The sequence below is a fragment of the Typopeltis vanoorti genome, chromosome 6, assembly GCF_054136105.1.
Source record: "Typopeltis vanoorti isolate ZY-2024b chromosome 6, IOZ_Tvanoo_1.0, whole genome shotgun sequence".
Classification (NCBI taxonomy): Eukaryota; Metazoa; Arthropoda; class Arachnida; order Uropygi; family Thelyphonidae; genus Typopeltis; species Typopeltis vanoorti.
In genome coordinates, this window is record NC_143554.1 from 109757116 (window position 1) to 109901294 (window position 144179).

The 144179-nt window shown below is 35.3% G+C and overlaps 1 protein-coding gene across 1 annotated transcript; it reads right to left on the reverse strand.

Annotated features, from left to right (window-relative positions):
- Positions 1 to 49701: 49701 nt before the first annotated feature.
- On the reverse strand, positions 49702 to 100093 carry Roc1a (Regulator of cullins 1a). Its single transcript, XM_090393593.1, has 6 exons — positions 99945 to 100093; positions 99475 to 99502; positions 87164 to 87214; positions 70725 to 70795; positions 66231 to 66316; positions 49702 to 50616 (listed from the first exon to the last, which is right to left on the reverse strand). The coding sequence occupies exons 1-6, from the start codon at positions 100047 to 100049 to the stop codon at positions 50604 to 50606; spliced, it is 354 nt and encodes a 117-aa protein (XP_090249719.1). The 5' UTR covers positions 100050 to 100093; the 3' UTR covers positions 49702 to 50603.
- Positions 100094 to 144179: the final 44086 nt, after the last annotated feature.

Sequence of the window (144179 nt, forward strand, 5' to 3'; positions counted from 1 at the left end):
TGAGTACTTCGATCGATGAGTACACCGTGACCTCGAGTCCTTGACACAGTTTCTACGAAGCGAAGGATGCAGGCTGCTGCAGCGGTGGATGAAATTACAGGTGAAACATGGAAGGAGTTGAAGCGGCAAGGGAAATGACCATTTTGCATCAGAGAGGGAATAGGTGGCTTTTAATAACCCGTTTCGTTACATAGCGATGTCCTTGTAACGTCACTGGATGTCATCAACATCAGCTGGTGAAGGGTTAAGGCATTGGAATAGAAGTTATTCCATTATTGTTTCTATTTTGGAGAACGTGCATGTCATCTTGAACATGAACCTGAGCGCACGCTCAGGTTCATGTGGAAGATGACATGAATATGTTGAAGATGACACGTCATCTTTAACATGAACCTGAGCGCGCGCGCGCACACACACACAGTAAATGATAAAAGCACTATATCGTGAACAGTTTCACAATTAAATTAAGATTTTTTTTTCGTATCCATCATTGATTTTTTTTTTTTAAATGTGAATCACACCCATTAAGAGTCGCAAACCTATCTGACAATAGTATCGCAATAATAAAGACACTGTTGTTCAGGTCGACGTTTTCCACAGTCAGTATAGAAGATGTCCGTAGGTTGGAAAAATCTAGGTTCGAATCCGGTTTAAGATCATTTTCAAACTAATTTTTGAACATTCTGTAAATCGTCATAATAACGTGGATGTGCATCAAAGATACATGGATGGAGCTGAGGAGGTATCTATGATTGGATTTTCTCAAGTCTTTTTAATCTGTTCTATTAAGAAGAAGAAGATTCTTAAAAAATGCTCGAGAATCTTCGACGTGTCTATTATAAACAAACTTCTAACTGTTAATACAGATTTTTCAATAAATATCCATGGAATATATTTGTCTGGTTTTCAAAGATGTTACACTTTATTTTCCAGTAAGTATCGACAATGGCCTTTGATTGAAAACACCCATATTCAAATCCCATCTAGGATGAGAAGGACTTTTCAATTGAAGGTGAGTGAGTCAGTCTCATATTATGGACAGCAAAGTTTTTCCTCCTGGAAAGTTGAATTTTCATTCGCAAACGGATCACAAGAACATTGAATTTTTCCCCAAAAAACAAACAACCCTACGGAAAAAACAACATCCGGTTTTTTCCTGCAACAAGATGGACAAACCCATTTAATTGATGATCTCATAACTTCAGTTGTTTGGGCCTATGATTTCAGAGAAATTTGTTTTGGGACTGTTGGCATCATTTAAAATAAGTTGACCAACAACATCCGACTAAGCCCACAATCGGATACTGCTCCTACACCTTTCACATGTGTTATTAAAAATGCATGAGATTGGTCAACTTTTGATTTCGTTAGATAAACACGTTTTTTTTTTTTTTTGCGCAAAAGTACAAAGAACAACATCATTTTTAATCAAAGAACAACATCATATATATATATAACAAAGTATGGTGACGGGTAAGTTAAGAAAACTAATAAGCTAACGAATCAAAAACTACAAGTTTAGTCCCACGTCGGTCCTTATCCTTATAAGGACTGGCTTAAAGGGGCGAAGCAAGAATGCTTTTCATCTTCCCCGTTATCTGTAGAGGACAGTGTAGGGATAAGATGTTACTGAGCTATTAACGCTCTGATCATGGCAAGAAAATAACAGCAATAACCGAGCCTCAGTTAGAACTTCATTGGCTACAGCATTGCCATCCATTACCCTCCAAGGGTATTAATCACTGCATCTCACGGTCGATTCATCTAATCTAACCAATTTTTCAACAATCGACTTTTTATTTATTATTTTCAGTTATTATTCAAAAATAGGTATACGAATACATCAAAATAAATAAATAAATAAATAAATAACAGGAATATAAAACATTTGAAAAAATTATAATTAAATATTTTAATAAGAATAACGAATATAATATTTTCGTATATAGAAATATAAAAATAATTAAAAATAAGAGAAAAAAAATTTGTTTTGAATGGGACAAAATTATTTTAATTCACAATGGGAAAAGTTCGATATTTTTAATTACTATTTCAATAAGTCAAATATTATCATTTCGTAATGCGTAAATAAAGCAAAAATAGTAAAGTGTTTGTTATGTGTGATAAACTCGTGAGAAAAGAAGTTGTGCTTTATAATGACACAAATTCCTTTACGTTTTTACAGTAGATATATAATTTAAATTAAGAAAAAAACAACAACAACTAAGACTTGACGTGCTTTATTATTGAGGCTACTTTTCTAAAAGTCAGGTTATTCACTCGAGTGCTGCCCACGGCGTAAGCGAAATCGAATCTAAATTAAAACTTTAATCTACAAATTTTAGAAAGAAAATTCACTGTTAATATCATTCACAAAAAAAAAAAGAAAGAAAAGAAAATCAAGCAAGAAAGAAAATTCAACAATACTCTAGCGAGTATTCGAATTTATTCTTTTTTTATTATTATTATTATTTTTAAGAAGAAGAAGAACATAAAGTGGCCAAATCCCTCGGAGATCGTCCATCACAAGAAAGAAAGAGAACTCATTAGCAGACAAGCCATAAACGAAGTGTGCTTGTAGAAAAGCCATTTGGTAACTCGGTTTTTCTTCAAATATCTATTTAAAACAAGCAGTCGACATTTCGAAATTAACCTGCTAAAGATTTATCTTTTTGAAATTCGTTCTGACAGCTTTTTGTGTTAAGAACATCGACATTAAACCAAATACTTGATCACATTTGAAGTTCCCGAGGTTGTCATAGGTCTAAAAGTGCAATCCCTGAAGAGTTATTGAGTTCATTATGATTTCTTTATTGCAACATGATGTAGTATGCAGTTAATAAGCACCCTTTTTGAAGGCTCTAGTGGGCTAAAAATTTACAAAAATGTAGCCTCTCACTGCAATAAAACAAGATTAATGTGCAATGTAACAAATATCGTTGGAGGCTAGTCGCGAGATTATTGTTGGAAACTGTAGCAACGGACGAATGCGCTTGCCCGCTGAATTCAAAGCAAATGATGCTATATATCAGAGAGGTAATGTTGCTAGGCGAGATACGAGAAAGTTCGGATAATGGCGTTTTTATATACAAAGCAGCGTTTTTTTTCCCTCTTTGTTTGTTTGTTTCTAAGGGCGCATAGCGCTTTTATTTAAAAACAACAGCAGCAAAGAACAACAAGAGTGAGTATTTGTTTGTTTCTAAGGGCGCATAGCGCTTTTATTTAAAAACAACAGCAGCAAAGAACAACAAGAGTAAGTATTTGTTTGCATCAGTAAAAGTAGATATTGCATAAATATATATAGGACCTGCACCTTTCCTGTAGAAGGTGCAGATATCCTGCTGCTTCAAGAACTGTCAACTCTCTCTCACACACAAATGATTCATGTTATACAGTATATATTTTATATGTAAATTATAAAGGTGTGTGATATATTCTGATTTAATTCTCGCTGTCTTTTTTAATTTAAAGATTTGTTTTGATTAACATTATTGTATTTCATATAAAAAAAAGAGCTATTAATGTATTCTAATATAACTCTAAATTTCATACAGTTATTTAAAGATTTTTCTGTTATTTACCAAGAAAGTTAATATTATGGTAATTTTAAATGAATGATCTTTCATAATGACATTTATTATATATTTTACATATATATTAAAAATATAATCATGTTAAAAGTAAACAATTATGTTCATGTTAATATATATTATATTATATATTATATTAAAAATAATCATGTTAAAAGTAAACAACTATACTCATATTAACATGAACATAATTATCATTTAACTGTGAACTATCAGTTACATTTAAATACCTGTTTCATATGAATAAACATTATTATGAAATATTATTTCATAATTATGCTTATTATATATGTACATTATATGTAAATTATAATGCTGTATAATATATTCTAATTTAGTTCTCGTTGCCATTTTTTCAATTTTAAGATTTATTTTGCTTTTAATACTATATTATAGATAACAAGAAATTTTATACTTTTTGTTATTTTAGAATAAGATCAAAATAACGGTTGAAAATTTTAAACTGTATCTATATCATAAGAAATGTTAGTTAGGCATCGTTAGGTAGAGCGAATATTCACACTCTTAACCCACATTCACCATTTGTTTTCAAAACATTTCCTTCCTGCCTTTCCACCCTAACTAATGGAGAAGCTTTAACGGATTTAAAACGAGTTTCGGATCGATTTCTTTGGTAATCTCTTGCACGATGAGAAAATTATAAGTTTTAAACTTTTGATCCTAATGCAGTGCGTAACATGAAAACAACGTGGGATTATTCAAATTAAGTTTAATTAACGAACGTATTAGCATATCTAATTATGCTACAATCTTCAAAGCTTATATCTTGCATGTTCTTAAAACTGTTGCTGATTTTTTAAAGCTAGTGGAAAGTAGTAAAAAAATGTACTTGCTTAGCCAAGTCTTTTATCTATAATCGATAGTTTCTTCAGACTTAATTTGCAATCCCAGCTGGGATATTTATTTATTTCAAGAATTTTATTTATGTAGTGTCAGTATTCAAAAATTCGAGAAAAAAATATCAAAAGTATAATAAATAAATAAACAAGATATTACGTGCTCTACTGATGAAGTGCACTACCTAGCGGGTACATCAGAAATCAGCATTATTTCAATAAAGTAAGCTTTATTGCCAACCAAATGAGAGAAGCTATTACAATTACGTATTCTGTATTGGTCTGCTAAAATCAGATCTCGTCTGACTTCAATTTGCGGATGCTTACACCAGATGGCGGCAGCAAATGATTTGTTTAGATTTAGACATTACAAATATGATATATAATTCTTTATGAGGTATTTAATACAAATAAGCAAGATTAGCATTTATCATTTATCTAACTTATCCAATAACACAACTTATATGATATTAATTCGATTTCGCAGTGTAAACTCTATTTTTAATATTAATAATGAATATGGATGTTATCTTACATGAATAAAATAATTGAGATACCAAGACGTATTACGACTGATATTTTTGTTTGCTTTAAATTCTAAATTAGCGCCCTCTAATGTTCACATCTAAAAGCTGATGGCAAAAGTAAACTAATTTGTTTTAATTATATTTTTATTACAAAAAAAAAGTCATAGATTAGGTGGCAGTGATAAGATATCACTTCCACCTAGCGGGAATATCGGGAAACATCAAGGATTACGATTTTAGCGGCATATGGATATTTAAATCTACAAACTTCGAATTTAAATGAAAGCAGTTCTTTCCCTCCCGGGTTCAAAGAGCATGTAATGTGTACCAAATCTTCGACAACGTAGACGCCTATCAATGCATTTTATTACTGACTTCGAATCCTTAGGCATTGTAAAAGCTTCTATGGCATTGTACTCTCTTCCTTATCAATCCATGGAACCTTTTTCCAGTAAGTATTACAGCAAGCTCTGGTTTATTTTGGAAATAAAAACAGTGCTGTGATCAGAGACGCGTAAAATTCTTCGAGAAGACCTTCCGAAGTACAGCGAGATATCGTCATATATCCTGAAGGAATGATGTATAATCTTTTGAGCCGGAAAGCCTCTCTCCATCAGTTAGGAAGTCTGTCCTCGCTTCGGTGAACAGAAAGTTTATTTTTCACCGACTTCTTTTGATCATGGACCTTCGTCCGTATTGATGCCGTGATGTGTGTAGACTGTCTCTATCTGGATAGAGAACTTTCAGTGACTGTATTAAAATTTTGAATAATACCATCTCCATACGCGTGGATGGCTATGCTTCTCATTAAAATTCTGCTACCCGACTGTCCAAGTCCATCAACTAACTATCGTCCACACTTCCGGGCATCCAATTATGTGTTTTTGCTGCTGGCATGAACATGAGCTAATCACTGTTTTTTTTCTATCTAATGAGAATTTTTAGCGAGAAAGCGAAATGTATCATATGTCTGTTTTCTAATAGTTTTTATGCTAGCAGTTAATCTATTATAATTTTTTTTTAAAAAATAAAATATATGAGGTTATAACTATTTATGATGTTTATGTTCTATGCAAACGAACTTTCTTAAATCAGTCCGTATCGACGATGTCCCTTGGTTCGAATCCAATCCAGGACACAAAGAACCTTTGTTTTTATGTGGAGGGGTTTTTCATCCAACATAACAAGCAAACTTGTTAGAAGAATAGATGCACTTAATAGACATAATAACGCAATATCCCCGACATAATTACGTCAGCAGTGACGTAATTAAATATTCTTTTCCAGCTCTGATAGAACTAAAAGAAAACTTTCACTTTTAAATTATCTAAATTTGTAGACTTTAATGTGCTTCAGGATGTCTTCCTCTTGAAGAATATTACTCTTTGAGAAAGATATCATCCTCCTGGAGAGAATAACAAAATCATATTATTAGTGTTCTTCAGGATGTTCTTAAATTTAAGAATATTTGAGCTGCAAGAACTTTTTATTATTGCAATTTTGAGCTTAAATAATCTCAACGGATCAAAATGTGGAATTGTGAAATGCAGATTGGGATGAAATAAAGAGATTTAATGTTGTGAATCAACCCACAATTGGATGTCTATCGAGATCGATTGTGGAAATGAAAGTTCGCTCGAAATCAGCATCTGATGAACTCGGTATCTGAATTTATCATAATTCTTCTCACCAGTGAGGTTTTTTTTTTTTTTTTTTTTTTTTTTTTTTTTTTTTTTTTGAGACCGTACGCCACTGTACCGCATACCGACACCTTATTAAACATGGCATGTGACGTAAGGATGCGGTTGTTTTAGGAATTTGTAATATTCAATCATTTTTACACGTGCACCTAGTATGAAACGTTATTTAATAAATTTTGCGTTTTTTTTTTTACTGCGTCTATTGTGAAGATATTTGCTATATAAAACTTTATCAACAATTATTTTAGACGTTTTACTTATTTTTATATTACTTGTATACAAAAAATATATGCTTAATAAACTATGTGTTATGTATTTAATTTGGGGTTCTTTATTCCAGAAACATTATCACACTATGAAGTAAAAATATCATTAAGTAAATAAATACATATTTTACTTTTCATTTCGTATCGTTTTAATTCTTACTTTTTCCTGCTAACAAATAATGTGTACCGGCACCTATTGGTTTTCACACACACACACACACACACACACACACACACACACACACACACACACACACACACACACACACACACACACACACACACACACACACACACACACACACACACACACACACACACAAAAAAAAAAAAAAAACTCCGCTTCTCAACATAAATGGTATCAGTATAAATGGGTATCGCAGAAAATAATAATCATAAAACCGCTTGAATAAAGTTATACTACAGGTTGTAGACATCAGAAATTCTTTGGAAGGGCAAGGATTTTAAATGATTATTCAAAATGTTTAAAATTCAACATACGCCATTCTGAAGCAAATGCATTTCCTGAACAGCGGCAGCGCGTGCGTAGGGGCACTGCGGAACTGCAACACCCCCCAATTTTTCTCGATAACATATAAATATATTTATTAATTTATTTATATTTGTTTGTGATATTTAATTTTATCATCAACAATCCTATGCAATTCTCTTATTTTGTATAAAAAATAATAAAAATCCATCTTGTAGCACTTAGGAGGGCGAAGGACGCTAGCAGCACTGTGTTTACCACAGTGTCATATTGCTACGCGCGCAAGCATATACATGTTATAGTGAGACGCGAGTTATTAGCGTAATGCGGCACTGTCCGTCGCGCAGTTCCACTGTTGTTTATATGCAGTTTGCGCCAGTAGTAGAGTGTTCGTAGTGCTTATCGTGTTTACTCCATCTCTTTAAATATTTGGACATTACAATTAAAGGCATAACATTTGTTATAGTTTTTATTTTAGAACATTATTGGGGTTATAATAATGGATTTTATTTTTAAGTAATTTTGAATTATACCAAACTGCATAATTTTATCGATAATAAACAATTTTTTTTTCATGTTTAATATTTTTTTTAATTTTCACCATAATTTTGATATTTTATCCAAACACGTATACACTGTACTTAGAGTGTGTATGTATATTTCGAAAGTTGCTGCATCCCCCCACGATTTCAAGCCACGAGTCGCCACTGTTCCTGAAGGACGCTCTTAAATATGGCATATTCTGAAGAGCATCATCATCATCGTCAGTCATTTTAACAGGCACTTAAGAGCTCACAACAGTCCAAGTATCCTCGAATTTCTTTAACCATAATTCTAGAATAAGGTGGTCAGCTCTATGCCTATAAGTACGTATACGTTGTGTGTGTTCTCTTGACCACTTTCAGGGATAAAAAAAAAAGGGGGGGGAGGGATAGGAACCCAGGTCTTTCCCACCAAAGAGCTTCGTCGAAACTCAGAGCTACGCAGGTTATAATATTTCCTCGAAGTAGGTCTAAATTCTTGTTAAACGTCAGAAAGAATAGTTTTGTCATTACAAAACTCGTTTGCATCACAAAGATCGGCATGAAAAAAAGCATCTTAATATAGATATTTCAAAGCAGCTGCTGCACTTGATGTCTAGTAAAGAAAATACTATATAAGTATTATAAGTACATATAATTTTGAAACTGGAAGAAAAATTGTTTCGAGGATTTTCTTACCCTGAACAACCGCTGCTTTATAGCGGCAATATTTCTCCAGTTAATCCATCATTCTCTTACTATTCGAAATCCGCAAAGGGAACGCGAAAAGGCTATTTTTATCGAAACCAGAAAAGCATAGCATCTCCCAGTAAACGACTATTTATAGTGATCGAGACAGATAAGTTGTCTTAGATCTTTCATTCCTGAAGTAACATTGGCAGAAAATATTTACTTCATCCCTCTATTTCCCATGATCCAATCTTGTTAAAGTACTTTTTTTTTTGTTTTTGTGCGCTATTAAAGAAGATAGAATATCCGCCAAAAGAAAGAAGGAGATCAAACTAATAGCGGATGAAATTGATACGGCAATGTCTGTGGTATTAGAAAGATAGAAAAAAGAAAGTAGGCCTGTTTGTTGTTAAGACATGTAAACAAATAGTGGGCTTTTTTTTAAGGAGAGTTAAGTTCTTCCTTTCAAATGTACATTAGGGGCTAACAGAGAAATAAAAAAAGAAAATATTCTTTTATGATATTACGTTACCTTACTTAAAGAATATTTGCTACATCCAACCCACTCAAATTATTGGTTTCAAAGTATTAAGTTGTACATGGATCTTTAACACAATACAGTTTACCATTTTATGTTGTCCTGGAAACATGTGCATTGCATTCAACTGGTGTAGAACTATTGTTACAGACTGAATTGTTTTTTTACTGCAAATACGATATGATAATAGCTTCTTCTGTTACAGTGGTCCTGGAATAACTGTATTATTGGTATTGGAAAAGGGAAAAAATGGATAGTGTTGCATTTTGTCGTTCTAAAATTTAATATCAGAAACAATGTATATATATCCAGCAATATATATGTAGTAAGCGATTGAAACTATAGAAACTCTTGTGTATAGAATTACAAATAATTTTAAAGCTATTTTGTGGACCTGCATTGCCGATACAACAAACACAACAGAGAGGGCACGTTCAGTTCCGTTTAGAAATTTCCCACTTCATCATTTAATGACAGTTAAATAGAGTCAAACTGGTCTCGATCTGTCGACATTATGACCTCTGGTGGCAGAAAAATATATTATAAGAGCGCGGAGTTAGATTTAAGATATATTCTTCAATATTGTACTAAAGACACACACACACACACACACACACACACAGTCACGTCTGCATTCAACGACCATCGTCGGGTTTGCAATCGCCAACGCAACACCCATTTCTGACAATACGAATGTACACCGAAGACCGTTTGCCATCACGAGAAAAACAGACGGTGTCATATCACTCTCTCAGGGCTGCAGTATCGCCACGGTAATTGCAGAACCTCGCTCTCCGACAATCAAACGCTGCCCATAAAACAAATTAAAAAAAAAAAAAAAAAAAAAACTTCCTAGAGGAGGAAGTTGAGTGTCTTGACCTCACTTCCGTTTTACGAAAACAGTCGGCAGTATACTGCTCTCCTTAATGAAAAATTCTTCCGAAAGAATGAGCCGATTAAAGGAGATAAACTTAGATGGGCAGCAGTCGAAGGTCCTCTGAATATCTGTTGACGGATAGACAGTCCGAAATGCCATCTGGAACGCATCACAACGTCTCTGTGCGGAGCCGTTTAGTATGTCGTTCGATAAACTATTCTTCCTCTCTCTCTCTCGCTTTCTTTGTTTCCATCTTTCATTCCATTCCATTCTTCTTTCATTCACTCTTTCCATTTCCTCACCATACTTCCCTCATGATGGTTGCCTGTTTCTTTCATTTCGATCTTTGCAGTTGTTTTCTTTATTTATTCATTTGTTTGTTTGGATGTTCCCCCCCCCTCCCTTCTTCCATCTTTCTTCCGTGTCTTTTCTCTTTACTTCGTTCATTATTACTTTTTTTGTTCTATTTATCATTAGTATTCGGTTTCCCTCTTTCATCGTGGCATTTGTTTTTTCTTTTTTCGCTATGTGTTTTCTTATTCGGCCTCTCTTTTTGCAGCCCTTCATCTATCTTTTCATCCTTACTCATTCCTCTCTCTCTCTCCAGCCTCAAAATCACGTGACACTACCCAGTTACTTACATCTGTTGCCCTTAACCGAAAACATGTCCAGCATAGGTTGTGCTAAGAGCTGCTATAAAACTTCGTGTAATACATCTCACACTCCCAGCTGGTCCGAAATGCGTGGTTCGGAATCACAATAAATATCTTTCAACACAACCTCTTCCTTCTCAGAGAAAAATACATCACTTCATCACCACCTTTTTTTTTTTTTTGGTTTTATTTTTTAACAAAAACGTGATCATCCGAATGCTTCGTGCTCTCCCACAGTGTTCTGGTTTTAATACTTTTCTTTTGGTTTCAAAATAACGAAGGCCGAAAATTGTACAGAACTTTAACTTTTGCTAATGGGGTGTACTCCATTGTTAAAGTAACAGCTCAAAAATAATTTTGAGTTGCTCAGAATTATTTGTAACAGTTCAAAATTAATTTATCTGCTGAAAATCATTGTCAGAAAATCCACCGAATTTACAATTTTCCATGGTTTAAATAATTATTTATTTATTGATCTCGGAGAACCTCCAGTATCGTTTTGAGAAGTTCAAATTCAACTTATCCAAATAAGTTTCGTTAGGCTCCGAATTAATAGGCGTCTTAGCAATCCAAACTTCGATGTGATGTTGTCCTGTCAACATCATCTGTTTACACTACGATATGTGCGTGCGTCTTTGTGTGTCTCGTTAAACAGCTCGCACGGGCATCTATCTAACTTTGCTATGACCGCGTATATCTGATTTTAATCTGGTTATCAACGGAGGCAAGTGTTATGGAGACAAATGGCAAGACGACAGCTAAGAGGATCATTACTGCAAAGGGAGCATCGGTGAAGGATGGAGAATTAACCGGCGGTAACACTTGCGTCAATGTTGGTCCTCGGTTGCTGGCAATAGAATGAGCGTGTCGTTAATGTCGTCAGCGAAGGCGCCACTGGAAATATTTCTTCCTAAAGGACAAAGTCGGATGTTTTGCGCGCGCGCGCGCGCATGTGTGTGTGTGTGTGTGTGTGTGTGTGTGTATTCCTGGTTGAATTTAGTAAAACAAGTTGTCGTAAATCCTTTCCTTTAATGATCAGAATTCATTTTAGACAAATTATGGACTCTACAACCGCGTTAGAAAGAAATAATTATTTTAATTTCCCGACGTTTCGACCTTCATATGAAGGTCATCATCTGGAGTATACACACACACACATATATATATATACAGAGACAAGCTATATTACATTTCACACAGTATGCTAAAGAGACAATGATTTGATCAACGGTTATTCTACTGGCCTGACCTCTAGTGAAAATAAAATAAAATTTAAATAAATAAATGAAATAAAATAACTACATCGAATCTATATTCTGTTTTTTTGGGATGATGACGTAATAACCTAAGTGATCAGACAAACATAAATGATAATATATAGAATTGGGATAACGTAAACGATCTTACAGAATGGTTTTAATCAAGCCAAGACACCTAGTGTGTCTTTGGAATTCTGCAAAGAGGCTAGATAGTTTCACAAGTGAGATTCTTTAACTGAACAGAATAACCAAAGTCATCCTCTGAAATCGTTTAGTATTCAGAGGATAATTCGAATTATTGTGAAAAATTCTGGCCATACGTTTCCTTATGGTATTTACTTAAAGTTAAATGCATACTTCACGTTTCTGACATCTATTATGAGAATGGTATCAGGAGTATAACGATCTTTCTTTGGTGATCTATCAATATGGAACCAGGTACTGGGCGACCACAGATGCGAGACCTCTCGACACTTCTGCGTATGTCAGAAGGCGAATCCATTCCGATAATTGGGTAATCAATGTGTTTCGTAGGATGAGTGTTAATTATTATACACCGGAAAATTAGTTTGAAAATTTACTTATAAAGTAATTTTTTTTTTTTTTTTTTACGTGTTGGTAATGAATTCTTACATCGCCTTATTGCTTTCTCCTCTTCAATATGAATTGACTCTTCTTGGCACATTGCGAGCCGAGAGTTTCGGATCTGTGATCGAACAGTACACAGAAATTTCTTTCATTTGTAAAAAAAAAAGCCATTAACGTAAAATATGTAAATATAGCACATGGCACAGGACAGTCTTATCCAAAAACAATCTTATAGTCCTTATAAGGACTGGCTTAAAGGGGCGAAGCAAGAATGCTTTTCATCTTCCCCGTTATCTGTAGAGGAGAGTGTAGGGATAAGGTGTTATTGAGCTATTAAAGCTCTGATCATGGCAGGAGGGTAACAGCAATAGCCAAACCTCAGTTAGAACTTCATTGGCGATATGTAAGTAAAGCCAATCTCTAAAAATTCGAACGATCCCTGGACCACTCAATAGTGGCCGAAAGACCATCCATCTCAGCGTTGGCCTTCCACCCACCACCGCTCAAATTCCGAAGAGAAGCATTCACCGACAAAGCCCCTCACCGGACTGTGCAGGAGAACACTTTCCCCCGGAGACTAAAATTTTGCTACCTTAGGAGAGCGAACTCAAAACTCTCGAATCTCAGCGTCCCAGGGGGTAACAGCAACAGCCGAACCTCAGTTACAACTTCATTCGCTACACCATTACCATCCATTACCTTCTAAAGCTATTTGACAATTGACAATTGACATTTATGTCTTTAGGGGTGAAGCAAGATGCTTTTCATATTCCCCGCTATCTGTTGTGGTTGCAGTGAAGGTAAAATTTATGAGCAGAATGCTCGCCCTGATTGGGCATGGAGATTATGCATCACTAAAGGAGGCCAATATAGCTTTTGGTCTTCTGTATTTGAATATGTCCGTTGGATCGTATGCTGTAGCTTGTTGAACCAAATCGTTGGGATGTGTGGACGTCTTTAGGAAAAACTTGGTGGCTAAGGATCGTAGAAAAGAGAAGATATAGGGAATATTTGTGTCTCTGTGGAGTTAAAGCTATTACTATATAGTCCTTATAAGGACTGGCTTAAAGGGGCGAAGCAAGAATGCTTTTCATATTCCCCGTTATCTGTAGAGGACAGTGTAGGATAAGGTGTTATTAAGCAATTAAAGCTCTGATCATGGCAGGAGGGTAACAGCAATAGCCGAGCCTCAGTTAGAACTTCATTAGCTACAGTAAAGCTATTACAAAAACGATTGCATTGAATTCATTCTTAGCTATTATAAAATATTTAAGGTGTATTCATATACTATGCGTTTTTTCTTGATATCTTATTAGAAAAGTTAAAATTATAAAAACTTTTTATGTTATATTTCATATAACATATTTTTAAATAAATATTTATAAAAAACAATAAATAGCATAGTTGTTGTGCTAATACGCCATAGAAAATATTCCGAACCCAAAGATTAGTTCACTTTACTGGACTTTTTGAAACATTTTCGCTTATTATAATTTAAAGGTATTATAAATTAAATGTATACATCACATTATTTCAATAGGTAATTCCATTACTATCTATTACGAACACATTCTTTACCAAAGTGTATTTAGAAGCTTTCTTCCTATAAGTAGAAGAGATAACTTTTAGATGACACTGTAGTAGCCTCGATGCCAAACAGGATAAAGCACATTGGGGACGAGATTGCGGTGTATGTAGATTTCTTGGTGGGTTGAATAAATAGAGGTGCTCTCTCTGATTAGCTTTTGTTTCGAGAGAGATAGATAGATAGAGAGAGAGTTAAAAGCGGTATGCTCGAAAAAATCAATAAACCAAACTTTTGTCTGAAACCAAATGCTTTCCTACGTGAAATAAGAAATAGCTATTTATCCGACCTTTCGCTGTGCCGAATCAGGAATAGCGGTGATACTCGTGGGATCCGCAGCCCCTGCACTTGAAGACAACACGCGAGTTTAAAAGTAGCTATTCTCAAAGCGCGCATAGAAATAACATTTTTCCACCTTGGTCGACTTTTCCATTGCATTTCTAATGAGTAGCAGAATAAACCGTATAGCAGGTGGAAGTACATACTTCGTACTGGGACTGCCATCTTATTATCGCTCACAAGGCGACACCTACCGGGACTAATCAGACATCTGTTGTCACAGCCATGTCCATGTATTCTGTGTAAAAAAAAAAAAAAAGAATTTTTTAAGCAATCGTTTAAAAACAAAATAATATATATTGAACACAGGGATCTTCAAGGTTTTTTTTTTTTTTCCATAGTCACACCATGCTATTCTTTTTCGTTCTTCCACTAGAACCACAAGACCGTATTAGCATACTGGATATAAAATGGCGCCACGATCCATTGACTGGAAATATTGTATATAGAAAAAAAGTTAAATAATATATTTTGGTTGTTGCAAAGAAATACTTTTAACAAATAATAAAAAGCCATATACTAAATTATTAAATTTAATTTTTTTAAAATATTTATTTATTTTTCAAATTTTGAAAAAAAGAATATGTTTCATTAGTACACCTGATTTTAAAATTAATATAACTTTTACAGCATGCACCAGTAGGATTATGGACCGTGAGATGCGGTGATTAATACCCTTGGAGGGTAATGAATGGCAATGCTGTAGCCAACGAAGTTTTAACTGAGGCTCGGCCATTGCTGTTACCTTCCTGCCATGATCAGAGCTTTAATAGCTCAATAACACCTTATCCCTACACTGTCCTCTATAGATAAGAGGGGAATATGAAAAGCATTCTTGCTTCGCCCCTTTAAGCGAGTCCTTATAAGGATTAGTCACATTATTTTATTTTACATTTTATATTTTATATAAAATGTAAAATAAAAGTTATTAATAGAGTAATTAATAACTTTTGTAACGATAAGCAATAAGTATTTCTTACGAATTTAATAACTCGATGGCGTGCTTCATATGCATTTTAAGTAAATTGATATGTTATGTTCATTTATCTCGAAATCAGTCTCTATATTATAGTGACTGATAATAGTATAAGGATTGATTACTACAATATTACAGAAACATGGGAAGCCGCTTTTTTTTTCATATATCAATATGGGAATCAATAAATGGATTCATCCACAGTAGTTATTATGTACAGTGTGATAATGAACAAACGTCGAAACCTGAGCTACTTCGAACGGGAGGGGGGGGAGTGGTAATAGCTGGAGATATACGAGCCTTGAAGCGTATCTTGCAAACAGTTGTCCTGCTGGGTAGCCACGTGTTTCAGATATACTAAAAGAATGGCGTGATAAATAGAAAACACACAGTCAACGATGGGCATGGCGCCGAAAACAGCTGATCGATGCAAGAGGTTCACGAAGGACAGACAGGATCGTTAAGTCCAATAGACATGCTATATCTTATTAAATGATTACGAACAAACAAACAAAAAAAGCAATATAGCTGAGGGGAATAAAGGAACATCAGCAGGGACACCAGATGACCAGAAAAGGTCGTATGGAACGATAAAGATCATCCCAGTTCCTGATAGGTTATGAGTATGGAGACAACACAAAGTCATTGACGTATCCTGATTGGTTACGTCATATATGTTTTTTCTCATTCCTTGCGTCCTCTTGATCCCAATAGAGTTGAATGATGCATCGAACTTGAATATTGACAAGCACCTGATCATCGATAACTAACCTGAATGCGGGTCAATAATGTCACATGAACGCATATTTATCCAAGAAAAGCTATTGCAAGAACAAGATGGCGACTTTACCTTATTGGGGCCAGTAGTAGAGCGTTCGTAGTGCTTATCGTGTTTACTCCGTCTCTTTAAATATTTGAACATTACAGTTAAAGGATTTAATTGTAAATCCATTCCTTTAATTACAATTAAAGGAATGGATTTTATTTTTAAGTAATTTTGAATTATACTAAACTGTATAATATCGATAATAAACAATATTTTTTCATGTTTATTTTTTTTTTAATTTTTACCATAATTTTGATATTTTATCCAAACACGTATAAGCTGTTCTTACAGTGTATATTTCGAAAGTTGCAGCAACCCCTCCCCCCCACCACCACGATTTCAAGCCACAAGCCGCGACTGGATTTAACGCTTATTAACAAGAAGCGAAACAAGAAAAAGCAGACTCGCTATGCAACAATTGTTGATTGGATAGTGCGTAAGCATTGTTGAATATTGTCAATTTTTACATTGTTTTCGTTCTGTGATTTGTTAGTCGGTCTTCTGGGTTAATACAGATTTACAATAACGTTCTTAGATCTATTATCACGCCACATAACGAGTTGCAATTTCTGTGAATGACTTGGATGCTGATGAAGGACTGTAATTCAGTTTGGCAAACCGCCCGGAATTTTAACTTTCATATTCTTTAATATATATAAAAAAAAAGGATTACATTCCTTTATATATCTCGACAGTGTATTCTATCTTCACAAATTGCTAGCCTCCGTAAACAAACCAGACTTCTAAGCAGGAAAATGTAACAAGAAAGAAAGTAAACGTAAGCGGTCAATTTCAGAAAAGAAACTTATTTCTCTCTCGCTCTCTCTGTTTCTTTTTAACCATGCTAGAGGCAATATCAAGGAATTAGTCTCTAAGGATGCATTAAAGTCTTGCATCTTGAATCATTAAGGAGTTCTCCAAGTTGTTTTCTGCTCTAAGAGAGAGTGGTTGCTAAGGGCAACGGAAGGTACTAATGGATGGGAAGTGACGTAAGTAAACATTACTCAAGAGAAGGGAAAATAATGAGAGAGAAGAGAAAAAAAAAAAAAAAAAAAGATTATCTCTAAGAGAATGCAACCTTTGTTGTTTATTCTTTGGATAGGAATGTAAGTCATCTGTTTGATTGGTTAAGATAATCCGAAGATATTTTTGGCCACAAAAACGTAAGATAAATAATGGCAACCTGGAATCGATGGACTTGCATTCGAAAAGCGCCATCTATCAGAAATTATAACATTTTTTTTTGGATTGTTGGAATGTTTCTTAAATGGTTTGCAGATGGCGCCATCTGGAGGCAAGTTAGTGAAACTCTCTGCCAACTTCGTTTTCTTTTTTCTGTTTATTATTTGTTCCGCTTTCCTCTTTCCCCCTTAACTGAATGGAAATCGACGATTTCCTATCCTCCCCCCCCCTCTTTAATCTTTCTTTTCGGTATGCTCGCTCTCTCCACCCCCAACTAGTGACTTCTCGGTGACCCCGTAGGCTCCATTGATTTCCAAACAGCGAATGCAGAATTAAGTTACTCGGTATTGCAATAACAACCCTACCCGAAGTTTCTTTCTTATATCAACTCACCGCTCGTTCATGTTCTGACAAACAAATTGAATGCTGGAATAGAACGGAACGGAACGGAACGCCACCTTTTCTGATTTCCTCCCCCCCCCCCATCCCTCCCTCTCTCTCCACCACCAACCTGGGTTTGCTGACGGCACCGTCAGAGATATTGCTTTCTTCGCAAACTCGTGTTAAGGTATTGACTTTTGCCGGAAACGAGCTGTCAGAGTGGAAACATCGCTATGGAAAGGTACCTCGCGCTTTATTGGGTGAAACTCCAAATCTGCGGTCCAGGCTACTCTCGAGGTCGAAGCACTTCTAATAGTGTTTTGGCAAGCAGAGCGACTCCGTTCCTTGGAGTTTTGCATCGAACATTGCTCGTCTCACCTCGTTCCTATCTGTGCTTCGGAGTCATTGTTTTCGTGTTTCCCCCCCCCCCTTTTTTTTTTTGTTCTCTCTGTCTGTTTTGTTTTTCGAGACGGTTTTAAATTCTCTACATATTGCGCCATCTAGTGGCAGTCTTATCCAAATGTATTCTCTCGGATTTCTTTCTATTTCGATGACTTCTTTATGTCATAGAAAGACTGATTAGCTGAAATCGGAAACAAACATGCAGCAAAAGGGGAAATTTTTTCTATTTTCTTTCGTAAAAGAACCACACTGGACAGGACCTTAGTTGCCTTTAAACTAATCAATCCGTTGCTTTTTTTTTTTTTACTCTCGTTTTTGGTTTCAGTTTCCATTTCGTAGCTAATAGATAAAATGAAAAAGTGAATTAGAACAATCAAATAAGTTCAAACAATAGCTACACATTCCTGTAATTTAATTTTTTTTTTTTTTTTACTTTTATTATTTATTTTTATAGCTTGATTTTTTTTTCTATCGACACCTCATCTGCAATATTTGAATTTTTACATGTTTCGTGGAACTGGTAATATCCCCCCCCCCCCCCCCAAGGACCAGTATATGCGATGTCGAGGACCATTCTTTACTTTAAGACAGCGTTTCCCAAACTTTTCCTACGACGGAACACTACACAAATCCTGAAATTTTCAGGATTTGTGTAGTGTTCCGTTGTGTAGTATTAATACATTACAAAATAACCAAGGAACCCCTTGGTTATTTTGTAATGTATTAATTAATAATTACTTGTTAATTTAGCCGATTTTTATTATTAATTAATAATTGATCATTAATTAATAATTAATTAAACAATCAATTAAACATAAACATCACTGAATTAATTTGTGCTGATTTTCATCGACATATCCCTTTCTGATCATCAAAAATTTATAATATTATTATAAGTACTTACGAGTGAATGCAGATTTTTTCTCCTGTGTGCTGGTGGTAGCTTTCCCCTCCTTTTGCACATCCTGGAGATCGCTGTGTAGGCTGGAGGAGGATGACTCGCTATCTGTTGCGTCACAAACACCTTCAATAGGAGATTTCTTAACACCAAAATTAAACAAAGTCCCTTGTCGCTTATTCATATTAAAATTTAAATCTGTAGGCCTATTACTTTTAAAAAATCATGACACTACGGTTTCGAAACAAGCACTTTCATCCTACAATACGAACTTGTGAAGAAAGTATTCAGCACTAATAGATTTGAAAACCGGATACAGACTACCTTGATCTTCAATTTCAGTGGAAAAATTTTCTTTATACTTCCTTGCTGATTGGTCACTGACATTTGCAACACAGATGTCATTTCCTTCAGTTTACAGAACAGAGGATACGCCGCCCATTGTTGTAATCGGCTTGCAGGCAATTTTTATGATCGGCCATAAACAGCGGTATTCTCTTTCTCAAATGTTGAAAGGTTTCGATGTGTGAAAATTAACGATGATTCATGAATACTTCCACGTTTAAAAATACACGGCTTAGTCACTAACATTTGCTACACAGATGTTATTAGGCGTTCTGGGTCTGAGCTTTTCGGCATATTCACGAATATTATTCTCCTCAGAATATTTCCACTATAAAATATTTATTCATGAAAAATGCTTCGAAAACTAAAATGACAAATTCCAGGAGAATTTCTCGCGGAACATTGGTGTTCTGCGGAATCCATATTGGGAAACCCTGCTTTAAGAAATGCTAATCTAGAGGCAATTAGGGTCATGAAATGTCAGAACATATTTGTGAATTATGTTTGTTCTTGGGCCTGTTCGCCTGTTTTGTGGAAGCTTCAAATCTCATCTTTTAGGAGAGAAAAAAATTGAACTGCGACTACATTAAGAATTTACTGATTAAAAAAAAAAAATCGGCCTAAAGTTAGGAAGGGATGGCTGCAGGCAATAAAATAAATTAAAAAAAAGAGACTTCAGAGCGTCACTAATATATATCAACACGCCTTAAAATAGCACTACTGTACTCTAATAGCGAAAAATTTAAATACAATATACAATTGTCCCAAGATAATTCGGTTCAACATCTTTCACCTGCTCTCAAATAAAGAGGAGGTGAAATTTTTACGAAACCTATAACTTTGTATAGAATGCAGCTAGACTGCATCCTAACGAAGATAGACTACTCATAAACTATTTCTAGGGGATGGCCTGGGCCTATTTTCATCTGTTTCAGTCGGTGTCCCTGACTTAAATTATATACAGTTTTATATTTTTCTTCTATACCACCGCGAGTCCTTTTGTCTTGCATGAAATTTAAAAGATTTGTTGCATTCTTTTGTCAAAGTATTTCCACGTTCTTTGGTCTTCTAGTTACCTGCGAAAAACCTCAATTTTTATATTTGAAAATGAAATTCGGTGTTCATTTCTGTTGCAAATGCCAAGAAACATCAACCCCTTTATCCTTAAACCTTGATATAATTAATAGAAAGCTGCTAATGTGATTTGTGATGCGTCTGTAGAGATCACATTCAACGTCTATTTATAATATAAATATTGTTTTACGGTGAGCAGTGATGCATCTTGATGCAGTACCTAAGACTTTTAGTAGGATCTTTTGTGCTATGTGATAAAGGATATTTTTAGGATTGTTATTGTTTACATTAGAAAACCTAAACGCAAACTTTTACTGTACGAATATCCTGAAGACTATTAAGAAAAAAGTTCAAAGGTTTCCATAGCTTTCGTGATTATACGGTTCGGTTTTATACTGAAGAGTCATGTCTATTTATTATTATTATTATTATGGGGAAGAAGGGAACTCAATTAAATATATTATCCTTTTAACACCGGTTTCCATTCGTACAAATAATTTCGTGTGTTTTTTTTAACTTGTTCAATTGTTCCCAGAAATAGAATATAATTTTGACTGACGTAATAACACTTGAATGAAATCCACCGTTTATGAAGAGATTAGGACAAGTAAAGGATTTAGTACAATTCATATTTTGGCTATTTGTTGAGTTAATACAAGTTAAAATTTCTATCTAAGATACACAAAAAGTTTCTTTAAAATATTACAATGCGAATTTTCGCACTTTTAGAACTTTTTTGTTTAGCTGAAGCCGGGTTATCTAGATTGGAACCCGCAAAAAACAGAGAAACCAGCCGCTGAACACAGAATTGACATATACCCAACTCATGGTATGCGATTCTTCAGCGCAAATGTATGTTTTTATTGCGCGTGCGCGCGCGTGTGTGGAGAGAGAGAGAGAGGGGGGGGGCTATTTAGCCTCATCAACTAACCTTTTGAATATTCTCAATCATCATCCTGACAGCTGGCCCAATGCTATCAGTAATTTGAAACGCATACGGAGTGAAAAATACGACAGACAGCTGCCATCATCTCGTGTTTCTTAACAGTAATTATTATTATCTGAAATAATGCGAATTCTATAGTCCAAGGTTCTCTAGTCGACGACAAGAATCCAACGAACTTACAACTTTTCTTCCGGAAGTCTAGTGTTATGGAAGCAAAAGTGATTTTAACAAAGCTATACAGGAACTTATGAATATATATGCGAGTACACCACATATTTTAAGAGTCTATTTAATCTCTGTTAATCAAAGTTTATGCCTAATCTATCTCCGAATACATACGAAGGAATAATCCTATAAATAATAACACTCACAAACAATCCTGTGAGTTAGAATACCTACGAATAATCTATCTATATGATTGAGACGTCACAGATACTGGATCGTTGATATATTTATATATACGTTACGAAAATGATGAGTTATTTGGAAGAAATTGTAGGTCATCAATTCTTAGTTGTTTTCTTGAAATGCCTTTTTTTTTACGTGTGTGTTTGCGCTCTTTTGAATGCGCCGGTGCCCACCTGTCACTCTCCCTTCCGATCAGGCTAAGCACCCCTGGGGACCCTTATCAATCTTCTTTCTTTGTCCATCGGGGACTCCCTGGAAATAGCGTGGGAAATAGAGTTGTCGTCGTACTGGCAGCACTCGAAGAAAAGTAGTGGCTTTTATCTCTTCCAGGACTGGGAGGATACCTGTCAATACTACACACACACACACACACACACACACACACACACACACACACACACACACACACACACACACACACACACACACACACACACACACACACACACACACACACACACACACATTCCGTGGAGTTTAAGTAGTGTTGAAAATGGGTAGGTGGTGCTCTGTGTGAAAAATGCGGATCCATAAAGATCAGTTGACTACGACAATTATAGATTTTTTTTCTTTTTTAGCTTATTTTAAGAGAAAAAAAAATATAAATCCGTTTACTATTTCCCGTTATGCTCATCCTTCACCGACACTTTTAATCCAAAGATGTCTAAATTGCGTGACCTTTACAGGAATTAATACGACGTGCAACAGTATCTTGAATGACATCCGAAAGTGTGACGGAAAATGGGAGCCAGACGAAGGGGAGGATACGAAGGTTGAGATAATGACGTTGGCTCACAAAGAAAAAAGTGTAAGCAAAGGGTTCTTCCACCCACTTTCTCAAGAAAGCACTTGAACGCCCAAAGTAAATGCCGCATAACGCGTGCCATTACCTGACACTAACATTGGCAGCCAGCGATAACCAAATACGTTGTCACATGACAAATTTGTGCACTCGAAACCTTTCGCTCGGTTGATCAGAACAGTGTCTGCCCAGCCAGCAAACATTCGGTATTTTACTGAAGAATTCGCAGATTCGTGAGGTTGTCATGGTAACGCAAGGACACATATTACAACTGCACTTGTTTAAGTAATCTGTATAGTGAGCTCCGTTGACCGATATGTTACAGTTTTATTTTTCTCTAGTAAACGATATCGTATCTTTTTTTCTAAATAAATTAATTTGTTTGGTAGATTATTAAGAGTTTATATTTTCACACAAATTTATATTATGTTTTATATAAAAAATTAATAAAAATAACACACACACACACACACACACACACACACACACACACACACACACACACACACACACACACACACACACACACACACACACTAAACTACTGAGCTATCACCGAGCATGCAACTAACTATACAAGAAAAGAATTCGAACGACATGCCGATCGCCACTATCCTCGCCAATCTTGTTAAACAGGACATAAAGCTCCCTCGATTTCTCAACAGCTAAAGTTTTTTAATTCACTTTCTATTTCTGGAGTTCTAATCTTTTAAAAATTTCCTTCATCGTGTGTTGTAACTTCTAAAAACTTTTTTCTTCAAACATCATTTCTGCGTGTTCACAAAATATCTTACCAAAAGAAATCGCCTTTCTTCTCTACTTAGGTTTTCTATTGACTTCCTTATGTCTTTTATCCAGCAGTAATAAACTGAGTGGCAAAATTTCACTCTGGCTCACTGTTGCGTGACCTTTTTTTTCCCCCTCCACACACACGCACATATACACAGAGCAACCCATCCATCAAAGTCACCAGAGGGTATAGAACGCAGACGTCAGCGTCCATTGTGTATCGGGAAGCGTTTCTCTATGTCTAGTGCGTGTGTTTTTCAAAAGAGACTCGAAGTTCTGGCACACGTGAAGGAAAAAGTGAAAAAAAAAAAAAAAAAAAAATTACCTCGTCCACCTAGTAAACTCCTGCAGAGGTAGGACAAGATGTATCGAGGCAGTTGTTATCAATAACTACTTGAAACTAGTTTCGAACAAGACTTATATATAGCGGTAATTGCATCCTAAGACTATTTCTTAAGCAATTGAAACAAACATCATTCCTCTTAAATAAAAAACTTTTAGATTTATAAAAGGTGTTCTAGAAAATTAATAGATTAAAAATAAAATTCAACAGATAATTGAAAAATAAATTTTATTTTTCAATCAAAATAATCTTTTGCAATTTTTGAAATACCAAATTTTTTTTTATTATAAAAAACAGAATAAACATTGTAACTTGATCTAATTTTTTTGTTTGATAGAATTCATAGGTGAACCAATTACAAAAGAATAGCGGGATGTATGATTTTCCAATATCATCTTCCTATAATGCGTGGTTAGGAGACAAAAGTCCTAAGAAAAACGACGATAGGTCTTCAAACTTGGGTCCATTCTCCTAAGAATGGTTTGCTTTTATGCTAAGTCTTGTCTAGTGTGTGTGTGTGTGTGTGTGTGCGAGAGAGAGAGAGGGACTGTGATTGATCGTCCCAATCTCTATTCAGCTGGTGATTATGGTGGGTGTTCTTCCAAAGGCATCGTACGTCATCGGTTGCCATAGCGATGACAAGGTAAGGGAGAGAAGGATGGTAGGGGAGATGCTGCATATGAAAATTGGAAGGTTTGTAGAAGAATCGAAGTGGGCGAAGAGTAAATATAAGAACTGACTTACGGATGATCATAGCAGCTAATTCCTTACACAGTCTAGTACGATAAGTGTTAGGGAGAAATTTTTTGAATTCTTTGCCTATTGATGTACATAAATGTAAAAAATCATTAACTTTGATCATCATTACGTAAATAAGTGAATAAATAGCTTGTAAAGTCAAAGGAAGAAGAGGCAAAACTTCATGATGTTTCCAAATTAAATATTCTCATTTAATTAAAATTAAAATTTTCTTATAGAATATGAAGTAAGTTATAAATTAAATATAAAAAGTTTAAAGTATTAACTTAAATTAAAGAAAATTTAAAATATTTAGTGTGTTTTAGAAATATACCATTTATTATTATTGTTGTTAATATTATATATTGTAATGGGTAATGCTGAAGAGTGTGAATGGTTATTGGTGATTGGGTGATTAATTCATTCAATCCAATACCCTTGGAGGGTAATCGATCGCAATGCTGTAGCCAATGAAGTTCTGAGGCTCGGCTATTGCTGTTACCCTCCTGCCATGATCAGAGCTTTAATTGCTCAATTACACCTTATCCCTCTACAGATAATGGGGAATATGAAAAGCATTCTTGCTTCGCCCCTTTAAGCCAGTCCTTATAAGGATAAGAGTGTGAATGATTTTTTTAGAAAATAAATAAATTATTGATAAATACTTGCACACTTTATAGTAAAAAAGTGTGGTTGTAATATAATAATTTGTTCCCTTTAAATTAATAAATTACGTAATATATATTTACCTAAAATATTGTATAATGATATATTTATAATTAATCATTATTACACAATTATTAATACGATTCATAACGATACACATTTTTTTATAAATGTGATTTGTCGATATAAAATCTTGTACTCAAATAATTACTGAAGTAAATAAATCATATTTATGTAATTATTATATAATATTATAAATCCTTTTTAGGACTTCCCGGGTAACAAATGGCAATGCTGTAGCCAAAGAAGTTTTAACTGAGGCTTGGCTATTGCCGTTACCCAGCCATGACTAGAGCTTTTTAGCTCAATAACACTCCATCCACACAGATTTTCTTCATTCAGATGACGGGATAAAGAGTCAAAGACTCAGTCCATCGCCTAGTTCTTATAAGAACTAAGTACTGTATGTACATCGATCAGCTAAATTCAGTAATGTCCATTGTCCATTATTCTGATAACAGCTAAGAGATATTAAAAGCATGCGAATTTAATATCTGTAATAGATTAATTAGCTCTTGCATTTTATATTTATGATGCAAAAATTCGAAATGAAAGTGCTAAGTCTTATGCGGTAAATTCATCTCGAATTCTTTACGTTTCGTATAAATAGTAAACAAGGCATTTATCAAGAGTTAAGAACACCGTGGTGCAGTTATAGTTTGAGTAAACAAGCAGGACTAAAGCGAACATGTCTCTGAATTAAAAAGTTGTCATACCCCGTGTGGTGGCCTCAATAAGAATAGCTCCATTGTAGCCCATGCATGTCGTACGAGGCGACTAAAATGGGTACCCAGGGAGGGTAATGGATGGCAATGCTGTAGCCAATGAAGTTCTAACTGAGGCTCGGCTATTGCCTTTACCCAGCCATGACTAGAGCTTTTAGCTCAATAACAACCATTCACACATTTTCTTCAATCAGATGAAGGGATAAAGAGTCAAGGTCCATCCCTCACATCCAAAAAAAGTACAACTATTCAAATTTCAAAATCAGGTGATATATCTCGATGTGCTCGTTAATGTCATTTTTCTGAAAGAATAAATTATGGTCTGTTGTTTCATTTTTTTATGTTTTTCTTAGTCACTTTGAATGGTGGTTGTTGTTTATCAACCAGCATTTTCCTTGCTGTTTTATAAGCAAGGTTGTGTGTGTGTGTGTGTGTGTGTATATATATATGTGTTTTTTTTAATTTTTTTTAATTTTTTTTTTTTTTACCAGCAATATTTTTAGGATATTTCCAAGCCTGTTCTGGACGGCTGGTGGTTGTGCGGAGATGGCGCTAAAGTAGTACTATTTTACATGTAACACACTAAAAAGACTTTTAGCAGTGATGTCCGGGTGCTTCAGCTAACTCCGAAACACTTGTATTGGAAACCCATTGACTCTTTTTTTTTTTTTTTTGTTTCAACGCTCAACACCTGGACGCGAATGAAGAGGTACTCTCTTTACAAGCATCAAAAATAGCTGGGGGCAACCTTTTTGACTGGGATTTGGCTTGAAGGATCGCTTACAGCCGACTCCCATAAAGCTGGTGAAATCGCTGTACCCGTACCGTGAGCGTCACGAAATCGAAACGGTGGAGCACTTCTGTTATTGCCAAACAACACAGCTTATTTGGTAGAGGTTGGTGAGGTGCTTAGGATCCAAATGCTAACTTTTTTTTCAGAAGGTACTTTGACTATACCTCCTTCCCTGTGAAGAAAAACCAAAAATATCTAATTTTCTTAAGTATAAAAATATACCAAAATGCGGAAGAAAGATCTCATCACCGAGGAAAACAGCCTTTATCATCAATTAAGAAATACTTCTTCTGCTAAATGCTTCGGTTCTTGGAGCAGGAAAAATACGTCTTGGATGAAGAATGGTTCTAAAGGAAATGGTGCAGACTACCGACAAAATGTATTATCCTTCACGGAAATATTAGATTTGGTATCCATTTGTAATATCATTGATTTTATGTTTTTTTTTTTTTTTTTAATATATATTAGACCCCATCCTTCGTTATCATCATTCCAATTAGCTTCAGGATTTTATATTCATAGGTGAGTCCAGGGCAAAGAGTACAAATGGAAGCCCACATACCATACGTCTAAATATTTAAAAGGTATAAATCAAGCTAACAAACTATTAATTAAGCCTCTTTTTTACACAAAAAGATTTTCATAACGACTAAAATCAAAATATATATTCGAATCCCATCGTGGATATTTGTGATTGTCTTCAGGTGGGAGATGAATTTCTTCATTTTTTGAGACTTCCTTCGTATTGGAGGCCTGAAGTGGCTTAAAAGAGTTCTATGTTTGGTCTCCAGAACAAGGTTTTCGGGATAAATAAATAATAAAAAAAAAATCCTTAGCTCATCCAAAGTACGATTATACAAAAAAATAATAAATAATACAAATAAAAATACAAAACTCCACAGTCATTGAATTACCTACTATTTTTGAGCCTATTGGTAGCAATAAAAATATCCCTCATATAAATTTTAGTTTGGACTTGGGTTGAAATCAATGCCATAAACGGAGCAATGCATTTCTATTCTAAAAAAAGAAATCTAATGAAGTTATCGACCGTCACGCGCATCTCAAAATCTAGGTAGCAATTACGATAACTGTAGCATCCACTTTTTATCTTCCAAGTATTTATTTTCCTGCACGTAATAGCACCAGAATGGAGACGCTAGACAGAAAAAAAAAAAAAAAGAGAATCTAGTTTCCGGAGAACGTTTATTTTCTCTGTAAAACAGATAAATGGGTATCAGACGAAGCACAAATCTCTTGGCCTATGAGAGAACAATACCGTGAAACCAAGCAAGCACTATGATAATTGCTTAGAATAGCACACTGACACTCAACACGCCCCATCAGCCTGATAGGGTTAGTCACGCCCGGCTGCAAACTAAGTCTCATTGTCAAGACCGCTACACCCCATCTACAACACGCAAGGACTTTTAGGAAAGCGATAGGGAAATAGAAGTTGGCCACCCGTGAATTTCGAGCTACAACCACCACCAAGTAACAGAGAAAGTTTTCAAATAAGTCTCTTGTGTTGTGTGCGATGTTCATCTTCATTAAAAACGAACACGGGATGTTAATTAATTACGGTCAAAGCTAAATTCAAAGGGACGTAACGTTTAATGATGCACATCCCTTAGTTATGATTGGAGGAATGCGGTTGCATTGATCTGATACTGCGCCCAATTCCAAAACTAGTCGCGTTAAGCGTATGCCGTTTTAATTGTTCAAATGATCGAATGACAGATAGGTGTAAATCTACAGATGAATTATTCTTCTGTACATCCTTTCAGATGTTATAATCTCGATGAAAGTTTACGCAGAAGTTTTAATGATGGTCTGGGAATTGTCTTTATTGGGAGCTTAAAATACGATCTTTCCAGAACTATGACCAGCACCCCATAACCGTTCTATTTATAACCTGCTGCAACAATTTTCTTTTTCTTTTTATGTTGCTCCTACCAACGAAAGGGTTGTTTTTGTTTTTTTGAAACCCTATAGTACTTTCGTGCCGTGGGTTGCCCAATTTTATTTATTTTATTTATTTTTACTAAAATGAAGAACCAAAAGTCTTGAGTTCGGCGATGCAAAAATTATAAAAATCAAGTGGATATTATATCCAGCATTATTTCGAAGCCGAATGTAGAAACTATGAAAGTTTCGTAAAAATAAGTTGACCAGAGAGCTTACGGGAGTACACTTGCCGGCATTTACGAGTTACCCTAGCTTTTTATAATGTTTGCATCGCCGAACTGAAGAGCAAATCTCCTAAGAGCAAAAAATTCAAAACTGTTCCCACCGTCCGAAAAGTCATAGCCACAATGTTCTGGGATCTCCGAGGCGTTCTGTTGGGTGGGCTTCTTATCAAAGGGAGGAACAATCAGTGCAGAGCTTTACTGTGAAACGTTGGACAAACTGAAAGCCAACGTTCAACGCCAGGACCCCTGACAAGCGACGTGATTTTGGTGAACCACAACTCAATCCCACACTTCGTACACCTCTCATGAGTGGTTGCGCTGTAATCGTTGGAAAACTCTGCCATCCCCCTCCTATAGCCCAGATTTGTAAAAATTGTTTAGCCCCCTCAAGAAACACGCTTCCGGAAGGTGTGGGCACGGACTTCTTCAGTACTGTACTGTACTGATAAATTGATCTAACGTTGGTACAAGTGCATCAATAAATTTGGAGACTTTGTGGAGAAGTGGTGCATGTTCACTTATTTCTTGATAGATAATTTCAGCTTCCTATTATTAGACATCCTCGAGAAAAAAGAAAAAGAAAAAAGTGTTACCTTCCTTACTTTTCGGAAATCCCTCGTACATGTCCAGTTGGCTTAGGACCAAAGCAGTTAACATAAGGAAACGTCAGCCTAGTGTACTCGCCAACCTGCATGCGCGGTTTGCCATTCACAGCATAATGTTGATTTCCCGAAAAACAAACAAATAAATAAATCAGCAAACGTACCGATAAACTAAAAATCACACTTAAAAAAAAGAGAGAGAAAAAAAAAAGAAGAAATCCAAGAAGAAAAAAAATGTAACTGCAGCATTTAAAAACAAAAAATAAATAAACAAAAGCTGATGATGGATGACTTCCGAACTAAGCAAGGGGATGCAAATCATAAAACTAAAATAAATAAAAGTTTTTAAGTTTGTTTTCTTTTCGGCCTCACAAATTCCACATTCGCATCTTCTCAGTGTTAAATGTTTCGAACGTTTCATGCTTCGTTCGCTTTTCAATTACACCTATTTAACAGCTGTGCGTTGACGTAAATAACGAATGTCAAGTTTAGAAAGTTTTGCAATTTAAAATATGGTAAGCAAATACTTTCCCAACTAACTCATTCTTTTCTTAAATGGGCTGAACTGCAGTTTAGCAAACGAAACGATGCGTTAAAAGTCACTAACAATGAAGTACATAAAATTAACAAACACAAATCAAAGATCAACAATGGAATGAGAAATGGACAATTCGTGGTGAAATGGACAACAAACTTTCAATTTTTTTTTTTTTTTGCTGCTGTTTATTCTCGATTAAAAGGTAATAACAATGAAGTACGTGAAATCAACAACTCGTATAAATCAACAATAAAGCACACAACACGCGACACAATAGAACAAGAAACTGATGTCTCGTGGTGAAATTCTCAACGAAACGTGCTTTTTTTTAGCTGCTGTTTCACGTGACTTTATTTTTTCTTGCTTCCCTGTTCTCCTGGAATAAAAGTTCGGTTTATTTTAATTTAATAAAAATTAATTTATGAAATTTCCTATACATTTTTATTGCATCTTTTAATCCCTGTAACAAAAAATACTCAAATTACGTTATAATTGAAATTCCTGTTTTTAATAAAAACAACTTGTTAGCTATACCTAAACCTATACTGAATAACTGCACATTTTAATACCAGATGATTCCACCCTTAGAGGGTAATGGATGGCAATAGTGAACCAACAAAGTTAAACTCAGGTTCGGCCGTTGCTGTTACCCCCTGGGGCGCAGAGATTCGAGAGTTTTTGAGTTCGCTCGCTTAAGGTTTTTGCCTTAAGGGAGCAATAAGGGAGCAATTTGAGTCTCCGGGGAAGGTGTTCTCCGGCACGGCCCGCTGAGGGGCTTTGTCGGTGAATTATTTTCCTCGGAATTTGAGCGGTTCTGCTCAGTGGTGGCGGGTGGGTGGAAGGCCATCACTGAGTGGAGCCAACGCTGAGATTAGGACGGTCTTTCGCCCACTATGGAGTGGCCCAGAGATCGTCCGTATTTTTGAGATTTCACCTTTACTTACATAGTCGGCCGTTGCTGTTACCCCCTGGGGCGCAGAGATTCGAGAGTTTTGAGTTCGCTCGCTTAAGGTTTTTGCCTTAAGGGAGCAATTGGAGTCTCCGGAGAAAGTGTTCTCCGGCACGGCCCGCTGAGGGGCTTTGTCGGTGAATGATTTCCGTCGGAGTATGAGCAGTTCTGCTCGGTGGTGGTGTGTGGGTGGTAAGGCCATCACCGAGTGGAGCCACCGCTGAGATGGACGGTCTTTCGCCCACGATTGAGTGGCCTAGGGATCGTCCGAATTTTTAGAGTTGGCTTTACTTACACATCGCCAACAGATCTAGTACTTTTTTCCTTCCGAATAAAATAATGAGAGTTAGACATATGAGTTTAATATTTTTTCTTCTGTCACCTCCGCATATGCCACATTCAGCGACACAAGCATGATTCAAAACAGGTGAAAAAATTTCAGTGAATTTTTTCATTGAATAATAAGTTCGCATGCTTAGTTAGAGCTGCATCGCAACTCCAGGGCATCAGTGAAAGCTTCTGCTTTTTCGTCGTTATATAGCACGCAACAATGTATGCTATATTGTCGGGATATTTAAAGTGACAGTTTAAATATCCCTAAAAGATGTTTAAAATATTTCAAACTTCATCAATGTTGTACGAATTTCAATTCATTGCTCACAATAGCAGTTTGATTTGAAGTACTCGCGTTCAGTACAGTGAGTTTTGAAGTCCAGTGCTTTTATTAATTTTATTAAAAAACACTTATTCAGTTCTTCATCAAAATATTATTATTTCGATTATCCCTTTAAAAATGGACATATGGCAAGAAAAACTTTCTAAATTTAAATTTGATTCTAAATCTCATGGAAAAAAGTGCAGTGCGTTTATTAGGAAGTACATAAACGAGCCATTGAAAGTGAAGATCTCAATATGTTACAAACACACCAATTGAAAAGATAAACTCAGCTGACAATGGTGTCAGTTTTTAGACATAGAAAATGTATGTCTAGGGGCGAGAGTGGAAGTCCTTCTAATGAGTTTAGATAAGAGTGAAGTTCCAGAAAGAGACATAAGACACTTCAAGGTGAAATGTTTGTCCTTCTATGTTGAGTTCTGTAGCCAAGTTTACAAACGACTTTGCTGAATCCTGAAATGTGCAAATCAGAGTGTTTTTACAATATTTATATGCCACTTGCTGTAAATTTTCCTAATGTTATTGAAGAAAATAATTATGAAGACCTCGATAGAGAATGGCAACTATTGAAGACTGTAGAAGCATCGGAAAAAAGTCAAGAATTCATGGTTTTTTAAAATAAAGTTTTTGAAATGAAAAATGCCGTAAGAGAAAAAATGTTCACTAATTTAACAACATTAATTAAAGCTGTACTGTGCCTCCCTCATTCATCAGCAGCAACTGAAAAAATATTTTCAGCAGTGATAATAAATAAGAATAAAATAAGAAATCAAGTAAAAACTCCCTTGATGAATGTACTCTTTTTGACAAAAGAAAAATCGAAACATTCATCAGCTACAGACTTTACTATTTCTGAACAGTTAATTAATTTAACAAAATCTGTTAAAAATAATATAATTATATATATTATATAAATATATATATATATATATATATATATATATATATATATATATATATATATATATATATATATATATATATATATATATATATATATATATATATATATATATATATATGTGTGTGTAATATATATATAGGGGTTATATATATGTATATATAATATATATGTAAATAGTATATTAAATAACTGAAAATTTAATGTTACATTATATACATAAAATGTTACATAAAAATCTAGTACTTTTTTTTCAGATTTAGTACCTTTTTCCTGCAAAATTTAGTATAAAATATTTTTGCTGAGTGGTCAACCTGATGGCAATGCTGTAGCCAATGAAGTTCTAACTGAGGCTCGGCTATTGCTGTTACCCTCCTGCCACGATCAGAGCTTTAATAGCTCAATAACAACTTATCCCTACACTCTCCTCTACAGATAACGGGGAAGATGAAAAGCATTCTTGCTTTGCCCCTTTTAAGCCAGTCCTTATAAGGACCATAAGAAGTTTATTCTAGGGGAGGGTAATGGATGGCAATGCTGTAGCCAATGAAGTTCTAACTGAGGGTCGGCTATTGCTGTTATCCTCCTGCCATGATCAGAGCTTTATACAGCTCAATAACACCCTATCCTTACATTGTCCTCTACAGATAACAGGGAAGATGAAAAGCATTCTTGCTTCGCCCCTTTAAGCCAGTCCTTATAAGGACTATAAGTTTATTCTATTGAAACAACATCGATCTGGTTTTAGGCATTTTATTTATTTATTATTATTTTTTCCCCCACCTTGTTGAGCGACCACAGCTTCAACCGAGCAACACCTCCGACCTACGTTAGCACGTAATTACCGAAATACCAACGGCCAATAAATTCTTGATAGTAGCATACGATACCGTTATGTTTAGACTCCTCGGTGAAACGAGCAATAAAAACGCCATTAACCGCCACCAGGTGACCCTGAAGTAAAAAGACTATATGACTTCAGACCGTTTTGGTGATTTTATGATGCGCGTGCTCGTACAACAATACGGGGGATGTTGCGTGGAGAGAATAACGCCCAGCGACAACGTACAGGAGAGTAAAGGAAGTGGGTCGTTGTGGAAAACAACTCAATGTTCCCTGGAAGATAATTCCAACGCTAATCCCCTATTGATGAACATCTTAATTGAACCCTAATTATCCTTATTTACAGAACAGACTTCGTTGTTATTAGAGATAACAGAAAAAAAAAAAAAAAAAACAACTATAACAACAACAATCCCCCTTGATCCAAGTCAGGCGTATATCAATTAAAAATGGTGCAAATAGTTTTAGAAAATGTTTAAATTCGTTATTATAAACCATTTTGCGATGTTTAATCTGCATCAAGATTAGATCTTTCTAAAAATTCCACTCGTGCACCAGAAGATTAAATTTTGTGTACACACGCGCAAGCTTTATGAGTCTAGTAAATACGATTATTGTCCTTTAAAAACCATTGTTAATAATAAAAGAGAATGCCGAAGAATCTATGGATTATAAGTATTTAAAACCGGTTGGCTGAACAACGACAAGAATGACAAAATTTAAAAGCTAAGTACTTAGAAAAGAAAAAAAAAAAAAACGATGTTAATAATCCCAAAATATATTATCTTTAATATCGCTTCTTTCAAGAAATATTGACAATTAAATATTCCATAAAAATACATTTCTAGCTTAGGAAAATGACATGAATTTCTAGACGGTGAATCATTGCCATTGTTATGGTAAAAAAAAAAAAAAAAATTATGTGGTTGGCCACAAATTTCAATGCGATCGCATTAGGAGCAGACGCTAGTAACAATTGGTCTAACATCTGTGTTCATTTCAATTAGTGTTTTGACAGCAAACTACAAATTTTCATTGTTACCTCACTACGCGTGGCGCGAGCTCCCATCTGCGTCAAGTTGTAAATTACAAGGTTATTTTTTTTTTGTTTTATCTTTATAAGCTTTGAGTTTAGTAACGATGTATTTAATGCAATTTGAAGTCTGAATCGTCTACAAAACAGCCTTTTTTACATGTTGAAATTATAAACTAAATTGCAAAACATTTATTTTTTGTTTATTTGTTTCAGTGTAATACATGATTGTCTACCAAGGGAGGAATTAATGTCTGTAATACACTTTTTCCTTCTTTAAATAATCGATAGATTTCTGATAATTTCTATGCTATTTCTGTCACCCTCCGATGTTCAAGCTCATCTTAAAATGCTTTTATTTTTCTATTGTCCGACAAAAAGGAGATACGAAATACGAATTTACGGGTATTACCAGCCCCAGGTGGCATTCCGTACTATAAACATTTCAATATTAGTCACTTTCCTGCTCCTGCCGCTTCGATATAGCCCATCTCGAAGACTTGCAGGAAGTTTTATATCAGCAAGTTAGTAAAATATTGAGTTTATGGGCCGCGTGAGAAAGAGTGTAGAAGGCTTTTATGACCACCGTTATGTGCACCGCGATCTTTTTATAATATAGGTGAAGCATCGATATTAGTGAAATATTCAACTGCATCAGCTCCCTCTAGGAGTGAAATATCGACTGTGGAAATTGACAATGGATGGCTATTGTTGCCAGGTTTTGACGTGCAGCACGTGAGACATTGTTTATTTCTGTCCATTTATATATGTTTTTAAATAGTGTACATATGTCAAGTTTTGTAGTGTGTATCTGTATTGACAATCATTTTTGTGATGACGTTAATTAGGCCGAAACAAACTAGGACAGCTATGACTGATGGAGATACGATATTTGCTTTCGTTCATGTATCGAAATAGCCACAAGGGTGATAAACACTGGTGATTGATCCAAAGCCCAGTAACTTTGTATGTTTTTGTTAGAAAGGGCCGTGTGAAATAGCAAATGTATGATAGAATATGGCCTGCATTAGCAGACATTGATTTTATTGAGTTTGCAAAAACTTCGATGATGTGTGCTAGTCTTTGCTATAATTATAAACTATCACTGATAACATCTTTGAATAGGACAGGGCGAATTTCGCTAGGTAATTCGTCCTAGATCAGTGTAAACTAGAGAATATAAAAGAGCACATCTATTTTGTGTGTTATAAAAAAGAGATGGTGTAACTGATTGTATTATTCGTTTCATGCATTTCTGCACTCTGTAGTCGATAGTGATGATGCCGTTTTTGATGGTAGACCTTATTCATCTGCCTTAATGATTTATTATTATTACATGACCCCTCCAGGGAGTGTCCTCCCTCAATGAGTCCAAATTTATCGAGGGAGGGCACCTGCTCTACAACTCTCCGTCTCCACCACTCAATCCGCCAATTACAACGAATTGCGACCCATCATCATCATCTACACGAATGCCATTTACCGCCGACCACCACCACCACTAGTATTTTCGCAAACACAAACATCCATGACCACGGCAGGATTCGAACCCCCAGCCTTTTGGCTGGAGAGGCGGATATGCCAACTACTCGGCCAACAAGACTCCTTACAGAAGTGGCAGATATAATGAAGTGACTTAGCCTTAGTTAATTCTTAACAACTTGACAGGTTCGAATCCATTTTTTTTAAAATCTAGGCGATGCCTTTTGCAACTATGAAAGAGATCTGAGCCCTCAGACCTTTTTTCTGTGACCTCAGACCAAAACATAGAACCTTTTCAAGCTAATTCACGGCTTCAAAAAAAAAAAAAAAAAAAAAAAAAACTGAAGCTTAATTGAAGCCCTGAATTAGCTTGAAAAGGCTCCATGTTTAATCTATAGAACAGGTTTCCATATTAGGTAAAGATAATAAATAAATATAAAAATAAATAATAATTTTTTTTTGTATATAAATTTAAAATTTTATATACAAAATAGAAATCATCCTTAGTTCGCCCAATGTGCTATAAGTTTATAACGATTCGTGGGGTGCGAGTTTCATAAAAAAAAAATAAATAAATAAAAATAAAAAATCCAGAAGCGTGCACCTTACCGACTACGCCACGATACAAACAAACTAGTTACACTACTATTAAGATGTCAGTTCATTCTGCTGTGAAACTCAAAGTATCACGCGAACTAAAGGACCGTTACACGTTCATTTCCAGTGTCTGTAGTGTAATTTAGCCACCGATCATACAAGAACAAGTCATTTGCTGCCCGTCTGTGCATTCCATCTATTTTTATGAAAACTCACTGTTACAATCAGTTCCTATGAAATTCACGTTATCGAGTGGACTGCTTTGGTAGTTTTGGATGATGTATGACTACGCTAGCTTTAATGGAGCTTTCGTATCTACTAGCTTTCTGGTGAATGACCCGAGTTCTTTTTCACTTCTCCGACAAACTCGCCATCCAACAAGAATGAAGCGAAGTAATCCAGCCTTTAACATTCTCCTCAAATTACTACAATAAAGTCGGTGCTCATTTTTTTTTTTTCTGCATGTCATTTTGTGTAAAAATAATAATTGAGAGCCCTTTCAAAATGACTCGTTTTGTTTTCGTCAGCAAGCTTATTTAATGACGTTATTTTATTTAGGACTTTCAGACATTTCTTTAATGTCCATATCTCATAAAAGTCTGCAGGCCATTCGGGTTATGAAATGACTTTCTTAATTGCATCCAGTTGCGTAAGCAGAGCACATTTAGTGCAGTTGGATCATACAAATCTTAGGGTAAAAAAATAATAAAAGCCCTCGTATCATGCACATCTAAAGAACGAGTATATTCGCGTCAGGTGGTTTATACTGTAATCACAACTCACGTAAAAATACTTTAAAAGGGAGAAATTAAATGTAAGGGGAATGAATCAGAACTGTTACTCCATTAAGGCAACAGAAATACACTGATTGGTTAATGTGAAGAGTATTTAAATAAGCCTGACTCTGAAATCGGCATTTTTTTTTTATTCGTTTTTGTTTGCACGTGATTGTATTTTATTAAATGACAGTTTCTGAGCAAATGTTAGTTTCTCTGCACATGCGCAGTTAGTTATCTTCTACCCATTGTTGTTTTTTTAGCATTTTTTTAAAGCTGTGAAATCGACATTGTTATCAGTTTCATGCTGCATGCGATTATTGAACGTGTTAAATGTCGTTTTCGTATAATTTTTTTTTTTTTTTCACATGCGCAGTTGGTGATTTTTCGCACGTGGTAGATTCGCTATAAATCCTCATAGAAAAACGGAATATTCTCCAAATATTAAAAATGAATTCTAAAGAATCTAAAACTGCAACATGGTGGAGAATCTAAAATCATGATTCTAAAAGATGTCTTTTAATCAGAAAATACTTCGCTATGAGCTTTCCCGGTTTACAGCAGATCTTCACTTCCGTGAACAGATTAACTTAATAAAAATGCTAATTCTTCGAATCTTCCTATTAATATTATGGTTTCGCGAAACAGCCGGGTCGTCCTAAAATGCCTTGTGGTAAACAAGCTTACACACTCAAGGGGCTTCTTGGGCGGACTAAGGCGAATACTGCATACACACACAGCTGTTGCCTTAGTTGTTGAACACACTGCGGTGTCGTGATAATCTGTTTTACTAAACGAACAGAAAACTGGATTGGATTTCAGTGTACGGGTGGTTGTAAGGCTTCCGTACTTTGTGTGTAGGCAGCAGTTTTTGTTTCTCAAGTCTTGTGGGAGTACTGCTTAACTTCGTGTGTTCTTGGTGTAGTCGTAGCTTTCCCCCGCCCATTCAACAACAATAATAATAAAAAAAAAAAAGTTTTGTCAATTTCATCATGTTTTGTTCGGGCCGTTTAAAATGTAGATTTCGTCATGACTTTTTTTTTTTTTACCAGAAATGCTGATGTCGATTTCAGTTCCCCCCCCCCCCTCATTTTATATGTAGATGCAGTATTTTAATCTCTTTGGCATTTTATTACAAAACATAGACGTTTTATTGGAAGTACTAAAGTTCCAATAAACATCAAAGTACCTTTTACTATTCTTATATAACTTAAAAAAAAAAAAAAAAAAAAAAACCGGCGTTACAGCATGTCGGTCTGTGAAAAAAAAAAAAAAAAAAAATCGAGACACAAGAACTCTTCAAGATTCAGTACCCCAAACGCACTCTTCAACCGCGAACCACTTCAGCCTGGACAAGTGGACGTCACAGTATTTCACGTGCAGGCAACATTGTAAGAAATAGACAAATGTTCGGTGTCTATTGGAAGTAAAGTGTAGGGACGAAGTGCCCGAGCAATAAATCGTGGGTTTGCTAGGAGATCAAGTTAGGATTTGATAGATGGTGTTCTTTTCTCTCACTTCTAAAACCATGATGCATGGCTTGTAATCTTCTTCTCTATAGTCCAGTCGATCTGTCATTCAGTATCCCTCTGGGTCTTGCGTGAAGTATATTGCTTTGTTTTTCTCATTATATATATATATATATATATTTTTTTTTTTTTTTTTCTGTGACCTCAAATGATCTACCATACCACAAATTCAAGAATACTACAGCATCTCATAGGCTTGTTATTTCGTTGATTCATTAAATTTGTGAAATGAATTTAAGTAATGAGTGGGTAAGCTGTTTTAATGCTGATAATGGAATATTTTAGATAAAAGGCTGGAGTTTCGGTGTTCTTTCTGTCTTGCGGATCAATGATATTTGCTGCATTCGGCTCCGCTGTGTCTAGACGCGGAACATACTGTAGTTATCATTAAACATGAAACTGGTGAATTATTATTTGTGTGTGTGTGTGTGAGAGAGAGAGAGAGAGAGAGAGAGAGAGAGAAAGCATTATAAGTCCAGTATATATTTCGGGATTGGATTTTAAATGTAATTATATTATATTATATTTTATATTATTGAAGACATCAGTAATCCCACTAACCAGAGAAGCAGGGTCATTTAACTTCACTAACTTTACATTCACCTCAGAATTCGGTGATATGGCTTTGGATCATTTCTCTGCATTTTAAATTTATTTTCGTCCTTTCTCCTTCTTAAGTCTTTATCCTGTCATCTCTAATTAAAAGGACGTTATTGTCAGTTGGAATTTTAATTAAAACACCTTTTTAATTAATGCCGCTTATAAATTATTACCGAGAAAAATCTTTGTTTTCTGCTATCCGCTGCTAATGAAATAATACTCGAGTACGGTTAATATATTTCAAGCTTTAAATGTCGTTAATCGTCATTTAAAGCTTGAAATTACTTGTTTGATTATTAGTATTTACGACATTATAAATAAATGGATTACATAACAGTTCAAAGCCCTCATTATTAGAGGCGCCATCTAGCGTGAAGATTATGCAACAAATGCTACATTCGTCTGACAATGTGATCGTAACAATTATTCTATGTACGCAAAGTTTTGTTAGTAGTTACGAGGAAATAATTTTATTTTCCCGATGTTTATTTATAATAATGGAAAAGCTTTGATCTTTGCTTAAAAAAAAAAAAAAAAAAAGCTAGAAAGGAATAGCAACCGTAATTTTTTTGTTAGTTGCACATATATGTAACATCTGTTTGGCACAGGAATTCCAAAATCCCAAAGGCAGATTGCCAGTATCTTGCTTTACAAGACATTGGCAATTTGCCAAGAAACAAAAAAAAATATAACTACCATAAAATGTCCATTTCCTTTTTCCCATTTGAAGCGATGCATATGTGAAAAATAATACAGAAAACCCATTTCGTTCACACTGCTTCTTGTTTCTTTTCTTTCCCCCCCCTTTAAGGAATACTTTAAGATACAGGAAACACAAAATTCACGCAAACGAATTACTAATCTAAGAAATATACAGTGCATAAAAAGTATATTATTCCAAGTAATTCATTTCTCTTATATAAATGAAATTTTCTATTCAATTATATATATATATATATATAATCTCACAACCTTCTACAATTCCCAGGTGTATACAAAGTCACATGTGAGTGCAGAAAACCTTACTATGGCCAAAAGGAGAAATCTATCCTCCTACGTCTCGAGGAGCACCAGAGAGACATTGCTTATAAGAGAACCAGAGCTACTGCCCTGTCACGCCATGTCCTGTTTTCAATAAACACGAACAACGAAAGCCGCCAACATGAAGTAAATTGGACAACAACTTCAAACCTACACATTTGCCATGACGAGGTAGAACGCCGCATTTTAGAGTCAAAAGAAATCACCTTGGACCCTCTTCATATGAACAATAATCTCAGCTATAATTTGCCTGACTCTTTCGGCTCTACTATCAGATACTGGAGATCGCGTGGTTCCTCACACGCACAAGTGTACAGCAATAGAACTTTAACACGGACTATAGCCTAAGTTCATAATAACTGTAATTTACAGTCGAATATCCTAACTTTATAATTGTATAGCTTTAGAGTGTCTCAATGTTTATTTGTGTCTTTTAATATCTTTCTATGTTCTTAACGCCTGACGAAGTCAATCTCGACGAAACATGTTGCGTTTTCAAATAAATCTCAATTTGTTATAATTCTCGGCTTTATAGTCAGTTTATATTAAAAATGTATATAACATTTTAAAACTTTTCCTTAATTAATTAAACCGCACACTTGTTGATTTGAACAAATTTCATCTTTTGGGAGGATGTTGCTGATGAGATGATCGAATGAAACGCATCACTGACTGCCTCATTAGTATACTGAACAGAATAAAGTGTGAAGCTAACTTATTTTATTATTTTTTTTAAATATCTTGCCTTTGCTTTTAATCCTTTATCAACATGTACAATAACACCAAATCTATAGCAGGTGCTGTCAGTGTCATCATTTGTTAGAAAAGATAACAGACCAGGATAAAAATAATAACAATAGCAACAACAACAAAAACAACACAGTTTTAATAACAGAAAGTTTATTTCACTTATTTAGAAAGTAAATTATCCTTGACAAGAAATTATATTTTTGTTTAATTCTTTATCCAGGTGCAAGCAAACAAAATTTGTGCATGAAGCATCTTCATGATAGAGGTCTCGATCTTTTAGCAACAACTCTCCTTCAATGCACATGATATATACACACACTGCTTGAAAAGAAGTCAACAGACACCATAATGTGAGAGACAAACAGCAATGGTGTCTACCTAAATAAGATATAGGATTCCCTTTCGTTGTGATGACTGCATCAGTACTACGGGGAATTCTTTCCACAAGCGTACGATACAAAGCAATGGGAAATTTGGACCATTTTCCCTGTAAATTGTAATGAGGCCCTGGACTGTTATGGGGGTGGATGTCCCATTAGTTCACCAGACGCTCCAGTTCATCCCACAGGTGTTCAGTAGGGTTGAGGTCAGGGCTCTGTGGAGAACAATAAAGTGTGGTAATGTTCAAGTCCACAAACCACGCAGTTACAGCAGCAGCCTTGCATTGTCTTGCTGAAAGAGACAATGGTCAGTTCTGTAGAAACACCACAAAGTAGGAAGCATTGCATTGTCCAGAATGTTCAGATTCCTCGGAGTTCAGCCACAAATAGAGCTCCGACGCCAAACCAGGAAAAAACATCACAACTGACACCTCTGAATTTCATAGTTGGAGTTAGGTTATGCACTCTAGTAAGAAACGTTCACCACCATCTGCCACACCCACTTGCTCGGTAGAGGGTGTAGCGCGATTCGTTACTCTATAATACAGCTTTTCAAGCTTCCATATCCCACTGTACATGATGCTGAGGTGGTTCGGCTAATGTGAGGCTTGCATATTGCAGTCCTACCAGGAAAACCCATGTTATAAGCCCAAGTTCTGAATGTTTTTGTGCAAATTCATGTTCCAGTCGATGCCCGGAACTCTACATTCAACGTGTCGGCCGACGAATGGTGGTTTTTACATATTATCCTTCGCAGTACTCTACTGTCACGTTTGGTGTGTTGTGGGTCGACCACTGCAGTACTTGCAGTTGACTCCCTGCACTTTCATCTCAGTATGGAATCACTGATTGTTGACCTGAATCGGCAACTAGATTTCAACTAAGTTGATCTTTGGGCAATCTAGTACAGAGGATGTAAACGTCATTTAGAGGACAGTGCACTAGATAATTTGGAAACACTGATATGCATAAGAACTGGGTGACAAATATTAATTGAAAGTAATCCACAATCTTAGAGCTCTCATAATTTCTAACATGTTTCCTCAGTGGTACAGGATGCTGTGAATAGTGCTAACAATTAAGTTAACATTACTAGCTTCTTATTAACAACTTTCTTCCAAATTAACCTTATTTTTCAAGTCTCCAATACTGTCAAATATATGTTTTCTAAGGCACTGCTAATAGCATCAATCTCCTTAGACTAGAATTCTTTACTGCCATCAAACCACGTTTTATTAATCTTTCTTCTCCCATTCTGCTTCAGTGATGATTCCAACTTAAATTAGCTTTGTTGATGCATTCTTGAAGGTATTATTTTATTTTTCCATTAACATTCATTCCCCTAATTTTTTTTCACGTCTCATATCCGAGATCTCCATTCTTTGATCAACTGTTTTATTTCGAATCCAATTCCAAGATCGATTATTTAAAATTAACGAACATTCTCTTGCATGCTAGTTTAGTGTTTGGTTAATTTCTTTTATTCCATTCCATAACTTTGACCCCCTGCCATACAGATTTGCTTATTTTATTGTCTATTTCCATATTTAATTTGCCATCTTCATAAAAATTGTACAGATAGTTGAAATCTTACTTGGTTCTGTAGGTTCCCCACTAAGAAAGTTTTAATTTCCTATGCTTTCTAGCTTCTTTTCTTTGTATTGGAGTTTTCAAACCACATTTGATACACCAGTTAAGAGTATAACGTCATTTGTACAAAGTAAATAGCTGTGATTAACATATCTATTCTGATATCAGGTTTAATTCCACTCTTCATATTTGCATAGATAAGAGTACTGTACGTTCTTATATTACACCTTATTTTATATCCATCTTCTTGTGCATCATTCAAATCTGATATATATTGTTCTGTATATGATATGACACTTTACATACTGTAAAGTGGTCATATACAGAATCACTGGAGTGTTGTGAAGGCCTTTTCTCTGACATCTTACTGCATGCCATTTCTAAATCTAGAAAACCCGCTTCTAATGCAAAAGACTTGAAGATACAATGTGGTTCAGCAATTTTTGTGTCACATCTGTTTGTTTTAGTTTAAAAAAAAATGGAATACCATAAATATATAATATAAGCAATCTCCACATTCACTGAATTTGTTTTTTTTTGTTGTTTGAGGATGAAAAATTCTTTTAAAGGATAGCAATATAAGTATAAGTATATTAAATGAGCTTTGACAAAGATACTTTATGAGCATCCTAAAAAGATTTTGATTAGTGGCAAAATAACCCCAGTTTCAGTACAGACTCACTTTGGAGGCTAAATTCCAAATTATGCATTTAACATTCTTTATCAATTACATCCATTCAGCATTTTTTTTTCAGACTATGTTGAAAAAGTATTGAGATTTTATCGTTTAGAATGAAAGTCTATACTGACGAAGCCTGTATAGCTCAGTCAGTATAGACTAAGCCCTCTGGTTGGAAAGAGTTAGGTTCGATTCCTGTCAGTTATACGAGGAACCTTTATCTGGTCTCTTATGACTAAAGGTGAGTTAGCCGGTCTCATATGGAGGTGGGCGTTTTTCGTCCCCCAGAACAGGCAAACCGGTCCTGAGAACACACATGGATTAATCATATGTCCCAGCCATGTGCCGATCTACAGCCCGGATAAAATTGAGGGGTTGGAGAGAGAGAGCGATGGTGAACTGCCCTGTAAAAATCTCACCAGGAATACTTTGTGGGCAATGCCTACAAAGTCATCTATGGAAGCAGGTGTGTTTGAGCCAGAAATGACTCAAAGGGAAAACCAGGTAGAAAAATATTATGTATATCTGCCTACAGTATATGTTCTTAATTCATTCATGCATACTCCTGTAGTTTGTGATATGAGAACTTGATATCTGTGGCTTATCCATGTTAGACTAGCTCAAAATCATTTGTAAATATCAGCTGATCAAAAAAAAATTTGGAAGTCAAATTCTAAAGCTTGGGTGACAGGTTCTATTTTTGAAGACTGGTTTGGTCACCACTTCATACCTGAAGTTGAACGTTATTGCCAGTTTAAAAAAAATTCAGTTTAGTTATGCTCATTATTGATAATGCACGTGGTCACCCTCCTGCAACTTTAATTGATTTTGATCCACGTGTAAAAGTTGTTTTCTTGCCTCCAAAAACAACCAGCTTAGTTCAACCGATGGACCAAGGAGGTATCAAAACATTCAAAGCATACTACACACGGCGTTCGTTTGTAAGTCTGAATGAAGCTATGAGGCAAAATGAGCAACTGTCTGTTATAGAGTTTTGGAAACAGTTTAATGTTTTAGACTGTACGGATTATCGGAGATTCTTGGAAATTCCCAAAAAAAAAAAAAAAAAACCTTGAATGGTGTCTGGAAAAAACTTTGTCCATCCTTTTTTAATGCGAAACGGAAATGTTGCCAGAAACTGATCAAGTTGCTGAGGCAACAGAAGAAGTTGTCAACCTTGCCAGGCAATTAGATTTAGAAGTCGACAGTTGAAGATGTCAGTGAGCTGTTAGACTCACATAACAAGGAGCTTACAATCAACGAACAAGCAAAGCGCTACTGAAGAGACCGAATCCTCAGATCCAGTTTTACCAGAAAAGCATGTGACAATTGCAAAATTAACAGGTCTCAGCTTAATTAAGAAAGGTTTACAGATTTTGGAGGACATAGGTTATGTACGAAAAACTACAATTATGATTATATATTTCTTTAAAAATGTAGGTGTTTTTGTAAACCTCCGGTCCCAATTGTATGTTTGTATATATAAATTACATGCAAAATTATACCCCGAGTTACGTGAATTCGACTTGCGCGCTTTTCGTTGGTCCCACCTACCGCGTAACTTCGGGGTATCACTGCATATATAGTGTTATGGCTGGTTTGCCTGTTTTGTGGAATGAAAAACCCAAATTTCTGGGAGGTTGATATCCCACCACTTCCATATGACTGGCTATGTTGAAGGGAGAATGGTCCAAAATACTTGAATCCTAATTATCAAAAACTGATGGGGTAATACCCAGGATTGTCAGTCTTGAATTTCAACCAGATCAACTAAGGCTATGAAAGGCCAATGTATTATATCTGATAATTGTGCATGTTTTTCTGGCTAGTTTGTTTTGCAGGATGATTAACCGTGCCATTTCTATATGAGGGTAATGATAGGAAGAGTGTATTGCCTCTTTAGGATCAAAAACAGGCAATACACTATTCAGATGTGTGCAGTTTAGTTTTCTGAAATAGTGCTTTTTTTTTTTATTTTTTATTTATAACTTATTTGAACACAGTACATCGACATAAACATATGAAGGTTAGTTTTTCATCAAGGGTTGTTAACCATAAGTACTCCCAGATGAAAGAGATATTCATGCCTACAAAACTTACTATAGAAATATAACTGTTTTAATCCTACAGAAAATTCAATACCATTAGTGGACTGAGGATTAGATAATCTGAAACTGTACTAGACCCAAACATGATCCTATTTCAAGCCATTTCTGACTGCAATAAAGTCAAGTGATGATTTTACATAGTAGGAAATGAAAATCATTTATCACCTAAGACAAATTTCAAAAAAAAAACCCCATGTCACATTAAGATTCAAAAAGCACAGCTTTAAAAAGATTTTGCAAAGGAGGAATACTATTTATATGGGGCCACCAAATCAGTCAAAGCTCAGGATATTGAAATTTTAACAGTGAGAATTTGAGGGCTATTAATATATTACAACCTCCATAGCTCAGGTCGATCATAATGATACCATTTTGTTTTGATGAACCTTTGCAAGGATTTTCCAACTGAAGAGTTTGGTCTCATAAATGTGCAAGGTTTTATCCAACAAAACTTGCAGGAGAATACATGCAATTTGACAGATAAAACAGCATTAATTAGGTTGCTGTGAATGCCAAAGGTTATTTTGGTATGCCAGACCACTTGAGCCTAATATGTAAGGGTAAGATGAGATGAGAATTACTAACTGCAGTGAGGTAAGGACAAACTTGTGAACTTTAATGTTACCAAAACACAGTTGTATCTTACTTCTGACCAGAAGGATCCTTACATATGATAATGCTCAGATCTCCAGGTAAAATCAGATTTCTCTTATGTTAACTTCTACATTTGACCTTTCGTGGCACATATACATCACATAATTTCAGTTTCAAAAAACCGTGTGTGTGTGTCCTTTTCTGCTTAACATTGCATCTCACCTGCACAAATGCAATTACTAAATAAATTTTCAGTCTGCCAAACCTTAGAATATTGCTTGTTCTCATGTTTGGGCAAGTGCATCCAAAATCCTAAAATTTTTGATGCTATTCAGGACAATCCAGTTAAAAGTTAATCCTTACCAGATAGTTCAATATCTTTAACACAAATGTTCTCACATACTGTCTGAAGTATTCTCATTGTACTGTTCTTCTGAACTGGTCACAATCATCCAATGTCCTTTTAGTCTGTAAAGACAGGCACTTCACAGATGTTTTGTGAATATCCTACTGACCAATTACCATATGTACTGCTGTAAGTGACTGGCATAGTGTGACCTCGTCTTTGTGCAATCAAAAATCAAATCGAACAAATTCACACACGAATGTTAAGTAAGGTGACATCGACAAGCATAAGTGGAAAACTGCACATTCAGTTGGTACTGGTTTATCAGCTGCTGTTAACCAATTTTACATTTTGTCATCCCTGCTGTGAAGTACATTTCTGTAGCATGTGAAATTAGAGGCAGGTTGAAAAATCACCCTGAAAAAGTTATACTAGTAAATTGCCAGAATTAAACAAGTGTTTCTTCTGAAGACCTAACACCATGGAAGACAGGGGCTATGCAGCCACCTGTAATTCATTAAGAAAACCTAATGCAAAAATTAAAAGAAATATCCCCAATATTTAAATAACCTCTCAGGATAGAGTATTCAAATCATAATGGCTTGAATAAACTAACCCAAGAGGTTATAATATAAGAATCGAGATATTACTAAAACATAATACTTTGGAAGACATGTTAAGTGCAATCACGACATACAGTTGCTAAGACTGCTAGAAACATGATATTCAGCACTTTATAGTTGTAATGGCCAAAGACTCCATGAAAAAGAAATATTCACTTTTGAAGTAACACATTATAGAAAGATTACCCCAGCTGGGTGGGTGCAAAATATAACAAATAAAGAACTATCAAAAAAGTAAACTACAAAGAAAATCAAATGCTGAAAATAATATCTCCAAAAATAATAAATAATTTTTTTTTTTTTTTTTTTGAGATATCTGCAAAATCGATAAAAGTAAAAAGATAAAACCTTAATATTTGATACAGTGAATGACAAAAGAACAGGAAGAATAGGCAAATAGTGATGTGGAAAGTTCACTGGATTTGGATCACATGGCAATAGTGTGAAGTACTATTATGAAGAACCAGACACCGACATGCACTGATGATTAACTCTTTTACTCATTCATCACACATGAATTTCCAAAGTAGTAAAGTTTTAGGTTTTGCTACATCTGCATTAGCAGATGAAATAATGAGAAAAGTGTATTGTAACTTGCAATTACTAATTCAGGAAACAAGTCAGTTAAATAAGAGTTGCACATGAAGCAGAAATGTGTAAATCTACTCTTAATATCATTTTGGCATAATTTTAGAATTTCTTGGGACGGCAATACACATTGTAAAAGCTCCTCCACCCACCAAAGAAAAAATCTCTATTTTCTAGAACTTCACTACTTACTACAATAAAATATATTTCTGAGAACTTTCTTCATCATCATCTTCCTTATACCCTCTTTTACCTTGCGGTGTCGAGGGTCCATTGATCATCGGACCTCACTCCGTTTACAGGATAAGGTGGTCAGCCTTATGCCCCGGTGTATCCTATGGCCTGTAGTGTTGGGTTCTCAAGGCCAGTTTGCCTGCTTTGCAGGATGAAAAACCCCAGAATAAACTGGGGAAAAACCCTGCTGTCCATGCCCAAGACTGGCAAACTTGGCTATAGCTGAGGAAGATCCTTCAGCTCTTCACGTCACTGACGAGAATCGAACCTAGGACACTCCTTCCCCAGGCATATGGTTGCAAAGCGCATAGTCACTAGGCTAACTGCGCGTACACAATTTAGCATTGAGATTAGCAAATCAGAGAAACTTGCCAAGAAATTATATTCTTGTTTTATCTATGTGTAAGCAAATAAAGTTTGCATGTGAAATACATTCAAGACTAGGCTACCTGCAAATAGAGGTTAAATAACCACTATATACAACCTTGTATATAACTTCTTTATACAAGTAGCATAGCGAATGTATTTCACATGCAAACTTTGTTTGCTTACACTTGTATAAAGGATAAAACAATAGAATTTCTTGGAATTCTCAAAATCTAAACATATTTTATTATAGTAAGTACTACAGTTCAAATGTTTTTCACTGGAGCATTATTGCCCAAGTGCAATAATGCTCCAGTACTAGAACATCATCCAAAGTAGCTTATCAAAAAGTTTTGATGTACTGGAAGTACATCATAACTGTCAAAATGACCATGATGAAAATACTACATGCTTAGTGAATTTTGCTCTTTTGCTGTTATTTCTTAAAAAGAATGTACAAAAGTTCCTTTTCTCATTGTGAAGTTTGTGTGTACAGGTTTGAACTAAACAAGTAGTCTTTATATTATAAAAAAAAAAAAATGAAAAGCAGCAACTTGAAATTAACAAATATGGAATCCTATTTTACTTGTTTTAATGGCTTTTTACAACACATCAGGTCAAAGAAGCAAATACTTTATCAATATATATGTCAGAACAATCAGAATGATTTCCACAACAGCTTGAATATTTCACATTATACATTACATGTTTTTGTGATCATTTTTGTAACCTTGAGAATGATTAAGTAATAAAATATTTGCTTCTTTTATCTATTGCGTTATAAATTATTAAACCTTCAAAGTAATATGTATAACCAACCACAAGTCTAAATAGACATTTAGATGGATCATGTAGTGCAAAAAGTTTTATTTACAATACAGTGAAAAAAAATTATAGCACAATCACACATCTGATTGTTCCAGAAAACAAATATACAATTCAGATTTTAACAATGCTGACAAGGTTATTTTGTATGTCAGAAATTCCCTGGTGATGTGGATGAACAGTAAAGGAAAAAGCTCCAGAAGTCTCACTAGAGCATGGACAAAAGGAGTTTTAATTGAGCAATGGTTGGTTCAATGAAATTGCAATATTTTTATTTCTTATTCTGTGCAAAAGATCAAAAACTGAGAAAATTATAAAAAAAAAACTTGGTTGGAAGCATATTAATCTTTTATAATACAGTACTATTGTAAATATAAATAACATCTATAACAGTAGAGTAAATAACATGAGTGGTCCAAAAACATTATCTTTTATTATTATCCCAGTTATAACACCAAAACACTTCACTACTAATGAGAAACATACTGAAGTTATACTAAAATATATTAACTATGTAATTTTGCCATTCTGTTTTATATACCATAAGATATTATAATAACAGAACCCCACATGTCTATCACTAATTGTCTGTGATATAACTGTATCTATATTACACTATTATAATTAACACACATAATTCATATAAACATACTCTGACACTCACTAATGAACAATTCTTTTTATTTCTTATATTTTATACAATTATATTTAATTTTTTAGTGTCATGAAATGAATTTTTCAAATTATCAGATACTGATGCAAAATGAATTTAATTGGAAAATACACATCTGGTAGGTGTTCACTGAAATTGTAAGAAAATGATATAGGATACTGAACTGAGAAAAAATAGTAATAATTTCAATGTAAGACCACTTCCTAAATTAACTTCATAATGCAGGGCATATTAACAGTTCAAAGAAAGCATCTTTAGTGGCCATACCTGCAGAGAAATAAGCAAATAATTAGTTGATGTCACTTAATACATTATCTAAAAGCAACTTATTAATATAATAATGAAGTGTTCATGAATGTTCATAAGTTATGTTGTCATTGACAACTGCCCCTCCCTCAAAAAAAAAAGTCAAAATGAAAACATTTTACATCAATTCACATTGACAAAAAAGCTGCTAGGGCATCATTAAAGTTTTGAGTAAATATACCTTAAAACTACATGGATACACTTTGGTGTATCCATGTAGTTTAAATCCATTTAAAGCAGTTATATTTAACATCCTGCCTAATACTTATTAAATTACTCAAGGAATTTACAATGCACAAATGATATAAATTAAAAATTAAACTTTAATAATCTACATTCCAATATTTCGACAACGTCATATTGCCATTTTCACAGGAACTTAAAGATACGTGCACGCAGGCACTATATACAGTAACTGAGGACGAAGCTGTTTCTCCTAGTCCTGATGGGGCTATGTACGTATTCTCAGCCGTTGGGCTGAAGGTCTTCTGATGTAAGTTTCCCAAATTTGTTGAGGTTTGGCATGTTTCTTAGGGCTGAGGCTGATTCCATGAATAGCCTTTCAAATCTGAATTTGCTACTTATTGTAGCTTTCTTGTCTGCGCGGTTAGCCTAGTGGCTTTCTGCTTCGCAACCATATGCCTAGGGAAGGAGTGTCCTAGGTTCGATTCCTGTCCACGACGTGAGGAGCTTAAGGATCTTCCTTAGCCATAGCCAAGTTAGCCGGTCTTGGGCGTGGACAGTAGGGTTTTTTCTGCCAGTTTATCTGGGGTTTTTTATCCTGCAAGCAGGCAAACCGGCCCCGTGAACACAGGTTACGGTCAGAAATACTTACGGCAAGGAAGGACAGGAAACCACCTTGCTCACAATCATCTCCCTAGTATGGTAGCATATAGTTACCCCCCCCCGGCCGTATGGCAGAAGGGAATAGATAGATAGTAGCTTTCTTCCACAGTATTCCGTGGAGAGTATCCAGAGTATGGTCTGAAAGACCAGAGTGACTATACTGATGAAAACAGATGTAGTCCTTGTGCTATGAAATTCTGATATTTGCTGTCGTGCCTGTTTGGCCAAAGTAGGACAGCTTACAGCTGCAAGGGACCTGGTATACACCAGGTAGGTCTAAGGAAGGTGGTTGGTCTTTAGTGGAGCAGATGAGGAACGCCAATTTTTTATATGGTCTGTAACAAGAGGTCAAGTTATGGTTTTTTAGGATTTTGGTAATTTTTTCTGAGGTGCCTTGGATGTAGGGAATGGTGATGGATTTAGAATAATCCTTGTTGTGAAGGGGTGGGTTGTGGTTAACTGGTGTCAATATTTTTTGGACTTTTTTTTTTTGGAGGGGCAGCCATCGGCTAAGAAAGTGTTGAGGATGTGGTTTAGTTCTGTGGTTAGGGCATTGTCATTTGAACAGATAAGTATTTTTCCTTGACAAACGGAAAATTCTACAAACAAGTAGAGGGGACAGCCATGGGTTCACACAACTCTCCCCACCCTTGGCCAACTTCTTTTATGGAGACTTTTGGAAAAAAAAAAAAAAACCTTAAACTCTGCCCCACAGAAACCAACCATATGGCTTTGCTATGTTGATGTGTTCACTATTTGGCCACATGGCTCTGACACACTCCTCTCCTTCCTAACACACCTAAACAACCAACACCCCAGAATCAAATTCGCCCTGGAAAAGGAGCCTCCCTTTCTTAGACACACTAGTCACCCGCCAGCAGCCTGATGGACCCTTGGTTTTCTCAGTTTATAGAAAACCCACTCATACAGGCAGATATATTCACAACAATATGGAGTTAAGACGGTACACAACAGGGCTAAACTTATCTGTTCAAATGACAATGCCCTAACCACATCCTCAACACTTTCTCAGTCAATGGCTACCCCCCCCCTCCCTGCAAAAAAGTCCAAAAAATATTGACACCAGTTAACCACAACCCACCCCTTCACAACAAGGATTATTCTAAATCCATCACCATTCCCTACATCCGAGGCACCTCAGAAAAAATTACCAAAATCCTAAAAAAAACATAACTTGACCTCTTGTTACAGATCATATAAAAATTGGTGCCCCTCATCGGCTCCACTAAAGACCAACCACCTTCCTTAGACCTACCTGGTGTATACCAGGTCCCTTGCAGCTGTAAGCTGTCCTACTTTGGCCAAACAGGCAGGACAGCAAATATCAGAATTTCATAACACAAGGGCTACATCTGTTTTCATCAGTATAGTCACTCTGGTCTTTCAGACCATACTCTGGATACTCTCCACAGAATACTGTGGAAGAAAGCTACAATAAGTAGTAAATTCAAATTTGAAAGGCTATTCATGGAATCAGCCTTAGCCCTAAAAAACATGCCAAACCTCAACAAATTTGGGAAACTTACATCAGAAGACCTTCAACGGCCGAGAATACGTACATAGCCCGCTAGGGCACCATCAGGATTTTTAGGAGAAACAGATTCCTATTTCATCCTCAGTTACTGAGTGTAGTGCCTGCGTGCACGTGTCTTTATTTTAAGTTCCTGTGAAAATGGCAACATGACGTTGTCGAAATATTGGAATATAGATTAAAGTTTCATTTTTAATTCATATCATTTGTACGTTGTAAATTCCTTAATTAATTTAATAAGCATGTATAACCAACGTCTAAGCCTTTCTACAAGAATCCTGCCTAATATTAACTCATATGTATTCTCAAAAGTTGAAAGGGCAATAAGACAGCTGTTTGGAGCTTATGCTTATGTGGATTCAAACCCCAAAATTTCTGGATTGCATTTACCTGCTTCTATGCCATTCCATTTGATATAGCTCCCTTTACATGATATAGCAACTTCCTAGCAGTTGTGGTAAAAAGCATTAGCAGAATTTTGCCTTGAACTCAGATATTGCACCCACAATAATATATTATTAATTTTTTGAATCACAGTGATTATGTCATGAAATATTTTTTTCATTTAATACAACATTGAGATTTTAAAAAAGAAAGATGGTACAGTGTGCCAGATTTGGCAAGTAAGGAGAGTAAAAATATAATCTGTTGTTTTCGGCAAGAAATTCCTGTACAGAAAGCAGAGTGACAGACTTATCATGAAGGTGTGTTATCTTCATGCCATTTTAGATTTCTGATTAACTGGTTTGCAGATGCATCTAGTCTCATTAATCATCCTTGATTAATGCCATTCTTATTTTCAACTGATTAGCTTATTCTGCTACTCATGAGGACCAATTCTTTTCTCTCTTGGTTCCCAAGTGTTTCTAGCTCTATCAAGTTAACCTGTTATGTCAGACTGGAAGATTAGTTAACATCTGTTTGCTTTAATATGTTGAGATCCTAAAACTGTATTCTGATGTTACACATTTATGGTTGTGTCATATTAGAAATGCTATATAAGATAAGTTATTTCTATAAGTTCTCTAGAATAAGAGTTGATTGCAAAAATTGTTGACCATGCATGTATATCTAACTTAAATATCAATGCAGTTAAACAAAAACAAATTTACATATTTAAAATGAATTTTATCATCCCACACATTTGCCATTTTCATCATATCAGTGATGAAAAGTAATTTTTTCTATTTTGCTATTAGTGGAACTTGACAGGCAGCCAGTGAGTTCCATATCAATAAATATACCAGAGTGAAAAGACAAACTTTTTAAAATATCTTCTAAATAGAAGTTTCCGATTCAGCATCTTTCAAGCAAATGTTTAAAAATGTGACAGAATTCTCTTAGTAACAAGTGATATGTGACTATGTCAAAGTCATGTCTAGGAGACGGTTCACCAATGACTGACTGACTGACAATCTCTTTGAGTATATCTCAAAGTTAGCATGGAACTGGTGGTAACCATAGCAACTAGGATAGCACCTCGTTAAAAACTTTCAGGAAGTAAGGACATAAAAGGAATACTTTCAGCAGGGACAGACTAGCAAAGAGGATCAACTAAGTGAAATGCATGCCATTCTGAATGCTAGACTAAGAGTTATTTTCATGACACTACACAACCACTTAAGAAAGGTTATACTATACTGAAAAAAAGAAATTGAATTGAATCAATATGATATGAAATTCATTGTACATTACTAAAAAACAATTTTATGAGAAATAAAGATTGAGACTATCCAGGGAACATATGTGCCCAGCATTTTTATCCTTAATTATATGAGATATAAAACTATGTCGACAATGATTTAAGATATTAAACACTTATTAAAACGTTTTTCTTAACATCATTGTGTCCATTTATAACTTAAGAATTTATGAAACAAAAAATACATTACATATTTGTGAAACAGCATTAAATATTTGACTGAGATAGATAAGTTTAATGTCATCAAGGAATTACTATATTATTTCGAAATAATTCTGCCAATAAAAAATGGTTCAATTATAATGTGGGGAAAAGGTGGCTTATCATCACAAATTGTTTTACCAATAAATGCAGAATTATAAAAAATTCTGCAAACAGTTAAACCAAGAACTAGTTTAACCACAGAAATTATTGTATTGAAGCACACAGTTATCAATTCACATGGTTGTTCTTGTTGTACAAAATGTATACCAAATGAGCATATAATTATATTTACAGCTATTTTGCCTGCTTCTGTTTAGGAGTGTCCCTGTTTAAATGTCATTGGCTTTTTACTCATGGATTCTTAGGGCATTGTAGATGTATATTAACCAATAAATATATGTAGCATAAAGGAAGAGAAATTTACAAATACTTTTTTCTGGGTGTTGTGGCTTTTCTTGTTTCTGCGATGTGCAAACTACTGTGTGTGTGTGGGGGGGGAGGCAATGTGGAAGCATTAAAATAAAAAAATATACATATACACACATTTTCACACAAAAGAAAGAGTAGAAAATTTAATGTTCACTGCCTGGTGTGAGACCAGTTCTGCTTATTAGACTTAAAGTAGCTTTGAAAAGTTCAATGTTTGGTCTCTAGAAAAGGTTTTCTAGACTATATAAAAATCCTTAGTCCACCCACAGTACATTTGTACTATTAGGTTTATATTAAAAAACTTTCGTGAATGGGAGAGGAAAAAAAAATAAAATAAAAAAAAGTTGGATAAAGGAAACAGCTACTCAGTACTGGGTAGCATTTGATAGGATGTCCCTTTGCAATATGGCTTCTAAATTCCCTGTCCACAATCAACCCTAAATCCCTGGTCTTACTGGTTTACTGCAGTTTAGTTGTATCAATGTAGTACACAGCATGCAATCTCTTTCATCTGAATGTGCATCATGATCTTACACTTGGCCATATTAAATTGGCAGCTGTTATCATTTATACACCCACTCAGCCAACCAGGTCAGCAAATTACTAAGGCAAGACCTACCTTTCACGAAACCATTGCTGCCCCTATAAATTATCATATTCATATCTGTTAAGTCTGAATTCTGTCTGTAACAAACTTTAACCAAGTGTCCTGGGAGAGTGACTGAAGTATAATTTGCTACCCCTGTCTGAACTTCCTTTACGCAATGCAACTATTTTTCTGTTTTTCCTCTCCTTAGGCACCTTCCATGAGGCCTAGGGATTAAGTAGTTTTGTCGGATGAGCTGCCAATTCCCTTGCACATTCTCATAACACACATACTGATGTTCTATCTAATCACATGGCAGTATCTGCATTAAGGTTCTGTCTGCAATAATTCAACTACCTCTATTCTCACATCAGACACAGGAATATTTCTACCCAGATGGCACACACTTGCAAAATGATCACATAGTAACTCAACTATTTTGTTTGCTCCTGTTATTCCCCTAACCATTAGTATTTTTTAATGTCATTCTTCCTTTTACTTGCCACATAGCAAGAGCACTTTGGAATTTCCTTGGCCTCATCAACTAGCTTCCTCTTATAATCAACTTTGGCTTTCCTTGCCATATAAGTCATTCTCTTTGACCGTGTCCTGTATTGTTTTGATGGTTTTCTGATCCACCCTTTCCTTTATATATTCTCCAACTCCTGCATAATGATGCTATTGTTCATCCATCTAACTCCTACCTGATTAATCCTCTCCACTCTGGGTATACAGTCTGCTACTGTTTTCTTCAAAACACTCCTTGACCATTTCCCATATTGCTAACATCTTTCCCTTACAAATTCTTATGCCATGGCACTGCTTTAAACCAACTCCTTAGTTTTTCATAATCACCTACTTTGCAATTCTATATAAATCCTTACTTAACAGAAAATTCTACATGCCTGGCAATCTCTCAGGTCATGATCACATGATGCTTTCCTCAAAAGGAGGCAGTGTGGTTTACCTTGGTTACTGCTAAGTTCTCCAATGCTACCTTCAGCACTCTCATACCTCAAGTCCTCTCCATACATACTGTCCCTAACATAATTCATACTAGATGCATTATGTGATCACTCATTCACCTCTAGGATGCCTGCACCACCACTACTAACTCCCCCCCCCCCACACACACACCACCAACGACTAGTTTTCCTGACCTGACATTTCTGAACTCTCACACCCATAAGCCCATTTCATTCCTTTTGTAGAACTTGCACATCGAATCATTTTCAATCTTAACCCCTCTATTTCACTATCATACTGTGGCAGAAGATTCATAATCTTTACTCTTAGTCTTCTTGTACTACTTGTTACCTGTCAATCATTTGTACCTGTCAAATGCTACATGTTGATCTCTATAGTCTACACTTAACTGGATCAGGATAGGACACTGACAATGCAAAGAGATGCTCCACAAATGAACTGACCTCTCCATACTGTGACTATGGCAATTTAGTCCAGACCATTAAACATATTAGTGACTGTCCTGCGTTTTCTTTTCTTGGAAAAGATGTGGACTTTTTTTTTTTTTAATGTTAAACGTGATGCTTCATTGTGGACTCCCAGTCTGTTAAACTGCCTCTGTAATTTTATCTAATAGTTTCATAACTGTTCATTCTCTCTCTTTCTCAGCCTGCCAATGCCACTAACACCAACCAACATTCTACAGATGAACAGCCTTTTATAGATAGGATTCGGATTATAAAAATAAAAAAAAAAATGGAGGTATATTGTGCAATGTAATATGCTCATCTCAATAAAGGAAAACTTTTTTTTTTAACATTGGCCCTGCCCATGAAAGGTTATTTGCAAACATATAGTACACATTTGGTACTACTGGTGGAATTAAGGATTTTTTAAAATCAATTTTTATATATATATATATATATATATATATATATATATATATATATATATATATATATATATTTTGTAATTTAATCTGTTTTTTTACATAGTCTGGAAACCCTGCTCTAGAGACCAAACATGGAACTTTTTAAAGCCACTTCAGGTCTCTAATAAGCAGAGCATAATCTCCCACAGTGGGATTTGAACCAGCAACCTGTCTGTTGGAGAGCAAGTATGCTAATCACTCACCCAACCAGACTAATAAACTAAATTTTGTGATATTGAAACAATGCCAATGAAATATCCCTTATTTCATTGAGATTCACAGAGTACGATGTTTGATTCCTGCCCCCTTTTTTGGGTAGAATGTGGTTTATAAAAGTGGAATGAAAACAAGCAGGCTAAAAGCAATCACACTGATAATTTAATATACATTTAACTTGAAAAGCTGCTAGCTACCAAACTTTCATTTCATCCTATGAGTTATGACAGTAACTACAGTTTTATCAAGAAGACTGAAAGTGAACAGTAATTTGATGGTATATGAACTGTCACTATTCTTAGAAATAAGTTTATTTTCAAGGATAAATACCAGTGGTCATCTCTGGACCACAGATCTTAAAAACAACTAGGGAAATGAACTCAGGTTTATTTAACATCTTAAACATATCTTGCTGGATCATTGCAGCTGGAACTATAAAGATTAAATTCTCACATTTTGTATGATGACTGCTTATTAGGAAAGTCAGAGTGGAGAAAATCAACTGAAAATAATCAGTAGTGTGAAAAAGCTGACAGTTTTGTTAGGAAAAAAAAAAAAATGTAGTTTTGAACAGGCATCACTTTTGGGACACTCCCTTTTTTCTTGCATGTAATCTACTTTTCTTTGCCTGACTTTTAGCCATAATGCAGAGAATTTCCTTTCAAAATAGTGTGAATGAAGAATTTGAAGAAGTACTGTGAGAAAGTTGGGTTTTTCACCTTGCATACAGGAAAATCAGCCAACAGGACACGTGCAATTTATTAGTGGTGGTGGGTGGCAGATGGTGTTGTGTATTGAGGGTGGTAGTAGTATCATAGTGTGTAGCAAGAGGATTAAGTAGAGGAGATGATGAGTTGTGTAATGATTTAGTGCACCCTTCCACAATGAATCCAAGGACTCCTTGGAGGTGTCACTATAATAGAGATATGACAGGAGAAAGAATGACTATAGAAGGATAACTTTAATGAGTGTTGATGGTAGACAGATGGAGGTGGACGAAATTGTTGAGCTACTGAGTGACCATTTCGTAATGGTATTTCATCCAGGCAAAGATGTTATGCCAGAAGTGATGGACTGATGGGAGAGCAGAGGTTGATGAACTGGAAGGACTTAGGTTATTAGAGAATCTGAATGCAAATATGGCTGTGGGATAGGATGGGATGTTGGCTTGCATTTTATGAGAATGTTCAGGGGAACTGATGCCATTGATTTGATGCTGTTTAAGTCCCAAGAGAGTAGAAGGAGGACAAAATAATTCTTGGCATAAAGGAGGATCTATGTTTGTGGTAGCAAATTATAGGCCAATCAATATCTTAGGAGTAGTGATAAGAGCTCTAAAAATATTAGGAATAGATGGATAAAACTATGATCTTTTATGAGGGACAGCATAGTTTTGTAATCATGCCTTAATAATCTAGTAACTTCTATAATAGAGTGGCAGCTGATTGAATAAAGGAAATAACTACAAGATGATATTGCTCAGTTTTGCAAAAGTGCTTGACAGAATATCACATGGAATTCTGTTACACAAACTGCAACAAATGGGGACAGATATGAAATTGGATGATATGGACAAAGGATGGCTGATGGACAGATACCAAAAAAGCAGTATATAGAGGAGCAGAATCCAGGAGATGGCAGGCAGGCAGGTGACTAGTGGTTGTGCTACAGGGCTCTGTGTTTAGATCACTGCCATTTAATTTGTACATAAATGATATGGGAAATAATTTGAAGGCAGATATTCAGTTGTTTGCTGATGATATAAAGTTGGGGTAGGTAATAGTTAATCAGGATAATGTAGAGATCTTGCAGGATGATTTAATTAGGATGACATTGTCAAAACATAATATATGTCAATTTAATGTAGAAAAGTAATGTTATGCATTTTGGAATACAAAGATGCAAGCTGTGTACCACATTTATGGAACTGTACTCTAGGAAACTGATGAAGCCAGGGATTTGGAGGGGGGGGGGGGGGGAAGTAGCAGAGATAAGGGAGTTATCATTTGTCTTCATGAAGTCTTGATACAACCACATCTGGATTACTGTGCTCAAATCTGATCACCTACCACCTGGGTTTCTTAAGGATGAGAAAGTGTTAGACAGGATCCAAAGGCAAGTGGTCTGTGGAATGCACCTTATGAATAGACATTTGTGGGTTGCAAAAGTTGGTTGATTAAAAAAAAAGGAGAGAGGGTATGATAGAAACATTTAAGTTATTCAGAGGACTAGATTTTTTTGCTTGGAAAGTGGTGAATGAATGGAATGGGCTGCTTGAGTCTGTTGCGAGTGCTTTGTCAATAGTTTAAAGGAGAGAAATGATAGATCTTGTGTCAAAAGTTTAGGTCTCCCACAATGAGTCTTAGGACTCCATCATGAAGGTGCCTGTGCAATAATAACAGAACCTAATTTCAAAAAGCAATTTATAAACTTTTGAAATTTGCAACTTTAAGTGATGTAATATAAAGATTTTTTTTTTTTTTAAATGTCAATCCCATCCATGAAAGGCTGCAAACCTATCACACATTAAAATCAGATAAGCAAGATGGTGATCCTGTGCAAGGCAACAAAAATCATCTACCATCTAAAGACCTTTACAGATATCCATAGCACAATGGGATCTGAACTCATGGTTAAGAGCAGAAATACTATCAACTCAGCCAACTAGATCATCAATATTTTCCAAGTTCACTAGAAATTTTGTTGGAGTTTTGAACTTTGACTGCATGCACTGGTATACAATTATAGAGATCAAATTTGCACCAAGTAGCCCAGGGACAGTCATGTCATATCAAGACTTTCTAAAGAGTCAAAATGACTTCTTTATCCTTACATGACAATGCTTCCTGATACCACAATTATCCTCTAAGTTGTATTTGCAATTTTTTTTTATGACCTTTGAATTTAAACTTCTTATCCACAAGAACTCCAAGAATAATCCCACCAATACAGCATGTTGTTGGATATTTTATTGCACCAAAGTGCATAAGCTTACATCTGTTCCCATTGAAATGACTGCCATTTTCATTTGTCTATGCTTTCACATCCTTTTCAAATTACCCTGCAAATGCTGTATCAATAGCACCTCTAATTGCCTTGCCTATCTTTGCATCAGCAGCAAACAATTGAATATCTCAAATCATTGCCAATATTATTAATGCATGGATTGAACAACAATGGATTAATCCCTATGGGACACCACTGGTCACCTTAAATATGGTGTTCTCACCTATCATATACCACTTTCTGATACCTATCAGTCACTCACTTATCCAAGTTCAATATCCAACTTTATCCCTTTGTTTCTGATGCTCTTGGCATTTGTGCATAGATATAACAAGTTACTTTTAGCTTTTTTTTTTTTGTATGGAAAGAGAAATGGTAAGGAAAGTGCATGAAAACAGAAAGTTGTCTGGTTGGACAACTTTCTCTTTTCCATCCACAGATACTCAAAGTCTGAATCCAAAGTAAATTTCCATACAAAAATCTGGAGTAATAGTCAGTTATTATTACTCCAGATTCATAAGCATGCTCAATGATGTTCATATCATTGTCATGTTTACATACCATAGCTGAATTTACACACTCAATTCTCACTATTCCTCCCATGATAATCTAGTTTCCCTGACTCTGCATTGGGTCTCAACATAATTGATGATTTCCACTAGGTTCCTCACAGCTGTTTGTTCTATGTAGCCTATGCAAGTCAGTTACTATTACTATAGTTCTCCGTAACTCATTACTATCGTATCTAGCTAATAATCTAACTTCAAACAATCCTTTTATATCATTTCATTTCTCATAATATATCTATCACTATTTAAATCATCTGTGCCTACAAGCACCATTGTCACTTTTACTTTTCTGTTTCTTTATTGCATATCACATCCATTATTTTAGCTCTCAAGAAGCTCAATGTAGAAATTATTGTCAAGCAAAAATTTAATCAATGAATCATACCATATTACTCTTTTTTTCTTATATTCTAATTTACTTACCTTGTAATTATTATTATTATTCACGGATAACTTACGGATTCCTGTGCTTTGCTGCTTCATATTGTTCTCTTTATTTTTATTTCCCGGTCTTAATTTTTGCAAACATTTCTTCACTTTCTCTAGTTGGTTGACTAATTCTTAATAAATCTGAAAAACTGAATAATTCAGAAGGCCTGGTAAGAAAATCAAGATTTAGACTGAAGTAGAGCTCTTAAAAAGGGAAATAAAACTTGACATGAAAATTATAGAGGAATATTGATGGTATCTGTAGAATACCAGCAATAAATAGGAGCAGTGGCTTAAAACCATTTGGTTTCTACAACAGGGCTAAAATTTCAATCTGACGTAGATGAGGTTATTTTAAAAGATGGAGCATTTGGGTGGGGAGCATATTTTTTGCACCTTCACCACCCTCTCTAAATTTTGAGAGTTCCTTAAACATGGTCATCAAAAGTTAAAAAATAAATTTTTCCCAATCAATTTTTGCAAAAACTGATTGGCAAATTAATATGCAAGGCATAAATCCTGATTGCTCAGTTTTATCATCAGAATCCATTCTTGTTTCATGACATATAGCAACTACAAATTGTTTTTCTTCTGCCTTTGAAAACATTTAAAAACAGTGTCATAAGAGTTTAATTCCTTTGTAATGTGATCAACACAGAAGACAAATGTGATTGGAGGCTGTATACTCTTGTCTTATACTAATTTTACAAACAACTTCCTGTATATTCTTGAATGCCAACGGCTGACCTACAACTTAAATACAGATGACTCTTACTATAGCAAGTTAACAGGTACCACAGGAATAGTTTATTCATGACTTATTTTTCACGGTATTAACAACACCACAAACACTTAACAACAAAAGATGTTTTATTAACGCTAATATTTTGCTGATTTTCAAATCAGCATCATCAGAGCACAACACACATGTAAACGCGACAGTGAGTAAGTGAAACAATATAATTGCAAAAGACAAAAGATCTAAAGTCCTATTTTTGGCGCCCTCTAACGGAAAAAAAAAAAAAAAAGCAGTTATCCAGGAGTTTCTTAGGATCACCGTCTCCCAAATTTTTGGCAAATTAATGCAACCATATTTGTTACGGTTGGGAGAATTCTTCAAAGCCAACGTCTACAATCCCTACAAAATAGATAAAATACTACATAGGCCCATTACTCTGCCCTCCCCTAATACACAAGAATACAACATGACCATTTCTATTCCCTATATCAGAGGTACATCGGAAAAGATAGCCAAAGTATTGTTGAAACATGGCCTTCGCACCACCTTCAAACCTCATGTCAAGCTGGCAACTCTGATCTGCTCGCCAAAGGATAAACTTCACCCTTTAGCACACCCAGGAGTGTATGAAGTTCCATGCGACTGTGACTTGGCCTATTATGGGCAAACAGGAAGATCAGTGAACATCTGCCTGGAAGAACATGAAAGATACATTCGCTACTATTACTATGGCAAGTCGGGACTGGCAGACCACGCTTTGGACACTCCTTCACACAGGATTAGATGGAGGAAAACAAATGTGCTATTTAGGAGTCGTTATAGATCTGAAAGATTATTTTTTGAGTCAGCAATGGCTTTGAAGAATTCTCCCAACCTTAACAAATATGGTTGCATTAATTTGCCAAAAATTTGGGAGACGGTTATCCTAAGAAAAACTCCTGGATAACTGCTTTTTTTTTTTTTTCCCCATTAGAGGGTGCCAAAATAGGACTTTAGATCTTTTGTAATTATATTGTTTCACTTACTCACTGTCCATGTGTTGTGCTCTGATGATGCTGATTTGAAAATCAGCGAAATATTAGCGTTAATAAAACATCTTTGTTGTTAAAAGTGTTTGTGGTGTTGTTAATACCATGAAAAATAAGTCATGAATAACCATCAACGCCTAAGCTTATCTGTTAGATTACAGGAATAGTTTGTTATAACAGACAGTTTGCTATAGCAAATTTCTTTTAATACAGCATTGTGCTTATGTGGCTTTAGTGGGCAAGTTTGTTACAGTGAAAACGGACTGTATACATTATGTATTACTGTGAGTCGCATTTCATTTACATCATGCAACTGTAGCATCTGAATAGCTTTTCTCTTGGACCTTGTCATACACCTTTCCCAGAAATACAGATCTTCATTAAACTTCTATGACTGCTCAATTATTTGTCTTAGTAGTGGACATCTGATCTTGACAACTCCTATTTGACCTGGCTTGTTCTTTCCCAACAATTTTTTTTGGCTTTTTTTTTTTTTTTTTTTAAAAAATGCTTTGCATAAATCTTACCTGGAAAAACTCAGTAAGGAAATTCCTCTAATTCACACACTGATGTTTTTTTTCCCTACCTCAAGTAATGATATATAGTTACTATTGTATATGTTTACAATATTTTCTACCAATTTCTTCCTCAGTGTTTGTTTCATTTGATAGTATTTTGAAGTAATTACTCCAGACATAAAAATATTTTTATGTACCTTTATCATCTCAGATTATCCCACAATCTTTTGTTTAGCTACTTTTTACACATAGATTTCTTATATTTTTCTCTGTATTCTCCAGGGCACCTGATGCCAAAAACTTTTGATATTTCTTCTTTTTCAGAATGCCTCTAATACCTTTAGTCCACACAAAGCACAAATTTTTCTATCCTCACAAACAACTTTACAACATTCCTCCCTAGCTAATCAGTCTATGTTTTCTTCAGATTTTATCACTAATTTCTCCAAGGTTTGATTCTTGCTTTCACACTTTCCACCTCTGAAAGAAGCTCACATATCATACAGACATACACACATTTACTAACAGAATAAACAAGCTAGCATTCAAAAACTCAGATGCTTGTGTGTGGAAAACATAACTGGGGCGAGGGAGGTTTACATTATAGTCAACTTACTAAAAGCAGAAATTACTTTCTCTAGGGAAGTCAAACATGTAGAGTGCATTCCACTAACACAGGAAGATGAGAATTTTTATTTATGAATAACACTTATTCATAAATAAGTCATATACAATATCCTCTGGATATTATCACCTATATAGCATCTAATATACCATTGTTTTTATGTGCCATCCAGTTGTTTTTGACTCTTGGCAATCCAGTGAACTAAGGCTCTCCATCACACTTGGCCTTTCTTTCAGTAACTAAGTTCATTTATGTTGTCCACCCAACTCTTTTGTGGCCTTCCTCTTATTCTCATTCCCTCAATCTTTCCCAACACAACTACCTTTTCCAATCTTATACAACATACTTTTCCAATTTTATATAACATACCATTAAAAATATGTTAGACAAAATATCAATTTCAGGAAACTGAATGGAAAACAGACATGAACCTTTAACTTGAACAATTTATTAGCTTGCATAATATGACTAAAATATATCAACTTCTGTTTAGTGATATCACCTCCATGGAGCATTGTCTTTATATTCTCTAAAACCTTATTGGTCATTCTTGCAGTCCATGGGATTCTTAATAGTCTCCTTCACATTCATAGTTCAAATGAATCAATTCGCTTTTCTTCTCATCTCCCTTATACCCTCTTTTACCTTGCGGTGTCGAGGGTCCATTGATCATTGGACCTCAATCTGTTTATAGGATAAGGTGGTCAGCCCTATGCCCCGGTATATCCTATGGCCTGTAGTGTAGTTCTCAAGGCCAGTTTGCCCGCTTTGCGGGATGAAAAACCCCAGAATAAACTGAGGGAAAAACCCTGCTGTCCACGCCCAAGATTGGCTAACTTGGCTATGGCAGAGGAAAATCCTTCAGCTCCTCACGTCACCGACGTGAATCGAACCTAGGACACTCCTTCCCCAGGCATATGAGTGCGAAGCGCATAGCCACTAGGCTAACCGCACGGACTTCGCTTTTCTTTCTTCTTAATAATCCAGCTTTTGTACCCATACATCACTACTAGAAATATCATTGCTTTGACAATTCTAACTTTTGTGGCCTTACTCACACCTCTATCTTTCATAATTTTTGTCAGGCTTAATATCAGTTCCCCCACGACTATCTTTTTGATTTCAAATTTACATTTACCATCATTTCTGATTCTGACCCCAGTAAATGTACCCTACATGCATAAAAATAAATAAAACCATATAGTAAAATAAAATCATATTTTACTCACTTTTGAAATTCCCATTCTCTGTTGTCTAATGGGCACACTTGCCTTGTTTTTAACCATCGTGATATACAGTGGAAATGGAAGGCATGCTGCAAAAATTTTAAAGAAATACATTAGGTCAAGATTAAAAAAAAATTTATACAACATACCATTAAAAATTTGTTAGACAAAATATCGATTTCAGGAAATTGAATGGAAAACAGACATGAACCTTTAACTGGAACAAGGTCACTAGAATCAACAGAAGATACAAATAAAAATATTAATTATCAAATCTTAACACACTGGCAGTAGAGAACAGTCAAAGCTAATAGTAATAACTATATGATAAGAGTCAAAGTTATCTTTTTAGTAAAAAAATTTGTTTTTTACTTAAAAAAAAGTAATATAAAGAAATACTCCAGAGTGATTGATGAGTGTATAACCTTGAATATCAAAGAGAGTTGGGAGTACCATTACTGTTCATAGGATGTACAATTTGAACAGAGACCATCACATTCTTCTCACCAATTTGGCATTAACACATTAAAATCAGTGTCTCACAAAACCAGATTTAAAAAAAAAAAAAAATTGATAAAAGTCAATAATTATCATTATGCTTTAGAATTTCCTTTTTATTGCTGACCTTCATACCATATCTACTATTAGTCTGAGATAGTATCTTCCCCATTATAGATTACCTGTACAATTAGCTAAATCTCTTTACTTCCTTCATTGGTTATATCTCATTTTACATTCCGACATTACTATGTCAGCTCTGACATAGATATATATCGCCTCACTACCTTGAATGCATATGAACACTTTAAAATTTTTTTTTCTGACAGAGATTTCTACTCTGTCACTCATGCTGTTCCTCTTGGAAGAACAAAATTTACAAAAAAGGATATATGGCACTGCAATGGATTGTTCCTTTTCATCCATCTTTGCTAATTTTCACATGAAGAGATATGAAAAGCATGCTCTTAAGTGCCCCTATTAATTCTTCTACCAGGCTAAGATACAGTTGTGTTTTCAACTTGGTCCAGGCATATTAAATGCATTCCTCCTTCAGCTCAATAGCCAACACTGAAGAATCAGTTTTACTATGGATAATGATACAATAGTCAAATTCCTGCCATGTACCCACAAGGGGTGTACAGGATATGATAGTACTTCATGAAAAAATTATATCATTACTAACTTCCTATCTACAATTTTCCTCCAAATCAGTCTGTTACTTGTCAAGACTCCAACATTATCAGATCTTATATTTCTATCGTCTAAGGCACTTTGTACCGTATCAATCCACCTATATCTTGGTCTTCCTCTGGGTCGTTTTGCTGCTAACCTGGCAGAGAACACTTGTTTTGCTAATCTTTCCTTGCCCATTCTGTTTAGGTGACCATACCACCTGAGATTAGCTCTGCTAATGCATTCCTGGATGCTGACAATGTCAAGTTCTTTCCTAATATCCTCGTTTTTACTATGATAATGCCATTGATGCCATCTGTTCACGCCTATTCTCAGGACTCTCATATCTGCGGTCTCTAGTCTTTGGTCAAGTGTTTTACTTCTGACCCAGCTCTCAGATACATAAGTTAAAACTGGTTTGAACAGTCTTATATACAGCTAATTTAGTGTTCCGACTAATTTCTCTCTTATTCCATAAGAATTTATTCAATTGACTTCCCACCATACCAGCTTTGCTGATTCTGTTGTCTATTTCTATATTTAATTTACCATCTTCAGTAAAAATCGTGCCTAAATAGCTGAAATGTTTTACTTGTTCCACAGGTTCTCCATTCACAACACAGTTGACATTTTCAATGATTCTGCCTATTTTCATTCTCTTTGTCTTTTTATTGCTGACCTTCATACCATATCTATTACAATAGCTATTCAATTTAGTTAGAGAATCTTGCAGACTTGTAGCGGATTTATTTAGAAGTATAACATCATCCGCATAAAGCAAAGAGCCGACATTAACATCTCCAATTTTCATATCATGTTTAATACCACTTTCTTTCATAATGTGATCCATATAGATAATGAATAACAGAGGGGATAACATACATCCTTGTCTCACACCAGATATAACATTAAACCATCTTCCTGTACTTCTTTCAATTCTAACTGCTGACTTACAACTCAAATAAAGACTAAGTATTGCTTGATATAATGCCCCATTGACACCATATAACTGCAGCGTATTGAATAGCTTCTCTCTTGGAACCTTATCATATGCCCTTTTCCAAATCGACAAAACTTAAATGCAGATCTTTGTTATATTCCCATGCTTTCTCGACTATTTGTTGTAAAGTGAAGATCTGATCCCGACAGCCTCTGTTTGGTCTGAATCCAGCTTGTTCTTCCACAATTCTTCTTAACCGTTTCTCAAGTATATTTGCATAGATTTTGTCAGGAACACTCAGTAGGGAAATACCTCTGTAATTCTCACATGCAGTTTTATTTCCCTTTTTATATATGGGTACTATGAGAGCTCTACTCCAATCATTGGGAATTCGTCCCTCTGTCCAGGCTTTCTGAACTATGCAGTGCAGCCACTGTAAGACTCTTATACCACCACACTTCAGCATTTCTGGTCGAATATCATCTACTCCTGCTGCCTTTCCACATTTCAAGCCTTTGATGGTTTTTTTCTACTTCAAGTATGGATATGTATTCCTGACTGCATGCCTGGTCAGTGTTTTTTACCACTGTGCTGTCATCACTGCTTGTTTCATTTAGCAGTTTTTCAAAGTAATTACTCCATACTTCAAGGATATCTTTTTCTCCCGTTTTCATGTCACCTTTATCATCTCTAATTCCTTTTATAGCACTCTTTCCCCCATTCTTAACCTTCTTCAATAACCTCCAGAATATTTTGCCACCTTCTTGATATTTATTTTCTATATTCTTGCCAAAGTCCTCCCATGACTTTTGTTTAGCTAGTTTTACACAGTGTTTAGCATTCTTGCATTTGTCTATATTCTATAAGAGCACAAGCTGACTTATTTGACAGGAACTTTTGGTATGCTTTCTTCTTTTCCTTCACTGCCTCTTTAACCTCCTGTGTCCACCAGGGAGTTCTGATTTTTTTTATCCTTACAAACAACCTCACCACATGCCTCTCTGGCAGAATCAATGTTTTCTTCAGAGTTTGCCAATGAATCTCCAAGGTTTGATTCCTGTTCTCAAACTCTTTCATTTTTCCTTCAATAATCTTTGTGTATTTTAGTCTACAGCTCACATCTGAGAGCTGCTCAACTTTTATTCGCTTTAAAACTTTCTTACATGTTATTCTTTTCAATATGAAATTCAATTTTATCCTGCTCAAGACTAAATAGTGATCACTTCCAATTTCAAATCCTCTGTACACTCTGGTGTCCTGCACCAGGGAGAAAACATCACTATCAACAATAACATAGTCAATGAGACTTTTCTTATTCCTAGCCTCTTCTCTCCATGTGAATTTGTGCACATTTTTATGTTGGAACATGGTGTTAGTAATAACCAGTCCATGTCCTGAGCAGAAATTCAACAGATATTTGCCATTATTATTAGCTTTGCTTTTTTCTCCAAATTTTCCCAAAATATTTTTGTATGACAATTATTTCCTACTGTTATTTAGATCCCCAACAAGGACCAACTTTTCATTTTTCATTGTGTCAGTTGCTTTTTCTAAAGCCTCAAAAAATTCCTCCACTTCTACCTTAGTAGAACCTTCTGTGGGACCATAGGCACAAATAAGTCTCATTGTCCAGTTCCCCATTCTCATATTTGTCCACATTACTCTACTTGAGACTGACTGCCATTCAAGAAGATTAGCCTCGTATTTTGTGTTGAATACTATGGCTACTTCTTTTCCTTGATTGTCATTGCCTGAATATAACATTTTGTATTTATTGCTCAGAAAGATCTAACCAGTTCTGGTCTTTTTTGTTTCAGTCACCCCTATTATGACGATCTGGTACTTATCTAATTCCTCAGCTAGCTCCATTTCTTTGCCATTCAGGCTTCTTACGTTGATAGTACCGATCTTTAACTCTGATGATGTTGAGTTGGGGTTTATTTTCAGATTTGTTCCAGTAGCTGACTTTTCGCTGTTCGCCCTGGTTCCCTGGCGAAAACAACGGGGGCCTTGTTTAACCAGGCAATGCCCCAACCGGCATGAAATTTTGTCATGTTGTACCATCATTCTATATTTTGGTTTAAACCAATAAGAATACAATTTGGTCGGCTAAATTGTAATAATGTTGTACCAATTACTGTACCATTTCTTTTTGGATAGGAAATAACTGTTACAAGTCATTAATCTTAATCATTTCAATACCAATAATAAAAGCAAGCTATGACAGCACCAAGACCAAAATATATTTTCCATAAAAAAAAAGCATTTTTACTCATACTCCTTTTTATTTTACCCCCTTCTTATGTATTGTATATAATACATCTATAAGTAATTTAAGTAAGTGATTCTACAATGATTAAAAAAAAAAAAAATTTAAAACTTACATTACAGACTCCCCATGCAACTGTACATTCTTCACTAGTAGCAGAAGCTTGATTTGCTTGACATTCTATGCCTGAAAAATGCAAAAATATATAGGTGTTGGTAACTTTTGTTGTATAGTTACATTTAGGAAATAATTTTTCTAAAAAAGATTTAATTGACTACTGGTCAGAACTCCAAAAATTATAATGGCAAGCAGACACCACTACAAATCATAGCATTCAAATGACATTGAGCAAATTTGGAATATGGTCATTTCTAACACTGCCTTAGTTTCTCTGAAAACTTGATCCAAACAGGGTAAAGAATGGAGTTTTTGCAGAGGAGGGGGACATAGTTATTCATGGATATCTTCCTCTATAGACAGCATTATTCAACCTTGTGAACAAACTGAAATATAGTTGTTTATGTTGATAGAGATCTGAGAAATTTAGCATATTAAGCATAAACACAGGTATCGATTTCCTTATCCTTAGACCGATATTTAAAGAGAAGGTCATTCTGCCTCTTTACAAGGATTGATATACACATGTGGACTACTGTGCACAGATTTAATCTCCTGGGTTTGGAAGAGATAAAGAAGCTGTGGAAAGTGTGAAAGAAAAGTTCAAAGATAATGGGATCATGGAATGTATAGTAAGAGGACAGACTTGGAGTATGTGAACTACAGATCAGAAGAAAGACAAGATATGATAAGGGGAAGGATGTTATAGGTTTTCAATTGATGGAAATTTTCTTTATATGGAAGATAAGGAGAGGACAGGGAGACAGTAATCCATGAAAGGTATTCGGGTATAGTTAAGCGGAACAGCTTGCCTGTTGAAGTAGCGAGTGCATTAGCGTGAATGAGTTTAAGAGAAAGTATGACAACTGGTGTCAGTGATCCATGGTCTCACTCAATGAGTCCTTGACTCCTTGGAGGTCTCAGATGATAATAATGACTAAATGAAAGGGGGGGCAAGGCAGTCTCATTTTGCAGACGAAGACACAATGTACTCATTCTCAGATCTCAGCCTACATCAAGGCTTACTCAGTAAAGTGCTATTCTTTGATCTACCTTCCATCAAAAGATGGAAGGTAGATCAAAGCGAATACTTTTAACTCTGAGCTTCTCTACCAATGCAGGAGTGCCTCACTGCCTCCTTCAATGAGCAATAATTCTATCCACAGTTCTTCCAGTGAGGGTACACTCCATTCTTCCTACTGAATAATGAGCTCTATAATACACAAACATCCAAAAACTCAGAGACCTAAAACCAGTGCTTTAAAAAAGCAAGCTCCATAATATTCTTTAAAGGATGAGGATAACATGGCCACCTTTGTTACTGAAGTGCAGTCTTTCATTCTATCATGGAGGGAAAAAAAAATCTTAATTTGATTCTCTTACTTTCAAATAACACACAATTACTACACCTCTTCTCTTGGAATGAGATCTTTCGAGCCTTTCATGGCATGAATGCACCATATCAATAAGTTTCTCAGTCTCTAAAAACCTAGGCATTCTTTTTCATTTATTTAACCTGCTAATTTCATCTATATAGCCATTAACTCTGTACACATTCAAAATCTATCCAACCTAGGAATACTGTTCATGTATTTGGGGTGGTGGTGGTGATGCATCAAAACAGACAAACTCTTGATGCTATCAAAGGCAGACAATTTGGCTAAGAAATAATTCATCTTCTGATGATTCATTTCAACCACTATCTCACAGGCAGTTTGTTTCACTCTATATTTTCTACAAGTACTTCTCACAGATGCTTTTCCAATTTCTAGACCACTATTCAAGCTGTTCTCTGAAACATACTTCTTTCCCAACTTTTACATGGCACTGATGTGCTATAGGTTCTGCTACCTCTTGTGTGTAGGCCATTCCATGCTAAAGCAGTAAATAAAAAAAATTAAATTGAAGCTTGCATAATTTTATTTTTGATAAAGTGAGTCATCTGATTATCCTATCCTAAAATCTAGATGAAAAAAATAAAATAACACTATACATATACACTTTAGATTTTTCTGAATTCTATTAACTATTGTAGCAATTTTTATTTGGCAGATATTGATAGATCCACAGATTTTTACAATTTTAGATTTTATAGGTTATGTAGGGGACCAAATAAAAATTTGAATCAGATACTTTTGACAGGTGGCTATAAAGCAAATTATTACCATTCTGTTACTTTTATCCCTTTAGGCTAGGAATTCTTTTGAAAATGAAGACAGCACAATTTTTTTGCTGCATCTTATAGCATATTTAGTACTCTACCCCTATCAATACAATTTTTTAGCATTGGTAGTATGACAACTATCAACCTATTAGTAACCATGGAATGGTGATGAAGATTTTGGAAAAGATGATTAGGGCTTTCATAAAGAGATGGGTTGACAAGGAATCTATACTTTTAAATAAACAGCATGTTTTTTTTTTTTTTTTTTTTTTTTAAAGATAAAAAAAAGTAAAGGAACCTATACTGATGATGTACTGTTATTTTCCAAATGAAATAACTGCACATTAAAGCTTATTACGGGGTGCTTAAGAGTCAAAACTATATAACCGAGGAGACCTCCACATAGCCTTTAAAGGAATGTGGAGAACCGACCAGGGTTCTGACCTAATGTCCAATCCTCACCTTCTCGTGGTGCACCCAGTTGGGTATCTATCTGGATACTGAACGAATGAGGATGGGCGGACAATTTGGGATTTGCCCGACCAAATTGTATTCTTATTGGCTTAAACCAATATACAAAATGATGGTACAACATAACAAAATTTCATGCCAGCTGGGGCATCACCCAGTTAAACAAGGCACCCATTGTTTCTGCCAGGGAATCAGGTGAAGAGCAAAAAGTCAGCTACTGCAACAAATCTGAAAAACACACCAACTCAACATCAGAGTTAAAGATCAGTACTATCAACATAAGAAGCCTGAATAGCAAAGAAATGGAGCTAGCTGAGGAATTAGATGAGTACCAGATCGACATAATAGGAGTGACTGAAACAAAAAAGACCAAACTGGCAAGATCTTTCTGAGCAATAAATACAAAATGATATATTCAGGGCAATGACAATCAAGGAAAAGAAGGAGTAGCCATAGTATTCAACACTAAATACGAGGCTAATTCTTGAATGGCAGGCAGTGTTAAGTACAGTGATGTAAGCAAATATAAGAATGGGGAACTGGACAATGAGACTTATTTGTGCCTATGGTCCCACAGAAGGTTCTACTAAAGGTAGAAGTGGAGGAATTTTTTGAGGCTTTAGAAAAAGCAACTGGCACAATGAAAAAGGAAAAGTTGGTCCTTGTTGGGGATCTAAATAACAGTAGGAAATAATTGTCATACAAAAATATTTTGGGAAAATTTGGAGAAAAGAGCAAAGCTAATAATAATGGCAAATACCTGTTGGATTTCTGCTCAGGACATGGACTGGTTATTACTAACACCATGTTCCAACATAAAAATGTGCACAAATTCACATGGAGAGAAAAGGCAAAGAATAAGAAAAGTCTCATCGACTATATTATTGTTGACAGTGATGTTTTCTGTACACCCTGGTGCAGGACACCAGAGTGTACAGAGGATTTGAAATTGGAAGTATTTAGTCTTGAGCAGGATAAAATTGAATTTCATATTGAAAAGAATAACATGTAAGAAAGTTTTAAAGCGAATAAAAGCAAATCAGATGTGAACTGTAGACTAAAATACACAAAGCTTATTGAAGAAAAAAATGAAAGAGTTTGAGAACAGGAACCAACCTTGGAGATTCAGTGGCAAGCCTTGAAGAAAACCCCAACTGATTCAGCCAGAGAGGCATGTGGGGAGGTTGTCTACAAGGATGGAAAAATCAGAACTCTGTGGTGGACACAGGAAGTTAAAGAGACAGTGAAGGAAAAGAAGAAAGCATATCAAAAGTTCCTGGCAAATAACAGCTTGTGCTCTTAGAGAATACAGAGACAAATGTAAGAAACTAAACACTGTGTAAAACTAGCTAAAGAAAAGTCAACTAAAATACATATCTTTGGCAAGAACATAGAAAATAAATATCAAGGTGGCAAAAGATTCTGGAGGTTGTTGAAGAAGCTTACAAATGGAGGAAAGAGTGCTGTAAAAGGAATTAGAGATGATAAAGGCGACATGAAAACGGGAGAAAAAGATATCCTTGAAGTATAGAGTAATTACTTCGAAAAATTGCTAAATGAAACAAGCAGTGATAGCACAGTGGTAAAAAAACACTGACAAGACATGCAGTCAGGAATACATATCCATATATATCCATACTTGAAGTAGAAAAAGCCATCAAAGGCTTGAAATGTGGAAAGGCAGCAGTATTTGATGATATTCGACCAGAAATGCTGAAGTATGGTGGTATAAGAGTCTTACAGTGGCTGCACTGCATAGTTCAGAAAGCCTGGACAGAGGGACGAATTCCCTATGATTGGAGCAAAGCTCTCATAGTAGCCATATATAAAAAGGGAAATAAAACTGAATGCGAGAATTACAGAGGTATTTCCTTACTGAGTGTTCCTGGTAAGATTTAGGAAACTATACTTGAGAAACAGTTGAGAAGAATTGTGGAAGAAAAGCTTGGTGAAGAACAAGCTGGATTCAGGGCAAATTGATACAGAGGTATTTCCTTACTGAGTGTTCCTGGTAAGATTTAGGAAACTATACTTGAGAAACAGTTGAGAAGAATTGTGGAAGAAAAGCTTGGTGAAGAACAAGCTGGATTCAGGGCAAATTGAGGTTGTCAAGATCAGATCTTCACTTTGACAAATAGTGGAGAAATCATGGGAATATAACAAAGATCTGTATTTAAGTTTTGTTGATCTGGAAAAAGGCATATGACAAGGTGCCAAGAGAGAAGCCATTCAATACAGTACAGTTATATGGTGTCAATGGAGCATTATATCAAGCAATACTTAGTCTATTTGAGTTGCAAGTCAGCAGTTAGAATTGAAGTACAGGAAGATGGTTTAATGTTAAATCTGGTGTGAGACAAGGACGTACATTATCCCCTCTGTTATTCATTATCTATATGGATCACATTATGAAGAAAAGTGGTATTTAACATGATATCAAAATTGGAGATGTTAATATCAGCTCTTTGCTTCATGCGGATGATGTCATACTTCTAAATAAATTCACTGCAAGTCTGCAAGATTCCCTGACTAAATTAAATAACTGTTGTAATAGATATGGTATGAAATTCAGCATTAAAAAGAAAAAAGCCAGAATCATTGAAAATGTCAACTGCATTGTGAATGGAGAACCTGTGGAACAAAAACATTTCAGCTACTTAGGCACGATTTTTAATGAAGATGGTAATTTAAATATGGAAATAGAATCAACAAAGCTGGTATGGTAGTAAGTCAATTGAATAAATTCATATGGAATAAGAGAGAAATTAGTCTGAACACTAAATTAGCTGTATACAATTCAAATCAATATTAACTTATGGATCTGAGAGCTGGGTCAGAAAGAAAAACACTTTACCAAAGACTAGAGACTACAGACATGAGAGTCCTGAGAAAGATTAGAGGCGTGAACAGATGGCATCAATGCAACATCGCATTAAAAACGAGGATATTAGCAAAGAACTTGACATTGTCAGGTGTGGTTAGCAAAACAAGTGTTCTCTGCCAGGTTGGCAGGAAAACAATCCAGAGGAAGACCAAGATATAGGTGATACTGCATGAAGTGCCTTAGACGATAGAAATATAAGATCTGATAATATTGGAGTTTTGACAGGTAACAGAGTGATTGGAAGAAAATTGTAGATTGGAAGTTAGTAATGATGTAATTTTTTCACGTAGTACTATCATATCCTGTACCCCTCCCTTGAGGATACATGGCAGGAATTTGATGATAATGATCTATATCAAGGGTCAGCAACTTTGATTTAAGAGCCATCTATAAAATTATCTGTTAAAAAAAAAAAAAATTTAGGGAGCCACATGCAGTGATGAGCAACCAATGGTCTGCAGGTTGCATGCGGCCCTCAGGTTTTTTGTGCGCTTCATGGTGTTCGTTTTGTGTGGCAGAATTAGTATATTTTAATTAAAAATCTATTTTATGAATGTTGATTTTTACATGTGGATTTATTTGTGCAGGTTAAAAAATTAAAATATACCTAAATAATGGAAAATAAATTAATACTTTCTTATCAAAGAAAATATTCTTTATGCAAATCGAACAGAGCATTTGATTTACTATTTAATTGCTCATCACTGCTTTAAATTTAGAAACTACATTGAAAAATATTATAATTAAATTATTTATTCAGTTTTTCTTTTATTACAGTAAAACATTATCATACTTTTAAAACACAGCGGTGGCATGTCACATGAAATTATATGATATTTTTAAATATTAAATAATGAAACAAAGATTTTCTCCTCCAAACAAAAACATATGTATAAAATCCAATAAGATACCTATTTCTTTAAATTTAAAATATCTTAGTGCAACTTATGCTGAACTTCTTGGGATAGTTTCTTAATATGCAGAGAATACGCCATAGTTTTCATTTTCAAACATGACGAAAGACTCATGTTGTTTAGTAGGTTTCTGAACTTACTTTTAATAAAATTCATATTAGAAAATATTTGCTCACAGAAACATGTCGATCCGAAAATTGATAAAAGTTCAAATGCATATTTGAAATCACTGAATGTAAGTGTCCGGTAAACAATTCCATGTCAAATACAATCCAATGTTGCTTTTTGAGATCTATTTCAGACCATTTTTTTGTATTGCAATAGTAGATTTTTGTCTTTCCAACTCCTCCAGGGCAGCTTTAAGATTTCTAAATTTTGAATTCCACAAATCCTGGGTTTTCAGGTCCTCTAACTAAAGTTAGAATGCAGCCTCATCAATTCCAGCAGAAGGTGAAACATTTAATTCGGCAGGATTAATTTCAAGTGGTCGTAAAAAAAAATGATATAATTGCCTTGTTCTTTCTAAATTCCTCAAATCTCCCATTAAATGCAGATCACATATTTACCAGAATTTCTTTGAAAAAAGGTTAAATTTATCTAATTATTATCAGCTTGTTATTGTTGATATTTCTTCAACATAGGAAAATGTAATAATGTGCCTTTCTCTAAGGCAGTTGCAAACAAATAATTTTTATTCAAAACGAAATCACTTCTTCCAACAGCAAAACTGCTGCATTTCCTTTTCCCTAGTTTCTTATTTAGTGCATTTAAATGGGAAGTCACATTCATCCTTAAAGTAGAATTTTTGTAAAATAGAATGTAAAGAAGGATTATCACGTATGATTTCAAAAGAATTCAAACATGATAGTATTAAATTTTTCAGCACCACATGTTCTATTTTCAATTGTAAAATATCCTTTATTTATTGCAAATGCTAAATTTAGGGTTTTTAGTTTCTAATTTAATAAATAACATTAATTTTGCACTATTCAAAAATAGATTGTTTAATAACGAAAAGAGCCGCAGGTTGCCGACCCCCGATCTATATTATGAGACATCAGAAAAAAACTGAACTTAGAGTTGGGATGCCTTTTCATTGGAAGTGCATCAACAACTAGCTAACTTGGTTCTTTCATTCAACACATCAAAACAGGCTGGCATCAACAATTTACTACAAATTAACATTTATGATTTCACATGAACTCCGAGAGTGGTCAGTTACTAAAGACATTCCAAGTCTTTTATACTCGCATGAACAATCCTTCCCAGTAAACTGCTTATACCTCAATAAATACAAGTCTTGAATTATGGTTCTACATTAAAAATTCTCTATAAGAAAGTTAAGAATTGCTCATAACTTTGAAACATTCATTCTAAAAAATGTTTTGAATCATTAAAATCCTTCATTTTTGATGTAAAAATAATAAGCTAATGATGACAAGAGGAATGATTCCCATCTCCATAAGATGTTTGCTTCACCTTTGCAGACCATTTAAAACATTTCTTAAATGAGAATTAAGATTTATTTTTCAGATTAGGAATCCGGACAATTGTGGTATACAAATCAGCCCTTATTTCATTACAAAACTAATGCCTAACAATGTTTTGCACTGTTTAGCATGACAGCCAATTTGTGTAACGTGATGTTTTCTGTTATATACAAGAGATAGCAAGTAGAACACATGCATAACTAAAGCAAAGAAAGGAAATAAAAAATTTTAATGAACTGGAAAAATTGCATGTCAAGTTAACCTTTGGCTGCAACAATAGTGTTCCCATTTTAGCATTGTCATGTATCTCAACAACTATCCTATAGAATGTTTCATTATTGTGTAGCCTTTGCATTCTGAAAGAAGTGCATTAAAACATCTCTTCAAATAATTGAAATGCTAATAAGTTATTACCATAATAAGTTATTACCTTCTGACCCATGCACAAGGTGAATGAGTGAGATCATTATCTAGTGCTAACCTTAGAAAATGGTGCAGTCTGATGCAAGATATATAAGATAAGTAGGTTATAAATATTTTTACTGCATAGGCATAAGTGAAAGTCTGTTCAAAAGACTACAAAAGCAAAACTGAAAAATGCAGTATATGTAAATTTAATGAACAAAGCACAATATCACAAGGCTATGTCTCACAGCAGCCAACATTCCAGTGCTCGCTATGTATATTGCCAACCCAACTACCAGTGATCAATGATTCAAGGAAGAAGCAAGTACACTAAAAGTACTGCAGAATGTGCATCTATCAAAACAGAGTATTTTTTATTCATTGCAGACTTGGGTTTAAATTCTAATAGGACATCAAGAACCTTTATAAGAGCTTTTCAACAGAAGGTGAGTTAGCTAGTCTCATCACGTGGAGGTGGCAAAGTTTCAAGAGTGAACACAGTATCCATTGGAATGATGCATGCTTAATTCAGAAAATCAATTTTAAATATGAAACTGTCAAAGAAAGTTCAGAAGCTTATTACACCATCTGAATTTAAATAATTATCTCTCCCCCTAAAAGTCTAGATTCTAATCATTAGCAAATATCAAAAATTATATCTTCCGATATTATCCTTATATCTTGCAGCACCTGTGATTATTATTACTACTACGTAACACTTCCAGGAAGTCCAAAGACTCATCAAGGGAAGACACCCACTCTCCACCAACTGTATACAACCAACCGCAACTATTATTTCCGCCAAACATCTACTGCCCCAAACCACTATTATTTCCACAGACAATCACAAACATCCAAGCCGGGATTCGAACCCGCAGCCTTTTGGTCAGAGAGCAGCTACGCTAACCAAGCTGGCTATTGGTTAATGACAGATGCATTTGCCTTGTACTCCACTGCAGGATACTGTGGCTTAGTTGGTTAAAGTGCCTGTCTGGTAAACAGGAGATTGACAGTTTGTATTCCACCAGTGTCTAGCAATCTTTTGCATAGGGAACATGTGAGACCCATGTGGTCAAAAGCAAACTTCACAGAACTTTCCAATCCATTTAACAAATATGTGCGGTCTCAGTTCTAACCTTAACAATGTTCACTGCTACCTCCAGTGTACAAAATTTTACCTGCTCTTTCTGACAGAAACTCAAATCTCAACCTCCTCATCTATGCTTTCCCAACTACACATTATTTACTAAACTCCTTTTGCCTGAGAAGTGGGGTCTGCACATGTCCACTGATGTACCAAGCCAGAGCATCCAAGCTGGCTCCCAATTTTGACCTCCTTTAGCTAAAAATCACCCTATCTCATTTTACACCAAATTCATATGCTATCTCTACTGCTCTCCTAATGCCAACAACCACTCTAAACTCTTTAATAAATTTTCCTTAAATGTTGATTTTCTTTAATCCAACTCTCCAAAGAGTGAAGGCTTTGGAGAGTTGGATTCCTTAGAGACTTCAATGTCCACAACACCAGATGTCTGCCAGCTTCCAATTGCACAGATCAGGCAGGTAAAGAGGCTGAGACTTTTGCAAACAAACAATCTCATACAAATTGTCTGCATGCCCACCAGAATACCAGACAATCCCCAAACACCTTGGATCTGTTCTTTACCACTGACGTATCGAAGTATGCTGTAAGTTTAGTCTGCCCTCTAGGCAGTTCAGATCACAATGTATTACAGATCTCTTCCAACATGGAGCCCTTTTATACTTTATTTCAGTTTCAATTCAGAAGAACTGAGACCAAAAAAGGGCCAATATAATCACTATCAAACTCGCACCTTTTCAATCTCAGTTTCAAAGAGTAGATTTAAAGTAACAAAAAAAAAAGTTACTAATATATATATATATATACACACACACACACACACACACATCTCCAGGAGACTGCAACCTGCTTGCAAATCAAAAACATATGTACACTGATCATTTTGTGAATACTATACAATACTTTGTAATGCAACACCATCAATGAAGTCTGTGGTAATTATGGACCTTAATGATTGCCTATTTACATGCAACTTACTTGCTAGCAAATTGCTTTGCCTTGCAATTCAAGGCTACAGTGCTAGCAAATTGCTTTGCCTTGCAATTCAAGGCTACAGGTCATTTACCTTGAGGATTATTTGCTATGTCCACTTTGCTCTCTTCAAAATACTTTTCAAACTAGCCCCATTATTACACCATGTTGTTGTAGTCTTGTGCACTGTGACAAACTGTGTATGCAAAAAGAGAATGTTATTGAAGATTGTTATCAAGCTTGCACGAGAGATATGCTGGAGAGGGTACAGAGAAGATTCACAAAAAGGTAGTCAGTGGTCTTTGGAATGTGGAGTATGAGGACAGATTGAGAGAATGTAAAAACCCACAGAAATCTTTGTGCCTGAGACAGAAGCCTCATAAAAGTGCAATATTAATATTTCAGTGTTTTAATGGACTTTTTCCCAGCTTGACATGATCATCCACACAAAAACTTCATATTTTGGTTGACAGAAAGTTCAAGGTCATATTTCTATGCTTCTCTAATATATCTCCAGGAGGAACACTTGTATTACACACATTTGTTAAAATTCTGCATGTTTAAGTTATGATCAGAGAATCTCAGATTATAATATAATAGCTGCTCTTCTGAGCATGACCAACTAATCATACCTGAATGATGTGGCACAGTAAGGAGAGGGCCACAGTTTCTCAATGATCTATTGTACTGTAACAGTATACAGAAATAACTCTGGTTGGTGCTACCCCTTCAACACACAAGGCATTAACAGTACTGATACAATGGAATTCTGACTTAAACACGTTCAGCCATACTCTCATGGATGGTAACTATACTAACGTGTTAGCACAGAATTATGCTGATGGAAGTTTTTTCACTTGACTATGCTACCAATTATACATTTGGTTTAATCCTTTATCCAAGGGTAAACAAACAAAATTTGCATCAACTTTGCCACGAGTTGTCCCTGTCCTGAAGTATTTTCAGGACAGGGACAACTCGTGGCAAAGTTGATATAACTTTGCATCACTTGCCTTAGTATCCCGTAATGCAAAGCACATCTCCTTGCAGAGATGTATAATACTATGCATTAAGGAAGGGTCACTATCCAACCAGTTTCGACCTTTGGAGGTCGAACCAGTGGGAGCCAGACCCAAAAGTCGGTGATACTATGGGGGAAGTAATGGAGAAGTCATATTTCCATATACCAGTTGCCAAAAGGTGTCACACCTTATTAAAATTCTCTGGATTAGAGATAAGTTGATGGAAGTTTTTTTTTTTTTTTTTCCCCTCCCACTTGGCTATGCTATCAATTATATATTTGGTTTAATACTTTATCCAAGTGTAGCAAACAAAGTTTGCACCTGAAGTATTTTCAGGAACTGGGGCAACTCATGGCAAAGGTGGTATAACTTCTCATAACTTGCCTTGGTATTATCTCATAATGCAAAGCACATCTCCCTGTGGAGATGTATAATGCTGTGCATTAAGGGAAGGGTTGCATTATGGGATACTAAGGCAAGTGATGAGAAGTTATACCACCTTTGCCATGAGTTTCCATAGCCCTGTAAATACTTCAGGTACAAACTTTGTTTGCTTACACTTGGATAAAGGATTAAGCCAAATATATAATTGATAGAATTATGCCACTGCTGCAAAACCCTCCTTTCAGCCTGTCAGATTAATATAACTATTTTTTGATAATTTGATTAAGAATATGAGTTTGAATCCTTTACTATTTTAACCTAGATAACTAGCATATATGCCAACTTAAACTACCATACCCTATCTTAATCTGTATTATGCATGCAATGGATTGCATTTTATAACCTGTTCTATATTAACAAGGATGTTCAATATAGAACAGTTTAACAAGAATACCATTGTTTGAGCATTAATGAGTTGCCTGATTATGTACATAATTTCTGAATCCAAGTTTCTAGAAGCCCTCATACAAAACTCCCACTATAGAAGCAGCATACATATGGCCTGTCCTTATTAGGAAAGAATTTTTCAATGAATAAATTGACTAGCTGATATCACAGGCAGGTATGTTAACCATATCTATGTTAAGTGATATAGTTACTCCTGCCAATTACCCATAGTTGATTATATTCTTTCACTTAAACTAGAACACTGAGCAGTATCTTTCAACAGATTGAAATGCTTTAATTAGACTTATTTCCCTAGTCTGTGTTGTTACCAGCTGAAACAATCAGTCAGTCAACAGCAATCATCCATGCTCTGGTCATTTGAATACTATTCACAACAAATTACATGATAACCAAACTACAGTCATACCCCAAAGTTACGCAGTAGTGGGACCAACAAAAGCGCATGTCGAATTGGCGTATAATTTTGCATGCAGTTTACATATATATATATACATACATACATACATAAAATATTAGTTAATTAGGACCAAAAGTTTACAAAAAACACCTATTTTTTTTTAAAGAAATATAATCATAATTGTAGTTTTTCATACATAAAAAAAAAGAAAGTTATTTCAATGTCGATGGTTTCATAAAATCTAATAGATCTGTCTGATGGCATAATGTCTTTTTCTTGTCAAGCAAAATTTCTTCATAGCAAGCCAATGATTTTTTTATTCCTTGCCTTGTGGCTTCAATTCGTTCCTCATTAGAATCTATGTCCTCCAAAATCCGTAAACCTTTCTTAATTAAGCTGAGACCTTCTGTTAATTTTGCAATTGTCATGTGCTTTTCTGGTAGAACTGGATCTGAGGTTTCAGTCTCTTCAGTAGCGCTTTGCTGACGCATCTCTATGAACTCTATTGTAAGCTCCTTGTTATGCGAGTCTAAACAGCTCGCTGATATCTTCACTATCTAAGTCTAATTGCCTTGTAAGGTTAACTGATAACTTCTTCTATTGCCTCAGCAACATTTCAGTTTCGCATTTAAAAAAGGATGGACAAAGTTTTTTCCAGACACCATTCAAGGTTTTTTTGGAAATTTCATCCCAAGAATATCCGATAATCCATACAGCATCTAAAACATTAAACTGTTTCCAAAACTCTTTAACAGACAGTTGCTCATTTTGCTTCATTCAGACTTGCAAACGAACAGCATGTGCAGTACGCTTTGAATGTTTTGATACCTCCTTGGTCCATCAGTTGAAGTAAGCTGGTTGTATTTGGAGGCAAGAAACAACTTTTTACACATGGATCAAAATCAAAGTTGCAAGAGTGACCAGGTGCATTATCAATAATGAGCATAACTTTAAACGGAATTTTTTTTAAACTGGCAGTAATGTTCAACTTCAGGTATGAAGGGGTGACCAAACTAGTCTTCAAAAATAGAAGCTGTCACCCAAGCTTTAGAATTTTACTTCCAAATCACTGGAAAGACAGCTTTAGATTTATTTTTTAGAGCTCTTGGATTACTGGCAAATGCAGCCAGTGCCGGAAAGATACGACTAGTGGCGAGGTGTGAAGGGAATACGTACATATAAGAAACTAACTCCGAATTCACGTAAGCCGGGGTATGACTGTAATTAACTTTAATGAAAGTAGAGATATTTTGTATTGAAAATAATAGTACATTAGTGTGTGTAGAAACAAGCAAATCAAAGAACAGGAATAAAAATAAGTACACAAAATAATCTGTTTATTAATTAAAAATGGTTGCCATGAGTTAGAAATTGATATATTAATAAATAATATAAAAATTATTTTTGCTATTTACATAAAATGAGAATCTCCCAATCTTTTGGTGAGAGAGAATCATTCAGATTCAGGTCAGACTGATGTAAAAGGGCTTCACAACTATGAAAAGCATTCATATTTAAGAACTGCTTCTAGAGAAGACAAGCTTCATCCCACTGGATACTGTGTTTGGTGTCCATACTATGCCAGACCAGACTTTTGAGATTTTCACATATTCAATGTAATATTGATGTTCATTCATTCTTTTTTTTTCCACAGAATGGCCTGTCTGTCCAGAGTATATCAAATTACATTCACAAGGTATTTGGTAAACTCCAGCTAACAATAGAGGTGACAGTTTGTGCTTTGTAGATAAGAGATGAGAAATTTTGTTGATTGGAAAATGTAAAAATAAGGTGATACCTCTTCAAAATTCTACCAAAATTTTGAGATACCAGATATATAAGGGGATTGGAACATAGGAGTCAGTTATCTGCTATATTTGATGAGGGTTATAACATTAAATTCCAAGTTTTGACAGTGAGAAGTTCTTGTTATAAGCTTGAAGGAGATGAGCATGTTATGTGCTCTATTAATTAAAGACTTGATAATGCAAATTTTTAAAGAGGTGTGATGAACAGACTTTTGATGAATTTATCTGCCAGTAAAGGTAGATACATTCAAAATACTGGAGGTTGTGCAAGTAAGAGGAATGTCCAAGAATGTTAACTACCAACATCCCCCCCCCCCCCTGCCAATGGTGAATTAAATGCATGAATGAAGGCTACTGATTGGAAAGTGCAAGTTCATTTTCAGAATGAGGCCAAACAGTCAGAAACATGAATGTAATGAAACCAGAGAGTAAAGGATAAATGGATGAGAACAAAGAATCTATCTTCCAGATGGTTCAAAAAATAGTTTACCAAAAGGTGGAGACAGAGAGGCTGCATAGATATCTTTCCAGCTGAAATATTCTGTATAACAAATTCGAAAATCTTCACACCAGGAGGGAAATCACATAGTAAACTAATAGTGTCAGGTAACAGAATATTGCCAAAAAAGGTCAAATCTGACTGTCTTATTTGAATATTCTTGATTTTTATTTCTTTTAATTATTTTATGTTAGTATTAAAAGTATTATTAATATATGAATTTCTAGCTCATGGCAACACAGTTTTTAATTGGTACTGATTATATGCACCTTGTAATCCTGTTCTTTGATTTCCATGTTTCTACACACTAATGTACTGTTATTTTCAGTACAAATATCAGTACTTTCGTTAAAGTTAATTACTGTGGTTATTGTATGGTATATTGCATAAACAATCGTCGTTTATAGTTATGCCAAAAAGGTACATTTAAAGATTGTTTGCATAATACGAATAGTATTCAAAATAAACATTTTGAATACATAATTTCAAATTTCATAGAAAATATCATTTTCTAATGGAATCCTTACTGACACTGCACAGAACATGGCTTAGGACATTATGCATTAAAGGAATTGTAAATGTTATGAAGTTAAATCTTACAACTTTGATCAGAACTTTTTTAAATTCTGAACAGAAGTTTTCATTATAATCCACTAATGTTTTTTTATTCCCCAAAGGAATAAGTAAGGTCATTTAGCTTTAACTTTTAGAAAAAAGGGAGCAGCCAATCTGCACTTGGCCTAATTGTTTAAATGGATAGCATGCTTGCTGTCCAACCAACAACCCGTGGGTTTGAATCCTAGAATCCTACTATATATATTTGTGGATGTCTTTAGATGGGAGATGAATTTCAAAGCCTAGCATGACACTATTGCCTGATTAAGGCATGGAATGGCTGAAAAAGTTCTACTTTTTGGTCTCTAGAGAAGGGTTTCCTTGATTCTGTAAAAACATAAATATATAAAAATTAAAACCTTAACTCACCATAGTATTAATGTACTACAAGCTTACAACTTTTTTTTGGATTATTATTATGTGGACTCATTGCAAGCAGGCATTCTACTCTACTATATACATCTCACCATCTTCCCCTACTACTTATTTCTCTAACTACACATTACTACCATCAATACCACCTACGACCCACTACCACCACAGGTATGTTTCTGTCCATAAATTGCATGATTCTCTTGGCTGATTTGCCTGTATGCAGGATGAAAAACCCTGCTAGCTCCACATGAGATCGGCCAACTGAGACAGGATGGGAGTTGCATTAAAAATAATAATAAAATAAATAAAACAAATCATGTGAATACCACCACAAATGCAAATATCTTTTTTTGTAACTCAAACCAATACAGCCCAATGGCAGTAAAACAGTTACATCTATGAACTAGATTAATAATGCTAAACAGCTGTATGTAAAAAATTCTTATATATTTTAGAATACTTACAAAGGTCCATAATGTGATTGCGACATATTGCACAATTATCCACAACTATGTCTACAAATATAGATTAAAAAAGAGTTAACATCATAATAAATGCAATATAATAAGCTAAAAGCCATTAAATGAAATCTGAATTCTCAATGGTTATTTAACTTTCACATAACTAAACAATATAAAATTCTTAAGAAAATGTGTATTGTAACTAATGAGTTGCAAAATCACACAATTTTCATTAGTTTCTGTGTAGTGTAGCAAGTTTTTATACACACTACTTACTCGGGATGCCCTAACATTGTAAGTGAAACATATTTTTAAATGAAATAGATATACACAGAATTATTTTAGAAGTCATGCAATATTAATGGTTATAAAGACACTGGAATGAAATTAGGTAGGTGACAATACTGAAAGGATATATTTATTGTGTATTAGTACCATAAGCAGGCTAACAAATAGTTCAGAAACCATCTTACTTATTGGAGCCTGAAGTGGCGACCACCTAAGGACATTCAAAACAGCTACACTCACAGCCTACTGATTAGAAGTGCAATCTACCTTAGGCCAACTATGATGGCATTATCTGATCTAGTATAGCCAAGACAAAACACCCGCGCATTAGGATTAAAACCATATAGGTGGTCCACAAGACACAACTTCATTAAAATGGATCAGAGAAAAGAAAAGTTAACTGAGAAGTTCTGGTTTTAAATTACTCAAATTAATACATGGCTGCTTGTAAGAACTATTTCTAGTTGTGAAATTCTATTAAAATTGCCAAAAGATGCTTTTCATTCTATGACACTGCCATTAAGGATGGTGGTATTGTTAAAAAAAAAGGGGGGAATAGAGAGCCATCTTTGGTCTTCAGAGCATCTTTAACCAGCGAACCCCCCACACACACACACCAAGGGGGCTGTGGAAAATGTATAGAACGTTTCTAGTTTTTAAAATTTCGAAATCTCAAAATAATTTTTTGCTCTTTATTTTACTTTGTTTTAACTTGTACCGTTTTGTATTAGTAATCTGAATTATGCAGTAGCTTCTTCTGTGGAGGTGCCACAAGTCGACTTTTCGCTGCTTGCAACACTGCAAGTCTACTGGACGTGTGAACCCTCTGATAGAAGCGATTCTTTGAAGTTTTAAACAATACTTGTACAAATGCATAAGAAATGTAATTTATTTGATTTCCTAAATCAAATAAATTTCCTGAAGTTTTTATAGTAATATTTAAATAAAGTTGATTTCTATTTTCTGATTTTTGTCATTATAAATCAATAAGTAAAACCACTATTTTCTTTTTTTTTTCTTTTAAAAAAAGTTCAATTATTATTGTGCTACTAGAAACTAGGGGAATGCAAAAATATTAAGATACTTAGGGGACTGCAACTATTAAAAGGTTAACCACTGGGGGTAAGGATTTTTTTTCTATTTTTATTGATTTAATATTTTTGTATTTATTTTTAGAAAGCCTGCTCTAGAGACCAAACATGGAACTTTTTCAGGCTTCCAATAAGCAGGGTGGCGAGAGCCCACTTACTGGAGGCGATGAAATTCATCCTCCACCTAAACAATCACAAACACCGAAGCAATAGCTGGATTCAACCCACACTGCGACTGGAAAGCAGAAACACCCACCACTCGACAAACCTGGCCATATGCTATAAACAAGACTTCATAGGCGTAGTGGACACAAAGATAAAAAATGACATAACTTGAAAAAGGTACCTGATGGTATACAGCGAGCTCTATTTTATAGCAAACACCATTATACTAACAGGAGTGGATAAGAGATTTGTATAGTTAGCTAGACAGATGGAAAGTAATGTTTGTCAGGAAAAGCCACATGTGGTGCTGAAGGAGGGACAGGAGAGTAAATAAAAAGGTGGAATTTTGTTGTAGCAACAAAGTTAACTAGGATGTTCATATTCCACTTAAGGATGGTATGGAAACTGGTTGTAGAAGATCATGAAGTATGGGATGTTAAAGAAGTACATGGTTTTGTCAAATGAGAAGGAATTGAGTGTATTGTTATCAGCAAAATGAACAGGGCACAAAATCGGTGAGAGGTATAAAAGCAAGAAGGTAGGTAGACAGAAGAAGTCACTTGAATAGTCCTTGCCTGCTCTTATCAGTCAAGATCCCTATAACCAATCTACCAAATTACCATCTATCCCCATCCTGCTCAATTTAAATATATCACTAATATGAAATGTATAAAACCAAATTGCAATAGCACTATTTCTCCCACTTTCCACTCTTCTGGGACTGTTTCAATTGCCAGACCTCTGTTGAACAACCAAGTTAAAAGGCACTGCCAGCTCTCTACACCTTTCTATAGTATATGTGGTGATATCCCATCAAGCCCCACAGCCTTATTAACATCAAGGTTACATAATATTGTAAACAGTTCCCATTCTTGAAATGTCAGTCTTCTATTCTCCTTCATATTGCTCTTCAAAACTACTTTTAACCCTTGCCTACATGAAATACTCCAACAAAATAATAACTCAACATTTCAATTATATTTTCAGCAGATGTAACTCATGTTCATCTTCAACAACTAAATTCCATATTCGCCCTTTCTTCAATTAGCAACATAACACTAGAATTCTATAGTGTTCTGCTTTATCCAATCACTTTTCATATTACCAATTTCTCTCTTTACTACAGCTCATCTTTCTAGCTTAGATCTTATATTCCTCATGCTATTGACAGGTAACTTGTTTGTTATATCTCTTCCATAACATCCTCTTTCTATGAAGCTCCTGCATAATTATTACTATATGACACCTCCAGGGAGTCTGAAGACTCATCAAGAGAGGGCACCTAGTCTACAACTGTCTCCACCAACTACATCATGGAATCTACTGCCCACCACCACCACCACTACCATTAGTATTTCCACAGACAATCACAAACATCCATGCCTACAGTGGGATTTGAACTCACAGCCTTTTGGTTGGAGAGCAGATTATGTTCACCACTTGGCTGACTGAAGGCATACTGTTTACCAAACATCCTTTAAAACAGTCATTTTACTATGATAGAGAATCATAAGATTTCCCAGAATTGTCATGAGAATATATGACAGGAAACTTTCAACCAATGAAGTATAAAGTAGGGAAAGCTTAGCTTAGTTTTAATGGTAATAAAATAACTACAGTAAGTAAAATTAACTTACTAGTTTCATCACCAAACACCTTGTGGCTTCTTATGGGTAAATAAAGAAAAAAAATAAACAAAATTTTCCATGAATAGGTCACTGCATGGTTCAGGAACTATGGCAGTTATTTCCCTCCTGATATCTTAATCTATTCAAGCACTGCTCCTACTCCAATTACTTTAAATGGAGTGGATAATTTTTCAAAACTTTTTGGCCTCACTATTGGTAGTCCCTTGTCTCCACTGTGCATTAACCCAGTGGCTGCCAAAGTGGTCGATAGAAAAATATAAGACATCGTCATATGGGTAATGTTTAATTTGGTAAACTTGGATTGCCTCCATCCTGAATGACAAACACAATTAAGAGTGAATTGTGGGAACAGTGACATGAATAGGACCTGTAAGATGGAGCAAGGTCATGAAAATAGTTATGGAGGCCAAAATGACGTATTTACCAATAAACAGATGTCGGTGGTTCCTGCCTGGCAGCGAGATTGCAACGTGTGGTTGCTTATTTACTTATACTTACACGTATTCGATCCCAGTTCTCATTTTTGTGCATTGACATACAAGTGAGCATTAATGTTCTAAAGTTCATCAACATGCATATTATAATTCAATCATTATTCATTCACGAACTAAACTTCTCTATGTTGAAGAGTTGAGAATGACTGGTAGCTTTGTACATCCAATATATACCTATATGAAGATTGTATTATTGTTATTTTGTCATCTAAATTAAATTTTATATATTATTTATCTCTCCTATGAAATATGTAATGTTAAGAATGACGTCAAAAACAAAAAACTTATCTGTTTTACGTTAAGCCAATATAATAATATATACTATATTACATATACAAGAAACACTAATTATAAAAAAGAAACAATTTAAAAACTCTCATGTCTCTTTTCTGCTTGTCCTATTATAATTATGTAATAGTAAAATAGAGGGGGTCGATAAAAAGTAAGAAACTCTTGAAGGGGTTGACAGTCAAAGAAGTTTGGCGACCCCTGCATTAACCTATTCGTGGAAAATTTTGAAAAGCAATTTCTGTCAACAAACCTTAAGCTTTCAGTCTGGTGGAGACATGTTAATATTTTCATCATCTGGAAACATAGCATACAATGTCACTGATTTGCTGGCCTAGTCAGCTGAGTGGTTAGCATACCCGCTATCCAACCAACAGGTTGCAGGTTCGAATCCTGCCGTTGGCATGGATGTTTGCAATTGTCTATAGATGAATTTCATTTCAAGAGCCTGTGTAGCTCAGTGGATGTGGCGTTTACACACCACGGCGCTTGGCCGCACGAAGGAAGACTTGGTTTTGAGTCAAGTCGGCGACTAGAGGAAATTTTTCTCTAAGCCTTTTTTCGACCGGTTCCCGAGTTAGTCGATCTCTGGTACGGGCAAGCGGGTTTTTCCTCCCAGAAACTAGGGTTTTTCGTCCTGTAAACTCGAGAAAATCGACCGTAGAACCCACATTATTTCAGACATTAAATATATTGTGTTAGGGACCACGAGATGGCGGCACATTTGAGCCGTCTCTCTTCACTGCGTACCGCTTAATTAGTGATAGCCTTGGGCCATCTATCTCTGATTGGTACCAGTGGAGATTGAACTGCCCACTCAGTCTCCAAAAGTTAGATAGGGCTAAATGGCCTCGTCTACTCCCCGTATACAGGAATAAAAAGGCGTTAGATGATTTTTTTTTTTTTGAATTTCATTTCCTGGTGTGAGACCACCATCCTGCTTATTGGAGGCCTGAAGTGATTTGAAAAAGTTCAATGTTTGGTCTCTAGAGCAGGGTTTCCAGACTATGTAAAAATGAATAAATTACATAAATGTATCAAATTGATAAAAATACCCACAGTACAAGTGTATTATAGGTTTACTAATAATCTTTTGTGGGTGGAACATAAAATCTTACCTCAATCAACTTCATTCCAGCCAGAAAATGAAATTTACTTTGGAACTAGAAAGTGAAAGAAAACTACTCTTTCTAGATATCTTACTCATAAAAAATATTGATAATGGTTAGCCTATGGTGGTTGTTACCTCTGTTCATCTTCATTGCACTAAGTTTCACAAAACTTAGACATTGTTCATATGCTTAAAGCTATTTCCATCTTGAGCAACTAGTTTTCATTCCATACTCTATAGCCTTTTTACTAAGATCACTAGTTTCCTTAACACTCATATTAGGGTGACTTGTAAACCTATTCTTATATACAGTTTCTGGATTTAAACTATATCTCATGTAGCCTTTTACATACAGGCCAGACTCAAGTTTTGAGATAAGACAGGTGTTTGTAACAGAGAAGACAACTCTGGCTTACGTCCCCACCCCTATGACAACACTGACTGGAACAAGAGCTCAATGCCCTAGTTAGACAACTTCTCTCATAAGAAAAAAGAATCTACCATTGGCATCTTTTCACACAGCATTCTTAATAAGAACCAAGGAATGATCCCAATGGAAATATCTCATCAGATTCTTTCAGATAACATCAATTTTTCAGCAAAACCAACTACAAAATGCTGGACAACAGCTAACTTGTGCCACCTCTCATGTTTCTGCATATTTCCATTGTAATGGTTCCTATAAGCTTTGCTTAGTTTATAGGAAGTTTATCATGTTTTCCGTATTTACCTAGCAGAAGCCACAAGGTTTTTAAGTCTTGAAACTAAGCAGTTTAATTTATATATCTGATCCACTCACGACAGGCCACGAGACCTATATAGCACACTAATGCTATGAGTGGGCAAGAAGAATAGAAGAGAGGAGTCTGTTCACATTTTGCTCGGACAGTTGAGAGTTGTAATGTTTGGGGAAGGCAGAGTGAAGAAAACTCTTCCAATGGACAGAAGTAGATGGAATAAAAGAGGAGGCAGTGAAGTTGGTTTGGTGAGTTTTAAGGTGGACTGTAAAAGGGTTAGCAGTGACTCTTGCTTTAATGATTTTGGAGTGGGAAATAATAGTGGCCAATTCAGCAGAGCACTGTCCATGAAAGTATCTGTAGAAGAGGTACAATGCAAGAACTGAACACCTGTGAGAGGAGGATCATTAATTAGCCAGATTGCCCTCTTCTGGATAGTTAAGCAATCTTAGGATTTTGGTGCATCATCCCAAATATGGAAACAATATTCCATGGCTGGGCAGATTTGGGCTTTGTATAGAGTTAGCAGTTGTGTAGTAGTTTCTTGGGCAAAAAAGCACTATTTTTTTTGGCAGCCAAGAGCTATAGTTGAAATATAGTTATGCCAGGAAAGATCAGAGGTACAAGTCAGTCAAAGAAGGGAAATCTGATCATGTTTGAATATCTCAGTAATACTGAAGGTAAGCATAAAGAATGCGAGCTCTTTCTCGCAAGAGATCAGCTAGGAGATCTGAATTTAGGATTTAAGATTTGGATACTTGAGCACCAGCAGGTCTGTCAAATGAAAAGGAGGAATGGAGTATACTGCCATCGGCAAAGTTATGGAGAGGACTGAAAGTCCGTGAGAGCAGGTTGTTTATATACAAGAGAAAGACAGTGTGTGAAAGAACAGAACTCTGGGGTACTTCTTTGTTGGTGGAGAAATCCGAAGATAATAAGCCCTCCACCACGATGCGTAGCGAGTAAGTTGGCAATCCAGTTGCAGAGCGAGGATGGCAGTTTGGTAAGTAGGCCCCCATGCCAAATCTGATCAAATGGCTTTAGGATGTCAAGGGCAACCATGTGGGCTTCTCCGTGGCCCGAGTCCATAGGTGGGTGGTGAAAGCAAGATCAGCAGCAGATCATGAGTGGCAGAATCCATACTGCTGGTCACTGATTAGTTGGTGGTTCAAGAATCGTTTGTTGATGACCTCCATAATTTGAGAGAACAGAAGTGAGAGCAATTGGACAATAGTTCAATGGTTGACTTTCATCACCTTTCTTCAGGACGGGCTGGATGTGGACTTGTTTCCATGTTGCTGGGTGGATGCCAGTTGAGTAGGGTATATTGAAAAGACTATACAGGATGGGTGTTAGTTCTGGGGTACAATTTTTTTGTAACACAACAGGAGAGAATACCATCAGGATCAGATGCCTTGTTTGAGTTCAGGTTATCAGGATTCTTCAGATTTCTTTGTCATAAGACTATGGGAGACATGAATGGAGCAATTCTTTGTGTAGTGGAAGGAACTTTTACCAGGTCATCAATGCAGGAATTGGAAGAGAAGAGTTATGCAAGTAAGTTGGCCATGACTTTTGATGAGGTGACTATAGTACCATCTGGATATGGGAGTGGTGGAAACCTGGGTGGGCAAAAAGTTGCATCCAATGGCCTTGGCAAGGAACCAAAAGGAATGAGTGACTGCAATTTGGGCAGAAGATGAGTTTGCAGCATTTAGCTGTTCAAAGTCTGACTTTGTGATGATTCTTTTGCAATTGTTGTGGGCTGCAATATAGGCAGAGAGGCCAGCTGGAGTTTGTCTTGAGCCTGTTGTTGTAAGCAAAAGTTTTTCCTTTTGCAGCCTTGGCACACTTTTTTGAGAACCAAGGCCTGGATGATGGCTGAGAATTTGAAGTGAATAGGTAATGAAAGCCTTCATTCCTGTGAGTGTGATCTCGGTTATTTGGTGCAAGGTGTTTGGATTAGTAGAAATGAAGCAGTAGTCAGACCATGGGAAGGAGGAACAGAAGTCAGAGGTTGTCCCAGCTGACACCTTTGTAGTGCCATATTTTGACTACTGAAGGTTCTTTTACAATTGAAACCTTTTCTAATTTGTGCATGAGAATCTTAACAAAAATTCTCAGCCACAAACACAATGCAGTTAACTGCTCCAAATAACAAAAAGCTCAGTAATGGTGCACTGGAAAGTTTTTAAGGAAGGACTTGAATGATTTTGTACCGAGTAGTTTTATTATTTGCTGTATAAGTAACATAACAGAATTTTGAATATTTGTTCTGTATTAATATTTAATGCTTATTTCATTCTTTTGTTTATAATTTTAATAACACCTGAAATGCATATAGCAAGCTTAATTAGACTCGTGGCACCACCATAATAAGGAGTATACATTATAAAAGAATCTTTAAAATAGATCATACCAGTCCTTCCTTAGATTCAATTATAAACATTACAGAGCAATCTGCTTCGACTCAAATTTCACCATTACACTACACACACACACACACACACAACATTTGCAATTAGTAACTCAATCTATTTATAGAAGGGATTAGCAGAGTTACATTCTGCAAAACAAGTTCTATAAGTTATTAGAAACTAAATAAAATGAACCTGTAAGAAATATTTCACCTATCATTTTTAAAAGTACTAAATGCACAAAAAACCTAATACAATTAAATATTCTGTATTGCATAGTTTTGTTCCCAATGGAATCTAAGCAACAGCATTGGCACACCCAAGGAGGGGGCCAAGGGGCCCTGGCCCCCTCCAGAAGAAAAAGGAAACACTAGAAAAATTTCTAAAAATCCTTCCCTAATTAAAATTCATTTTTTTAAAAAATTTATGTCGTGTCATGTCTTCTATTTCTATGCTACTTATGAATTAGCGGTCACAAGGTGGGAATACCCTATAGTGCTCTGGAATCCTGGCCATTGTGAACGAAGTAGTGCTTGGGTGCTACTTTGTTTCCCGAGCCGGACCAGAGGAGATCACGGGTAGATTCTGTATTGCATAGTTTTGTTCCCAATGGAATCTAAGCAAGAGCATTGGCACACCCAAGGAGGGGGCCAAGGGGCCCTGGCCCCCTCCAGAAGAAAAAGGAAACAACACTAGAAAAATTTCTAAAAATCCTTCCCTAATTAAAATTCATTTTTTTAAAAAAAATTTATGTCGTGTCATGTCTTCTATTTCTATGCTACTTATGAATTAGCAGTCACAAGGTGGGAATACCCTATAGTGCTCTGGAATCCTGGCCATTGTGAACGAAGTAGTGCTTGGGTGCTACTTTGTTTCCCGAGCCGGACCAGAGGAGATCACGGGTAGATTTTGCCCCCCCCCCCCAAGATTAAATCTTGAGTGTGCCGCTGAGCAGCATCCTAAACTCCTCTTTTCAGTCCAACTGCAAATGCACTGAACATGCTTCCTCTTTTATTTCATGTACCTGTTTTCTGGAATGACCTTTCTCAGTGTTTTCCAAAGCCTACAATCTCTAGCTGGTCAAAAAAAAAAAAAATGTAAATGGGTTTCTTCTTTCTTGCAGCTTAGATGTTTGTGCACTCCATGATTTGTCAGATGAGAAGGAAGAACAAGGTTCCATCAGAAAAACTATGGATAGGAGCTACTGGTCAATGAGAAAGTCATTTATATATAAAAGAAAGAGGACAGACAATAGAACTGAACCCTGAGGCACTCCTGCATTATTAGAGAAAGCCAATGACACTTTGCTTCCAATGCATGCATAACTAACAATGGTAAATGTCCCAACCATTCCAGATGCCCAATATATAATGCCAACTATATCCTTTTGCCAGGAAGAGATCAGAAAAATACTGTCCAAATTAGACACAAGTCTCCTTGCATTTCTCCAATTGTCCTGAAAGTTTGTTTGTGCACCAGATTCCTATCTGGTGCCACCCACCCACCCACACTGGGGTGGGGGGTAAGCCCCCTGGTGTCTACGACAAAATAAAATACTTGATAAAAACTGGGTTCTGAGAAATATTAAATGGAGTGAACAGATGGCATCAATGGCAGTATCAGATTAGAAATAAAATAAGGATATTAGGAAAGAACTTACCACTGTTAGAATTCAAGAATAGGTTAGCAGAGCTAATCTCGGGTGGTATGGTCACTTAAACAGAATAAGAGAAAAAAAGATTAGCAAAACAAGTGTTCTTTGCAAGAAAAAGATCCAGAGGAAGATTAAGATATACGTGGATTGATAGAGTAAAAATTGCCTTAAAAGACAGAAATATAAGATCTAATAACATTAGAATCTTGATAGATGAAAGATTAATTTGGAGGAAAATTGTTGATTGGCAGTTAGTAATGGTGTAACTTTTTCATGTACTATCACAATTATCCTGTATCCCCCCTCCAAGGGTATATATCAGGAATTTGATTCATGATCTAATAGGGAAAGAAAAAAAAAATTACTCACCCACAGTATCAGCTTACTTTACATGAATATTGTTATAGGTTTTTTTTTTTTTTTAAATCAAATGTTATTTAAAAAAATAAAAAGTAATATTCTTTAATTCTCACTATACGTTACGTATAATAATAGAGAAATATGCTTTTCTTTAAGGTGGATTTAAAATGTAAAACACATAATTGTGGCCTGGAACACAGCTTTTCACAACACATTTGTTTTTTCTAATGAAAGGTGAATTTATATAAATTATCTATAAACTATAATTTAACAGGAAAGAGTAATAATAAAATTCACAAAAATAAATTAGTCGGCATTCAATGCGGAGCCAGACACACTTGTTTCAATGTACTCGGTCACATAACTTGGTCTCTGACTTGTGTTTGCAAGATAATTGCATTTTCGTTATACAAAATTTTCAAAGCATTTAATTACACTAAGATATTTTATGTTGTGAGGTGTGAAAAGAAGTTTATGACAATACTATATTACAACTTTGCACCTAGTTAAAGGATAAAAAGGTATGGGAAGAAAAAGATGTATACATGTACAGCAGTATTTAATTAGATTATACCAATTTTAATTTGTTTATAATTACTGGTTTATTTTGTTAACAAAATCATAAATACAATTAATTTTTTTTAAAAATGATTTTAAAATTCATTTATCAAAAATCACTGTAGCTTAATTTAAATGTATTCATGATATGAAAAATGTACTTGCTTATCTTGAAGCATGTGAGATTTACTATTTTCAAGTAAAGTTCTGTAACAATAACACATAATTGTGGCTTGTAATTCTTTCATGATGAACAAAAACTGGAAGAATGACATATTGGAGTGAAAAGAACTCATTGCCGTGAGAGAAATTAAATTTCTGAAACATGAAATTGGATACGATTGTCTTTCACATAGAAATAAGGATGTCTAAAAGTTATCAATTGTTATGTTATGACAGAACTGTTGAGAGGGGGGGGAAGGAGATTGGGATACTAGCAGGTTACGTTAACAATTAATACAAAGTCCTTCAAAAAAAAAAAAAAAAAAAATTTGAACTTTAAGTTTTATTTTCAACTCCCTAGAAATAAAACCTCTGCTAAATTTGTTGGCAGCCAGCCATGGCAGTAAATTAAATGTTTTAAGAAAAACTTGCTGTGGAGAGTGGTTAAATGGATTTCTGAAAGTCCAGTCATGGTGTTAACATCAAGTGATAAAAATTCATATGCCACCGCAGTGTCTTCAGACTTCTCACACCTCATCTGCTGCTCAAATTGTTCACTTCAAAAGTTATTAATGGATAAGGCTATTGAACTCCAATAAATAAAATGTTCTTAAGGTAAAAAAAAACCAAATGCCAATCATCTCTCGCAATACAGAGAGAGGTGATTGGCATATTTCTTAGACTATTACGTCTTAGATGATTCCTATATTTCTTAGACTATTCCATAAATTACTGGTAAAGCATTTATAGAAGATATTTCCCTCCGATGTTAAGCAAAGAATCTTCATTTCTACCGATAGATGAACCAAAAATATCAACTAACTAATTGCCTTAATTTCTGAAGCTCAATGAGTGCCACTTACAATTGCTTTGCTGGATTTATAGAAATCTTGACAATGTCTCCCATATTGTCATTACTGAAGTGTTTTCAAGGAGTGGCTCTCCTGTTCTTTTTAAAGAAAAGATTTGAGTTATATAGTAAGTCATCCATAACAAATTACTATTGGAGATAAAACATGGTATATTCCTTCTATACTTAGCATTAGACAACGAGATTCCTTATCATTTATCTATAACATTGTTATTAATCATTTTCTTTCATCTATGCCACCATACACCAGTTTTAATTTAAATGGATGCTAAATAAATTGAAAAATAATAAACTATTGATGGCCCAGAAATTTTGATCGATGTTCTAATTTGATAAAGAAGCAAGATTGATGTGATTTTCTTCATAATTTTCGCGCCAATGTTAAATCGCGCCAAGAGTTAAATTTTAACCTTATCCTAATATCAGTATTGTAAAAAAAAAATACATATCCAAGGTTCAAAGTACTTACCCCAGGCCCAAAGAGCGACAGCATTCCACTGTAAATAAATAAATATATATATCTATAAAATGATAAGCAAATAGGTCCCACAAAACTATAACATACACCTTTAACACAAAACATTACATAATTCTGTTTCATGAAATATAAGTAGTAAATAATCATTATGAAATTTGGGGTTTCTTCTGAAAAAAAAGTTGAGGTAATCGCAATTGAAACAATGCAACACTTTGAGGGTGCAAGCATTAGTCCTGACCTACGAAATGTTCACTAGCAATGATTCTTGATCTAAAAAAAGCTCGTCTGAAATTTTAAATGATAATTTCAGTTTATAAACGAATTACGTTTACATTTCTATACTATCTCAACGATTCGGTTGTCGTTTTATGCAATTAAGTTATATATCGGTTATGCACCTGCGACTAACACTAAATCATACTGCTATTCATTAAAAAATAATAAATGCGCATTATCTTTACCTTTTTCACTTCAAATCGCTTTTTTTCTCCTCTAGAAGTACTGGCCGTTGAAGATATTTCGGGTTGTTCACTGTCATCTTCATCTAATTCCATCGCGGAGGCCATAATTACGAGGAACACAAATTTCGAACGTCTTATTTTATGTAAAAGGCGTTGATTAAACAACGAGTGTAATGCGCCCTCTAAGGTTTTGTGATACACAAATTATTAATTTAATTAAAATTTGAATTAAAGCTTCCGTGTTTTGATAATATACAGGAATCAAAACAAAATTAATAATACTTCATTTATTGTGCGGATAATTAGATTTTGATTCTTCTTACATTTAATTTTGCTGAAACAACAAAAACTTTAATAAACCTAGTAAAAAGCTATAAAAATTACTTTTCGGTATGCATTAGTATAATAATATAATTCATTAATATAATAATTTAATGCATTAATAATAATAATAATAATAATAATAATAATAATAATAATAATAATAATAATAATAATAATAATAATAATGAGGCAGCACAGTTTCTTTTTCCCTGAAACTCGATTTTTCGTTCTGAATAATTCGCAAATAAAACCACACTATATCATCATCATAATCATCATCAAAGGCCACCCCCCACAGTGAGTTAAAACTCATCGAGGGAGGCCCCAAATCATATTCATCACAACTATTTGACATTCATACATAATCTATCATACTTCGCCTTAAACTCATTCACGCTAGATTCATTCACTACTTCAACAGGCAGACTGTTTCACTCACCATTTGCTCTGTGAGAGATAAAATGCAGCACTCACCACATTCCTAACCTCATACAAATTTAACTTCCAGGGATGTTCCTTCCCTCTCTCCACCTTCTATAAGATGAAAAGTTTTACTCACCAATAACTTATAACATCCTTTCAGAACTTGACTTGCTTCAATGATATCACCCTTCTTTCTCAAGTGTGCCGATGTCTGCAGTCCAAATGCTATCAATTTATCATTTTAATCTACATTTCATAATCCCGGTCCTTTATAACTCTTCTTTGCAGCCCCTTCCACTGCTTCTTTTTCTTGCATAACCAGAAGATCAAATATGTGACAGTAGTCCAGGTGTGGTCATATCAGTGTCTTGTAAAGAGGCAAAATGGCATCTTCATCGTTACATACCGATGATCGTTTCAATGTCGCTATTATCCTTTGAATTGCATTTGCAATTTTCGCTTTGTGCCCTTTGCATTTCAAATTCCTATACATCATAACGCCAAATTCCTAACCTCATCAGTTCTTAAAATATAATCCACCAATACAATATGCTATTGGAAATCTCATCAAGCCAAACGACATAATTTTATACAACCAACATTGAATTGTAAACCATTATCATTTGCCCACATTTCCAGCCCTTTCAAATCATTTAGTAAGTGCTAGATTTTAGTAGCATCCTTGATTACCTTGCCTATTTTGCATCATCATCAACAAATAATTCAACATCTCCTGTCAGGCCCTTCTCAATATCAATAAAATATAGACTCAACAACAATACTCAAAGGAATTATCTCTATAATACACAGCTGGTCACCTTAAATATGGAAACTCACCACCCCAAACAACACACATACACACGCCACACGTGCACCAGCTACTTACATAACCATATCAATAGTTAATATTCCAATCCCATATTCTCCAGTTTATTCAACATATTTTCATGTGAATTCCTCAGACATGACCTCCTTTTAGTAAATTCGTGCTGTTCTTTGCAAAGTAAAGCTTGTGTGGCAGCCCATTTTTGTATGTAATTTCTTCACTTCTCTGTAACGTTCACAACCACTCCAGAAATACTGACAGATTGAATGTTAAACATACAGTAACATTCAATAATCCATTTCATCTTTTAGCCATTAAAAAAAAGGCTAAAAGATGACTTAGTGATAGTATGTGACAGCATTAGTCTTTTCGTCACATTTATGCCCTGAGATTATCGTGTATTACATATTAAAGATCCAATTCCTGTATGAATCGCTTCTGAATTGGGAATCAAATTATACAAACATATTGAGGTCCTCACCAATTTGCCGCAGCATTCCATTAACATAGATGCAGATATTTCATGTGATTCTCTTGCCGAATTCTTATCCAGGTTATGCAACAACTTTAGAACTGTTCTATGTACCCCCCCCTCTCTGTGTTTATCCAATGTTAGTGGTAGTACTGTGTGGCATGTTGCCTATACCAAGCTGAAAGATAGTGGAATGACCTCATCAGCTTCTGACAAAAGGATAGTGTCTGCATTCAGTAAAATTATTTCTCCAAATTCATTATTTACTTTACTTGTAGTATAATAACTCTGTTGGCTATTAGTTTGCACAGCCAATTTCTTTTCATACTCAGACTTATCTTTCCGTAAAATACTCGTAAATTTCTAACCTGCGATTTACATACTTCGTAACTCCTCTTACCCTAGGCTGACTATATTTCCTTGAGACATAAACGGGACATTGGGATGGCAAAAATGGGACGGGTGTTATGTAATATTCTGCATAAATGAAAAAGTAATAAAAAAAAAGCCTGTGTAGCTCAGTGGATGTGGCGTTTGCCAACCACGGCGCTTGGCCGCACGAAGGAAGACTTGGTTTCGAGTCTAGTCGGCGACTAGAGGAAATTTTTCTAAGCCTTTTTTCGACCGGGTCCCGAGTTAGTCGATCTCTCGCACGGGCAAGCAGGTTTTTCCTCCCGGAAACTCGGGTTTTTCGTCCTGTAAACTCAAGAAAATCGACCGTAGAACCCACATTATTTCAGACATTAACTATATTGTGTTAGGGTTAGGGACCACGAGATGGCGGCACATTTGAGCCGTCTCTCTTCACTGAGTACCGCTTAATTAGTGATAGCCTTGGGCCATCTATCTCTGATTGGTACCAGTGGAGATTGAACTGCCCACTCAGTCTCCAAAAGTTAGATAGGGCTAAATGGCCTCGCCTACTCCCCGTATACGGGAATTAAAAAAAAAAAAGGCGTTAGCTGATTTTTATTTTTATATTGAGCTTACCATTATTCTTCAGTGACAGAACCCATACAAAAATTTAGGTAGACGTAGAGGGGGACTGTATTTCACCACGATAGTACCATGAATATTTCTCCGATGAAGTGATCTTACGCAGCAAATTTCGGTCTTTCAACATCTTATCACAAAACTTCTCACACTCCATGATACAATTTTGTCTTACAACTAACAGAGCCCTCATTGTCTCAATATTTAATCTAGATTTCTCCTTTGATCACATACTATTCATAACACAGGATATTCTCTCAACAGGTGCTGTATTTGCTGAAAGACAAAGAATAAACCAGTGGCGCCCGTATGTAAGTACTACTACGACACTGCAGCACCCCCAAGGAAAAAATGAAAATTTTAAATTTTGTTTGTGTTTATAAATAATAACAATGCTTACGACATTATACAAATGCAATACAACATGTTAAAGGTTACAGCTTATGTTTCGACAGTTCGAAACATAATTTCGAAATTCGAAATTATTAATTCGAAACAAAAATTCGAAATTATTAATTCGAACAATTCGAATTAATAATTGGAATTGTTCGATTAACTCTTTAGATTACGAAACGAATACACTGCAATTTAACGCAGTGTTCATATTATCACGTTCAACCAATCGCAGTCAGACTCGCCGATATTCGTTTGAGCTTGTGATTGCACGGTTCAAGTCATTCCGACACATGCTAGTTTGAGCAGTGTATCGTATGCTTGCGCGCGATATTTCCGTGAGTCTGGCTGCGAAACTTTTATTATTGGTGCGTGTTCGTGGTGAGGGTGAACTATTTTTTGCAAATCTTATTTTATTTTGTCAAAATAACATATAATTATTTATTTATTATAGATACAAGGCTGAATTATGAAGAGTGTCACTGTCGAAAATATGAAAAGAATTATACTTTTCAATTATCGTTACACGAAACAAATACACTGCGATCTAACGCAGTGTCAGAATTATCGTGTTTGTTCAATGCAGTCATCTCGCCGATATTCGTTTGCGCTTGTGATTGCACATTACAAGCCATTCTGACACTGCCTGTTTGGGCAGTGTATCGTATGCTTGCGCGTTATTTTTGTGAGATACGAAACTTTTATTATTGGTGTTTGTTCGTGGTGAGGGTGAAATATTTTTAATAAAGCAATTTTTTAATATGTAAATTTATTTATTAATAAAGTGGTTACAAAAAAAAATCAGCTAACGCCTTTTTATTTCCGTATACGGGAGTAGGCGAGGCCATTTAGCCCTATCTAACTTTTGGAGACTGAGTGGGCAGTTCAATCTCCACTGGTACCAATCAGAGATAGATGACCCAAGGCTATCACTAATTAAGCGGTACACAGTGAAGAGAGACCGCTCAAATGTGCCGCCATCTCGTGGTCCCTAACCTTAACACAATATATTTCATGTCTGAAATAATGTGGGTTCTACGGTCGATTTTCTTGAGTTTACGGGACGAAAAACCCGAGTTTCTGGGAGGAAAAACCCGCTTGCCCGTGCCAGAGATCGACTAACTCGGGAACCGGTCGAAAGAAGGCTTAGAAAAATTCCCTCTAGTCGCCGACTAGACTCGAAACCAAGTCTTCCTTCGTGCGGCCAAGCGCCGTGGAATGCAAACGCCACACCCACTGAGCTACACAGTCTCTAAATTGGTTACTGATTAGGAAAAAAAAGAATTTATTTATTATTATTTTTTTAAAATTTTGTATATGCAGTACCCCCACTTAAAATTTTCACCGGCCGCCACTCGAATAAACTCTACAATATCACAAAAGTCTTAAAAATTTAGGCGTTTTTCGCTCATTTCAGAAAAAAAAAAAACTGTACTTTTGTTCCATCACTTGTACACAGCTTGTCAAATAAATCTGAATTCTTTCTGGAGATCCTCATTAAAAATGCGGTTTCGCCTCTTTGACATTGCAAGGATAGACTTAAAGCTTTAAAAAATATGGCTTAAAACTTTAAAAAATATGAAATTTAAACCACCAACGTTGAATAACAAAGTCACCGGTTAGCATACAGGCAAAACAAAAACTAACGCTACAGAAGAACAGGCGCCGCTTCTGAGACGTGCAAATGTTGCCAACATGTATTTTTTATTTATTTTTTTTTTCAAATTTTCTCTGAATAAATCACTGCAAATATCGATATTTAGTATCGAACAATGGGACTAGATGGCTATACAAATTACTGGTATCCATAATATTGATATATAATTATAAGTTATGAATAATTTATGATTAACCAATATGAAAGTATTTATAGTTTTTATTAAAAACAGGACAAAATTGACATTTTTATTAATACGACGGGACAGCCAGATAATACGAAAAAAAAAAACGGAACTGTTCTGTTCAAAACGGTACTTATGGTCAGCCTATCTTACCCCCCCACGATATTTGTTCTACACTATTCTCGTCTTATGGATCTATTGTTAATAAGGTTGCAGTTTCATTTCACGTCATACTATATGTTCTTCGAACTCTATGGAAACACTCAGATACAACATTATTTAATCATGTTTACAAAGCATCCCATGCACTGCTGATATCATTTTCATTCTCAGTAAACAATACCATACGAATGGACATAATATTCTGTGGAGTATTTCATACTTACCAGCTTTGTGGTTCACAATGTAGCAAGTCCTAATTAAAATATCTATGGATTTAATTCTTATCCAGGTTTAATTCTTATCCTTATTCTTATCACTACGACATGATCATTCAACAATGGTGGCAAAACAGTGACGTCCTTAACCGAGTCCTCTTCTGACTTTTTCCATCAAATCCAAAACTCTTTGGAGACGAGCTGCTTCTTTCACATATTCCTTTTAGAAAGTTGCGCAAAGTTGTCTTGCAGCACCTGAATAAATTCTCCTTCATTCTTATCATCATTTTTCTCTCCTACCCAATCAATGATTGTATAATATAAGTGGCTGATAATGGTTGCTAGTAACACATAGTGTACTTTTACGATCCCCCCATCCCTTCGTCCCCATCAACTAAACAGCTCCCCAACAATACCCCACATTATCGTATTAGACTTACGATACTTCACTTCATACCAGATAGACTCGAACTTGAGTTTCTATCATAAATGGACTGAAATCATCTGATATCATTAGTTGGAATTCCTCGTCTTCTATTTCTACTGTCCTTCCTAAAGAGTACTGTGTCATTGGATTCCAGTTAATACATTCGATTTTGAGAGCCAGATGTCACTAAGTGCATACAATCATACACCCCATCTTTCTCAAAGCAACAAATTCAACATTCGATATATACTGTATATATATATACAGGGTGTTCGGGATAAATTTGACATATTTATAATTAATTATATTTTTCCGTAAGTTACATGTATTAACACACACTTCTCTTCATTTAAAAGTTTGGACCCTTCTTCATTCATATACAAGATGTCAGAAAGGATGGATAGCTGGAACCCACCTGAATCATGGAAGAGAATAACTTGTATCATGATGATTCGTGCCCGCCATCAAAATAAGGATATTACGACTGCTGCCCAATGCTCCCTGAATACAGTAAAAACAATCAGGCATGAACTAGAGACTTGCAATGGTGACTACGAGGATGTAGCAAGAAGAAAGATCCCTAGCAGACGATCTGATTGCCTTCGTATAGCAGAATTCCTCGCAAATCTGCAGGAACAGGTGTTGAAGAACCCTGGCATTGGAATTCGGGCTTTGTTCGTGGAGTTGCTAACTGTAGTCAAGCCCTGGATAACAAGGGTAGCCAATGGTAGGCCGTATGTATGGCAGCAGGATTCGGCCCCTTGCCACACCTCTGGGAAAAGTCAAAAATGGTTGTCTGAAAATTTCTACGACTTCACCAGTCCAAATGTTTGGCCTCCAAACTCCCCAGACCTTAACCCCATGGATTATTTTGTATGGGGCGCAGTTGAAAAAGACACCAATCGCACTTCCAGTAATACAAAAGCCCAGTTAATGGATAAAATTAAAACAGTTTTTGCGGCCCTTCCCAGGGAGACTGTAGCATCAGCTTGTTCGAGGTACCGAAGCAGAATTGAAGCTGTGATCGATGCTAATGGTGGTTATTTTGAGTAAATCTTGTTGATAGTATTGTAATTAACTCTGCCTGTAATGTTTTTTTGTCAATTCATTAAATTTAATAGATACAAAGAAGATTTTCTTTTTCCTTACGAAACTGTCAAATTTATCCCGAACACCCTGTATATATATATCCAGGATGGTTCAAAATTCCATGTACAAACTTTCAGAGGAAGTAAAGGACATCGAAATCAACCATATTCACATAGGAAAGCATGACCGGAAACGCCACCAGAAAGTGATAGGTGGCGCTGTTCGCCAGCGCTCCAGGTGAGCAATTGGGACTTCCTCATTTAAACTTTCGACGTCGCACGAAGAATATACGTCGTTTAACGAACGCTGAGATGGCAGACATGCAACTCGTTTAAGGGTTAGCTGACGGTAATGGATGAACCGCTGTACAAATGCATCGCGAAAGGTACCCAAACAGACGTGTACCGCATTAAGAAATGTTTGCGCATTTGCATCAGAATCTGTGTGACTATGGATCATTCAGGGATCGCAGACATGATAGTGGGCGGCCACGATCGAAATCCGCCATGGAAGAGGAGGTGTTGCATACAATGGACAATAAGCCAGAGACAAGCACACGGGCTGTTGCCTCTGCTATAGGAGTATCTCGATCCAGTGTATTGCGCGTTTTGTACTCTGAGTCCTTACATCCATTTCATCTGCAACGGGTCCAGTTACTGATGGCCGAAGATTATCCTCGCCATGTGGAATTCGCGTGTGATTTCTGCAGAAAAGTGAGTTAGACCCGGATTTTCCAACTTGCGTTTTGTTCACGGACGAAGCTTCATTTACCACGATGCTCATATGTGGGCCCATGAGAACCCAAACGCTGTGCGATCACATGCTGCACAACAAGGCTTCGCCATTAACGTATGGGAAGGTATCGTCGCTGAACGTTTAGTTGGCACATACCTGTTACCACCCAGACTGGACGCCCAGAAGTATCAGACCTTTCTGGGAAGACGTTCTGCCGGATTTACTGAACAATGTTCCAATGAGTGCGTCGGCAGATGTAGTTCCAGCACGACGGGGACTTGTCGGAACCACAAGAACGGGACTCCAGCCCATTCTGGCATTTCTGTGCGTCAGTATTTGGACAGGTCCTTTGGGGCTTGATGGATTGGGCATGGTGGACCCGGCGCATGGCTTCCACGCTCACCTGATTTATCCAGCATTGATTTCTTTCTGTGTGGAACCTTTAAAGCCATGGTGTACGAAACGCCTGTTGCCTCTGACATGGACCTCATGGCAAGAATCGCAATCGCCGCTGCTAATATCCGGGAAACTCCAAGTATTTTCGAAAATGTATGGCAATCAATGCATCGTCGGTGTCAGGCATGCATCGCTGCTAATGGTCGTAACTTTGAGCACCTGATGTGAAACCATATTATGTATCCAACTACTATTGAACTGTTCAGTTGCTCCCAATAAAGTTTTTTTACACTACTTACTGCCTTGTGTTATTTCTGTATCTTTGTGTCCCTGTTAGTTCCCTCCAGTGGCGTTTCCGGTCATGCTTTCCTGTGTGAATATGGTTGCTTTTAATGTTCACTACCTCCCCTCAGAGTTTGTACGTGAAAATTTGAACCATCCTGTGTATATATATATATATATATATATATATATATATACACACACACATATATATATATATATATATATATATATATATATATATATATATATATATATATATATATATATATATATATACACATATATATATATATACATACATATATGTGTGTGTGTGTGTATATATATATATATACACACACACATATGTCTTTTTACACACACATATATATACATATATATATATGTGTATATATATATATATATACACACACACACACACACAGGATGGTTCAAATTTTCACGTACAAACTCTGAGGGGAGGTAGTGAACATTAAAAGCAACCATATTCACACAGGAAAGCATGACCGGAAAAAGAAAAAATATATAATATATATATATATAAAAAAAGGACATAATACATAAAGAAGGACATAAACGAATATTATCAGGAATATGACTGACTTGAAGAACTCAAGGACTATGGTGCAAGATATATTTTTTCTTTTGGCTTCTTCCCTTATTTAATTTAGAAGGTTATCCTACTTTGGCTAATCCAGAAGAAACCAATGATCTTTTTCTTCACAATAAGCAAAATTAGCATACTGAATTAAAAAGGAATTATGTCTCTTCATCCATTAACAACCAGAGTGTATGGCTTACCAAAAATCTACAAGACTAGATTTTTGGATCCCATATATCAGGGATGGCCAATCTATGGCGCATGCGCCAAAAGTGGCGGATTGCATGATTAAAAGTGGCGCACTGAACCCCAGAGAAAAATTTTAAAAAAATTTGTATACGATTTATATATATATAAACACACAATTAACCTACCACTGAATTCTAGAATGCGCACTTATTATACTTGTTTGATCTTGAAGCAACAGACACCGGCAAATGCTGACATGCGTCACCAGTTACTCAATCAGTTTACAGCTGACTCTCGTGTCATAAAGTTCGATGAACTTCTGATTCAATGTGAGTGAACAATTCTGTGTTTTCGAACTTATATGTTTTTATTAACTGTCTTTAAGTTTAAGATAAGATTGCTGTTTTCATTAAGGCATAATATAGTTCTGTAAATTTAAAAATAATTTTTTTTCATTTGAACGCGTATGTCAAGTTCTTGCCTGCTCCCCTAATTTGCTGATTACTGAAACCTGCAATTATTCGGTGTATTTGTGTGTGTGTGTGTTTTATGTTTTTTTATACAATATCTTTACTTTTTATTTATTTATAGTAGGTTTTCTGCTAAAATTTAATTGATCATTAGCAAAGCTTTCGTAATGAGGATGTTTGGGTTGCGTGTGTGATTGCCAGCTGATCGACTGTTGTATGGCAAGAAGCGATCTCGTATTTCATTGGACATACTATATTATGAGAGAGAGAGAGAGAGAGAGAGAGACGAAAACTCTCTATGAAAAAAAATATATATATGATTTTTAATCTTATAGAACTGTATTAGGCCTTCATGAAAACAGGAATCTTATCTTAAACTTGTAGAAATATTTTTGAATGTTCATAATGTTTAAAACGATAAAATAATTGATTAAATAAATTATTTAATAATAAGCTTTACTTTTGAAATAATTTTTTTTTACATTCAGTTACCCATTACTTTTCAAAAGAAAATGAGCAGAAGGTGATAGCAAGCGCCAGTTTAATGAACTGTGGGAAAATGAGTTCTTATTTATTGCGGGTCCTTCATGAAAACTGTGAAAGTACTCTTTCAGATAATAGAAGACATGATATTATCAGACACTATAGAAAGCATCAAGCTGAATTAGAAGAAAAACTGAAGTTAGTTCGTGGGTCTGAGTTGCGGAAAGAATATGTGGTTAAGAAAAAGGAAGAAATAAAAAAGAGACAAAATATATTTGTGAAACGAAGTTGTGAAAGTGTGGCAATGCTGGAGGCGTCTTATGAAATTGCCTTTGTGTTGGCTAAAAACACAAGCCTTTCTCTGATGGAGAGGAAGTTGTTAAGCCCTGTCTCGAAAAATTTACAAAATGTCTTGGTGGTAAGAATGTTGAAAGAAAAGTAAACCAAATTGCTCTGTCCAAGCAAACAATTACAAGACGCATCGAAGAACTTTCCCATGATGTTACTGAGCAATTAAAAGACCACGTTCATGCTTGTTCTTTCTTTTCTTTAGCCTTGGACGAATCCGCAACATATGTGATGTAGTCCAATTAAGCATTTTTATAAGAGGAATTGATGGTAATTTTAACATCTTTGAAGAACTTATCGGTCTTGAGTCACTTTATGGAAAAACCAGAGGGTTTTGACAATGTAAAGTCATGTCTAGAAAATCAACAACTAGATTCTAGTAAGCTCATCAATATTTGCACTGATGGAGCACCATCAATGGTAGGTAGAGTTTCTGGGACTGTAACATTACTTGAAAGGTTTTTAGATCGTTCTCTACTAACATATCACTGTATTATACATGAAGAATCTTTGTGTGGAAAAACTAAATTTGAAGCATGTTATGATATTAGTTGTAAAGTGCGTGAATAAAATTACAGCAAGAGGGTTAAACAGAAGAGAATTCAGAGAATATTGTGAACTGCTAGATATGGAATATAGTGATCTCATCCTTCATTGTAAGGTGCGCTGGCTTTCTAAAGGACAAGTTCTCAGTAGATTTTGGAAGCTGAAAGAAAGTGTTCGTAATTTTCTGGAAGAGAAGGATGAGCTGCATGAGAAAAAAGCCCTGTTGTGTGATGAGAAATGGCTATTTCATTTAGCATTTTTAGTTGATGTTACCAGCCATCTCAATGATCTAAATTTGAAATTGCAGGGCAAGAAAAGGACCTTTTTGAAACATTGACTTTAGTCTAATTTTTTCAAATCGAAAGATCGCCTCTACAAAGAATTTTTTTGTTTGACTTGCCAGGGAAAGTTCCTTTTCTCTTCTTCTTCTGCAGATCTCTCTCTCTGAAAAACTTTGAAAAAAGTTTCTTTCTTTAGTCAACCCAAAATCAGCTATCTCATGGAAATTGGACGATTTTCATTTTTAATCTGGAAATATGGCTTTTCCTGATTTAAATGACTTTTTAATTTCGTTAGACTCATTGCACCAAAAATTCAATTTGCGTTGCTATTGGAGAAGTTCAGTGGAAGTGGCGCTTGCTCGCTTTGCGCTTAGTTGCTCGAAATTAGACTTTGGTTCAAGTCCAGTCGTCTACTAGTCGACTGGAGGAACATTATAAGCCTATTTTCGACCGATTCCCAAGTTAGTCGATCTCTGGCACGGGCAAGAGGGTTTTTTCTCCCGGAAACTCAAGAAAATCGACCGTAGTACCCACATTATTTCAGACAGTAACATATCCTGTTAGGGTTAGGTACCAAGAGATGGCAGCACTTGTTTGCTAGCCTCTTTTTCGGTGGCTGCCTATAATTAGTTCCCAAGTTTATCGATCTCTGACTCGGACAGTGGCTATTCACTCCCTAAAATGCAGGTTTTTCGTTCCATAAACTGAAGAAAAACAACCGCAGAATTCTCTTTATTTCAGACTAATATATTGTGTTAGGGTTAGGGACCACAAGATGGCTACATCTGTCACTCGTCTCTTTATTTTCACTCAACATTATTTTCAATTTCAGTGAGTGATTTTCCCCAGCTTCTGATTTTTTTTTTTTTTTTTTTGCCATTTCTTTCTCCTAATATTGCTCTTTTTGAATCTAACCCTTCACTACTTTTTCATTGTGAGGTTCAACTGATATGTTATCTTTGCTTACCTTGATGGAATCATTCAACTCTCGCTTATCTTCTTTTACTGTTTTCTTGGCCTGTCCACGTCGTCCATTTCTGCTGGGTGGGTATTATTGATTTACATCACTGCTTGGATGCAAGGCATGACTCAATGTCATTATTTTTCGTATTTTACGGCCACCTGCGTCAAAATCTATCCGTACTCAGTCGGTTATCCGTGCGATTCTGATTATAAGAAAGGCCCATGTATTGATTGCTTTTACAGTTTTGCCTCCAATGAGTTTTGGACTTTAAAACTTTTCTGACTCTGTCAGATATTCAGACCATGTTTTTCTTTTATTTTTCTGAATATCAAATGTCGTTTGTCTCGAGAATTCCTAGGTATTTGTAGGATTTATTCTGGACATCACAATATCATATAGCATCATATATAACTTCCCGATAATAGTGGCGTGTTCATGAAAGTACCAAAAAGTTACAGAAGCATTTAGGCTGCCGAGGTGATTCTATTGAAAAAATATGTACGCAGCTGTAAAATAAGGTTCATACTTCGTAAAAAAAATCTGTGTTTCTACTTCCGAAAAAAAAAAACACTCATATTTTATCATGCCTAGAACCGACTTTGATTACATAGAAAGTATGATAGGTTCAAGAAGTCTTTCTCATTGTCAATTTCGTCGCGGATGAGAGGATGCATTCCATGATTCTCCTCAACCCAAGAATAAATCCCTCCCAATAATTCTAAATATATCTTAATAAATCTATTTGGTTTTGATGACACAGCAGAAGCAACTAAGGGTGCTATATCTTATATTTATTATTATTGTGTATTATATTACATTTATTAACTGCGCATGTTCTGCGAACGGTTTGCATATTTGCCTGGAGGAAATATCAGAGTTTCCAGGAAGGAGGGAATCCCTGATGCCACCAATTTCCTTTAAAGAATCCTAAAGTCCTAGATGACATTGAATGATATGAATATCGCTTCCTTTTTTTACCACTGAGCGATATTGGGTTAATTCACACGGAATCATAAAAAAAGAGAAATTCATTTTCTATATTCCTTGTTAAGAAAGAGATTGGAACTGAGAAATGCTAATGAACATTCAAATTAACAATCCCAAATAACGAACAAGAGCAATATATTCTAAGCATTGATTACCATATCATTCTAACATTGAAAAATAGACATGTAATAATCTGATGTGTCATAATAACTTCAATATAATTTTTTTTTTTTACTCACACTGACGAAAAGTAATAAGCCATGTAGCACATTTAATAAATATAGTATAGCATATTATTACTTTTTTTTTTAATTGAAGATTCGGAAACCTTGTTTCAAGTTATAACCATAATTCATTTTCAAACTGCTTTTTTTTCAGGCTTCCAGCAAACAGGACGGTGATCTTTGCTGCTAAGATTAATGTCATCAATATGGCTAATTATGAAATTGAAACGAAAAGCATCAAGAGTAGCAAAAGTGGATACAATTATATTATATCATCATGAGCATGATCATGATCATCATCATCTGTGGTTCTAACAGGCACATAAGTGCCCGAAAGCTTGCAAGTATCTTTGTGTTTCATAACCGTACCTTCGAGGATAAGGTGGTTAGTTTTATTCCTACAAGTATTCCTTTGTCTGTAAACTGCATGCGTTCTACTGGCTGGTTTTCTTGGTGGTGGTGGTGGGGAACGAAACGTCAGAGGTTCTGGAAGAGAAAACTCTTCCATCGCTGTATGAGACCGGCTAACTCACCTCCAGTTTAAAAAGTCATGATAAAGGTTCTTCATCCTAGATGGAAATGAAACCGAAGTCTTTCAAACCAAGGGGATTCGTCTATATCGAATGAACTATGGAGGGTCTCATATTACATTATACTCTATAAATTATGTAATTATATACAACATGAGTAATTACTTTCGAGAGTAACAAACGTATTTTTAAAAAGGATACAGGTTGAAAATAATTTCAGGCAAAAATAATAGATAGGATTAATACAGTACGTCCTCAATCCACAATAAAAAAATAACACGTGCAATAAATTTACTGCATTATAAACTAGCGCTAGAGAAAGAAAATATAAATTGATATGAGATGCTAATAAAACGTACCTTCAAAAATGTGTTTAATAAAATGCTGTGCAAAAGAGAACAAGAAATGAAACATAAATCAAATAAAAGAAGTGCAGTAATCTAGATAGATATATGCAGTAACATTCAACAAAATACGTTAACATAATATGAAGTAAATTTTTTTTTAAAAAAAAAGGTAAGGAGAATATTTTCACGAATTTCTGAATACAATCATTACTCCTTCAACTCAAATAATTATGTTATTAATTTTATTTTACAAAAATAAGTTATAGATGATAGAAACTATCATAAATATGAGATCAGTGATACAGTATATTCACTCAGGTAAATAATAAATACTCAGGATAGATAAAAATCCTGTGCAGTTGTTGATAGCAGTAGGAAGGAAAGACAAATACATTAATTTATTTTAATCCTATGGAAGACAGAGTAAATGCTAGTATGACGGATATAAAGTGATTGCTGAAAATTTGTCTTTAGAAATACAAATTACAATCAATCATAAAAAAATCAGCTAATGCCTGATTTGGTCCGAGAGACCTGGGTTCGATTCCTGTAAGTGACATGAGGAACCTTTATCTGGTCGCTTTCGACAAAACGTGAGTTATATATATATATATATATATATATATATATATATATATATATATATATATATATAATATAATATCCATAAATGTGTCAGCGCATTTATGGATATTAGTAGTAAGATTCCAGTCTATCTAGTGTTGGCGATTTTCTAAATTAGAGTTGGCAGAGAAAAGCATCAACGTGATATCTCTTACACCAGAACCCGTGCAAGCAAGCACCCTCTCCAGTCATGCCCTTTTCCCTGTCAACTCTAATTTAGAAGAGCCTCAACACCAGATAGACTGGAATCTTACTACTAATATCCATAAATGCGCTTAAGAACTAGAAAGACGCATCTTAGAATTAAAAGAAATAGTTCTGTACTCCTCACACATGAACAGCAATTTAAGTTATAGCTTACCTGACTCACACAGCGCAGTAATTCAGTTCTGGCGCTCTCTTTCGAGATAGTTCCCACTCGCTAACGCCTCACGCTAGACCTGCCACGCGGACCCAGTTCAAATTTAACTGTTGTTATTACTAACTTTTTAAGGAGAAGTCCATGTTTTATCTTGCTATTTTCCAGTTTGTGATAATTTGTACACCTGAAGAAGTCAGCATTCCGACGAAACTAGTTGTGTTTTAATTAAAGTTTTTATATTACTTTATCTCGGTATTTCTAGTAAGTCAAATTATGATTTAATTCCTCAGGCCTTAATGCTATGAATGAAAACACCATGTAGAAATGGCGTTTTCATTCACAGCATTAGGCTGCCCGAAGTGTCAACTTGAGAACCTTTGAGAAACCTTTTTTTAAATGTCTGGCATGGGAAAGGGTTTTTTCCCTCCTGAAACTTGGGTTTTCATAAAAACAAGGAATTCCACCGTAGAATTCACACTATTTCCGACAATAATATACTACACTATGGTTGTATTTTTCAGCTCTCTTCAATGGATGTTGCTTATAATTCGTGACAATCTTGGGACAGATATCTGTGATTAGCTACTTGTGAAGATTGAACCGCTCTGTCTCCTAAAGTTAGATGACTAAAGCAGTGGATTCGCCTACTCCCTGTAGCAAATAAAAGCCATTAGCGGATTTATTTTATTTGTTTATTTAAGTTAATTAGGCTTAAAAGCTGGTAATGGAATATTCCTAATCCTAGGTTGAAAACCCGAATGAGTTCGCTGATTCCTTTGCGATATTAAAACAAGAATTCCTTTGCAAGAACGAAAACAAGAAAATATTCTGACTCGAATGCATTTTAACTAAGCGCAGAAAGCTTATTATCAGAGTGTTACTAGAAGTTATGAGACATATTCTAATAAATAAATCAGACCAGACTGTAGCGTATACGAATGACGCTAATAGATGTCAAGAACCAAACAGAAAAAAAGAAGAAACATAGTAAATGAGAGTTGGTAAGAATCAATCAATAGAAAACCAGAATAATATTTAATATAAGACTGAATCAGTTGATTTATAAAGTTGTGAGAACTGATTGGTTTGTAATAATTTAAGAGTAATAATTAGCTGAGGCTTGAGTTGAGAAGTCAAAATCGAATAAAGAAAGAGAAATCCGCACTTAACGTCCGTTGGCGTTTCGATTTTAAAAGATATTCATCGAAAAACTAACGAATACATTCCTCAGTTGTTATCTATGAATGGGAAACGGGGATCCTTTGCCAGCCTGATTTGAGGAGTGGTTATCTTGTATTCTTTGCTCTTCAACAAACAAGCTGCTAGTTCGAATATCGCCGTGGGTATGGACGTTTGCTTGTCTTCAGGTGAGAGATGAATTTTGTCGCAAAGTATGAGACCACTTCCTCGTTTACTGAGGATCTGAAGTGGCTTGAATAAGTTCCAGGTTTGGTCACTAGAGCACAGTTTCCAGGCTATGTAAAAAATCAATAAAAATCCCCCCCCCACAAAAAAAAAGAGAATCTAAAATCAGTGGCAATATAAAACAATACTGATCCGCCCATGGTACGAATGTACTACAGATTTGCAAATAAATCTTTCGTGGATGGAAGCAAAAACAACAACAAAACCTTCCAGCTAGAGCGGAAGAATTGAACCCCACTTTTGAAAGGGAAAAATCTTCGAATAATATTTGATCCACTGAATGTCTGAGCACTAATTGATAAATTCAACCCAATTCATTTAATCCCATGACTAATAACCAACTTTATCATTATTTCAAAGTTTTGCAATTTAGCATAAAAAAGGTGGATTAATATTATTTTTCTTATTTTAAAATATTTTAAAGTATAATAAATTATAACATAATATTTGATACGATTTTTTTTTTAAAAAAATGGTCTTGAAAGATTAAACAAGTGTTCATTATCTTTTATATCTCAAATAATAAATTTTATTATTATTATTATTAAAATTTAATGAAAAAACCTGTAGAAATAAATAAATTTTAATTCGAATATGTTGAAAATCGTTAATATATTTATTAGATGTTTAATAGTTTTAATTTACTTTTAACTGATAGTGAGATGCGAGCTATTAGCGTAATGCGGAACTGTCCGTCGCGCAGTTCCACTGTTGTTTATATGCAGTTTGCACCAGTAGTAGAGTGTTCGTAGTGCTTATCGTGTTTACTCCGTCTCTTTAAATATTTGGACATTACATTAAAGGATTTAATTGTAATGTCCAAAAATTGTAAATCCATTCCTTTAATTACAATTAAAGGAATGGATTTTATTTTTAATTAATTTTGAATTATACGAAACTGTATAATTTTATCGATAATAAACAATATTTTTTCACGTTTATTTATTTTTTTAAATTTTTACCATAATTTTCATATTTTATCCAAACACGTATACAGTGTAGTTACAGTGTGTATGTATATTTCGAAAGTTGCAACACTCCCACGATTTCAAGCCAGGAGCCACCACTGTTTATTAGATGTTTAATATAAAGAAAGTTTTAATTTACTTTTAAATGAAATTTATATCGATGGTTGAATGGATTCTCTACATCACTCTATGGCGATTAGATCTCATCAGTCCACCCTTATCTTTAGGTTTTTTACAGTCAAGTAACTTGGCTTTAGAAGCTTGACTGTTTTATGATAAGGCGGTTAATCCTATGTACATTGTCTGCTGTGACTATAAACTGCGTATGCTTTTCTGGTTGGTTTAAAAAAAAATAGTGTTTCCGGAGGATAATCCTCCATACATAAAACCAGCTAACTCACCTTCATGTGAAAAGGACTCATAAATATTCTTCGCGTGATAGACAAGATTCGAACCCGGGTCTTTCCAACCAAAACACTTTGCCTATACCGATTGAACTCAGGAGGCTTTTGAAATAAAATTCAGTTGTGGAAATTTCCTGTGGGCGACAAGGGAAGTTTGAAATGTATTACTCAATTACAATGAATTTGTTGGTTAGAGAAGGAAGCGGATAGGTTTTTTTCCAGGCAGAGAACATCGCATTCATGAACAATGCCCGTGAAAATGAAAATGCTGTACTAATCACCATGATGATATTAGGTTTGACTAAACGCATACGAACACCATCACATGGATATATTGAATTTAACGTGAAATCCATTATGAAAAAAAAAAAAAAAAGGAAGAATGAAAGAAAAGAAACTTTATTGTTTATATTAAATCGCCACATCTCCAGAATTATCGTGATAACCTTGCTAAAGAAACAACGATATCACCATTAGACAGACATTTAAGTGGTAGATGACCTTAACTGCTCTGTGTGAAACGAATTCGCTTGTTCCAGAATGAATTCACTTGAAGATCAATTCAAGATGAAAACGATGCCTCATTTACATGTCAGATGATATGTTAGGCACTTTCACGATGTTTTGCTGAATTAGGAGAAAAAAATATATATAATAAAACTACAGTTTCTAGGAATCCTGCCGCTTATGTGTGTAGGTGATGACTTCCTTACGTCACTCTTCAATCCCAGGCACTTTTTCATCAGAAAAGTACAAGCTACTGAATAGATCAAAGGTGTATTCAGTAGCTTGAATGCCCTTTTGATGTATTCAAGCTACTAATTCTTTATTATCCTTCAAATAATTTTTGCTACAGATATATCACAATAAACATAAATAAAAGGTATAGCCATGATATGTAATAATTCTGCATCTCCACACATAAACTGCAGAAATAAAGAATAGCTCTTTCAGTGAAATGGGACGAATGTTTTTTAAACTCATGTTGACTGATGTTTATCATGTTTAATATGTGTTAAAAATGTAAAAATTTCGAAATTATTTCATAATTTTATTTTCATCTCCTTAGAGAACCTTAACCTTAATAGCATATCCAAGACAACCGTTCACAGAATCTTGAATTCGACACTGATGAAAAAGGCTTTTATCACATTAAGGCATCGCATTCCCTAAATGAAGAGGATTATCCAAATCGAGCAGCAAGGCGTGCAGAATTTCTGGATCAGATCGAAAACGGAGGTTTATTGGATGTGATTCAGTGATGAAGCAACTTTCCACACGTGTGGTAAAGTCAATCGACACAGTTGTCGTATCTGGTCCAATGAAACACCATCTGAGGTCAATGAGAATGGCAAAGAGACTCTCCAAAAGTTAACGTGTGGCTTGGAATGACTAAACCCAAAATTTATGGCCCATTCTTCTTTCCGGAAGCATCTGTAACAAGTACCGTCTACCTTGATATTATTATTATTATTCGTGACATCTCCAAGGAGTTCGAAGACTCATCGCGGGAGGACACCTACTGTACAACTCTCCGTCTCCGCCATTACACAGAACCTACACTACCAATCATCTACATAAACGCCATCTACCGCCCACCACCGCAACTAGCATTTTTTTGTCTGTAAATTGCGTGTTCTGAAGGGCCAATTTGTCTGTATGTGGGATGAAAAACCCGAGTTTCCGGGAGAAAAAACCCTGCTACTTCCTTATGAGATAGGCTAACTCACCTTCAATTGAAAAAGTCCACATAAAGATTCCTTTCGTCATGACGAGAATCGAACTTAGGCCTTTTCCAATCGAAGGGCGCAATGTACCGTCGTTCTTCCAATTGCGCTATGGAGGTGCTTGTATGCGCTAATATGGTTCAGCAGTTTCTCGAACCACAGATTCTTGATAATGTTGTGTTTCAACAAAATGGAGCACCATGTGTTGCACTAATTGTCCGAGGATAGCTCAACAGGCGCTTTCCGAATGGGTGGATTGGACAAGGAGGATCTCGAACTTGGCCACTACGTTCTCCGGATTTGACACCTCTGGATTTTTTTGCATAGGGTTTCATAAAAACAAAGGTTTATCGCCAAAAGAGATCAATAGTTTAGCTGAACTTAAAGAACGCATTCAGTTGGCACTGCAGGACATTAACTTCTAAAATGCTTCAAAATATGTTTCTCAACGCTAAGAATAGATTTGAAATTTACAGGCACATGTTGAAAGTTCTCAATAAAGATTTGACTTATGATTTATAAATCTATCTGTTTTTTTGTATCATAATTAGGTAATAAACATGAAATTATGTCAGTGTTTAATAGATTTGTCCGATTTCATAGAAATAGATAGCTAATTCTAAAGATTTTTAATAGATTTGTCCGATTTTATAGAAAGAGATATAGATTGCTAATTCTAAAATGTGTAATTTTCAACATTTCCACACATAAACTGCAAAAATAAAAATTTTTCCATTATACTTCACTATATAGAAATTTATAGTATAATTTTAAAGGTGTTTTAAATTATAAACCAAAAGATAAGTAAATTTTAAAATATTCTAAAAATGATTGATATTTTAGATATATATTTATAAATTATTTATTATTGTATATTAATTGTATTAGCCACCATAGCTCAATCTGTATAGACGAAACCCTTTAGTCGGAAAGACCTGGATTCGATTCCGTCCAACACATGAAGAACCTTTATCTAGTCTCTTTCGACGAAAGATGGATTAGCCAGACTCATAAGGAGGTTGGGGGTTTTCACCCGAAAACTCGGGTTTTTCGTCCCACAGAATAGGCAAACCGGCCCCGTTAACAAACACGCATCTAGAGACATACAAACCGGGAGGCATAGGGCTAATCACCTTGTTCTCAAGTTGCGGTTGCGAAGTCCAAATACACTTGGAAGGTCGTGAGCGCTTAAGTGCCTTTCAGAACCACTGATAGGATAGGATATTAGTTATATTAACGTGATGAAACAAGGAGGAACAATAACTAATTGCTTTTCTGTAGCATAAAACATTAAGTGCTATAATCAGGCATGCAAGGAAGTCTTCTGGTATATTTCTCGCCTTTCTTTTCAGGTCCTATTTTGGATTCACTGTCACTAGAAGACCTTGTAACTCAACGTCTACTGAACTTGAGTAAAGGTTCAGTAAATTTTTTATTGTAAATAAAAAGCTCCAGTGGCAACAAATAATCAGGAGGCAGTTATATTTAGCTTTCTAATTCAACTTTATGATCAACAAGAATTTAAAATACATGACGTGACTTTCTGTCGCTCACAAATGAGCGAGTGAAAGATTACCACCATTAAAAAAAAGGCTTTGAATAGCCCGCTAAATATAAAGCTAAAACAGCACCTATTAGATGCGAAAGCGTTCGTGGTTTGTAAATTGCAAGATCAGAAGCCGCAGATGAAATGACACGCACCATGAAAAATATGTTAGAACAAAAAGTCAACAAACTGCGTGCTAATCTTAGCAACTTAAAGACTATCAAAGGACAGATGAAAAACAACAGCTCCAAAAACATGCATATAAATACATATCATTTGAACAACAAAACAGCTGAAGTTATTGAAGAGCAAAGCAAAGAATTGTTGCGACTGCACAGAAAATTAAAATATATAAATAAAAATCAACCAGTTCAAAATGTTCAACGTCACTCTTTCAATCTGTACAGAAAAATTAGACTATGTAGACATTAATCCTAGCTGGAAAAAAAATAATTATTTTCTTCTCAGCTAGGATTAATGGAAGATTAGATGATGTGTACTCGTATAGTTCTCTTCATGAAAGATAATGACAAGGGTACAAACCCAAGTAACTATTTTCTAATAACATGCCTGCCAACTATTCTTAAGCTGTTCACTGTGATTATAGCAAATTCGCACACCTTTACTTTCCAAATTTACCTGAATTAATAAAAGGGCAATTCAAAAAAACAACTAGTCTAGTCAAAAAAGTCATCTTTTTATGGAAAAAATGATTCTCAAATATTGAAGAAGACGAAAAATGAACTTACTGGATGGGTTACAAGAAACCAGTTTATTTTTCCCCCATATTTTTGGATCCTAAAATCATTAGAAATATTCGGAATTCTCACAGAGATATATTTCTTTCTGGCCTCTGCCAGAGTCTAATGAGATACGCTGTCATCATTACTCTTCAACATTTGGTCAAACTACTATCCATTATTTTAAAGATAACGCAATTTGTGCATGCAATTTTAAAAAATAACATTAAAATATCCCATTTGTTGTATATTGATGACTTGAAATTATATGAAAATCGGTACAGCAAGTAGATTCGTTACGGAACACCGTTCGTATTGTCAGTGAAGATGAAAATGGAATTTCGTTGCGATAAATGAGCAATTGAAGCTGTTAAAAGAGGAAACATTAATGACACCAGCGGGTTAAATTTTGATTAGGCGAAATTATTGGTTTAGTTTTTCCCTTACAGGATAGTTTTCCATTGCTTTCCCCGATCCCCCAATTTCTATCCGGGCTCGGGAACGGTACATGGCTAGGATGTATTCATGACTGTAATCCATGTGTGTTCACGGGACCGGTTTGCCTGTTCTGTGGGAAGAAAAACTCGAGTTTTCTGGTGAAAAACCCCCTACCTCCATATGACACCGACTAATTTACCTTTAGTCGAAAAAGACCAGATAAAGTTCCTCACGTATGCTGTAGTCTTGAACAGAACAGTAACATCTTCAGTTAAATTCTCAGAACTTATCAATGGAAAGTATTCACCTGATAATCCGAATTTTGTTTCATCTTAAAATCCGTCTCATGACAAACTAGATATCCTTTTGTGTTACTTTTAACCAATGACTTAAGTTTTCAAGTTGCACAGTTCTACACCCATCATATAAAATATGCATCTCATACGGTGGTAGAAGGGTTTTTTCTCCCGGAAACTCAGGTTTTTCATCCCTCGTACAGACAAATCGGCCTTCAGAACACACGCAATTTACAGACATAAAATACTGTTGTTGGTGAGGATGGACGATAGATGGTAGTAGTGTCGTAGTTGGAGAATTAAGTAGTAGTGGAGAGGATGAAATGTATTTAGCGAAATAGAGAAGAAGAATTAGAAATCAGCCTGAAAGAAACAAGAAACGGAAAATCACCTGGAGAAGATAAGCTTGGTTCAGAACTATATAAATACGCAGGAACAAGATTCAAAGGAAGACTCTTATTATTTTTAAATAAAATTTACTCAACTGGTATCCCCCCAATAGAATGGAAAAAAGCAATTGTGATTCCTATCTTTAAGAAAGGTAATAGAGATGACCTTAAAAACTATAGAGGTATCAGCATACTAAATCCATGTTACAAAATGTACAGCAGAATCTTAAATAACAAACTAATGAAATATTCCGAAAACTTTATTCTAGAGGTACAAAATGGATTTAGAAAAGGACGATCATGTATAGACCCAGCCTTCTGCCTAAAATTAATAATAGAGAAAAGAAGAGAATATAATTTACAAACATATATTGCATTTATTGACTTTGAAAAAGCATTTGACAAAGTTAAAAGAAACATATTATTTAACATATTAAAAGAAAGACAAATACCAAATAATATCCTAAAAGCTATCACAAGTATATATGAAAATAATCAAATACAAATAAGATTAACTCATGAGCTATCATATACAAGAGAGATAAACCAAGGGGTCCGACAGGGATGTCCCCTCTCAGCAACTCTTTTTAATATATACTTAAATGAAATAATAATAAAATGGAGTAAAAATTTACATCAAGGAATTAAACTTTCACCTACAGTTAACTTAAACACTCTCCACTTTGCAGACGACCAAATAATAATTACAAATTCTGAAGATAACTTACAGAAAGCTATTTTAAATCTAAATGAGATATCCGAAGATTATGGTATGATAATATCAACGGAAAAATCAAAAACTATGGCCTTTAAAGGACAAGATCCAGCAAGAACTAAAATAGTATTAGATAACAAGATCTTAGAACAGGTGAATTCATTTAACTACCTAGGATGTATGATCACTTATGAAAATGAAAAAGATATAAACATAAAAATTGCAAAATATTTAAAAACAACAGGAGTAATTAACTCTATATTTAAACCAAACCTAGTTCAAAAACAAACCAGGCTAAAAGTATACAATACATTAGCCCTACCAGTCTTAATGTATGGAAGCGAAATCTGGACAATAAAACTAAAAGACAAACAAAGATTAACAACAGCAGAAATGAAGTTTATGAGAAAAACTGCAAAGTATACCTTATTTGATCACAAAAGAAACGAAGATATTATGAAAGAATTAAACCAAGAACCAGTAATTGAAAAAATTAAAAAATATAAACATAGATGGATAGAACACGTTCAAAGAATGAAAACAGAAAGATTACCAAAGCAAGCCTTAAAGTACAAGCCATTAGGAAAAAGAAAACCAGGACGTCCTCTTAAACGATTCAACGATGACTTCTATAGCCGGAACAGGCCGTACTAGGCCTAAATCCTTGATACGTATGATGATGATGATGATGATGATGATGAGTAGTGTGCCCTCCCACGATGAGTCCTTGGACTCCCTGGAGGTGACGTAATGATGATAATAAAATAATAATTGTAACACGCAGATGTTTTCACAGCAGTTTTTCTATTTCCAGCAAGAAAAAAAATCATTTAGAGTATATAAAAATCCGAAAAACAAGCAGTTTAAGAACTAATCCTTGTCACTTTAATTACGTATATTTAGTACTTCTAAACCCCCTCCCCTCACCTTTTTCTCCGGGATCATACATTGTCATTTAAAAACAGCATAAACGTAATAACCTGAATTGTTTTTTTAACCATCGTTACAAATATTGTGAATATTTGTTATGGACTCATAGCAGAAAATCAACTTCGACATTTTAATCGAATTTATAAAATAAAAGTAATCATTTGTATGGTAAAAAATGACGAAACACAATTCAGTACAGAATGTGGCTATGTTTTTCTCAATCAACAAAATAATTGTAAAGTTACTCTCTAATTTTAATGAAGGTGTATTAAATAAAAATATATTTATTAAAGGTAATTTAGTTTATTCTAGAAAATTTATGTTTACTTTCTTAATTTTTATTTTTTCCCCTTTTTTATAGAAAGAAATTAATATTACTTAATTTTAATCATTTAATATTCTCGTTTTTGAATAATTGAAGAAATAAACAGTGGAATTTTCCGAGTTGATCATTTCTCATTACAAGTTGCATTAGATTATTTTTATTAATTAATTATTATTGTTATTTTTCTCAGTTTTACTGTTAGAGTTTACAAAATATAACCACTAAATATTACTAATATTATAGGAATTTAATTAATTAAATTGCTATAATTAATTATAAAAATAAAATTCATTATAAAAATAAAATTTAACTTTCAGTAAGAGATTGCTGTGTTTGATATTAATAAGAAAACTATTATTTACATTACATTAATTTACTTAACTGACAGGTATTTCAATGTCAACTAAAATGAACAACAACACGACGTGTTGACAAACGTGTTGTTTTTCATTTACTATACTATTTACTATCGTTTTTATTTTCAAATGTACATAAATATATGATATCGAAATTAGTTTGGAGTTTCACATAATTTTTTTCATGATTAATATTACTTAAATTATATTTTTAAACTAATAACTTATGTTTGCTTTTCGTTTTTTGCTCATGTCTATCATGTGCTGAGAAAAAAAAATTAGCGAATGATCATGCAATTCTATTTACTACAGTATTTCGTAATTATCTGAGACAGAAAAAAAAAAAGAAGATAGAGAAAGAAAAAAAAAAGACGTTGATCTAAGACTCTTTGAGAACACCTGCGTGATGGACAATTATCGAGATATTCAACAGTCAGGAGGAGAGTACGTCCCCTAATACCTCTTCCTGTGAAGCTGAATTAACAGGAAGTAACGGAAGTAAAAGAAAGCATCGCCTGGAAATGAATTTGTAAGATCTGCATTGTACTAATAGCAAAATATATTTCAATGGTGATGTAATTGTTTGTTTGAAATTGCACGCATTATATGCTAGACTAATAAAAAAAAAATACGTAATGGTACAAGCAAATTAATTTTGAATTGTTAATGAATTAAATAAATTAATTAGTTAACAAATTTGATTAATTTTCAAAATAATTAATTAATCAAGCTCTAGAAGTTAAATTCTTGGTATTAGCAAGATGCTTCTATGTTTTGGAAACCCAAAGTGGCTTGGAAAATATTATCCTTGGTCTAAGAAGACCAGGATTCCAAGAGAATTATAACATTCTAATCCTTCTCAAACTACGTCGCTAATGTACTGTAGGCGAGATTACAAAATAAATAAATAAATATAATACTTTGATAATAGCTTTTTTAGTTAAAGATGAATTAGTTCATTTAATACCTATCTGGTAAGACTCTCGAAAACTAAGACCAGTTTCAACTAAAGATAGTTGTTTGTCGTAATTCAAACCAAAATAAATAAAAAATAAACATAAAACATCGAAATCAGTAATGGAGCCTTCGTTCGTTGAAGCATTACAATTTATTGGAATGCAGACTATAAAATGAAGTCTGTGTGCGCTCTGTTAACTTCTGTGGCTGGATGGACCTCAATCCCTTGGATTATAATCCCTTCATCGCTAGGAAATAAATCTGAATTAGAGATTAGCGAGCACCTGACTCACCCTAAATAGGGCAGTGTGGGAGCTCTTGAACCGAAGAGCAGAGCAGTTTTCGGGCACTTATATTTCCATCACTGTTAGATGACTCATGGATGATCAGATTTGGTTGAAAAGCTGAGAAATAAGTAGTGGTAATATTACGGAGAAATGTGTGATATCTGGAATATCAGCGTCGAGATGCAGGAGAGTATTTCTGATCGATCATATCAATTATTAATCATGGAGAAGATGATTTGAGTATTCTTGAGGAATTTCTTGGTGTCGGCCTGGCTGGGGGTTCCTTTTGCTAAAGTCAGTTGTATTTCCCCTAGTTTGGCAGCAAGGATTGCTGCCGAGTTTTGGCTGCAAGCTGCCGGGACTCCCGATATGCTACGCGAAGAGACCGTATAAGCATACGTTTTAATTGGCGTAGCAACCCGCGTTTTGATTTCTGGCGCAGGCGGTGTCTCGCTTTTGAGTGGGTGGAGCTAACGCCTTTCTACCCTTTGTAGGTTGGATGGGTGGAGTGAACAGCCTCGATAGTTAGCAGGGTGTGGGCCACTGTAATTTGCACATTTAGCAGGTGTGGTTCTTGGCTTGACACAAGTGTGAGAGGGGTGATTGTCACCTCACTTAACGAACTTGTATTCTGCTTTACGTAATTTTTGTGCATGCCCATATTTTTGGCATCGATGGCACTGACCGGCGGATGCTTTTCTTCTGAGAGGTTCGGTCTTGATGACTAGGTTGCAGACTATTTTAAGGTCGTAAATTTCTCGCTGATTTTTACTGATCTCCACTTTTTACAAGACCAGAGGCATGGGGCTCTTGTCTGCTCTGTACATGCGCGAGATTTTAATTGGATCTAGACCTTGTCTAGATCCAATTAAAATCTAGTTATTTCTGGCTGTTATATTATTTAGCTGTTATATTATTTAGCTGTTATGGTTTCTGCCAGACCTCTGATGACTACTTTTAGATTTTTTTTCACTCTTAAGTTGAAACGTGTGATATGGGACTTTCAGTTCGTCCATAAGTCTGGTGAGCTGGCTGTAATCCGACGATCCTTCTGGCTGGATCCAGATTCCTTCATCCGTATTCTTAGCTGATAAAAATTTGATGTTGGAGTTCTTCATCGCCTCCGAGATTGAAGACCATTTTTCTTTTGTTCTTAGAATTACTGGAGGAATCCTCTCTTTGGGTTGTGCCTCTGAGTCTGTCGCTATTCTTTCATCAGTTTGTGCTGTTGTGTCCATTGGAGCTGCTCTGTCCAAGGGTTGGGGTACAGTTTTGGGGTCTGAAGCAGGGTATTTTTACTTCCTCCTCTTCCTGCTGACCACCTGATAGTCACTAGAGTTGGTACTAGAGATGTCTTTAGTTATTGTTGTTGCTGAGGAAGTCATGTGAAAGACAGGGAGGAAGTTCGGAGGGTTGGGGGTCCTCTGACCCCACTTCAAGGATCTGGTGTTTTCCGACTTTTTCTGGCCATTTTGTGTGTAGTAGGTTGCCTATATGTCTGAATATAGCCAAACGTTCCTTAAGATTGAGATCGTCATAAGGCGTGCCCATGGTTAGGCTTAAACTTTTAATGTTGGGGAACTGAAGAAATTAGTTGCAAAAAATCAAAAGTCTTACCTTCCATTGTTGTCAAACGGAGATTGCTCTGGTGTTCTAGTACGCTGTTGAAGCTGCAGGTAGTAACATCGTACTATCATATAAAATCATAATCTTAATGTAAAAAAAGAAACTGCCCTGAAGAATTATCACTGAATTGACATAAATAGATCTTTTATTGAAGAGCGCTGCGAAAACACATCCGTCATATACGAAAACAAAACTAAAACTCCTAGCCACCTAATCACCTATGTGCGTTCCTTATAAGGACTGGCTTAAAGGGGCGAAGCAAGAATGCTTTACATCTTCCCCGTTATCTGTAGAGGACAGTGCAGGGATAAGGTGTTATTGAGCTATTAAAGCTCTGATCATGTCATGGCAGGAGGGTAACAGCAATAGCCGTGCCTCAGTTAGAACTTCTTTGGCTACAGCATTGCCATCCAATTGAATGAATCAATCATCATCGCATCTCACGGTCGATTGATTCCCATTCCTATCTCCTTAGTCCTTATAAGGACTGGCTTAAAGGGGCGAAGCAAGAATGCTTTTCATCTTCCCCGTTATCTGTAGAGGACAGTGTAGGATAAGGTGTTATTGAACAAATAAAGCTCTGATCATGGCAGGAGGGTAACAGCAATAGCCGAGCCTCAGTCAGAACCTCATTGGCTACAGCATTGCCATCCATTACCCTCCAAGGGTATTGGATTGAATGAATCAATCACCGCATCTCACTGTCGATTGATCATTCTTGCCCTTCCTATCTCCTTAAGTTCTTATAAGAACTGGGCGATGGACTGAGTCCTTGACTCTTTATCCCGTCATCTGAATGAAGAAAATCTGTGTGGATGGAGTGTTATTGAGCTAAAAAGCTCTAGTCATGGCTGGGTAACGGCAATAGCCGAGCCTCAGTTAAAACTTCATTGGCTACAGCATTGCCATTTGTTACCCTGGAAGTCCTAAAAAGGAATGTTTCGGGATGTAGGACTGAAAGATAACTCAAATAAATTTAATAATAATAAAAATTGAAAACAAGAACCTTGGTGGCAGACTGAAGAAAATATTGACTGATTCATCCTGAGAAGCATGTGGTAAAGTTGTTTGCAAGAATAGAAAAATTAGAATTCGATGGTGGACTCAAGAATGTTAAAGCAGCAGTCATGGGGAAAAAAAGCACAGTGAAATGCATGAAGCAAGTCAGCAAGCACTTAGAAAATACAGAGAAAAATGTAAGAAAGCAAAAAAACAGCTGAACAAAAGACATGGAAAGACTGTATGAATATATAAAGATAAATATCAGGAAGGTGGCAAAATGTTTAAGTGACTATTTAACATGTTCAATCTGAGCAGGGACCAAGCATTTTCTGCTATACTTGATCTTTGGGAGTACAAGAATTTATTAGGCTAACATTAATGCTGAAGATCACCCCGTCTGGAAATTATTAAGAGCCATCCCCACCAAAAAAGCAACTCATACCCCCCTATACAAATCAAGAAAGAGATTGTTTATACAGATAAAGAGAAAGCTGAACCACTAATAGATAACCTTGAATCACAGTGCAATCTATCTTATGCAAATCTAAATATTAACCTTGTATACAAGATTCACAATCATGTTAGGACAACTTTAAGACAGCATACTGATAATTAAGAACATATCACTCCCACTACTCCGGCAGAAATAATAAATATATATACTTAAATCTCCTTAGTCCTTATATAATATAATAAGGACTGGCTTAAAGGGGCGAAGCAAGAATGCTTTTCATCTTCCCCGTTATCTGTAGAGGACAGTGTAGGGATAAGGTGTTATTGAGCTATTAAATTAAAGCTCTGATCATGGCAGGAGGGTAACAGCAACAGCGGAGCCTCAGTTAGAACTTCATTAGCTACAGCATTGCCATCCGTTACCCTCCAAGGATATTGGATTGGATTTTCAACCTACTTATATCTCCTGTGTTAAATATGTTTAATTAAAATACAGTATGATTTCCATTTTTAGGTATGAGAAAATTATCTAAGTTATTTTAAGAAATTTAAAAATTTTATCTTCGATCTTTAGAATAAAAAAATATAATTATTCATCCCTTATAATTTCTAATCAATTATAGGTATATAATCTATATTTTTGGAGTTCTCATAAAATATATGTTGTAAAATATTTTTTGAAGGCGACCTTGAATCATATCTGAATCTCTGGACTTACTGGAGGCATTGTATCATTCAGCTTACTACAGTACAAAATTCATTATAATTAAGCAAAAATTGTAATGTTTGAACGAACGAAGGCTCCATTACTGATTTTGATGCTTTGTGTTTATTTTTTATTTATTTTGGTTTGAATTACGACAAACAACTATCTTAAGTTGAAACTGGTCTTAGTTTTCGAGAGTCTTACCAGATAGATATTAGATGAACTAATTCATCTTTAACTGAAAAAGCTATTATGAAAATGTTATATTTATTTATTTATTTTTGTAATCTCGCCTACAGTACATTGGTGAAGTAGTTTGAGAAGGATTAGAATGTTATAATTCTCTTGGAATCCTGGTCTTAAACCAGAGATTAAACTTTTCAAGCCACTTTGTGTTTCCAAAAAAATAGTAAACAGGTGGTCTCACACCGGGTAATAAAAATTATTGACCATTACAAGACAATTCCCACCATCGATGCTGCAGTTAAAAATTCAAGATCGTAGTGGTATCCAAAGCTTAAAGATTAGAAAAACGAAGATGTCGGTTACTGGACTTACCACACAAGCTAATATCTAATTAAACTGAAAACAAGTGTATGTAAAGAAACATACGCTTGTTTCTAGTTTAAATGAGAAACCCGGATGAATCTGGTACCGACTAACAGCTTGTATAGGTTCTTTCAAGTAATAAGTAAATTATTCTTAAAAAAAAAAACCAACAGAAAGAACTTAATTATCGAAAACAATTCAAATTTGAGGATAAAAGTCCTGAAATCGGTATTAAAATTCTGTGAACTTTCCACTGCGCATATTATGGATGAGTTCTGAGGTGGTTTAACAATAAGTTATGCCATCACACACGGGACTGTAGAGAAAAAAACCACTTGTCCATTCTGCTCTAAGGCACAGAAGCTTAGCAAGCCATTAAATGAGTCTTAGATGAAGTATAAACTGCCACAATAGAAATATGTATGCCAAAACCAAAAACGACTACAAGCCAATCATACTAAGCAAAGACTATCCTCGACACTCTGTCGAGAAAGAGAAATAACACAATTCAAAAACGAGATAAACAATTGATTAGCATTAACTGAAGAAACTTAGTAACGTGGCTTTCTGACTAATTGCAAAACATTTTTCAAAGATCAGAAAGCAAAATTCAACAGAGTTAACTTTTATAGCCATATGCATCATTAGAGGTACAGGACAATATCTTTCGGAGCAGCTTGCGCTATTCTTGATCTAATACCAATCTGCTTGAAAATGCAAGAATTCTTTCTGCCTTATATGTTAAGTTACTTCCTCATGATACGACGAAAATGCCAACATCAAGCTCTGAAACCAGCGACGAATACAACATATACACTGACGGGAGTGAAATAGAAGAAAACGTCGGTTGACTTTTCATAATATACGACAGCCAATCCATTATGAAGAATACTGTTTCAGACTACCCCCCCCCCCTCTGTTCAAACAATCAAGCAGAGCAGCGTGCTATAGTTTATTGCTTGTTATATTTCCAATGAATTCGAACCGAAGACTTCTCATCAAAACACCGCAGCAGTTTATAGTGATAGTGTAGAAGACATTAAAAATTTAAGCAGACTTGCTTAAATTAAACTTCATCGCTTTCAGGTTTAATCACCCTGTTAACAGGACATGTTAAAATAAGGCCCTACCTACTTAGATTCCACATACTGAACCATAATTCTGGTTGTTATCTACACGTTCAACAGACCGTCGACCATCTCTTCTTCGTTCATTATATCCGAATGCCTCCGATACAATACATGATCTCTTCAAGAGACGAGTGGATGTATAGATATAAAAATATATGTAATATAAATGTTAATTAAATTACTTAGAGCCAGATTTTGGATTCAAAAACAGGTACGCGGATATCAAGACAAACTGTGGCAAGACATCGCAGATGTCTTGCCTCAAGTAGGCCTATACAGCCGAAGGTCTATAGTCTGCGTCCCTTTATCCACAGCTCATCCCAGAGCACGTTTTTAGTGGTGTTGTACCCATAAAAATTGGACAAGACACCAACGGGCTAATGTACTCTTTTTATAGATGAGAGTCGTTTAAATCTTTCCTCTGATTCCAAACGACACTTGATCTAGTGTGAAATTGGAACTGCTTACCATTGCAAGAATGTTCTTGAAAGGGGGGGGGGAAGATATGGCGGTGCTGGGGCATGGTGTGGGGAGACATTGCCGAGCTGCAAGAGCTGGAAAAAGGGACTATGAGTTGTGAACGATATTGCAACGAAGTTCTTCAACGTCATGTTCGATTGATCTGTGGTGCTGTAGATGAAGAATTCATTTTTATGGATGATAAATATGCGTATATTTGGTTGTAGTCGTGAAAATGTTTCATGTACAGGTAAAAATGAAGCTTTTGGACACCAGTATATAAATACGTATAATGGACACGCTTTATTTGTTTTGACATAATCTAAACAACTAACCAAGCAATAGCAAATGATTTTCTGCAAATTTATCAAAATATATTTACAGGAAATATAAATTTTGTGACCCTCAGTGAGGCCTTTTCACAACTCGTCTAAATGAAACTTCATAGTTATGAGGTAACTTATGATATTTTATGATACGAAAGTCATCAATTAAAAATACAAATATTATTAATTTAGTAAGTAAATTTTAAAATATAATTAAAACTTATTAATTTTTTAAAAATTAATTACTAAACATTTATTCGGCAATAAAAAGGCGTTAGCTGATTTTATTTTATTTATTTTATTTTTTTTTATTTAACATTTCAATATGGTATAGAATAGAATTGTAGTAATCACTTGATATTGATTAATTGTTCATATAAAAGCGTAATTACAACAACCTTCTATCTGATTAAACAATCATTTATATTATAATAAAGGGCATGCAAGTGTTATGATTCCAAAAAAAAAAAATCAATAACTAAAATAAATAAATAAATAAATAATGATATTAATTTGAGTGTCTGTATAATTTCCACTAAGGCATGTGCTATCAGTTAACCAAGATGCATCACATTTAAACTTTTGTCTGTAGATATTTAGTAAAATAGAAAAAATAATAATATAATTTCTTGTAAAATATAATTTGTTATTAAATTTTTAAAAACAGTTTGATTTTATTTAAATTTTTAAAAATTTAAAAATTATATTTTAATACACCTTTTTTTTATTTGTATACATAAATAGGAATTCACCAGTTAGTTGAATTTTTCGATGTGTTTGATTGACAGTTACCTATTCTACAATATAAAAGTAATTTAATTCATCCCCTTTATCAGTGGCTGTGATTGGTTGTAGTTAGTCACATGATCATTTCTACGTCATGATGTTTCTCTTTTAAAGAGGTTATGTGTTTTTCCCCCCACTCGAAAGCATCACGTCGAACGCACTTTCACGTTACCTCAATTTGCTTTTACAGTTCAAGACTTATTTCTTAAAACCAGAAACGCTGGGAGTAATACCCCATCGAGGATATAGATTCATGGAAAACCAAAGTAGACTTGCCAGAATTTATTTCCAGTATTATCAAAAAAAAAAAAAAAAAAAAAAAAAAAAAAATACGATGTGTCTTTACAGACGTGTGATTCACCACAAGGAGAATTCAAAGTAGGTCGTTTTCGCATCGATGTTTCTCACGCTCGAAAAATAATTATCGAAGTTAATGGTTGATTTTTCACGCTCATCCTAAATGCTGTAATCCAGTTATTCACCCCCTTTACAAAGATAACACGAACATGCAAATTTATGACAAGACACTTGATCGCTCATCTGCCATTAAACAAGCTCTTCCAGATTATACGTATAATGAAATTTGGGAATGTGAGCTCCAAGAACTTAAGAAATATGATCCTGTTTTCCGTTCATTATGTGAAGATGAAGACAGTTTTCTTCCCTTTATTTCATCTCGCGATGCTTTGTACGGAGGAAGAACAGATGCAACACGTTTATATTTCAAAACCACAGACGATGAAAAATTCATGTATGTCGATTTCAATTCTCCCTATCCTTTTGTCAATAAAAAAATGAGGTATCCGAAGAAACATCCTCAAATAATAACAGAGAACTTTTCTTATGAAATCGATCATTATTTTGGAATCATACGGACAAAAGTGCTCGCCCCTGGTAATCTATTTCACTCTGTACTCTCCGTAAGGACGCACGGTAAGCTTGTCTTTACCCTGTGCAGAACTTGTGCTGAAAAGATGCAGAGTTCAACATGTGAACATAAAGACAATTTGAGAGCAATCACTGGTGTTTGGACTTCTGTAGAACTTTACACAGCCATGAAATACGGATATCAACTGTTAAAGATTTACGAAATTTGGCATTACACCGAAACATTTGATGTAGGAGAATTATTTGGAGGTTCCATCGATCGTTTTCGATGTAACCTCCAAAAATGAAACACGCAAACAGTGGGTTTCCTTCGCACGTGCACACACACCTCTGAAGATAAACAAAGCTACTTGTCGGAATTCAGGAAACGTGAAAATATAAACTTGTCTGTTGATGAAGTACAATTTAATCAATTTAAGAGCTATAGAAAAGGCCCTCTTGAACCAGCTATGGGGAAAGTTTTGTCAGTCAAGTGAACGCACAAAGGTGCAATTCGTTGACGATTATGGAACTCTTCTGCAACTGGTGACTGATACGTCTCGATCAGTCGAAGACATTCGGTTTGTGTCATCGGAAACATTATTGGTGTCTCACTGTTCTGTATCAGTGCATAAATTCTAATGTTAACGGGAACTGTGTAAGAGGTTCATTTGTTACGGCATATGGAAGACGTTGTTTACTCGAAGAACTCCAGAAATTGCAAAAAACGTGTTCTTTATTTTGACACAGATTCTATTCTTTTCACTGTAAAAGAAGGAGAATATATTCCTACTTTAGGCAGCCATCTGGGTCAGTTAGTGGATGAAATCGACCCCAAAATTGGTGGAATAACGCTTGTGGCTGTCGCTCCTACAAATTATGCACTATGTTTACGAAACAGAAATACCATAATCAAATCAAAAGGCTTTAGTCTGAGAGGAGAAGCAGCCAATATCATTACTTTTGACTTCATGAAAACAGTTTTAGAAGACCAAACTACAGTTTCCATTCCTCTTAAAGACCAGAGAGTCCGAGATAAATATAGGGCGAAGTTATTAAATAAAGATTCAGTAAAGAAATTCAGTTATTCATACAACAAACGTTACGTAGATTCTACCACTCAGATCACTTACCCATACGGATGGCGGGATTAATTCATCCAGCAACAGTATTAGTTTGTGTGGTCCAACGCAAAGTGGGAAATCAACTCTGGTTGCTTCACTACTGCGAAATCGGAATACAATCATCACTCCGAATACAGAGAATAGTTTTTTATACTCTGAAGATCAACCCCTATACGAGTTAATGAAGAGAGAAATTCCACATATTGAATTTATAGAGGTCTATTAGGACATCGAGTTTTCTCCAGAAGTAAGAAATCTTTTAGTTATTGATGATCTGTTTTCCGTAGCAAACGCGTCCTCGACAATAGCAGATTTGTTTACAAAAAGAAGCCATCATCGTAATCTTACCATCTGATCACTCAGAATTTGTTTCCAAAGGAGAAACAAGCAAGAACAATAAGTTTGAATGTCTCGTATATACTGTATTCCTTTTATCCAACCCGAGAGATAAGTCTCAGATTTTTTACCTTGCAAGACAAATTTATCCCGAACGTTCTTCTATATTAGTATAAGCTTACAAAGATGCTATTTCATCCAAACCACATGCATATCTCCTGATCTATCTCAAGCAAACATGCGCAGAAGATTCGCGATTAAGGTCAAAAATATTACTGGAAGAAGGAGAAACCGTAGTTTATATCCCTAAGAAATGATTGAAAAATTGCTTCGTGTAATTCTGATAAACAACTTAAAGCATTAATTTCAGCTGCTGATAGAGAAGAAATCTGCGGTATTTGTGAAGTTTGTCTAAATTTACTGAAAGGTACGTTACCCGTTTCTCATCATCAGAAACATAAGCTTTCAAAATTTAAGACTCAGATTCGTCATCTCGCGAATAAACGTGTCTTCTCACCTCCAAAAAGAAGGATTTGCAAAAAGGAGAAGGATTTTTGGCAGCTCTCATTCCTCTTTTAGCACCGGTGCTCGGAAGTTTAATAAGTTACTGATGGATGCTGTAATTAAAACAGTGCTCCACGAAAAAAGTACAAAGTTTGGATGAAGGCATCGCGAAAATTTTAAAAATGTCTTCGTTGTCTTCTGATGAAAAGTCAAGTTATACATGGACAGTCTTCGTAAATATCTGTTATTTAAAGAAAAAAAAAATCAGTTACTAATCCAGTCCCTGTCGTCAGTTTTCAACAGCCAAGCGATGATGCTATTTTGCTAGGATTACCATCAAAGTGCGTGTTTTTTCTACTGTCCTACCTTAAAGTGAAAGCTGTCGACTGGTCTTTTGATGGTTCCATACAAGTGAATAATATGCCTCTACCTGACGTGAATATGCGTGAACTTTTATTGGCAGTTTTGAAAAAAAAAAAGTAAAAAGGAAAACGAATATATATATATATATATATATATACCGGTTCCCGAGTTAGTCGATCTCTGGCACGGGCAAGCAGATTTTTCCTCCCGGAAACTCGGGTTTTTCATCTAAACACATTATTTCAGACATTAAATATATTGTGTTAGGGTTAGGGACCACGAGATGGCGGCACATTTGAGCCGTCTCTCTTCACGGTGTACCGCTTAATTAGCGATAACCTTGGGCCATCTATCTCTGATTGGTACCAGTGGAGATTGAACTGCCCACTCAATCTCCAAAACGTTAGGGCTAAATGTCCTCGCCTACTCCCGTATACGGGAATAGGTATATATATAGGAATACATATATATATATATATATATATATATATATATATATATATATATATATATATATATATTTATATCAGTATTATCTACATTGTATGTCTAGTAATAAATATTTGATATTTTATTGTTTTCTTTTTATTACAAAACTAATCACTAGGTACACACATAATCAGTTAGTAGTCTTTTATTTTGACAATAATGCATAGATGACATTAACATGGATAACACTAATAAATCATTATAATGTTGAGAAGTAGAATACACCTGACATAATATTTCATCCACATTAAAACCTCTATTCAGCAACTTACAAAAAAACACACAATGCAAACCACGTTGGAACCTTAAAGCAGGACCCTTGAACACGTTCGAGTTTATTCCTAATCCTGCTTGATTCCTATAGTATTCTAAGTAGCTCATCCTCGTTTCTTGAAGTGGAATTTAATCACCGATTTCCCGGAACGAAATAAGAGAGGTTCCCCACTGTCCGATCTTAAATTAATTTCTACAATTTGAAAATTTTTTGTAGACATCGGAAAGTAATCTATCTTGTTGTATATTTTAGAAATAATATCACTTCCGTCATAAGTAGCAGGAATTATTCTGAGCAGAGATGCATACACATCACCTACGACATGCGGAGACACCAGATTACAATAACAATAAATTTCGTAAACTCCCTTCCTTATGTCAATTATGTTTGACTTCTCCAGAAAGTGGACGACCGATTTGAGATTCGTCCATCCCTAGTAATCCAGCAAGTCCCGGATCAGCTTTAGGAAATCGAAGACTAGTATGATCGGGAATAATTATTTTAACTTTACCATCTGCTTCTTGTTGAAACGTAATTGCTGTGAACTTTTCTAAAGTATTCACCAAATCGAAGGGTGTAGGATAATATCCGGGTGTAACAGAAACCTTTTTTGTCTCAATGTTTCCAATTCTCGTTACTTTACGTATCTGAAAAGGCATATTGTAGGCACGTTTAAGCTCAGTTATAGTACAAGGCATCCTGATTGTTCCTGGTCCTTTCCCACCGGTGTAGTCCTCTCCAAGGGATTGGAGGACCTCCCAACAACTGACCTAAATCCGAGGAAAGTTTGATCTGATAACCATGTAAGGTATGTATAACAACATTCCATCTTCTCTTTCTTTTTTTTACCATCCACAGTAAACATCACATAGGGTTTATCATCATCAGGAACAGCGTTGTTCAGCTGTCTTGCAATCTGATCTGCATTCCCTACTGTAGGATACGTATTAATTGAACAACCAATAATCTGGTATTCACCCTTAGTTTCATGTGAAATTTCAAGTTTATTGACAGACTCATCTACATTATCAAAAACAGCAGGGATTGAATTTCAGCTAAACCCATCATCCATTCACCTAGACCCGGGGTCGGCAACCTTTTGAGTCAGAAGAGTCAAAAATTACAATTTACAAAATTTCAAAGTTTTTAAAGAGCCACAAAATTTTAAAAAGTTTTTAAAGAGCCACAAGATCTTATTGTCTTCAAGGCATTTTTGCACGACATTCGCTATATCTTCCCCTCTAGTTTGTCCCGAGAGCGGTAGCAATCCTAGAAGTTCTTCTTTTGGACCTTGGGAAGACATATACCTGACAAAAAGGGCAACTTGTGCAGTGTCTTTTATGTCGCAAGACTCATCTATAGCAAGTGATAAGGCAGAAGAAGGTTGAATATCTTCCACCTGCAAATATGTTACATTTGAAGACATTTTAGCTATTCTATCTTGCACTGTTTTAGCGGATACGAGAAGCTGGGCATAATGAAATATAATTTATCAAAAAACATTTTACAACGATATTTCCCAATTAAAAATACCTACCTAAATGAAATAAATAATTCTCTAATAATTTAATTATTAAAATAAATAATTTAGACACGAAACACTGTTTGTCTCACTCTCTCACGTACTGATTGACTATAAGTACATAGTTTCGTCGCATCTGTGGTCGCCTCCCGTGTGCGGTGATCGCCGACTGGCACGAACGGACTTGTCAGAACGTGTTTATCACGGCGCAGTCTGCACATTTTAGTTTTTTTTTTTAATTTTGGCAAATATTAGATACTTAGTTTACGCGTAAAGGTGTTATGCCCAGCTATGCCGAAATCAATGAAAATTGCCAAACATATAAACTTCCGAGAGCTTCCGACGGACTGACGACAGTGACGATGCGTGTCACGGGGGAGGGGTGCGGTGAAAAGCGAGTACAAGTGGCTGAGAGATAGAATCGGTGCCTAATCCTCATTAATCGATTCAGAACGATTTTTTAATTTTTTTTTTTTGATAAAATAAATAATTTTTGCGTATGGAACTAAAGAGCCGCAGCTTCACATCCAAAGAGCCGCATGTGGCTCGTGAGCCGCAGGTTGCCGACCCCTGACCTAGACCAAGATCAACAACATGTGGTAGTCTTACAGAATAATTTCCTATTTTGTTCTATGGGAATATATCCATAGAAACTGTACTAAGCAAGATTAGATACTCCATTACATACAGTAGAATACTCTGATATCAAAATCTTTTCCAACAGATGACTATTCTTGCAATCTGTTAACCAAGCTTCGACGAACTGTAGAGTAAAGCACGAAGCCTTTTCGCTCTCGGTTAAAAACAGTTCGATACGGCTGCTCCAAGCTTCCAATATGTTTACAAGATTTACACGTGATAGAGCATGTGCTAAATGAACAATCACATCCCCATCACCACAATGAATGCATCTTTCTGTGTGCCGTTTAAAATTAGGATAAACAGCAAGGCGAACAACATCCAATAAGGCTTCATTCACAAATCCCGTATTTCGAGGTTGCGTTTCTGAAACTATCACTTGCGTTAACCCTCCAGGCAAATATAGGTTAGGTATCTCAGTCGGTATTGACGGAGTCCATGGAATCGTGCATCTCTGCTTTTCCAAGGGCTTCGGATCCTGATCTGAAGTCAGATATGCCACCAGACGATATTCCCAACTGTTTCTCGACAGCAGATACTCGTCTTCGAAAGTTTGCAGTATCTGATGTCCAACAGACATATCTGTCCGTGGAAGGTATAGTGAAAATTCCAGGTGGTAGCACGAATTTAACACTCTTGTATACTTGATTCTGTTTAGATGAGGATCGATTTATGCTCATCTAGGTTACAACTATATCACTGAACGAAGCGTTCCTATATCTTCCAAACACACATATGCCAATTACCGAACAACGCACGCTCTTACCTGTGCCATCTCGATTTCGAATTATACAGTTATCTCCCTCAGGGAGAACGACATTGTTTACAGGAGACAAATCATAAAGAATCACAATAATATCCACAGAGAGCTGTTATAAACGGAATACTTCGCTTGCACGAACCCAACTCGGGTCTGGATAAGATCGCCCTTTCACTAGCAACTCCGGAATACCCCTTCTAACTCTTCGTTTCAACACTTTGTTAACAACGTAAAATTCAGGTCTGGCTACCTTTTGTATTTCATCGGCATAAAAACGACCAGAAATTTATTTTCCGCTTGTGTCTTCGAGTCGATAGGTGACAGGATTGGTAAAAAGAACGGTCTTGATGATAAAGATTTCCTCGGCCCACGAAGGTATGGAGTCTTTGTCAAAAAGATTTTTTTGTCTGGAGATACGCTGTCCATATAACGGTTCGTATACTTTACTCTCGTTCCCGTGATTCACTTCTTCAGGAGCCATCCCAATAGATCTATGTTTAGATAAATTATACCCTCTTAAAAGTTCAGGTAACACATCAACATAAGTGTATGTATTTTTATAAGTGAAATAACGCCACATGCGACCTCGTCAAGTACGGTGAAATCTTTCTACTATCGGTGCTTTGGTCTCACCTTTATAAAAGAAAAATGTATCCCTCGTTTTTCAAGTAAAGCACGTACATGTTTATTCCAGAATTCTTTTCCTCTATCAACCTGTATCTGTATAGGATCTTCTGCATCCAGTAACAGCTTCTGCATAGCTCTGGATACTTCTAAACCTCCTTTGGTTTTGAGCGGGTGAACCCAAGCTTTATGAGAAAATACATCAATCGTAGTTAATAAATATTTAAAACCATTATTAAATATAGCAACAGCACTTAAATCCATCAAATCACATTGGTACTGATGAGCAATTCCAGCTACTTTTGTTTTCAATCGTCTAAATCTACGTTTCACTGGTTTATGTAATGTATAGGTGACCATCCGTCAGAGAAGAAGATTCGAAGCCCATCTTTATAGAATCATCCTTGAAATTGTATGCAAGAACTTCTGACATAAGACGACACACGTTAGCATTTGCTTTCAAAACATCAAGATGTTGGGAAATACTACTTGCACGATCAATCAACGTTAATATTACACTCTATCGCCACTAACAAAACGAAAACGAACAAGATCTCCTTCCACTCTCACAGTGCAGGAGGGAAGAGAAAATTCCCCTCCTCTATTTTCCTGTAGGCATCGTTTGATTTGTGGAAGCTGGAATCTCAGTACATCCCATCCCATACATCAGAACCACCAAAGACTATTGTAGCTGAACGGGATTCAAGGCATATTTCAGGATCTAACCCTGACATAGATAAATACAGACATACTCCATTAGTAAGAAAGTACTTAGCATTAGCCTTAGACATACTTAGAGGATTTCAAGAAACAATTCAAGAACTAGACAGAGCTCGTTATTTATAAAAAACACACAGTGACTCGGAGAGAGATACATGTGACCTAATTACATCCAATCCCGAGACAAGACACAGACTGTCTAGGAGGGGGCGGTAATTACTTTTTTAATAAGGAGGGAACATCGAATAAAACTACGCTAGAAAAGAATGCTATCACGTGATGCTCGAAAGTGGGGGAAAAACACATAACCTCTTTAAAAGAACAACCTCATGACGTAGAAATATTATCATGTGACTAACTACAACCAATCACAGACACTGATAAGGGGGATGAGTTAAATTACTTTTAATAAGAGAGGAAATAAAACATGCATTAAAACCACGCTCTGCTTGTGAGGTTCCATAACTGGTTGCAAAAAAAATGTCACCTTTACGATCTCGCAACAAAGGTCGACGGGATAAATTTAATTACTTCTTTGATAAGGGGAGAAATTAAAACTACGCTAGAAATGATGGAAAACAATCAACGTCACACCAGCTGGTCTAAAAAGACCAATCCCAAACCAGTTCAGACCGTTTGATGTACATGATGTCATACCGTTCAGTCTCAAAGCATGACCCTGTATGACCCAATTAAAACACTGCCGTCGGCAATTAAAACTTCCATACAAGTCTACCATACTACTCTTAGATAATCATCCTATTTCAGTGTCCAAAAGCAAAGATTCGTACTTGGCTTCCATAGATATTCAAAGTTTTTTTTTAAAAGGCGTGCTTTTAAGGGTCTCTTGACCTGATGTACATAATTTACCATCTACACCTTGGTCTAGTACAAGTTTTAATACTGACGGTAATGTTTTTGAAACTAGGTATTCTCTGTGCAAAACACAGTGCGTAGATATAATATTTGGGTTTATTTTCTTTGCAAGGGTAACAGATCCTTTAATGGAGCCTACCATTGATGGAGTACCGTTCGGTTCAAATTCCTACACACAGCTCCCATGAAACTTTAAAATTTCAAAAACCAGTCTTCAGTTGTTAGGATCAGAGTAGCCAATTATACTCAGAACTGTGTCATGTGACACCTTTAACCGGCGGAACACAAGTGTTCCGGGAAACACCGGTTAAGAACCACTGGTATACAGTATAATTTTAATTTTCTTTTACGTTTATTAGAAAATAATTATAAAAAATGTTTTTAAAGTTTTTACCCCTACTCTTTCTATTCTTCCAGACATTTATTGAATTGGTTGGAACTGAAAAGGAATAAATAACTCTTTCCTTACAATGTCAAATGTTGAAAATAAAACCTCAATTTTTTGTTATGTTAATCCACTCGGAATACACAATCATTTAATAATTACTGTGTGTGTGTGTGTGTGTGTGTGTGTGTGTGTGTGTGTGTGTGTGTGTGTGTGTGTGTGTGTGTGTGTGTGTGTGTGTGTGTGTGTGTGTGTGAAAACAGTCCAAACCATCTGTTTGGGCCATTTTCAAATTCTAAGCGATTTGGAGATGTTTAGCAAATGCTTAGTCACTAGTTTCTACAGTCTCGTTCCTGATTCATGAGGAATCATCAGTCGTGATTTCCGCCTTTGACATATGCGATTTACATCTGTGTCATCTTTCCAGAAATCCCATTAAAAATGCTTAAGTGCATTGCCATTAGTTTCATTCTGCGCTGTTTACAATATCGTAACTAGATGGCAGCACTACTGCTAAGGAACTTCAGTTCCGGCTTTTTAAAGACACTGAAACAATGACTATAAATCGTATTACTCTAAAAATATTCGTTCCTAATTCTTTGCATTACACCGAGAATTTATTCACCCCTACCAACATCATCCGCAAACTGATAGAAAAACTAAATAGAAAATAAGA

Bases quoted from the DNA above. Each gene is read 5' to 3' on its own strand.
- Roc1a (XM_090393593.1), bottom strand. From the start codon at position 100,049: ATGGCCTCCGCGATGGAATTAGATGAAGATGACAGTGAACAACCCGAA. The intron at 99,503-99,944 runs GTAAAGATAATG...ATTTATTTACAG, and splicing joins AGCGATTTGAAGTGAAAAAG to TGGAATGCTGTCGCTCTTTG. The intron at 70,796-87,163 runs GTAAGTATTCTA...TGCATTTTTCAG, and splicing joins CAATCACATTATGGACCTTT to GCATAGAATGTCAAGCAAAT.